The sequence below is a fragment of the Hordeum vulgare genome, chromosome 6H, assembly GCF_904849725.1.
Source record: "Hordeum vulgare subsp. vulgare chromosome 6H, MorexV3_pseudomolecules_assembly, whole genome shotgun sequence".
NCBI classification, from domain to species: domain Eukaryota; kingdom Viridiplantae; phylum Streptophyta; class Magnoliopsida; order Poales; family Poaceae; genus Hordeum; species Hordeum vulgare.
Window position 1 is genome coordinate 555,551,238 of NC_058523.1, and position 139,327 is coordinate 555,690,564.

At 46.4% G+C, this 139,327-nt stretch overlaps 5 protein-coding genes, 1 long non-coding RNA gene and 4 other non-coding genes across 10 annotated transcripts; 8 read left to right on the forward strand and 2 right to left on the reverse strand.

The window, feature by feature from the left end:
* Positions 1-9,249: 9,249 nt before the first annotated feature.
* LOC123404796 (protein DETOXIFICATION 35-like) lies at positions 9,250-11,511 on the forward strand. The gene is made up of 4 exons (XM_045098739.1): positions 9,250-9,703; positions 9,810-10,850; positions 10,967-11,053; positions 11,133-11,511. The coding sequence occupies exons 1-4, from the start codon at positions 9,398-9,400 to the stop codon at positions 11,226-11,228; spliced, it is 1,530 nt and encodes a 509-aa protein (XP_044954674.1). The 5' UTR covers positions 9,250-9,397; the 3' UTR covers positions 11,229-11,511.
* Positions 11,512-15,955: 4,444 nt separating this feature from the next.
* Positions 15,956-19,251, forward strand: LOC123404338 (rRNA 2'-O-methyltransferase fibrillarin 1-like). The gene is made up of 6 exons (XM_045098260.1): positions 15,956-16,370; positions 16,805-16,900; positions 17,006-17,083; positions 17,168-17,344; positions 18,756-18,824; positions 18,909-19,251. The coding sequence occupies exons 1-6, from the start codon at positions 16,035-16,037 to the stop codon at positions 19,074-19,076; spliced, it is 924 nt and encodes a 307-aa protein (XP_044954195.1). The 5' UTR covers positions 15,956-16,034; the 3' UTR covers positions 19,077-19,251.
* LOC123406636 lies at positions 17,476-17,550 on the forward strand. The gene has a single exon (XR_006612298.1). It is a non-coding gene; the product is annotated as a small nucleolar RNA snoR60 (small nucleolar RNA).
* Positions 17,741-17,815, forward strand: LOC123406635. Its single transcript, XR_006612297.1, has one exon. It is a non-coding gene; the product is annotated as a small nucleolar RNA snoR60 (small nucleolar RNA).
* Positions 18,187-18,282, forward strand: LOC123406490. Its single transcript, XR_006612180.1, has one exon. It is a non-coding gene; the product is annotated as a small nucleolar RNA SNORD25 (small nucleolar RNA).
* Positions 18,334-18,479, forward strand: LOC123406770. The gene has a single exon (XR_006612426.1). It is a non-coding gene; the product is annotated as a small nucleolar RNA snoR136 (small nucleolar RNA).
* A 40,981-nt stretch (positions 19,252-60,232) lies between the features above and the next one.
* Positions 60,233-62,826, reverse strand: LOC123404339 (putative F-box/FBD/LRR-repeat protein At4g13965). Its single transcript, XM_045098262.1, has 4 exons — positions 62,476-62,826; positions 61,291-62,184; positions 61,057-61,212; positions 60,233-60,925 (listed from the first exon to the last, which is right to left on the reverse strand). Exons 1-4 carry the CDS (start codon positions 62,479-62,481, stop codon positions 60,500-60,502), a joined length of 1,482 nt encoding a protein of 493 aa, XP_044954197.1. The 5' UTR covers positions 62,482-62,826; the 3' UTR covers positions 60,233-60,499.
* Positions 62,827-108,028: 45,202 nt separating this feature from the next.
* On the forward strand, positions 108,029-111,612 carry LOC123404340 (receptor-like protein EIX2). The gene has a single exon (XM_045098263.1). It carries the CDS (start codon positions 108,104-108,106, stop codon positions 111,353-111,355), a length of 3,252 nt encoding a protein of 1,083 aa, XP_044954198.1. The 5' UTR covers positions 108,029-108,103; the 3' UTR covers positions 111,356-111,612.
* Positions 111,613-118,092: 6,480 nt separating this feature from the next.
* On the forward strand, positions 118,093-118,598 carry LOC123404341. Its single transcript, XR_006611748.1, has 3 exons — positions 118,093-118,275; positions 118,354-118,416; positions 118,554-118,598. It is a non-coding gene; the product is annotated as an uncharacterized LOC123404341 (long non-coding RNA).
* A 12,244-nt stretch (positions 118,599-130,842) lies between these two features.
* LOC123404176 (MDIS1-interacting receptor like kinase 2-like) lies at positions 130,843-132,267 on the reverse strand. Its single transcript, XM_045098091.1, has one exon. It carries the CDS (start codon positions 132,184-132,186, stop codon positions 131,074-131,076), a length of 1,113 nt encoding a protein of 370 aa, XP_044954026.1. The 5' UTR covers positions 132,187-132,267; the 3' UTR covers positions 130,843-131,073.
* Positions 132,268-139,327: the final 7,060 nt, after the last annotated feature.

Sequence of the window (139,327 nt, forward strand, 5' to 3'; positions counted from 1 at the left end):
GCAACTGCAGTTGTCATCTAGCAATGAATCATAATTGTCATGTGAGTTTACCTAGTTGCCACGTACGCGCAACTGCAGTTGTCATCTAGCAATGAATCATAATTGTCATGTGAGTTTACCTAGTTGCCACGTACGCGCAAATGCAGTTGTCATCTAGCAATGTAGGAGTGTCATGTGGACAAAGAGCAACTCGCCCACACACGCGTGGACTAGATGATGACTTTGTGGACAGGAACTCGTTCGCCCACATGACGCAACTGTCTATCGTGTGCTACGGGTCATGTGGACAAACTCTCCAACATCCATACACACTGATGCCTATGTGACACTGAAATTCTAAACATTCCTTTAAGATTTATGCAAAATAGAATCTACATTGATTGATGCGCATGGGTAAAGTGCAAACATGCACACATATGGGCGTTATCATTTCAATTGAATAAGGTATCTAATTGGAAATCACATACTCCAGCCGTTTATTTTATTTTTTAAAATATCCATTAAAGACTACACGCGAAGCAAAATAAGTAATTTTACACTTTAAAACATGTATATATATATAACCGTATGTAGTTTATACTGATTTTTTTAAAAACTTATTAACGGAGAAAGTAACATGCATGCATGGATTAAGTCTTGCACTTTGCAACTCAATCTTTTTACGCAAATTGTTGCACATGACAAACCAACATTTTTACGTCAATTTTAGTTGATCCAAGGATGGCGATTTTGTTTTCAAGCATAGCAATTTTCTGAGAGAAAAACAAACTAAAGCGGATTTGTCATGCTTGCTATCAAACTTGCCATTCTCAACAAATATAGTTTGCCATTAATTTTTTTTGTTTTGCCATGATCATCTTCCTGGCGTACTAGTTATCAGTGTCTATTTTTGGCGTACTAAAACATGGTGCAAGTTCTCTTTGAAAGCGATCCTTTAGAGGACATGGAGTATGTGATCCCGAGATCCAGTGATCCTAGATGAACAGTAAAATCCTAAAAAAAGTAAATAATTTTGAAAACACGTATGTGAAAATAATTTTGCCGTGGCAGTTAAGTTAAATTTGCCATGAAAATATATAAGTGAATTTTTCATTAGTAATAAAAGTGACTCTGCCCTGTATGTGAAAGTAAGTTTGCCGTGGCAGTTAAGTTCAATGTTTGCCGTGGCAGTTAAATTCAATTTGCAATGGAAAAAGTAAATGTATATTTTCCATGTCCTAGAGAAAACGATAATCCATACAAATTGCCATGTGATTTTTCCATTCATTTTCACCAAAAAAGTTTGCTATGGCAAAATATTAAAGTAAATATACCATGTCCTAGAAGAAATAAAAAACCGTACAAATTGCCATGTAATTTGTCCATTCATGTTCACAAAAAAAGTTGCCATATTGTGTAGATGAAATTTCATGAAATTGCCATGAAAAAATAAAATGTGAATTTGCATTGACAAATGAAAAGCAAAATTGCCATTCATAATAAAAGTGAAATTTCCATGTATGTGAAGTAAGTTTGCATGGTAATTAGTTAGCCATGAACTATAGAACATTTTCCTGACATTTTTGCCCATGAACAAGAATTCATCTGTAAGAAGTTTTTCTTCCATGGCACTTATGCATACATCATGTGAACTTGATGGAAAAAAATTGGTTGTGTTTCATGGTGAAAAATCTGCACTACTTGCCATGCTATAATCTTATTTTATTTTAGGTACAATAGTGACATGCTTCATTGCACGCGCTAGTTTGTATGAATTTCCCATACTCAAAACAGTGATTTGCAGTGTTGTAGTAATTAGTAAATTATTACTCTCTCAGTACCTAAATAATTGTAGTTAAAGAAGACTAGCTTAGTTCTTTTTAACTATAATTATTTAGGTATAGAGGGAGTGATTGACATGCTCTAAAAAACATGATAGGCGGCAAAAAGAATCTGGTTGATGGCAAATTAATCAAATTGGTGGAGGTGTTGCATAGTGTTTTCCTTTTGCACTGTACGATACAAAATGCCATGGTAGGTGTATTTTGAAAATTGTCATGTTATTTTAATGAAAATTGATATGTTACTAAGCATGACCAAAAGTTGTCATGGCAAACGCATGTTTAAATTTGCCATGATATTTAATTATTTTTTGTACGTTAATACATATCTCATTTCTATTATATGAATAATAGTACAAGCCACAAACATACGACCTGCCAAAGCTGAAAAAAATAGTAGAACACTAACACTAACCTTTGCACAAAAGAACACTAACCAAAAAGTAAAATTATCAAAAAATCTTTAAGCTTGACACCAACGCCCCCCACCTATCTTTGGCACCACAATAGCAGCCACCAAACGAAAAAATGACGGATTACCTTCACACATGAGCTTGAGACGACTCCACTGCTGATGTGCAGCTTTCTGGGCCTTCAAGGTGGCTTACCGAAGGCGAAACCAAAAACCATTGAACAAATCAGATTGGGACAACACCCCGGACACGCCTTCGAACTTCATATATGGCATACCAACATGATTAAGGCGTCAGATAAGGAAACCATACATGTCATCCACGTATCACAAACCCATCACACGATCCATCATCTACTAGATACCGCCATGCAGGCCACGATGTGCATCTGTTCTTAGACCACCTCTCAAGCTCCGCGATTAAAATTGCCATGCTTGTATAATAAATTTGTCATCTATCTTGTACACGTACATTTTTCCCTTATATGATTGTAGCAGTTCTCCTATGCGAAATAAAAACTACTCAAAGTTTACAAAGGAGATTCCAAAAAGTTGTACCAGTAAGGGTGCAAATTTGAAAAACGATGACATGGCAATTTTAGTACAAAATGCTAAAATGATCATGGCAAAAAATGAAATAATTTGTACTAGACGCATGGTAAATCTACTAATTTGTTGTATGAATGGAGGAGATGTTTGAGGTTTTACACCGAACAAAAAATAAATCTACATGGCTGCTTTAAGATTCAATATTACAATCAACGGACAATATTATTTTCACTGGTGTGGTTAGGTCTTAGTCGACTGAGATTTAATTCAATCCCATTCAAGTAATATAATATATAAAAACAGAAAGAAAAAATTTAAAAGACTTTTTTTATGAATCTCAATGCAAGATCAAAGGAAAATAGCGTTGACTGAGATATAAGTAAGTCCCAGTCGACAAAGGCTTAGCAAAACTAGTTTTTCATCATCTGAAGAGTTACACTGCCGGTGTCACACGTTGGCATGAATGTTCACTCTGGTTCTACTCCCTCCGTACCAAAATATAAGTCTTTTAAGATATTTCACTAGGTGTCTACATACGAAACAAAATAAATGAATCTATACTCTAAAAATGTCTATATGCATCTGTATGTAGTTCATTAGTTGAATATCTAGAAAGACTTATATTTAGGAACGGAGGGAGTACAAGTTATGGAGTATATCAAAGTGATGAAAAAACTTGGCTTGATTGTGCATGTACCGTGCTTTTCTTAGTTTGATACGAACCAGGCGCTGACTAAGCAAGCCAGCATGGCATGAACTTTTACTGAAATCACCTTCAGTTAACAAGCGTCGAAGTCTTGAGTTAGCAAGTGTCGAAAAAATCAGTTAGCAAGTGTCGAAAAATACAGTTAACAACTGTCCAAAATTCAGATGAGAAACATCACTGAACATTACATATATATGCATAGTTGCTAAATAAAGTAAGTGATACATTTGATCATTTCATCACGTACAGTTAAAATTGTTGCATCTTGAATCAGTTTGTGTGTGATACTCCACAACAAGGTTTGTATCAGAAAGTGCACAGCGAGAGTTCAATACTAAATGAAGTAAAATTTCAGAAAAAATCAGTTTCAGAGAAACCATATAGAGCACATTCAAAGATACAAACTCTCCTCATCTTCAAAAGCATATAAAAATGCATACATGCTCATTTAAACATCCAAGCAAAACATATGTTCAGCTCATGACATGCTTCATCTTAAGCAAATGGCTAATTTAGTTCTAACAATGCAGATTACAAAAGTTCATACATGAACTTGATTGCATTTCACTTCATTCATGAACTAATTAGATATGCAGCTTGGTCTACAAGGTCTGTAAATCATGAGGCCACTCCTCTTGAGGTGCATTTTGTATAACTGGGAAATCCTCAAACCGCACATATGATCTTGGTTCATCTGGTGGAAACATGATGTTCCACAACCGAGCTCCTGGTCCCGTCCTTCCTCCAGTGTTACCTCTCCCGGTCCCTCTGCCACTACCTGTCCCAGTCCCTCACACATTTCTTCTCCATACTCCTCTCCCAGGTACTTTGCCTGCTACTGCAACATTCCCCCTTCTTGTTTCAGTTGGCCTCCTCTTTCCCCTCTTGCATTTTCAGTTTCCTGGTAGCTTGCTTTCGAAACATCTTCAGGAATGTATTTTTGTAACTCCTCTTCTTTTAACCCTTCCTATTGTCATAGCAGTTGTAACCCTGGGAGGGGGGGTATGGTATCTCTAGCATTTGCAACAAAAGCAGATTCTGGAAGAGGTCCAAGATCCATAACTCGCACATATGCTCTCCTCTCCTATATGAAACAATGTAGCAATTTTCAGATATAGTTTTGATGTTAATTCAGAATATCCAGTTTTGAACAGAAACAAAATTCTTACCATTTGTTGCATGAGAAACACCATGGACTGTGGTGTTTGAGTAGGATCCATGTGTGTGTGCGTTGTGTGTGGCATTATGTTCTGAAAAGAGTGCAAACAAAGTGTCAAGTCTACTAGACAGGGAGTAAAATTCTGAAAACATTGCAGTAATATTATTTGCTTTCAACTTACTGAAATGATTGAAGGATCATCATAATATTGTTCATCATCATCCTCTCCATCACCTTCTACACGCTTAGGTGCATCTCTATTGTTCTCCTCCCACTTGTTGTGCCCTTTCTGGTTGTGATCTGCTCTTCCACATAAAGAGCAGTGCATGGATACACCATGCTTTGTTAGTCTCTTCTCTCCATCTTTCATTTGCTTCTCTTGTGGATCTTTCTTTTTGTTCCTCCTTGGCCTACCCATGACCTTTGTGTACACAGGTGGATGTACATCAACTCCATCCATCTTTCTCCAATGTTCTTTGTCTCTCAATGGCTTTATGTTCATTCTATAAGCTTTTTTGTAAGTATCTACAGAATAGCACTCGTGCACTAGAGTTGCGGGATCAATTCTTTCCTCTCTAGCACAAGCTATTGCATGGTGACAAGGAATTCCTGTCAAGTCCCACCTTTTGCAGTCACAAGTTTCCATGTTCAAGTCCACAATGTAGGAATGATTCATTGATACCACTTTGAAAACCTTCTGACCAACTCCAAATACCATGTAGTTAGCAGCCCAATCAATAAATTTGTCAATTTTTTCTTAATTTTTGGGCACAATCTACCACTCCATTTCCTGTATAGGGCCACGTCCTTCTGCATGCTATACATCATTGATGTTATCTTGTTGTTTATGTTGTCCACCATGGATAGAATTGGTAGTTCTCTTGCTAGCAATATCCAACTAACATACGAATAAACATACATGTTAGTTCATTGATAGAACAATACAAATTGAAATAGGCATATTACAATTGAAGCACATTAGCATATTACAAGCTAACCTGTTAAATACTTCACACGTATTATTTAAGAGGATGTCACATTTTGGAAACATATTAAAAAAGGCTTTAATCTAAGTCCTTGGAGGCCATTTCTCAACCCATTGTATGCACCCACACCGTCTGCCTTCATCTTTTCAATGGCTTTGATATACGTAGGATTGTTTGTGGCTCTTGCAGTTGCCCAAAGATTGTTCTTTAATTGTCCCCCCTTGCGTAACTTGTGGAAATTCTGGTACATATGCCTAACACAAAACCTTTGTTCAACATCTGGCCAACTCTTTGCAACTGTTGCAATGAGACCCTGCAAATCATATATTGATATACAAGAGTGACTCTGAGCTCAATATATGATTTACACAATTAAAAGTTAATAAAGCACATGTAATATGAATGAACTCAGGAGCATACCTTCTGCTTGTCACTCACTATTATGTATGGATAGGTGTTACAGATGTTTAGATCATCCTTCAGACTTGCCAAAAACCACTCCTAACTGCTAGTAGACTCAACTTCCACAATCCCAAATGCTAGGGGATAGATGCAATCATTAGGGTCAATACTCACTGTTGTCACCAGATTTACTTTGTACCTGGTCTTAATTTGACATCCATCTACAAATATGATGGGCCTGCATCCCAATAGCCAAGCTCTGTTGCATGCATCCAATGATAGTATAGTGTTGAAAAGTGTTCCTTTGTCTGCTTAGTCTTTTCATAAAAAAAATCCTTTGTGCATAGGTAAAACTTGCTGCCATGGTTTGTGGTCCTCAACTCCTCTCCATAATCCCACCAGTTCTACCAAGTTTGGTCCTACTTGGTATGAGATTGTATTCTCGTTGAACCTTCTCCTCAAATTTCTTCAAAGGCATCTTCTCATTGTCCTTGAACTCATCTCTATTTTTTTGGTTAAAAATGGAGCAGTTAGACCTTTAAGGTTCCATGCCTTAGGGCAAGTATGCTGATCACAATACTTCTTTATAATGAAATTGTTTTTCCTGTTGTCCTTAACTGCTTTCAGGTACTATGGTCAATCATCAATGCATATTGCTTCAACTGTGGTGCTTGTGTTTCTTGTCTTTTTTATTGTAACTCTGTTTCTTATGCTATAAGAAGTTATAGCATGTCTGAGCTCCTGCACACTACCAAACACCATTCCTAACTTGAAAACTGGTGCATTCAAATCTGTCTCAGGATTGAAACCTTTGAAATGGTACTTCAACTTGTCCCTCTCTTCTTTTGATAACATGATGTGGGGGTCATCTAGAGCATTTTCTGCTAGCTCTGTTTTATAGTCACATGTTGTAACTCTTTTTCCGTGATCATCCACTTCTTTGTCTACATGATCCTCAAATAAATCATCATCCTCATCCTCTATATCAAAGTCACTGTCAAAAACTCCTCATCGGTCTCTGAATTTGCAGCTTCTGCATCTTGTTCCTCAAAATCATCATCAGCACATCCTGAAGATGATCCTTCAGAAAACAATCCCCTCACCCTCCTTGGAGTTATGGCCTTTGTCAATTCAGGTACCCCTTGAACTACAACATCATCTCTTACTAGATTGTTTAGTGTATCTCCATGGTCTATGATCAACAACATGTTCTTATGTTGTGTACTTGCTGCTATCATTGCAAGGCTGTCAGCATCACATTTCAGTTATTTCATTCCTTCACTAAGTGTCCTTCCAGGCTAACACCAAAACACATAATGTTGTCCACTATATGTGTAACTATCAAAACTATCAAACCAATCAATTTCATAGTCCATGTACGTCATGTTGCTACCAGCTCCATAGAAAAATCCATTGTGATGAATCTCAACAGTGAGCAGTCTATCAAAATCACCTACAATGCATGTAGCGCCAAAATATTTCAGATAAACATGTACAAACATATCCAGTTAACAATGAGCACTCCATTACAATTAATATTCAGTTCAAAAACATAGTGCAAAGAGCTAGTTTCCAGTCATGTTAAATCTGAAAAAAGAGCACAGCCTACATAGTGTGTTCACCCATATTCAGTTAACTTGTTTAAATATTCACTTCAAAAATGGCCAAATCTTCAGTTAACAAGTGTTGAAAAAATTCACTTAACAAGTGTCGAAAAAATTAAGTCTACCACCCTAAAGTCCATCGCCCGCCGCACACCGAACACGTCGACAATGGCAAAGAACGCAATGACCACCACCGACCCCGGCGACGAGGTCGTAAACGACTTATCTCTGCTCCTCCTGGTCCACATGAGCGGTAGGCGGGGCTCCATTGTGAACGACGCAAGTTAACAAGTGTCAAGAAAATTAATTAACTAGTGTAAAAAAAAATCAGTTAACAAGTGTCGAAAAATTCAGCTAACTGGTGTCAAAAAAATTCAGTTAACTAGTGTCTATATCTTCAGTTAACAACTGTCCAAAAATTCGGATAAGTGAAACTGTGAAATCATGTAGATTGTGCGCACTACATATGATTGCGTAGGGGGATATCATTGCAAGATTTTGAACAACACGCCATCTAATGTTAATCGCCATAGAATCATATACAGGTCCGTATACATATAACATGGCTGCCTACGAGAGACAAGGGGTTGTGGATGAAGAAAGTGGAGGCCGGGCTCACCGTATACAAGAGCTCCATCATCGATGCCGTCAGTCAACGACGCCCTCTAGATCACCGCCGTCGCCGTCTTCACACGATCGAGAGGAGAGAAACAAGATGAGAGATTGAGGCGAGAGAAACAGGTCATAACCGCAAAAAGAAACGCCACCCTGTAAGCCAAACCGAGCTTATTTGTAAAAGCTCATACCACTCTGGCCATGCTGGGTTGCATAGTCAGCGTCTGGTTCGTATGAAACTGAAAAACCATCGTACATGCACAATCGAGCCAAGTTAATTCATCATTTTCATGTACCCCACAACTTGTAGCGTTAAAATAAACATTCATGCCAACTTGTAGCAGTTCTCATATGCGAACTAAAAACTACTCAAAGTTCACAAAGGAGATTTCAAAAAGTAGTATCAGTAAGGGTGCAAAATTGAAAAATGATGACATGGCAATTCTAGTACAAAATGCTATAATGATCATGGGCAAAAAATGAAATAATTTGTACATGGTAAATTTACTAATTTGTTGTACGGAATGGAGGAGGCATTTGAGGCGATGTTTTTTTTAAATCAAACAAAAAATAAATCTACACGGCTGCTTTAAGATTTAGTATTATAATCAACGGACAATATTATTTCTACTCGTGTTGGTTAGGTCTCAGTCGAGTGTAATTTAATTAAATTCCATTCAAGTAGTATTATACATTAAAAAAGACTTTTTTATGAATCTCAATGCAAGATCAAAGAAAAATAGGGTCGACTGAGATGTAAGTAAGTCTCAGTCAACAAAGACTTTGGATTATCTGAATCATAGTAGTATATCACAGCGATAAAACAGGCATTTAATAATAAATAAAAGAATAAAATAGACGAAGGGATATAGGAGCAACGGAATCGCAACAAAGACGAGAGCCTGCTCAACCATCCGCCCTAAATAGGGTAGAGGAGCTCACCACCGGCCGCCACCATCGTCTACACCACCGGCCGCTGCCTGCCATGGCATACACGGAGCCTCTCCTTTTCACCACGCCACACAACACCCACAGCCCGCGCGCCCTCCACCGGGTCGGCGCCTTCGGCCCCCCCACCCCCGCCCCCACGCCGAGGAAGGCCGGCCAAGACAACGACGACGACGACGCCCTTGCCGGCGGCAGCATGGTAGTGTCGGTGCGCGACGACGAGACCGGCGCGCTCGTGGCCGTCGTTGGCGGCGAAGGCGACGAGCCGGATGACGACCCGTGGGACGCGCCGCCCGTGCGTACGGCGCGCGCCGGGCTGGCGGTTTTCGCGGAGGAGTCGCGGCGGCTGTGGGCCATCGGCGCGCCCATCGCGTTCAACATCCTCTGCCTCTACGGCACCAACTCCACCACGCAGATCTTCGTCGGCCACGTCGGCAACCGCGAGCTCTCCGCCGTCGCCATCGGCCTCTCCGTCGTCTCCAACTTCTCCTTCGGCTTCCTCGTGAGTCCCCATCCTCATTTGATGATTGCTGTTCCTCCTCCCATCCACCGATCATGGCGATCAAGATCGAATTGACAATCGATGCATGGAACATGCATGCATGCAGCTGGGCATGGGGAGCGCGCTGGAGACGCTGTGCGGGCAGGCGTTCGGCGCGGGCCAGGTGGCCATGCTGGGCGTGTACATGCAGCGGTCGTGGATCATCCTCACGACCTCGGCGCTCCTCCTCTCGCCGCTCTACATCTTCGCCGGGTCGATCCTGCGGCTGCTCGGCCAGGAGGAATCAATCGCGGCCGCCGCCGGCGAGTTCACGCTCCGCATCATCCCGCAGATGTTCGCGCTCGCCATCAACTTCCCCACGCAGAAATTCCTGCAGGCGCAGAGCAAGGTGGCGGCGCTGGCGTGGATCGGCTTCGCCGCCCTGATCGTCCACGTCGGCCTGCTGGCCCTCTTCGTGTCCGCGCTCGGCTGGGGCGTCGCCGGCGCCGCTGCCGCCTACGACATCTCCTCCTGGCTAACCGCGCTCGCGCAGGTGGCGTACGTGGTCGGGTGGTGCCGGGACGGGTGGACGGGCCTGTCCCGCGCGGCCTTCACCGAGCTCTGGGCCTTCGTCAAGCTCTCGCTCGCCTCCGCCGTGATGCTCTGCCTCGAGATCTGGTACATGATGGTGCTCGTGGTGCTCACGGGCCACCTCGACGACGCCGAGATCGCCGTCGACTCCATCTCCATCTGCATGAACATCAACGGGTGGGAGGGGATGCTCTTCATCGGGCTCAGCGCGGCCATCAGCGTGCGCGTGTCCAATGAGCTGGGCTCCGGCCGGCCGCGCGCCACGGTGCACGCCGTGGCGGTGGTGCTGGCGCAGTCGCTGGCGCTGGGGCTGGCGGCCATGGTGCTGATCCTGGCGACGCGGAACCAGTTCTCCGTCATCTTCACGGGCGACCGGCACCTGCAGAAGGCCGTGGCCAACATCGCCGGCCTGCTCGCGGTCACCATGGTGCTCAACAGCATCCAGCCCGTCATCTCGGGCATCGCCGTCGGCGGCGGCTGGCAGGCCATCGTCGCCTACATCAACCTCGGCTGCTACTACGCCTTCGGCCTCCCCCTCGGGTTCATCTTCGGCTACCTCTTCCGATGGGGCGTCACGGTAAGCTAAGCATACAACAAGCCACCACCGCCGATCAGTCGTTCCATGCAGCATCCGCCATGATCACACTGCTTGCGATGCAATGCTGATTGATCGATCTTGATCTGATTTCACAGGGGATTTGGGCGGGGATGCTGTGTGGGACGGCGTTGCAGACGGGGATCCTCATGTACATGGTCTTCAAGACCGACTGGAAGGCCGAGGTAATTTGATGATTTTTAGTCGAAATTTGTTCTAATCAATGGAAGCTTTGTAAAAATGCGTGTCCTGATTTGATTTCAGGCATCGAGGGCGCTGGAGAGGGTGAGATTATGGGGAGGGCAGCACGAGAAGCTTCCCACAACAGACACGGAAGACACTAGCCAGCTAGCTAGCTGATTAAATTCAGAAACTGTATAGTAGTAGAGCTTAGTTTCAGCTTTCTTTTACAGATAGTGTGTAACATCAGTTCATTAATCAGATAGGGAATTAGTTATGTCAAGATGGGTTAGATACTTCAATCAACCCTAGCCACCACACAACCTATCCTATTCAACAAAGCTGCCAATATGCTGCCGGTTGCCCTTATTGCAGATGGCTAAATAGAATGGTCATGTCGGTGGACTCGTCCTCACCTCGGGCGCGTTTGGTTGTTCCGAGTGAGCCGTACCACATTTGAAGCACAACTCAAGCCAGCCAACAGGCAACAAACCAACATTTACATGTTTGTTTGTCTGCATTGCACCGAGGGCCATTTTAGGACCGGCTGTTTGGTTATCCGTATTTGTGCTTAAAGGATGAGCGGATGCAAATTAGAGCTGTTTGGCTCCATATACGTTTGTGTTCTGCTCATTTCATTCAAATGTGATGGCTTTACTCCCCATATTATACACAACAGCAAGCAGAGCACTAACAATAGCTAAACAAGCAGCTTAACAACAACAAACAACACAGAAACAAGCAAATAAACCCATACTGCTAAGTAGCTAGCATCCATACTGCTAACAAAAGTAACTTTAACAGTTTCACACCAAGTCTACCATCACCATAGCTAACTAACCACAATTTCATAATAACATAGTTTAGAGGGCGAAAGCTACATCACCGACGCAAAATGTGCCTGCTGCAGCGCATGCTGCACCCGACGGAGTTGTCATGGTTGTAGATTTGAACCTTGAGGCCGAGGCTGGAGATGCGCGGCACGACGAGGTCGCCGGGGACGATCCTGTGGTCGCGACAGAAGTAGTGCCAGCCTCGGACAAGCACGATCTACCCCTCGAAGCTACATCGCTCCGTGCCGCGCCAGAGGAAGACCAAGGAGGCTCACAACGCCGCCTCTAGAGGCCGGGCCGGGATGGCCGAGGGGCTTCGAAGGAGCCACGTCGACGGGGCTCCTCCACCGGAGATAGACAGGACGGGCTCCTCCGAGGTCTAGGGGTCGTCATGGTCATCGGATAGGGGAAGGGGGTAAATCCACGAGCTCGAATTTAGGAGGAGGCCGTCGAGGGCTATGACGGTATTGTTGGCCGGGAAGGGGCTCCGGGACTGGGGGAGGAGGTTGTGGGTTGCGAGAGAGCTCGTGGATGGGCCATATATAGTTTGGGCGAGCTCGAAGGTGAAAGATTCACACATCCATGGAGTTGAGGTCGACAGGGAGAGCACGGAGCAACCACCATGGCGGGCCAGGCAAGAAAGAGGAGGGGAAGAGAGTTCCAGAGTGAGCGCGTGGCCTTGGCGAAGCTGCTGGACAATGTGTCGTGGCGAGAGCTCGATGAATGCGTGCGGTATAAGGCCCCAACTGCCAGAGCGCGATATTTGGCATGTCGGCCACGTGGTCACCATGTGGCCGTGGAGTTGCCATGCGCTCTGGGTGGCCTAAGTATGTCTGTCGAGTAGGGCATTCCCCCAGTAGCTTCTAGGTACAAGGAGACAACAACAATGGCCCAAGATGACACTTGGCCAAGATCAAACCTGAAGCAACAACAAGGTGTTTGTGGTGAAGTAAAGGAGGCTCACCTGGGGATAGATGTTGATCTTTTGCTAAGTGTGATCACACACTAAGGTGATCATCTATGCAATGAAGTTAGCTAGCACTTGCTTTGCAATGTGTCAATCTGGTCAGGAAAAAAGAATTGGAAATTGTGCTCACATAGAATGTTGGATGGATCTGAAATTAAGCATAGGGTGATGATTTAGGCATACTGAGGGGCTGGTAAAATTTTAACCCATCTGGATACCCTTGGTTGGTACTTCATTCACAAAATTTCCCACTCGACATAAACTTGGGATTTTTTTTTGAGAAAGATTAACTCGGAAATGGAACTAAATTTTGTCACATGTAATGATTTGGATATGAAATAGTGATCAATTTTTTTGAGGGCAATCAAGAAAAGAGAAATGGCACTACCATCACAATGTGCCCCACTAGACAGAAACATGAAAGTTGCAGCTATGCTCAAATGGGTGAATGTATTGGGATGGGATTTGGTGGAGCATGATTATTTGGGAATATGAAGGCAGTGGAAAAATTTCATACCATTTGGATAAATAAAAATGCTACTTCCTTCACAGTGCTCTTCTCTAAACATAATCTTGGGAAAATGTTGGAAGAAATTGGCTAAATTAAACGAGCCCGAATTTTGTGAAGGGAAGTTATATTGGTAGTAGAAGGTCATGGTAAAAATTCAGAAATTATGGAGCAATATGAAATATAGTTCCTTCATAAACTGAAATTATGATCGGAAACAAATACTGGATGGTGTGCTCGCCATGAGCATAGAATATTGAATGTTTTCACATATCCAAGGTCCATATGTGTCAAATGAATTTTGAGGCTTTTTGGAAGTTTTGGGAATGACAGAAATATAGGTTGCTTCACAACTTAGAGCAAACAGGGTTATTCCTTTAATAAAATAAGGAGTATTCCCAAGAAATATATATTGGGGTTGGGTCAAGATGGAAATTGCATGACCTTGGTAAGAATTTGAGAGTGACGGTCCACTTGGGAGATGAAATAGAGATGATCTTCCCAGGTTTCAAGACCATAGAGCCACAAAAAAGGAATTCCAAATAAAATTTCAAAGAAATCCAAAAGAAAAAAGGGCCAAAATTTGGGGTCTCACTCTATTCACGAGCTTGCTAAAGATCACCCCAATCTCAGAGACCGTGACGAGCAGTCAGGCTCATATATATGTGCTCCTCCAAAGATCGATTTGTAGGATATCATCTTGCTTATATATAAGTTTTGGAACACAATAAGATAGTAGTCATTCTGCCATACAATGTCTGAGAGTATTGCATCTTCAACGGTGTGGGTTTGCAAAGTTACTCTCGTGAGTTCACCACTCGCTTGTTTTTCCTAGGTCCTACTTTACGGGATCTCCGATCACATAGGTTGGGTTAGCACCATAGGCAACTCATGTGGGTCTCATACCCATCTCCCCCGATGCCAGATTCTTAGTTGTTTGGATATAGTCGAACGTTATCACTTCAGAGTTTCTTAAAACGTCTCACATATTTCAATCTCATTCTTATATGTTTGTTGGACTTCATGTTGTCCTTTAAACTCTTTACTTTGACAATAACTGTCTGATTGTCACAGTTCATAAGATAGGAGGAACCGACTTCTAAAGCACCAGCAAGTTCGTCAAATATCTCGAAGTCATTCTGCTTCAACACCAGACGTGTCTAAAGTTGTTAATTCTGCTCCCATTATCGATCTTGTTAAGATCGTTTGCTTGCAAGACTTCGAGGAAATATCACCACCTTCAAGATTAAACATATATCCAGTTGTGGCCTTCATCTCAGCAGCATCAGAGGTTCAATTCGCATCACTATACCTTTCAAGTACCGACCGATATCCGATATAGTGAAGTCCACGTTTCATAGTACCTTTCACATACAGCATAATTCTTTTAACAATATGCCAATGTACATCATCCGGACCGGCAACAAACTCGCTCAGTTTGCTCACAACAAATGTGATGTGAGGCCTCATTGGCCTCGCTAAATACACACGTGAACCAATAATCAAAGAGTATGTCAATTGATTTCCAGACGTGGCTTCGAACTTTCGAATGAGCACATTAGAATCATATGGTGTTTGCGAAAATTTGCAGTCTAAATATCCAATACGACTCAAAATCATCTCAACATAGTGAGATTGCAGAAGTGTAATCCCACCCTCATCATCTCTCAATAGCTAGATGTTCAAGATAACATCAACCCCCAAGGTCTTTCATCTCAAAGTTTTGAGATAAAAACGACTTAACCTCCTATATCACTTTAAGATTGGTTTCAAATATCACTATGCCATCAACATACAAGCATAATATAACTCCTTCGTCCTCATCATGATGATAGTTTACACATTTGTCAGCTTCATTAACAACAAAGCCAACATATATGAGAGCTGTATTAAACTTCTCATGCCATTGCTTACCAAGAGTTCTTTTTTCCTATCCGCCACCGCTACACCACTCCTACCGATAAGCGCGAGTAACCCTTTCCTTCTTCGTCTACCAATTCAATCAATAATTTGGGGGTCTAGTTGTGTTGAAAAGGTGTGCCTACATTGAATTTAAAATCTTAAAATACAAATAACAAATAGATAAAAATATAAGAAGAGAGGGAAAAAAATGTTATTGTGAGGAGTGGTCTAGTTGTGTCGAAAAGGTGTGCGTACGTCAGATAATAAATATAAAAATATAAATAACAAGTAGATAAAAAATAAAAAGAGAGGGAAAAATGTTATTGCCAGGAGTGGTCTAGTTGTGTCGAAAAGGTGTGCGTACATCAGATAATAAATATAAAAATACTAGTAATAAATAGATAAAAAATAAAGAACACATGAAATAAAAATACTAATAATAAATAGATAAAAAATAAAGAACAGACGCCCTCATGCGTGGACCTGAACTTGAATCAGGCGCCTTAGACCAGTCGGCCATCCTGACTAATTTTTTATTAATTCCCGGGTTAACCTCAAAATCAATTTTCCAAGTCCATAATAACGCCGCGCGATCCAGCCGTCCGTCCACCATTCCACAAACCAACGGCGCAGATGGAGCCCCAACCCTAATTCTCCCTCTATAAGTCCTCCCCGAAACCCCGTCTCAAACCCTCACCCCTCACCCCTCTCCAAAACCCTAAACCCTCCCCCGGCGGCGGCGGCGGCGGCTACCAGCACCACACGACCCACACACCATGAGGGCTCCCATGAGAGGAGGAGGAGGGCGCGGCGGTGGCAGGGGCTTCGGCGACAGCGGTGGCCGCGGGCGCGGGCGCGGCTTCGGTGGAAGGAGCGACGGTGGCGGCCGCAGCGGTGGTAGGGGTTTCGGAGGCCGCAGCGGCGGCAGGGGCCGTGGCGGCGGCAGGGGTGGGGGAAGGGGTGGCCCCGGCATGAAGGGCGGTGCCAAGGTGGTCGTCGTGCCCCACAAGCACGACGGCGTCTTCATCGCCAAGGCCAAGGAGGACGCGCTCTGCACCAAGAACATGGTCGCCGGCGAGTCCGTCTACGGCGAGAAGAGGGTCTCCGTCCAGGTCCGTGCTCGCTTGCCTCTCATTCTTATTTACAGTTCCAGGCTTCTTATAAGTTTTACTGCTACTGTGGGTATTGGCATCGAGATGCTCTTTCACTGTGGGTAAACCAGCTTTGATTTAGCGGGGTCATCAGCTTAGATTCGGCTGTTCTTAGTTCTTAGACGAGCAAATGGCGCACTTGGTGCCCTTAGTTTTTAGATGTTCACTTGCTTCATATTCTGTTCGTAAATTTTTATACTCTGTTATGCTTATGGAGCACGTGAATGGCGTTCATTGCTGTTTGAAAGATGCACTTTTTTTATTCCTATATGTAAATGATGACATTACTGGCTGAGAGATGCAATTTTTTGGTGCTGATGTGAAATGACTTTCATTAGTGTTCTACCGATATGCACATGTAGGCTGATGTTCATTGTTGCTTTGGTATTATGCAGAATGAGGATTCATCCAAGGTCGAGTACAGGGTGTGGAACCCCTTCAGGTCCAAGCTGGCTGCTGCCGTGCTAGGTGGTGTGGACAACATCTGGATTGTAAGTCCTGTTTTGTTCCTTGGCTCTAATTCTGAATTGTTCGAATCCTTGCAAGTCCAGATTAGAATCATTGTTGTAGTAACTGACTCCGTGGATGTGTTCCAGGCTCCTGGAACTCGTGTGCTGTATCTTGGAGCCGCTTCTGGAACTACCGTGTCTCATGTGTCTGACATTGTTGGACCGGTGAGTTCTCATCGCTCCTTTGTTTACATTCGGAAAATTTCGCTTCATTTGAATTGTGTCTTAATGAAGTTCATCATACTGCAGACTGGGTTGGTGTATGCTGTTGAGTTCTCTCACCGGAGTGGCAGGGATCTTGTCAACATGGCCAAGAAGAGGACCAATGTCATCCCCATCATCGAGGATGCTAGGCACCCGGCCAAATACCGGATGCTGGTTGGCATGGTTGATGTTATCTTTTCTGATGTTGCACAGCCTGACCAGGTATGCCTTTTATGAAGAATTTCTAGACCTCTGTTTCTACAAGTTTGCTTGCTGTCAACATAAGTTGTTATAGTTTACACTTACGGTTATTGTTTGTCTGTGTGTGACTCCTTTGTGAGTTACTGACGGCTTAGCAAAAGATGAGCTTTACTCGGATTCCCCTTCAGGACATCAAATGGATGATGCAAAATCGAGTCTCTGATGCGTTCATGCCTCTCTACTTATTTGGTTTGCAGCAGTTTCTGAATTTTGATTACAGCCATACTAAAATCCATGACCATCACATTTGATTATATATGAACTGATCCCATATCAGTGTTTTTAGTAGCTTTTTGTAATAAATTGCTGTTATTGGTGTACTATGTTTACCTGACCTTCTGAGGATTTATTGGGGCTTAGCAAATGATGAGCTAACTCGGATTCCCCTTCAGGACATCACAATGGATGATGCAAAATCGAGTTTCTGATGCACTTATGCCCATTGCCAGATCTTTGCTTTTGCGTGTTGCTGCGTTTCTATGATTTTCTCCACAATATTGCATTTCACTGGTTGTGTTTATTTGCTTTTTTATCTATCTTGTTTTGCATAGCATTAAGTTTGGATGGTTGTGTTACAAGTAGCATTGCACCCTATCCACTGTGATAAAATAGTGTATATGATTAGTTAGTCCTGTTTTTATTTTTGTTGGAAGTTCCTTACATCGGGGCCTGTTTTTTACCTGAAGACTCTTCTTTGGCAAGTTCTCACATCATTCATCAATCCTGAGTTCGCCACTCTTGTGCCATTACATAAATTGATGTCTTATTCTACCTTTTCCCTCTTTTTATATTTTTATTAGTTTGACAACTGTGATGAGCCAATTTTACAGTTACAGACCTGTAATGACTCCTGCGGAAATGATCGCATGGTCAAAGAACATCTAAGGGACTGAGTTGTCTTAGAAGATTAGATTTGTATCTTTAGCAGATTTGATTGTTTTGTGTTTTTATCTGCTTCTCTTAACAGTATTCGTGCCTGTGAATTAACCTGTATGGTTCCCGGGCAATGATGAGGTGGGAAGCAAAGAGGAACGTTCCTCTCGCTATCCAGTGCGGAATTTCTAGTGTTGCTATTGGACGTCGAGGAACTACACTTTCTTTCTGAATATGAATTCGCTGGTTCTATAGCTATTCCAGTTGAAGTTTGGTAACTCATTGATATTGTTGCTTTGCATTCTTTCTTTGCACACAATATTAAACCCACATTGATACTTGATTTTGATTTTGTTCTCACATGAGGTGATTTTGTTTCTGTGAGCACCGTTTCAGTACAAAAGAACCTCAGTGTGAATATTGCAGCATGATGTGGGTGACTTGTTAATATTGTGGTTGCGCATTTCTAAACCTTGCCATTGCATCTTCTTTCCCACAGGCTAGAATCTTAGCCCTTAACGCATCATACTTCTTGAAGAATGGCGGCCACTTTGTCATTTCCATCAAGGTAACACTCAGTTTCATACTTAGGGCATTACTTGGAAAATCTTAAGTTTCCATTTGAGCTGACATTGCTCTTTCCTGTGGCCAGGCAAACTGTATCGACTCCACCCAGGCTGCTGAGGCCGTGTTTGCGAGCGAAGTGGAGAAGCTCAAGGCCGACCAGTTCAAGCCATCGGAGCAGGTGACCCTGGAGCCCTTCGAGCGCGACCACGCCTGCGTCGTCGGTGGTTACAGGATGCCCAAGAAGCAAAAGTGAAGTTGAGGAGAAGAAGAATAGAAGTGGCCTTGTTGTTTCTGCAATCTGCTTTTGCTCAGATGTACTATTAGCAGTAGTGGTAATGTGACCCAAGTGTATGGGGTTTTGTGGAAACTCTCTGAGACGATTCCTGCTGTTTTACAGCAATTATGTTAAACTTGATTTGAGCAGAAAATGTTACTTCCTCTGTTCAATATTATTAGATGTTTTTGATAGATTTTAATGTGGAATAATTAGTGAAATGAGTGAACACACTAAAAAATCTGAAAGCATCTTCTATTTGTTAACATCTTATTATTTTCAAAAAGAAACCTTTGTTCACACTGAGATCTTTACAGAAACTATATAACTGATGTTAAAAAAATTTATTTTGCTAATTTGTCGTAATAGGAGTCATCTAACATAAGCTATATATCATTTTTTTCTTGTGGCCAATAAAACCGGCTGGGACACCCCCAAACCCCCCCTTTTTTTTTCTAAGCTTAGGGATTGAAATCGAATGAAATTTATTGAATTTAGGTCTTTGATTTCCAATCCTCGATCAACAATTTGAGGAAGACGAGACGGAAGCCTTTGGATGAAACCAATGAATCTTCTGATCCGAAAGACTAAGGGGCTAGGCGCTCACTCCACACATTTCCTCTTTGGCGTTGGCTCCACCAGTTTTGACTGCTTTAGTTATCTCAAATCTTTGGCAGGAAGGGGCCAAGCCAAATAGTGCTCTTTAGAAGCGCAATCCGTGCTTGAAACTCCTTCGCTAGGATCCAAAAACCTGGAGATCATCCTCAACAAGGCCTTGAGGTTGTGGGCTTCTGTTATGTTTGTTGACGAACTCACAGTCTCCAAATCATCATCAAATGAAAAAAAGAGTCATATATAGATGCATATTAGAAGAGTTATTTGAACATTTGATTAGATAATAGCACACGGGTATCACTACAGATTAGGAGTAAGATTAGTGATCTGTACTACCTACAATTATGTTAATTTGTGATCCGCTCTGCTTGTGCTTATGTCTTCATGGCTGAGAGATCATATCTGCAACTCGGTACTAATTAACTTGGATGATGAGATGGTGGAATGCTGGGGTTTTGTGTGCTGCCTGTAAGACAATTATTTGGTTTATCATGTCAAACTTAATTTGAGCAGAAAATTGTCATCTTTGACAAGTTTTAACCATGCATAGTAAATCTGTTTGAGCTGTATCTATGCTCTGGGCAAAATTAACTTACACGACGTCCTATCTTTCCTAGTTTCTGCCACTTACGTGCAATCTATCCATTCATCGAAAGTGTCTCATTTTTGTAGAAAGCTATAGGTACAGGTAGTACTGAACCCAGTGTTTATATTTTTCCATCCCTGCAACTGGTCCATCCCTAATAGTTCATGTCTGTAATTATTTGGATCGATCTAACCCAGAATCAAACCAAATTTAGCTGCCCATTGCTGGTAGTACAAAAACCCGTTGGTTTAGACACGACTTTCCAAATCCAAGCTCTTCAACACTTGCATGATATGTGCAACCAAGATATGCATGTTACAACCATCTACAATCTACAAAACTTAAGTCTCATCCATGAAAGATGCCCCTATTTATATTTTAAATTTATGTTAGCATGCACCAAGACATTTCGTATTATCTTAATTTGTGTAGCATCAGAAACAGCGGACAGATAATTCAGACCGATCCAGCCTGAATCCATTCCCAAATGTACTAACCCAACAAACCTTTGGTTTACATACATGACTGTTTGTTGCGGTCATCGGATTTGGCTTTTCGGGCCACGGCTCCGCAAAACCATGGATTGATTGGGGAGCACCCCACACAACCCCGACAAAGCACCCGCGTCACATGCAAGTACTGGTTCATCCTCTAGTCGCCGTCGTCGGTTTGCCGGCAGAGACTCTTCCGGCCGTCGTCCGGGCTCGGTGGTCGTGCAGCGGCTCGCCGGCTTGCCGATGCCGCTCATACAGTGTGACGACTGCACAGAGACAGTGCCGCGGCTCACATCTAGCACGCTGCAACACCTCGGATGAGTATTCTTCAAATGCAATAACGACGGGGTATGTTCTTCTTTCTGATTGGATTTGTCAACTTATTTGGTTAAATTTCAATAGCTTATTAAGGTGTTCATGTGTGTAGGAAGGTGGATGCTTATTTTGGTATTGGAAAAAACAATACATCAATTTATTGATAGAAAGAAACTTAATAGATGTTCGTGCACTCCTTAATGGATGACTCTGGAGCCCTTTGAGTGCGACCATGCCTGCATCTTTGGTGGTTACAGGATGGCCAGAAGGTAAAAGTGGAATTAAGAAGAAAATAAGTGTATGTTTTATGTCTATAGACTGTTTCATTTCAGAAAAATCAGAATTTTTTGCAGGAACTGAAGCCAGTACAGAATAACAAGTGTATGTAGTATAAAATCCACTGGTGTGCATGATGGACATTTAGAACAAAGAAACAAATTATGAGCAGACACAAACCGCATCGTATCCCATAGTCAACACTAACGTCTGTAATCTTCAGCTATTAAACTTGTTTCCAGGGGAAAATCTTCAGTTGTTGATATCGAAAGCACTATTTAAACTTTGCTTCCAGGGGAAAATAGGATGAACTGCAGCAGAGACTTTGGTCTCGGTTTCATACAAAAACATCCGAAGATACACTAATCTTGCAAATGAAAACAAACTAAAAAAAATGTGAGGGCAGCATATCATATGGAAGTAAAACACAATGCTGAAGTAGGCCTGTTTGGCAGACGGACAAGCAGAAGCAGATACAAGGTAAGGTCTCTGTTTCATCAAACCACTGACCAACAGACTGCTCGAGACTTAGTCATTCTGGTGGTGTTGGCATTGACATGGCACATGGACATGAATCAGGAACCACCACGCGATCCCAAAGTGTACAGATCGAACGAACACTAACGCCTCAAATCAGCTCCTCGGGCCTCAGTCTCGAATCAGCAGCTTGACTGAGAGATGCTCTGATTTCACTAGTCATGCAAAAAGTGGATTATGCATCGGCATCGGCACAGTTACATACTCCCTCCGTTCTAAAATAAATGTCTCAACTTTGTACTAGCTCTAGTATAAAGTTGTACTAATCTTGAGACAGTTATTTTGGGACGGAGGGAGTAGTATTAATAAGCCTGATTACAGAAGAAAGAAATCGCTTACTTTGCAAGATCAAAGGGTGGAGGAACTTAGCTTCTGGTATCACTATCACACATCCAGAATACCTATTGCGGGTACAAAAAAACATTTGTTGTATACATGACTTTCCAAATTGATTCTCTAAAACACTAGAGCACATTCAGTACAGTCACAAACACGCACGGAGCATACGAAGAATACATACCATATACATGCTTTAAAGGGGTAACAGCGTTTGGAGGTTCCACAAGGACCATCTGCTATCCTCGGTTCCGGCAACGCTGCCTTTATTACGCACACGGCTCCAACTGTCCCTTCATCCTCTTCACCACAGGGGCTGATTTGTTTTGGGTAAAGTATGGCGTCCCTTCTTTTCCCCTACAGCCTATAACATGTGAACAGACACACTTGTTTGTAAGATCTCTCAAGAGGCAAGAGGCAGAAAGCTTTGTTCACCATGCACTGATTCATATCGAAGCTATCAGGGTTGGGCAAGGAATTTGGCGCGAATGTGGCGATTCCTAACTCTTTGTGCGCGCAACCCCAATCTCACTCACACAAATTGCAGGGGATCCGAGCTGGCTGGCCCACCGTGTCCAGGCCTAGAAATTGCCACTTCTTTTACCCCAACTGGTATACAGCCTCAATAACGATCACATCATATTATTCCATGTCCCCACATTTATTCTTAGGACAGTATAACCCAACCTAAAACCAGCTCTCTCAACGATTTACATTCCTAACCGTCCGTTTTCATGATCTAAGCATTGTTGGCCGTAGATATGGTGTCTACAGCCATCTCCAGCGCTCCTTCTAATTGTTGGCCCAGCTGTCCTAATGGCCAGCTACTCTAGAGGCCGAAACTATGGCTTCTAATAAACTGGTCCGCTTCCCAGCCCACTTAGGGCTTCTTTGGTTAATCCCTCCCACAAAAGGATAGGAGTGGATTGGAGAGGATTAAGGTGAATTTTGACTTGCAGAGGATTTAATCTTTTAATCCCCTTCAAACCCCTTTAAATTTCGACAAACCAAACAAGGCCTTAGCTAACCGGCGACGGTCCAGAGCGGTCCGACGTTGTGCTTTCCTCCCCGTCTCTGAAAAAGAGAGTGCTCCATAGAAAAGGAGCGGATCTGTCAGCATTGGATACAAAAGCGGAGCGGACCGGTCATCGGTGATAGAGGGATCGAGGCTCGCGTGATGCGGGCGACGTGATCGATCGGTCCTGCCGACACACGCGTGCTGCGGCCATCACATGTGAGGGGATCCAGCTGACGCAAGAAAGGGGATCCAATCGACGCACGTGTTGTGGGTGATTCAGGGGGCCATTCGATCCAGCCGACGAACGCGTTGTGGGTGATTTAGGGACCGTTCGAGCCAGCCGACGCATGCGTGCTGCGGTCGACGCTCGCCATCACCTTTGAGGGGATCCAGCTCATGTAAGAAAGGGGATCCAGTCGACGCACGTGTTGTGGGTGATTCAAGGGGTTGTTCGATCCAGCCGACACACGCGTTGTGGGTGATTCAGGGGCCGTTCAAGCCAGCCGACACAAGCGTTGTGGGTGATTCAAGGCCGTTCGATCCAGCCGACCCACGTGTTGAGGGTGATTTAGGGGCCGTTCGATCCAGCCGACGCACGTGTTGTGGGTGATTCAGGGTCCGTTCGATCCAGCCAACGCACGCGTTGTGGGTGATTCACGGGCCGTTCGATCCAGCTGACGCATGCGTTGTGGGTGATGTTGGGGAACGTCGCATGGGAAACAAAAATTTTCCTACGCGCACGAAGACCTATCATGGTGATGTCCATCTACGAGAGGGGATGAGTGATCTACGTACCCTTGTAGATCGTACAGCAGAAGCGTTAGTGAACGCGGTTGATGTAGTGGAACGTCCTCACGTCCCTCGATCCGCCCCGCGAACAATCCCGCGATCAGTCCCACGATCTAGTACCGAACGGACGGCACCTCCGCGTTCAGCACACGTACAGCTCGACGATGATCTCGGCCTTCTTGATCCAGCAAGAGAGACGGAGAGGTAGAAGAGTTCTCCGGCAGCGTGACGGCGCTCCGGAGGTTGGTGATGACCTTGTCTCAGCAGGGCTCCGCCCGAGCTCCGCAGAAACGCGATCTAGAGGAAAAACCGTGGAGGTATGTGGTCGGGCTGCCGTGGAAAAGTCGTCTCAAATCAGCCCTAATACCTCAGTATATATAGGAGGGAGGGGGAGGGAAGAGGCAGCCTCAAACCCTCAAGGTTTGGCCGAAATTGGAGGTGGAGGAGTCCTGCTCCAATCCTACTTGGAGTAGGATTCCACCTTCCCACTTGGAAACTCTTTCCACCTTGTGTTTTTTCCTTCTCAAACCTTATGGGCCTTAGTGGGAACTTATTCCAGCCCACTAGGGGCTGGTTTATCTCTTCCCATAGCCCATGAGACCCCTTGGGGCGTGACACCCCTCCCGATGGTCCCCGGCACCCCTCCCGGCACTCCCGGTATACTACCGATGAGCCCGAAACTTTTCCGGTGACCAAAACAGGACTTCCTATATATCAATCTTTACCTCCGGACCATTCCGGAGCTCCTCATGACGTCCTAGATCTCATCCGGGACTCCGAACAACATTCGGTAACCAACCATATAACTCAAATACGCATAAAACAACGTCGAACCTTAAGTGTGCAGACCCTGCGGGTTCGAGAACTATGTAGACATGACCCGAGTGACTCCTCGGTCAATATCCAATAGCGGGACCTGGATGCCCATATTGGATCCTACATATTCTACGAAGATCTTATCGTTTGAACCTCAGTGCCAAGGATTCATATAATCCCGTATGTCATTCCCTTTGTCCTTCGGTATGTTACTTACCCGAGATTCGATCGTCAGTATCCGCATACCTATTTCAATCTCGTTTACCGGCAAGTCTCTTTACTCGTTCCGTAATACAAGATCCCGCAACTTACACTAAGTCACTTTGCTTGCAAGGCTTGTGTGTGATGTTGTATTACCGAGTGGGCCCCGAGATACCTCTCCGTCACACGGAGTGACAAATCCCAGTCTTGATCCATACTAACTCAACGAACACCTTCGGAGATACCTGTAGAGCATCTTTATAGTCACCCAGTTACGTTGCGACGTTTGATACACACAAAGCATTCCTCCGGTGTCCGTGAGTTATATGATCTCATGGTCATAGGAACAAATACTTGACACGCAGAAAACAGTAGCAACAAAATGACACGATCAACATGCTATGTCTATTAGTTTGGGTCTAGTCCATCACATGATTCTCCTAATGATGTGATCCCGTTATCAAGTGACAACACTTGCCTATGGCCAGGAAACCTTGACCATCTTTGATCAACGAGCTAGTCAACTAGAGGCTTACTAGGGACATTGTTTTGTCTATGTATCCACACAAGTATTGTGTTTCCAATCAATACAATTATAGCATGGATAATAAACGATTATCATGAACTAAGAAATATAATAATAACTAATTTATTATTGCCTCTAGGGCATATTTCCAACAGTCTCCCACTTGCACTAGAGTCAATAATCTAGTTCACATCACCATGTGATTTCAACGAATCCAACACCCATATAGTTCTGGGGTCTGGTCACGTCTTGCTCGTGAGAGAGGTTTTAGTCAACGGTTCTGAAACTTTCAGACCCGTGCGTTCTTTACAAATCTTTATGTCATCTTATAGATGCTGCTACTACGTGCTATTCAGAAATGCTCCAAATATCTACTCTACTATACGAATCCGTTTCACTACTCATAGTTATTCGGATTAGTGCCAAAGCTTGCATCGACGTAACCCTTTACGACGAACTCTTTAACCACCTCCATAATCGAGAAAAATTCCTTAGTCCATTTGTTACTAAGGATAAATTTTGACCGCTGCTAGTGATTCAATCATGGATCACTCTCTGTACAGACTTGCTGCAAGGCACACATCAAGTGCGGTACTCAGCATGACATACTTTAGAGTCTACGGCTAAGGCATAGAAGACGACCTTCGTCTATTCTCTTTATTCTGCCGTGGTCGGGTTTTGAGTCTTACTCAAATTCACACCTTACAACGCAACCAAGAACTCCTTCTTTGCTGATCTATTTTGAACTCTTTCAAAAACTTGTCAAGGCATGCATCTTGTTGAAACTTCTATTAAGCGCTTTTGATCTATCTCCATAGATCTTTGATGCTCAATGTTCAAGTAGCGTAATCCAGGTACTCCTTTGAAAACTTCTTTCAAACAACCTTGTATGCTTTACAGAAAATCTACATTACTTCTGATCCACAATATGTCAACCACATATACCTATCAGAAATTCTATAGTGCTCCCACTCACTTCTTTGGAAATACAAGTTTCTCATAAACCTTGTGCAAACCCAAAATCTTTGATCATCTCATCAAAGTGTATATTCCAACTCCGAGATGCTTGCACCAGTCCATTGAAGGATCACTGGAGCTTGCATACTTGCTAGTATCTTTAGGATCGACAAAACCTTCTGGTTGTATCACATACAATGTTTGCTCAAGGAAACCGTCGAGGAAACAATGTTTTGACATCCTACATGCAATATTTCATAAATAATGCATCAACAACTAACATAATTCTAACAGACCTTTAGCATCGCTACGAGTGAGAAAGTCTCATCATAGTCAACTGTTTGATCTTGTCGAAAACATCTTTGCGACAAGTCGAGCTTTTCTTAATAGTGACTTGTCACCATCATTGTCTGTCTTCCTTTCAAAGATCCATCTTTACTCAATAGTTTTATGACCATCAAGCAGTTCTTCCAAAGTCTACACTTTGTTTTCATACATGGATCCCCTCTCGGATTTCATGGCTTCCAGCCATTTGTCGGAATCTGGGCCCACCATCGCTTTCTCCATAACTCGTAGGTTCACTGTTGCTCAACAACATGACCTCCAAGACAGGGTTACCGTACTACTCTGCAGTAGTACGCGACCTTGTCAACCTACGAGGCTTGTAGTAACTTGATCTGATGCTCGATGATCACCATCATCAGCTTCCACTTCAATTGGTGTAGGCGCCACAGGAACAACTTCCTGCGCCCTGCTACACACTGGTTGAAGTGATGGTTCAATAACCTCATCAAGTTCTACCACTCTCCCACTCAATTCTTTCGAGAGAAACCTTTCCTCGAGAAAGGATCCGTTTCTAGAAACAAACACTTTGCTTTCGGATCTGAGATAGGAGATGTACCTAACTGTTTTGGATATCCTATGAAGATGCATTTATCCGCTTTGGGTTCGAGCTTATCAGACTGAAACTTTTTCACATAAGTGTCGAAGCCCCAAACTTTTAAGAAACGACAGTTTAGATTTCTCTAAACCTCAGTCTATACTGTGTCATCTCAACGGAAATACGCGGTACCCTATTTAAAGTGAGTGCGGTTGTCTCTAATGCATAACCCATAAACGATAGTGGTAATTCGATAAGTGACATCATAGTATGCACCATACCAAATAGTGCGTGGCTATGACGTTCAGACACATCATCACACTATGATGTTCCAGGTGGCATGAACTGCGAAACAATTTCCACATTGTCTTAACTGCGTACCAAAACTCGTAACTCAGATATTCATTTCCATGATCATATCGTAGACAGTTTATCCTCTTGTTACGACGAACTTCACTCTGAAACAGAATTGAACTTTTCAACATTTCAGACTTGTGATTCATTAAGTAAATACTCCAGTATCTACTCAAATCGTCAGTGATGTAAGAACATAATGATATCCACTGCGTGCCTCAGCACCCATTGGACTGCATACATCAAAATGTATCACTTCCAACAAGTTACTTTCTTATTTCATCTCAATGAAAACAAGGCCTTGCTCATGTGGTATGATTTGCATGTCACTAGTGATTCGAAATCAGGTGAGTACAAAGATCCATCAGCATGGAGCCTCTTCATGCAGTTTATACTAACATGACTCAAGCGGCAGTGCCACAAGTAAGTGGTACTATCATCATTAACTCGTATCTTTTGGCACCAATATCATGAACATGTGTAACACTACGATCGAGATTCAATAAACCATTGAAGGTGATTATTCAAGCAAATAGAGTAAGCATTATTCTCTTTGAATGAATAATCGTATTGCAATAAACACGATCCAATCATGTTCATGCTTAACGCAAGCACCAAATAACGATTATTTAGGTTTAACACCAATCCCGATGGTAGAGGGAGCGTGTGACGTTTGATCATATCAACCTTTGGAAACACTTCCAACACGTATCGTCACCTCGCCTTTAGCTAGTCTCCGTTTATGCCGTAGCTTACATTTCGTGTTACTAATCACTTAGCAACCGAACCGGTATCCAATACCCTCATGCTACTAGGAGTACTAGTAAAGTACACATCAACATCATGTATATCAAATACACTTCTTTCGACTTTTGCCAGCCTTCTTATCTACCAAGTATCTAGAGTTGCTCCGCCTCAGTGACTGTTCCCCTCATTACAGAAGCACTTAGTCTCGGGTTCGGGTTTAATCTTGGGTCTCTTCATTAGCGCAGCAACTGTTTTGCCGTTTCACGAAGTATCCCTTCTAGCCCTCGCCTTTCTTGAAACTTAGTGGTTTTACCAACCATCAACTATTGATGCTCCTTCTTGATTTCTACTTTCGCAGTGTCAAACATCGCGAATCGCTCAAGGATCATTGTATCTATCCTTGATATGTTATAGTTCATCACGAAGCTCTCACAGCTTGGTGGCAGTGACTTTGGAGAACCATCACTATCTCATCTGGAAGATTAACTCCCACTTGATTCAAGTGATTGTCGTACTCAGATAATCTGAGCACACGCTCAACGATTGAGCCTTTCTCCTTTACTTTGTGGACAAAGAATCTTGTTGGAGGTCTTGTACCTCTTAACAAGGGCACAAGCATGAAATCACAATTTCATCTCTTTAGAACATCACTTATGTTCCCCGACGTTTCAAAACGTTTTCGGTGCCTTGGTTCTAAGCCATTAAGTATTTTGCACTGAACTATCGTGTAGTCATCAGAAACGTATATGTCGGATGTTCACAGCATCCACAGATGACGCTCGAGGTGCAGCACACCGAGTGGTGCATTAAGGACATAAGCCTTCTGCGCAGCAACGAGGACAATCCTCGGTTTTACAGACTTAGTCTGCAAAGTTTGCTACTATCAATTTTCAACTAAATTTTCTCTAGGAACATATAAAAACAATAGAGCTATAGTGCAAGCTACATCGTAATTCGCAAAGACCATTAGACTATGTTCATAACAATTAGTTCAATTAATCATATTACTTAAGAACTCCCACTCAAAAAGTACATCTCTCTAGTCATTTGAGTGGTACATGATCCAAATCCACTATCTCAAGTCCGATCATCACGTGAGTCGAGAATAGTTTCAGTGGTAAGCATCTCTATGCTAATCATATCAACTATACGATTCATGCTCGACCTTTCGGCCTCATGTGTTCCGAGGCCATGTCTGCACATGCTAGGCTCGTCAAGCTTAACCCGAGTGTTCCGCGTGCGCAACTGTTTTGCACCCGTTGTATGTGAACGTTGAGTCTATCACACCCGATCATCACGTGGTGTCTCGAAACGACGAACTGTAGCAACGGTGCACAGTCGGGGAGAACACAATTTCGTCTTGAAATTTTAGTGAGAGATCACCTCATAATGCTACCGTCGTTCTAAGCAAAATAAGGTGCATAAAAGGATTAACATCACATGCAATTCATAAGTGACATGATATGGCCATCATCACGCGCTTCTTGATCTCCATCACCAAAGCACCGGCACGATCTTCTTGTCACCGGCGTCACACCATGATCTCCATCATCATGATCTCCATAAACGTGTCGCCATCGGGGTTGTCGTGCTACTCATGCTATTACTACTAAAGATACATCCTAGCAAAATAGTAAACGCATCTGCAAGCACAAACGTTAGTTTAAAGACAACCCTATGGCTCCTGCCGGTTGCCGTACCATCGACGTGCAAGTCGATATTAACTATTACAACATGATCATCTCATACATCCAATATATCACATCACATCGTTGGCCATATCACATCACAAGCATACCCTGCAAAAACAAGTTAGACGTCCTCTAATTTTGTTGTTGCATGTTTTACGTGGTGACCATGGGTATCTAGTAGGATCGCATCTTACTTACGCAAACACCACAACGGAGATATATGAGTTGCTATTTAACCTCATCCAAGGACCTCCTCGGTCAATTCCGATTCAACTAAAGTTGGAGAAACTAACACTTGCGAGTCATCTTTGAGCAACGGGGTTACTCGTAGCGATGAAACCAGTCTCTCGTAAGCGTACGAGTAATGTCGGTCCAAGCCGCTTCAATCCAACAATACCGCGGAATCAAGAAAAGACTAAGGAGGGCAGCAAAACGCACATCACCGCCCACAAAAACTTTTGTGTTCTACTCGAGATTACATCTACGCATGAACCTAGCTCATGATGCCACTGTTGGGGAACGTCGCATGGGAAACAAAAATTTTCCTACGCGCACGAAGACCTATCATGGTGATGTCCATCTACGAGAGGGGATGAGTGATCTACGTACCCTTGTAGATCGTACAGCAGAAGCGTTAGTGAACACGGTTGATGTAGTGGAACGTCCTCACGTCCCTCGATCCGCCCCGCGAACCGTCCCGCGATCAGTCCCACGATCTAGTACCGAACGGACGGCACCTCCGCGTTCAGCACACGTACAGCTCGACGATGATCTCGGCCTTCTTGATCCAGCAAGAGAGACGGAGAGGTAGAAGAGTTCTCCGGCAGCGTGACGGCGCTCCGGAGGTTGGTGATGACCTTGTCTCAGTAGGGCTCCGCCCGAGCTCCGCAGAAACGCGATCTAGAGGAAAAACCGTGGAGGTATGTGGTCGGGCTGCCGTGGAAAAGTCGTCTCAAATCAGCCCTAATACCTCAGTATATATAGGAGGGAGGGGGAGGGAAGAGGCAGCCTCAAACCCTCAAGGTTTGGCCGAAATTGGAGGTGGAGGAGTCCTGCTCCAATCCTACTTGGAGTAGGATTCCACCTTCCCACTTGGAAACTCTTTCCACCTTGTGTTTTTTCCTTCTCAAACCTTATGGGCCTTAGTGGGAACTTATTCCAGCCCACTAGGGGCTGGTTTATCTCTTCCCATAGCCCATGAGACCCCTTGGGGCGTGACACCCCTCCCGATGGTCCCCGGCACCCCTCCCGGCACTCCCGGTATACTACCGATGAGCCCGAAACTTTTCCGGTGACCAAAACAGGACTTACTATATATCAATCTTTACCTCCGGACCATTCTGGAGCTCCTCATGACGTCCTAGATCTCATCCGGGACTCCGAACAACATTCGGTAACCAACCATATAACTCAAATACGCATAAAACAACGTCGAACCTTAAGTGTGCAGACCCTGCGGGTTCGAGAACTATGTAGACATGACCCGAGTGACTCCTCGGTCAATATCCAATAGCGGGACCTGGATGCCCATATTGGATCCTACATATTCTACGAAGATCTTATCGTTTGAACCTCAGTGCCAAGGATTCATATAATCCCGTATGTCATTCCCTTTGTCCTTCGGTATGTTACTTACCCGAGATTCGATCGTCAGTATCCGCATACCTATTTCAATCTCGTTTACCGGCAAGTCTCCTTACTCGTTCCGTAATACAAGATCCCGCAACTTACACTAAGTCACTTTGCTTGCAAGGCTTGTGTGTGATGTTGTATTACCGAGTGGGCCCCGAGATACCTCTCCGTCACACGGAGTGACAAATCCCAGTCTTGATCCATACTAACTCAACGAACACCTTCGGAGATACCTGTAGAGCATCTTTATAGTCACCCAGTTACGTTGCGATGTTTGATACACACAAAGCATTCCTCCGGTGTCCGTGAGTTATATGATCTCATGGTCATAGGAACAAATACTTGACACGCAGAAAACAGTAGCAACAAAATGACACGATCAACATGCTATGTCTATTAGTTTGGGTCTAGTCCATCACATGATTCTCCTAATGATGTGATCCCGTTATCAAGTGACAACACTTGCCTATGGCCAGGAAACCTTGACCATCTTTGATCAACGAGCTAGTCAACTAGAGGCTTACTAGGGACAGTGTTTTGTCTATGTATCCACACAAGTATTGTGTTTCCAATCAATACAATTATAGCATGGATAATAAACGATTATCATGAACTAAGAAATATAATAATAACTAATTTATTATTGCCTCTAGGGCATATTTCCAACAGGTGATTCATGGGTCGTTCGAACCAGCCGACGCACGCGTTGTGTTTGATTTAGGGGTCGTTCGATCCAGCCGACACACATGTTGTGGGTGATTCAGGGGCCGTTCGATCCAGCCGACGCATGTGTTGTGGGTGATTCACGGGCCGTTCGATCCAGCCAACGCACACGTTGTGGGTGATACAGGGGCCGTCCGATCCAGCCGACTCACAAGTTGTGGGTGATTCAGGGGCCGTTCGATCCAGCCGACACACACGTTGTGGGTGATTCAGGGGGTCGTTCGATCCAGCCGACGCACGTGTTGTGGGTGATTTAGGGGGGCGTTCGATCTAGCCGACACACACATTGTGGGTGGTTTAGGGGTCGTTCGATCCACCCAACGCACGCGTTGTCGGTGACTCATGGGCCGTTCGATCCAGCCGACGCACGCGTTGTGGGTGATTCAGGGGGTCGTTTGATCCATCCGACGCACGCGTTGTGGGTGATTCAGGGGGTCATTCGATCCAACCGACGTACGCGTTGCGGGTGATTCAGGGGCTGTTCGATCGAGCCGACGCACGCGTTACGGGTGATTCACAGGCCGTTCGATCCACCCGACGCATGCGTTATGGATGATATAGGGCCCGTTCGATCCAGCCGATGCACGCGTTGTGGGTTTTAGGGGGCCGTTCGATCCAGTTGACGCACGCGTTGTGGGTGATTTAGGGGGCCATTCGATCCAGCCGACGCACGCATTGTGGGTGATTCAGGGGCCATTCAATCGAGCCGACGCACGCGTTGTGGGTGATTCACGAACCGTTCGAACCAGCCGACGCACGCGTTGTGGGTGATTCAGGGGCCGTTCGATCCACCCGACGCACGCGTTGTGGGTGATTCACGGGCCGTTCGATCCAGCCGACGCACGCGTTGTGGGTGATTCAGGGGGACGTTCAATCTAGCCGACGCACGCGTTGTTTGTGATTCATGGGCTGTTCGATCCCGCCGACGCATGCGTTGTGGGTGATTCACGGGCCGTTCGATCCAGCCGATGCACGCGTTGTGTGTGATTCACGGGCCGTTCGATCCACCCGACGCACACATTGTGGGTGATTCAGGGGGACGTTCGATCGAGCCGACGCACGCGTTGTGGGTGATTCAGGGGACGTTCGATCGAGGCGACGCACGCGTTGTGGGTGATTCAGGGGTCGTTCGATCCAACCGACGCATGCATTATGGGTGATTCAGGTGGCCATTCGATCCATCCGACACACGTGTTGTGGTTGATTCAGGGGGCGTTCAATCCATCCGACGCACACGTTGTGGGTGATTCAGGGGCCGTTCGATCCAGCCGACCCAAGCGTTGTGGGTGATTCACCGGCCGTTCGATCCAGGCGACGCACGCGTTGTGGGTGATTCAGGAGCCGTTCGATCGAGCCGACACGTGTTGTGGGTGATTTAAGGGCCGTTCGATCTAGCCGACAAACACGTTGGGGGTGATTCAGGGGTCGTTCAATCCAGCCGACGCACGCGTTGGGGTGATTCAGGGGTCGTTCTCTCCAGCCGACACACGGGTTGCGGGTGATTCACAGGTCCGTTTGATCCAGCCGAGGCACGCGTTGTTGGTGATTCCGGGGCTGTTCGATCCATCCAACGCATGCATTGTGGGTGATTCAGGGCCGTTCGATCCAGCCGACGCACGCGTTGTGGGTGATTCACGGGCCGTTTGATCCAGCCGACACACGCGTTGTGGGAGATTCACGGGGCCGTCCGATCCAGCCGCCGCATCCATTGTGGGTGATTCAGGGGTCGTTCGATCCAGCCAACACACGCGTTGTGGGTGATTCACGGGCCATTCGTTCCAGCCGATCGACGCACGCGTTGTGGGTGATTCACGGGCCGTTCAATCCAGCGGACGCACGCGTTGTGGGTGATTCACGGGACGTTCGATCCAGCCGATGCACGCATTTTGGTGATTCCGGGGGTCGTTCGATCTACCCGATGCACGCATTGTGGGTGATTCAGGGGACCGTTCGATCCAGCCGATGCACGCGTTGTGGGTGATTCAGGACCGTTCGATCCAGCCGACGCACGCGTTGTGGGTGATTCACGGGCCGTTCGAATCAGCCGACGCACGCGTTGTGGGCGATTCAGGGGCCGTTTGATCCAGCCGACCCACACGTTGTGGGTGATTCATGGGGGCCGTTCGATCCAGCCGACGCACACGTCATGGGTGATTCAAGGGCCGTTCGATCCAGCCGACGCACACGTTGTGGGTGATTCAGGGGCCGTTCGATCCAGCCGACGCATGCGTTGTGGGTGATTCAGGGGTCGTTTGACCAGCCAACTCACGCGTTGTGGGTGATTCAGGGGGTCGTTCGATCTAGCCGACGCACGCGTTGTCGGTGTTTTAGGGGCCGTTCGATCCACCCGACGCACGCGTTGTGGGTGATTCACGGGGCCGTTCGATCCAGCCGACACATGCGTTGTTGGTGATTCAGGGGCTTATCCATCCAGCCGACGCACGTGTTGTGGGTGATTCAGGGGTCGTTCGATCCAGCCGACGCATGCGTTGTGGGTGATACACGGGCCGTTCGATCCAGCCGACGCACGCGTTGTGGGTGATACACGGGCCGTTCGATCCAGCCGATGCACACATTGTGGGTGATACACGGGCCGTTCGATCCAGCCGACACACGCGTTGTGGGTGATTCACGGGGCCGTTCGATCCAGCCGACGCATGCGTTGTAGGTGATTTAGGGGCTGTTTGATCCAGCCGACGCATGCGTTGTGGGTGATTCAGGGGCCATTCGATCCAGTTGACGCACACGTTGTGGGTGATTCAGGGGGTCGTTCGATCCAACCGACGCGTTGTCGGTGTTTTAGGGGTCGTTCGATCCAGCCGACGCACGCGTTGTGGGTGATTCACGGGGCCGTTCGATCCAGCCGACACATGCGTTGTTGGTGATTCAGGGGCTTATCCATCCAGCCGACGCACGTGTTGTCGGTGATTCATGGGCTGTTCAATCCAGCCGACACACGCGTTGTGGGTGATTCAGGGGTCATTCGATCCATACGACGAACGCGTTGTGGGTGATTCAAGGGCCGTTCGATCCAGCCGATGCATGCGTTATGGGTGATTTAGGTGGCCGTTCGATCCATCCGACGCACGTGTTGTGGGTGATTCAGGGGGCCATTCGATCCATCCGACGCACACATTGTGGTTGATTCAGGGCCCGTTCGATACAGCCGATCGACGCGCGCATTGTGGGTGATTCCCGGGCCGTTCGATCCAGTCGACACACGTGTTGTGGATAATTTAGGGGCCGTTCGATCCAGCCGAAGTACGCATTGTGGGAGATTCAGTGGCCGTTCGATCCAGCAGACGCACACGTTGTGGGTGATTCAGGGACCGTTCGATCCAGCCGACGCACGCGTTGTGGGTAATTCATGGGCCGTTCGATCCAACCGACCCACGCGTTATGGGTGATTCACGGGCCGTTCGTTCCAGCCGACGCATGCGTTGTGGATCAATCAGGGTCCGTTGGATCCAACCGACGCACGTATTGTGGTTAATTCAATGGCCGTTCGATCCAGCTGACGCACGTGTTGTGGGTGATTCAAGGGCCGTTCGATCCAGCTGTCGCACCCGTTGTGGGTGATTTCGGGGTCGTTCGATCCAGCCGACCCACGCGTTGGGGGTGATTCATGGGCCGGTCGTTCCAGCCGACGCACACGTTGGGGGTGATTCAGGGGCCGTTCGCTCCAGCCGATCCACGCGTTGTGTGTGATTCAGGGGGCCTTTCGATCCAGCTGATGCACGCGTTGTGGGTGATTCACTGGCTGTTCGATCCAGACGACCCACGCGTTGTAGGTGATTCACGGGACGTTTGATCCAGCCGACGCACGCGTTGTGCGTGATTCAGGGGCCGTTGAATCGAGCCGACAGTCACATTGTGGGAGGTTCACGCGGCCGTTCGATCTAGCCGACGCACGGGTTGTGGGTGATTCAGGGGCCGTTCAATCCAGCCGACACACCCATTGTGGGAGATTCACAGGGCCGTTCGATCCAGCCACCGCACGCGTTGTGGGTGATTCAGGGGCCGTTCGATATAGCCAACACACGCGTTGTGGGTGATTCACGGGCCATTCGATCTAGCCGATCGACGCACGCGTTGTGGGTGATTCACGGGCCGTTCGATCCAGCGGACGCACGCATTGTGGGTGATTCACGGGCCGTTCTATCCAGCCGATGCACGCGTTGTGGGTGTTTCTCGGGGTCGTTCAATCGACCCGACGCACGCGTTGTGGGTGATTCAGGGGACCGTTCGATCCAGCCGATGCACGCGTTGTGGGTGATTCAGGACCGTTTGATCCAGCCGACGCACGCGTTGTGGGTGATTCACGGGTTGTTCGAATCAGCCGACGCACGCGTTGTGGGTGATTCAGGGGCCGTTCGATCCAGCCGACCCACACGTTGTGGGTGATTCATGGGGGCTGTTCGATCCAGCCGACGCACACGTCGTGGGTGATTCAAGGGCCGTTCGATCCAGCCGACGCACGCGTTGTGGGTGATTCAGGGGCCGTTCGATCCAGCCGACGCATGCGTTGTGGGTGATTCAGGGGTCCTTCGACCAGCCGACTCACGCGTTGTGGGTGATTTAGGGGCCGTTCGATCTAGCCGACACCCGCGTTGTGGGTGATTCAAGGGCCGTTCGATCTAGCAGACGCACGCGTTGTGGGTGATTCAGGGGCCGTTCGATCGAGCCGACGCACGTGTTGTGGGTGATTCAGGGGCCTTAAAATCCAGCTGACTCACGCATTGTGGGAGATTCAGGGGTCGTTCGATCCAGCCGACGCATGCGTTGTGGGTGATACACGGGCCGTTCGATCGAGCCAACGCACACGTTGTGGGTGATACACGGGCCGTTCGATTCAGCCGACGCACACATTGTGGGTGATACACGGGCCGTTCGATCCAGTCGACGCACGCGTTGTGGGTGATTCACGGGGCCGTTCGATCCAGCCGACGCATGCGTTGTAGGTGATTTAGGGGCTATTTGATCTAGCCGACGCATGCGTTGTGGGTGATTCAGGGGCCATTCGATCCAGCTGACGCACACGTTGTGGGTGATTCAGGGGGTCGTTCGATTCAGCCGACGCACGCGTTGTCGGTGTTTCAGGGGCCGTTCGATCCAGCCGACGCACGCGGTGTGGGTGATTCACGGGGCCGTTCGATCCAGCCGACACATGCGTTGTTGGTGATTCAGGGGCTTATCCATCCAGCCGACGCACGTGTTGTCGGTGATTCATGGGCTGTTCAATCCAGCCGACACACGCGTTGTGGGTGATTCAGGGGTCATTCGATCCATACGACGAACGCGTTGTGGGTGATTCAAGGGCCGTTCGATCCAGCCGATGCATGCGTTATGGGTGATTTAGGTGGCCGTTCGATCCATCCGACACACGTGTTGTGGGTGATTCAGGGGGCCATTCGATCCATCCGACGCACACATTGTGGTTGATTCAGGGCCCGTTCGATACAGCCGATCGACGCGCGCATTGTGGGTGATTCCCGGGCCGTTCGATCCAGTCGACACACGTGTTGTGGATAATTTAGGGGCCGTTCGATCCAGCCGAAGTACGCATTGTGGGAGATTCAGTGGCCGTTCGATCCAGCAGACGCACACGTTGTGGGTGATTCAGGGACCGTTCGATCCAGCCGACGCACGCGTTGTGGGTAATTCATGGGCCGTTCGATCCAACCGACCCACGCGTTATGGGTGATTCACGGGCCGTTCGTTCCAGCCGACGCATGCGTTGTGGATCAATCAGGGTCCGTTGGATCCAACCGACGCACGTATTGTGGTTAATTCAATGGCCGTTCGATCCAGCTGACGCACGTGTTGTGGGTGATTCAAGGGCCGTTCGATCCAGCTGTCGCACCCGTTGTGGGTGATTTCTGGGCCGTTCGATCCAGCCGACCCACGCGTTGGGGGTGATTTAGGGGCCGTTCGATCCAGCCGACCCACGCGTTGGGGGTGATTCATGGGCCGTTCGATCCAACCGACGCACACGTTGGGGGTGATTCAGGGGCCGTTCGCTCCAGCCGACCCACGCGTTGTGTGTGATTCAGGGGGCCTTTCGATCCAGCTGATGCACGTGTTCTGGGTGATTCACTGGCTGTTCGATCCAGACGACCCACGCGTTGTGGGTGATTCACGGGCCGTTTGATCCAGCCGACGCACGCGTTGTGCGTGATTCAGGGGCCGTTCAATCGAGCCGACAGTCACATTGTGGGAGATTCAGGCGGCCGTTCGATCTAGCCGACGCACGCGTTGTGGGTGATTCAGGGGCCGTTCAATCCAGCCGACACACCCATTGTGGGAGATTCACGGGGCCGTTCGATCCAGCCACCGCACGCGTTGTGGGTGATTCAGGGGCCGTTCGATACAGCCAACACACGCGTTGTGGGTGATTCACGGGCCATTTGATGCAGCCGATCGACGCACGCGTTGTGGGTGATTCACGGGCCGTTCGATCCAGCGGACACACGCATTGTGGGTGATTCACGGGCCATTTTATCCAGCCGATGCACGCGTTGTGGGTGATTCTGGGGGCCGTTCAATCGACCCGACGCACGCGTTGTGGGTGATTCAGGGGACCGTTCGATCCAGCCGATGCACGCGTTGTGGGTGATTCAGGGCCGTTTGATCCAGTCGACGCACGCGTTGTGGGTGATTCACGGGTCGTTCGAATCAGCCGACAAACGCGTTGTGGGTGATTCAGGGGCCGTTCGATCCAGCCGACCCACATGTTGTGGGTGATTCATGGGGGCCGTTCGATCCAGCCGACGCACCCATTGTGGGTGATTCAAGGGCCGTTCGATCCAGCCGACGCACACGTTGTGGGTGATTCAGGGGCCGTTCGATCCAGCCGACGCATGCGTTGTGGGTGATTCAGGGGTCGTTCGACCAGCCGAGGCACGCGTTGTGGGTGATTCACGGGCCGTTCGATCCAGCCGACCCACACGTTGTGGGTGATTCATGGCGGCCGTTCGATCTAGCCGACGCACACGTTGTGGGTGATTCAAGGGCCGTTCGTTCCAACCTACTCAAGCGTTGTGGGTGATTCAAGGGCCGTTCGTTCCAGCCGACGCATGCGTTGTGGGGGATTCAGGGGTCGTTCGACCAGCCGACGCACGCGTTGTGGGTGATTTAGGGGCCGTTCGATCTAGCCGACACCCGCGTTGTGTGTGATTCAAGGGCCGTTCGATCCAGCCGACGCACGCGTCGTGGGTGATTCAGGGGCCGTTCGATCGAGCCGACGCACGGGTTGTGGGTGATTCAGGGGCCTTAAAATACAGCCGACGCACGCATTGTGGGTGATTCAGGGGCCGTTCGATCCAGCCAACACACGCGTTGTGGGTGATTCAGGGGCCGTTCGATCCAGCGGACGCACGCGTTGTGGGTGATTGAAGGGCCATCCGATCCAGCGGACGGACGCGTTGTGGGTGATTCACGGGCCGTTGGATCCAACCGACGCACTCATTGTGGGTGATTCTGGGGGTCGTTCGATCCACCCGACGCACGCGTTGTGGGTGATTCAGGGGACTGTTCGATCCAGCCGATGCACGCGTTGTGGGTGATTCATGGCTGTTCGATCCAGCTGACGCACGTGTCGTGGGTTATTCACGGGCCGTTCGAATCAGCCAACACACGCGTTGTGGGTGATTCAGGGGCCGTTCGATCCAGCCGAGCCACACGTTGTGGGTGATTCATGGGGGCCATTCGATCCAGCCGACGCACACGTTGTGGGTGATTCAAGGGCCGTTCGATCCAGCCGACGCATGTGTTGTGGGTGATTCAGGGGCCGTTCGATCCAGCTGACGTATGCGTTGTGGTTGATTCAGGGGTCGTTCGACCAAGCGACACACGCGCTGTGGGTGATTCAAGGGCCGTTCGATCCAACCGACCCACACGTTGTGGGTGATTCCTGGGGGCCGTTCGATCCAGCCGACGCACACGTTGTGGGTGATTCAAGGGCCGTTCCATCTAGCCGACGCACGTGTTGTGGGTGATTCATGGGCCGTTCGATCCATCCGAAGCATGCGTTGTAGGTGATTCAGGGGTCGTTCAACCAGCCGACGCACGCGTTGTGGGTAATTCATGGGCCGTTCGATCCAACCGACCCACGCGTTATGGGTGATTCACGGGCCGTTCGTTCCAGCCGACGCATGCGTTGTGGATCAATCAGGGTCCGTTGGATCCAACCGACGCACGGGTTGTGGGTGATTCACGGGACTTAAAATCCAGCCGACGCACACATTGTGGGTGATTCACGGGACTTAAAATCCAGCCGACGCACACATTGTGGGTGATTCAGGGGCCGTTCGATCCAGCCGACGCACGCGTTGTGGGTGATACATGGGTCGTTCGATCCAGCCGACACACGCGTTGTGGGTGATTCAGGGGCCGTTCGATCGAGCCGACGCACGCGTTGTGGGTGATACATGTTGGACTTATGCCCTAGAGGCAATAATAAATATGGTTATTATTATAATTCCTGTATCAAGATAATAGTTTATTATCCATGCTATAATTGTATTGAATGAAGACTCATTTACATGTGTGGATACATAGACAAAACACCGTCCCTAGCATGCCTCTAGTTGGCTAGCCAGTTGATCAATGATAGTCAGTGTCTTCTGATTATGAACAAGGTGTTGTTGCTTGATAACTGGATCACGTCATTGGGAGAATCACGTGATGGACTAGACCCAAACTAATAGACATAGCATGTTGATCGTGTCATTTTGTTGCTATTGTTTTCTGCGTGTCAAGTATTTATTCCTATGACCATGAGATCATATAACTCACTGACACCGGAGGAATACTTTTTGTGTATCAAACGTCGCAACGTAACTGGGTGACTATAAAGATGCTCTACAGGTATCTCCGAAGGTGTTAGTTGAGTTAGTATGGATCAAGACTGGGATTTGTCACTCCGTGTGACGGAGAGGTATCTCGGGGCCCACTCGGTAATACAACATCACACACAAGCCTTGCAAGCAATGTAACTTAGTGTAAGTTGCGGGATCTTGTATTACGGAACGAGTAAAGAGACTTGCCGGTAAACGAGATTGAAATAGGTATGCGGATACTGACGATCGAATCTCGGGCAAGTAACATACCGAAGGACAAAGGGAATGACATACGGGATTATACGAATCCTTGGCACTGAGGTTCAAACGATAAGATCTTCGTAGAATATGTAGGATCCAATATGGGCATCTAGGTCCCGCTATTGGATATTGACCGAGGAGTCTCTCGGGTCATGTCTACATAGTTCTCGAACCCGCAGGGTCTGCACACTTAAGGTTCGACGTTGTTTTAATGCGTATTTGAGTTATATGGTTGGTTACCGAATGTTGTTCGGAGTCCCGGATGAGATCACGGACGTCACGAGGGTTTCCGTAATGGTCCGGAAACGAAGATTGATATATAGGATGACCTCATTTGATTACCGGAAGGTTTTCGGAGTTACCGGGAATGTACCGGGAATGACGAATGGGTTCCGGGAGTTCACCGGGGGGGGGGGGGCAACCCACCCCGGGGAAGCCCATAGGCTATGAGGGTGGCGCACCAGCCCTTAGTGGGCTGGTGGGACAGCCCAAGAGGGGCCTATGCGCCAAGGATAAGAAATCAAAGGAAAAGAAAAAAAGAGGGAGGAGGTGGGAAGGGAGGGGGACTCCCTCCCACCAAACCTAGTCCTTAATGCTGCGCTAGGAGATGAACCACCCGCTACGGCTGATCAGGATGTTAAGAACGCTTGGTTAGCACGTAAGGAGGACTACTCAATAGTTCAATGTGCAGTCTTGTATGGCTTAGAACCGGGACTTCAACGTCGCTTTGAGCGTCATGGAGCATTTGAGATGTTCCAGGAGTTGGAGTTTATCTTTCAGAAGAACGCCCGGATTGAGAGGTATGAGACCTCCGATAAATTCTATGCTTGCAAGATGGAGGAAAACTCGTCTGTCAGTGAACATGTGCTCAAAATGTCTGGGTACTCAAACCGTCTAGCTGAACTGGGGATTGAACTCCCGCAAGAAGCTATCACTGACAGAATCCTTCAATCACTGCCGCCAAGCTATAAAGGCTTTGTGTTGAACTACAACATGCAAGGGATGAACAAGTCTCCCGGCGAGTTGTTTGCGATGCTGAAAGTCGCAGAGTCTGAACTCCGTAAAGAGCATCAAGTGTTGATGGTGAGCAAGACCACTAGTTTCAAGAGAAACGGCAAAGGCAAGAAGGGCAATTCAAAGAAGAGCGGCAAGCCTGTTGCCAATCCGCCGAAGAAACCCAAGGCTGGACCTAAGCCTGAAACAGAGTGCTTCTATTGCAAGGGTATGGGTCACTGGAAGCGCAATTGCCCCAAGTATCTGGCAGATAAGAAGGCGGGCAAAGAAAAATCAGGTATATTTGATATACATGTTATTGATGTGTACTTAACCGGCTCTCGTAGTAGTGCCTGGGTATTTGATACCGGTTCTGTTGCTCACATTTGCAACTCGAAGCAGGAACTGCGGAATAGACGAAGGCTGACGAAGTGACGATGCGCGTAGGAAACGGTTCCAAGGTTGATGCAATCGCCGTCGGCACAGTGTCACTTCAGCTACCATCGGGATTAGTGATGAACTTAAATCATTGTTATTTAGTGCCTGCGTTGAGCATGAACATTATATCTGGATCTTGTTTATTGCGAGACGGTTACTCTTTTAAGTCTGAGAATAATGGTTTTTCAATTTCTATGAGTAACATCTTTTATGGTCATGCACCGAATGTGAGAGGATTGTTCATATTGAATCTTGATAGCGATACGCATATACATAACATCGAGACCAAAAGAGTTAGAGTAAACAATGATAGCACCATATTTTTGTGGCACTGCCGCTTGGGTCATATTGGTGTAAAGCGCATGAAGAAACTCCATGCTGATGGACTTTTGGAGTCACTTGACTTTGATTCACTTGACACGTGCGAACCATGCCTCATGGGCAAGATGACTAAGACTCCGTTCTCCGGAACAATGGAGCGTGCAAGTGACTTGTTGGAAATCATACATACCGATGTGTGTGGTCCAATGAGCGTAGAGGCACGCGGCGGATATCGTTATTTTCTCACCTTCACTGACGATTTAAGTAGATATGGTTATGTTTACTTGATGAAGCACAAGTCTGAAACATTTGAAAAGTTCAAGCAATTTCAGAGTGAAGTGGAAAATCATCGTAACAAGAAGATCAAGTTCCTACGGTCTGATCGTGGGGGTGAATATCTGAGTTTCGAGTTTGGTGCTCACTTAAGACAATGTGGAATTGTTTCGCAGTTAACACCGCCTGGAACACCACAGCGTAAAGGTGTGTCCGAACGTCGTAATCGTACTTTGTTAGAGATGGTGCGATCTATGATGTCTCTTACTGATTTGCCGTTATCATTTTGGGGTTATGCATTAGAAACAGCTGCATTCACTTTAAATAGGGCACCATCAAAATCCGTTGAGACGACACCATACGAACTGTGGTATGGCAAAAGGCCAATGTTGTCGTTTCTTAAAGTTTGGGGATGTGATGCTTATGTCAAAAAGCTTCAGCCTGAAAAGCTGGAACCCAAAGCGGAAAAGTGCATCTTCATAGGTTACCCAAAAGAGACAGTTGGGTACACCTTCTATCTCAAATCCGAGGGCAAAGTGTTTGTTGCTAAAAACGGAGCTTTTCTCGAGAAGGAGTTTCTCTCGAGAGAATTGAGTGGGAGGAAGATAGAACTTGACGAGGTTGTCGAACCTCTCATCCCTATGGATGGTGGCGCAGGGCAAGGGGAAACCTCTGTCATTGCGACGCCGGTTGAGGAGGAAGTTAATGATGATGATCATGAAACTCCAGTTCAAGTTTCTGTTGAAACACGCAGGTCGACGAGATCACGCGCTGCTCCAGAGTGGTACGGTAATCCCGTCTTATCAATCATGTTGTTAGACAACAATGAACCTGCAAATTATGAAGAAGCAATGGTGGGCCCAGATTCCAACAAATGGCTAGAAGCCATGAAATCCGAGATAGGATCCATGTATGAGAACAAAGTGTGGACTTTGGAGATACTACCTGAGGGCCGTAAGGCTATTCAGAACAAATGGATCTTTAAGAAGAAGACGGACGCTGACGGTAATGTGACCGTTTATAAAGCTCGACTTGTGGCAAAGGGTTTTTCACAAGTTCCAAGAATTGACTACGATGAGACTTTCTCTCCCGTGGCAATGCTTAAGTCCGTCAGAATCATGTTAGCAATAGCTGCATTTTTCGATTATGAAATCTGGCAGATGGATGTCAAAACGGCGTTCCTTAACGGGTTCCTTAAGGAAGAGTTGTATATGATGCAACCCGAAGGTTTTGTCGATCCCAAAAGTGCTGACAAGGTGTGCAAGCTCCAGCGATCCATTTATGGACTGGTGCAAGCATCTCGGAGTTGGAACAAACGCTTTGATGAGGTGATCAAAGCATTTGGGTTTATACAAGTGGTTGGAGAATCTTGTATTTACAAGAAAGTGAGTGGGAGCTCTGTGGCGTTTCTAATATTATATGTGGATGACATATTACTGATTGGAAACAACGTAGAGCTTTTGGAGAGCATAAAAGGTTACTTGAATAAAAGTTTCTCTATGAAGGACCTAGGAGAAGCTGCTTACATTCTAGGCATTAAGATCTATAGGGATAGATCAAAACGCCTGATAGGACTTTCACAAAGCACATACCTTGATAAAGTTTTGAAGAGATTCAAAATGGAACAGTCCAAGAAAGGGTTCTTGCCAGTTTTACAAGGTACGAGATTGAGTAAGACTCAATGCCCAGCAACTGATGAAGATAGAGAGCATATGCGCTCCGTCCCCTATGCTTCAGCCATAGGTTCTATCATGTATGCAATGCTGTGCACTAGACCGGATGTTAGCCTGGCCATAAGTATGGCAGGAAGGTTCCAGAGTAATCCAGGAGTGGATCACTGGACAACGGTCAAGAATATCCTGAAGTACCTGAAAAGGACTTAGGAGATGTTTCTCGTGTATGGAGGTGACGAAGAGCTCGCCGTAAAAGGTTACGTCGATGCAAGCTTTGACACAGATCCGGACGACTCGAAGTCGCAAACCGGATACGTATTTATTCTTAATGGGGGTGCAGTAAGCTGGTGCAGTTCCAAGCAAAGCGTCATAGCAGATTCTACATGTGAAGCGGAGTACATGGCTGCCTCGGAGGCGGCTAAGGAGGGTGTCTGGATGAAGCAGTTCATGACGGATCTTGGAGTGGTGCCAAGCGCACTGAATCCAATAACCTTGTTCTGTGACAACACTGGTGCCATTGCCTTAGCAAAGGAACCACGGTTTCACAAGAAGACCAGACACATCAAACGACGCTTCAACCTTATCCGCGACTATGTCGAGGAAGATGACGTAAATATATGCAAAGTGCACACGGATCTGAATGTAGCAGACCCGCTGACTAAACCTCTTCCACGGCCAAAGCATGATCGACACCAGAACTGTATGGGTGTTAGATTTATTACAATGTAATTCACATGGTGATGTGAGGGCTAGATTATTGACTCTAGTGCAAGTGGGAGACTGTTGGAATTATGCCCTAGAGGCAATAATAAATATGGTTATTATTATAATTCCTGTATCAAGATAATAGTTTATTATCCATGCTATAATTGTATTGAATGAAGACTCATTTACATGTGTGGATACATAGACAAAACACCGTCCCTAGCATGCCTCTAGTTGGCTAGCCAGTATATCAATGATAGTCAGTGTCTTCTGATCATGAACAAGGTGTTGTTGCTTGATAACTGGATCACGTCATTGGGAGAATCACGTGATGGACTAGACCCAAACTAATAGACGTAGCATGTTGATCGTGTCATTTTGTTGCTATTGTTTTCTGCGTGTCAAGTATTTATTCCTATGACCATGAGATCATATAACTCACTGACACCGGAGGAATGCTTTGTGTGTATCAAACGTCGCAACGTAACTGGCTGACTATAAAGATGCGCTACAGGTATCTCCGAAGGTGTTAGTTGAGTTAGTATGGATCAAGACTGGGATTTGTCACTCCGTGTGACGGAGAGGTATCTCGGGGCCCACTCGGTAATACAACATCACACACAAGCCTTCCAAGCAATGTAACTTAGTGTAAGTTGCGGGATCTTGTATTACGGAACGAGTAAAGAGACTTGCCGGTAAACGAGATTGAAATAGGTATGCGGATACTGACGATCGAATCTCGGGCAAGTAACATACCGAAGGACAAAGGGAATGACATACGGGATTATACGAATCCTTGGCACTGAGGTTCAAACGATAAGATCTTCGTAGAATATGTAGGATCCAATATGGGCATCTAGGTCCCGCTATTGGATATTGACCGAGGAGTCTCTCGGGTCATGTCTACATAGTTCTCGAACCCGCAGGGTCTGCACACTTAAGGTTCGACGTTGTTTTAATGCGTATTTGAGTTATATGGTTGGTTACCGAATGTTGTTAGGAGTCCCGGATAAGATCACGGACGTCACGAGGGTTTCCGTAATGGTCCGGAAACGAAGATTGATATATAGGATGACCTCATTTGATTACCGGAAGGTTTTCGGAGTTACCGGGAATGTACCGGGAATGACGAATGGGTTCCGGGAGTTCACCGGGGGGGGGGGGCAACCCACCCCGAGGAAGCCCATAGGCTATGAGGGTGGCGCACCAGCCCTTAGTGGGCTGGTGGGACAGCCCAAGAGGGGCCTATGCGCCAAGGATAAGAAATCAAAGGAAAAGAAAAAAAAAGAGGGAGGAGGTGGGAAGGGAGGGGGACTCCCTCCCACCAAACCTAGTCCAACTCGGTTTGGGGGGGGGGAGAGTCCTCCCCCTTGGCTCGGCCGACTCCTTGAGGGTCCTTGGACCCCAAGGCAAGGCCCCCCTCCCTCCCACCTATATATACGGAGGTTTTAGGTCTGATTTGAGACGACTTTCTCACGGCTGCCCGACCACATACCTCCACGGTTTTTTCCTCAAGATCGCGTTTCTGCGGAGCTCGGGCGGAGCCCTGCTGAGACAAGGTCATCACCAACCTCCGGAGCGCCGTCACGCTGCCGGAGAACTCTTCTACCTCTCCGTCTCTCTTGCTGGATCAAGAAGGCCGAGATCATCGTCGAGCTGTACGTGTGCTGAACGCGGAGGCGCCGTCCGTTCGGTACTAGATCGTGGGACTGATCGCGGGATTGTTCGCGGGGCGGATCGAGGGACGTGAGGACGTTCCACTACATCAACCGCGTTCTCTAACGCTTCTGCTGTACGATCTACAAGGGTACGTAGATCACTCATCCCCTCTCGTAGATGGACATCACCATGATAGGTCTTCGTGCGCGTAGGAATTTTTTTGTTTCCCATGCGAAGTTCCCCAACAATACACGGGCCGTTCGATCCAGTCGACGCACGCGTTGTGGGTGATACACGGGCCGTTCGATCCAGCCGACACACGCGTTGTGGGTGATTGGCCGACGCATGCATTGTGGGTGATTCAAGGGCTGTTCGATCCAGCTGACGCACGCGTTGTGGGTGATTCAGGGGGTCGTTCGATCCAGCTGACGCTCACGTTGTGGGTGATTCAGGGGGTCGTTCGATCCAGCCGACGCACGCGTTGTCGGTGATTCAGGGGCCATTCGATCCAGCTGACGCACGCGTTGTGGGTGATTCACGGGGCCGTTCGATCCAGCCGACGCATGCGTTGTTGGTGATTCAGGGGGCTGATCGATCCAGCCGACGCACGCGTTGTCGGTGATTCAGGGGTCGTTCGATCCCGCCGACACACGCGTTGTGGGTGATTCAGGGCCGTTCGATCCATACGACGAACGTGTTGTGGGTGATTCAAGGGTCGTTCGATCCAGCCGACGCACGCGTTGTGGGTTATTAAGGTGGCCGTTCAATCCATCCGACACACGTGTTGTGGGTGATTCAGGGGGCCGTTCGATCCATCCGACGCTCACGTTGTGGGTGATTTAGGGGTCGTTCGATCCAGCCGACGCACGCATTGTGGTTGATTCACGGGCCGTTCGATCCAGCCGATCGACGCGTGCGTTGTGGGTGATTCCCGGGCCGTTCGATCCAGTCGACGCACAAGTTGTGGATGATTTAGGGGCCGTTCGATCCAGCCGACGCACGCATTGTGGGTGATTCAGTGGTCGCTCGATCCAGCCGACGCACGCGTTGTGGGTGATTCAGGGGCCGTTCGATGCAGCTGACGCACGCGTTGTGAGTAATTCATGGGCCGTTCGATCCAGCCGACCCACGTCTTGTGGGTGATTCACGGGCCGTTCGTTCCAGCCGACACATGCGTTGTGGATGATTCAGGGGCCGTTCTATCTAGCCGACGCACGTATTGTGGGTAATTCTGTGGCCGTTCGATCCAGCCGACGCACGCGTTGTGGGTGATTCAGGGGCCGTTCGATCCAGCTGACGCACCCGTTGTGGGTGATTCAGGGGCCGTTCGATCCAGCCGACGAACGCGTTGTGGGTGATTCAGGGACCGTTCGATCCAGCTGACGCACCCGTTGTGGGTGATTCAGGGACCGTTCGATCCAGCCGACGCACGCGTTGTGGGTGATTCAGGGGCCGTTCGATCCAGCTGACCCACGCGTTGGGGGTGATTCATGGGCCGTTCGATCCAGCCGACGCACGCGTTGGGGGTGATTCAGGGGCCGTTCGCTCCAGCCGACCCACGCATTGTGGGTGATTCAGGGGGCCGTTCGATCGAGCCGACTGCTACTTCTCAAACAACAGCGTCAGAATTTGACACATTGACGGAGACTTGCTTGCGTTGTTTTTTCCCTTGAAGAGGAAAGGGTGATGCAGCACAGGAGCAGTAAGTATTTCCCTCAGTTTGAGAACCAAGGTATCAATCCAGTAGGAGAATCTCGTCAAGTCCAGAGTACCTGCACAAACACAAAAGAGCTTGCACCCAATGCTATAAAGGGATTGTCAATCCCTTCAAGATTGATTGCAAAGTGAGATTTGAAGGCGGAAAGTGCAACGAAGTAAAAGAGTAAGGCTGAAAATATGGTGTGAAGTAGACCCCGGGGCCATAGTGTTTACTAGAGGCTTCTCTCAAAATAGTAAATATTACAGCGCGTGAACAAATTACTCTCGAGCAATTGATAGAACCGTGCAAAGTCATGACGATATCTAAGGCAATGATCATACATACAGGTATCACGTCTGAGACAAGTAGACCGATACTTTCTGCATCTACTACTATTACTCCACACATCGACCGCTATCCAGTATGCATCTAGTGTATTGAGTTCATGACAAACAGAGTAACGCCTTAAGCAAGATGACATGATATAGAGGGATAAACTCAAACCAATGATGAAAACCCCATATTTTTACCCTTGATGGCAACAACATGATGCGTGCCTCGCTATCCCTTCTGTCACTGGGTGAGGTCACCGCACGGTATGAACCCAAACCCAAGCATTTCTCCCATTGCAAGAATCATAGATCAAGTTGGCCAAACAAAACCCACAACTCAAAGAGAATTACAAGGATATGAAATCATGCATATAAGAGATCAGAAGAAGCTCAAATAAGATTCATAGATAATCTGATCATAAATCCACAATTCATCGGATCTCGACAAACACACCGCAAAAGAAGATTACATCGGATAGATCTCCATGAAGATCATGGAGAATTTTGTATTGAAGATCCAAGAGAGAGAAGAAGCCATCTAGCTACTAGCTATGGACCCGTAGGTCTATGGTGAACTACTCACGCATCATCGGAGAGGTCATGGTGTTGATGAAGAAGCCCTCCGTATCCGAATCCCCCCCTCCGGCAGGGCACCAGAACGTGCCCCAGATGGGATCTTGCGGAGACAGAAGCTTGCGGCAGCGGAAAAGTATTTTCGTGGCTCTCTTGATTTTTTCTGAGATTTTAGGGAATATATAGGCGAAAGACCTAGGGCAGAGGAGGTCCAGGGAGCCCACAAGCCTGGGAGGCGCGGCCCCCCCTCGCCGCGCCATGAGGGCTTGTGGGGTCCCTGGTGACCCTCTGCCTTGGTTCTCAAGTCTCCCGATCGTCTTCTGTTTCGGAAAAAATCTTTTCGGAAGTTTTATTCCGTTTGGACTCCGTTTAAAATCCTCCTCTGAAAAGGGTCAAAAACACGGAAAAAACATGAACTGACACTTGGCACTGAGTTAATAAGTTAGTCCCCAAAAAGATATAAAAGGCATACAAAACATTCAGAGTTTGACAAGATAATAGCATGAAACCATCAAAAATTATAGATACGTTGGAGACGTATCAAGCATCCCCAAGCTTAACTCCTGCTCGTCCTCGAGTAGGGAAGTGATAAAGACTGAATTTTTGATGTGGAATGCTACCTAGCACAATTGTCCTTTGTAACTTCTTTCATGTGACATGAATGTTCAGATCCGTAAGATTCAAAATAATAGTTTGCTATTGACATGAAAACAACAATACTTCAAGCAAACTAGTAAGGTAATCATGAACTTTCGAAATAACAAGGCCAAAGAAAGTTATCCCTACAAAATCATATAGTCTGACTATGCTCCATCATCCCCACACAACTAATTTAAATCATGCACAACCCCGGTATTGGCCAAGTAATTGTTTTCGCACTCTTAATTTCTCAAACCTTTTTCAACTATCACGCAATACATGAGCGTGAGCCATGGATATAGCACTATAGGTGGAATAGAGTGTGGTGGTGGTTGTGAGACAAAAAAGGAGGAGATGGTCACATTGACTCAGCGTATTAAAGGGTTATGGAGATGCCTATTAATAGATATCAATGTGAATGAGTAGGGATTGCCATACAAAGGATGCACTAGAGCTATAAGTATGTGAAAGCTCAAAAGAAGAACTAGTGGGTGTGCATCCAACTTGCTTGCTCACAAAGACCTAGGGCAATTTGAGGAAGCCCATCATTGGAATCTACAAGCCAAGTTATATAATAAAGATTCCCACTAGCATATGGTGGTGGCGAAACGAGAGGCTCTCAATCATGAAGAACATGGTGCTAGATCTGGGTCTTCCTGGATCGGATGATGATGGCGTTTTATCGCCTTCCCTCCTGGGGGCATTGTTTTGGAGCAAGTGCTGGCTGGAGGAATGGTGGAGCGGTGCTTCATCTCACACATTGATGGCAGCGGATATCGGCGGCATGGCGCTGTGGGGACTCGGCGACCGATGCGTGGAGATGGACTCGCGCAGGAGGAGGTAGCTATCTGGCGTCATGGTGATGTCGATGGCAGAGTGGCTACACAAGGTAGAAGCCTCAATATCTGCTTTGAAGACGGACCCGTGGAAGATGGTGGCGACAGGACACGAGTGCGTCAGATCGGTTTTGTGTCCTACACCCGGTATGTGGCAGATGGCTCGACCGGCTATGCTGGGGCTCCTGGTTTTTGATGTTAGGATTAGGTAACTGGTCTGGGTATGTGGCCCATCTAGCACCCCTTCATCATTTGGATAGGAGTAGCGACAGCTGTTGCGAAGTTGACGGATTCAGACATATTGTTGTAATACTTTGTAAGGTCCCCGAGAATAATCAATAAAATGGCAGCATGCATCTCCCAGATGCAGAGGCCGGGGGTCATCCTCCTTTTCTAAAAAAATATATAGATAAGTGGCAAGGTACGATTAAAGAACTTAGGAAGGTCACAAAAGGCTGGAGATCTAATGAAGAGGCCCAGCTTAAGAGATACAAGAAAATTCTCTCTGAAGAATTTGACAAATTAGATATTAAATCTGAATCTATAACACTTACTAAGATGGAATTCGCTAGCTCAAGTTCATATCTCATGAACTACAAAAAATCTGGCTCCAAGAGGAAGTTAAAGCCAAACAAAGATCTAGAGATAGAAATACTGCTTATTTCCATGCAGTAGCTAGCTAGAGGAGGAGAAAGACAATTATCCATTCCTTGGATGGCCCCAATGGCCCTAGAGGTGGAGATGTTAGGGATAACCAGTAACTTTTACAAAGATCTCTTCAAAAAAGAGGATAGCTCTGGATTTCACCTGAGCAATGGCTTTTTCTCTCAAGAGGAATTGGTCAAGCCTGATGAAAATGAGATCCTAGAGTCCAATTTTACTGAAGAAGAGGTCAAGAAACCGGTCTTCGAGTCTTACCCTGATGGGGCACCTGGTCCAGATGGGATCCCTTTCTTCTTATACCAACACTTTTGGGAACTAATTAAAAAAGACCTGATGGCACTGTTCTCAGAGTTCCATTGCAATAAACTGGACATTTTCAGACTAAACTTTGGTATGATTACCATTATCCCTAAAGAACCTGATGCTTCTTCTATGAAGAAATTCAGGCCTATTAGTCTACTCAGTTGTAGTTTTAAAATTTTCACCAAAGATCTTACTAACAGACTGGCTAAAGTCTTGCAAAGGCTCATAGCTAGTAACCAGTCTGCTTTTTTGAAAGGCAGATACATTTTGGAGAGTGTGGTGACTGCGCATGGGGTGCTTCACTCAATTCACTCTAGTAAAAGGAAAGGTTTTGTCCTTAAATTAGACTATGAGAAGGCTTTTAACAAAGTAAACCTTAATTTTTTAGATGAACTTTTAAAAGGTAGAGGATTTGGTGATAAATGGATCCAATGAATTCATCAGGTCACCAATGGGGGCACTATAGGAGTAAAGGTCAACTGTATGGAAAGTGCATTTTTCCTCACTGGTAAAGGACTTAGACAAGGAGACCCCATATCCCCCCTTCTTTTTAATCTAGTTGTGGATGTACTTACCAGGATGCTCATCAAAGCTTGTCAAAAGCACCTGATTGAGGGGCTCTGCCCTGAGGTTGGCCCTGGTGGTATCTCCTTCCTCCAATATGCTGATGATACAATCCTTTTCTTAGACAAGGATACTCAGCATGCTACTAACCTAAAAATAGTTCTCAACTGTTTTGAATAGGTCTCTGGCATGAGAATTAACTACAATAAAAGTGAGCTGATTCCTATTAATATAGTGGGTAGTGAACTTGAGGAATTCCTAGATATCCTGGGTTGTAATAAAAGGGTTCTTCCCCATTAAGTACTTGGGGATCCCTCTCCACTATGACAAACTAAGAAGGGAGGACATCCAACCCCTGATTGATAAAATCATGAAGAGGATTGCTGGATGGAGAGTACCTTCTCTCTTTCTTTAAGTTTCCCAAATGGGCCATTGACTTAATCAATTCCCAGATGGCGAGTTGCTTGTGGAATGACTTTGAGGGTCATAGAAAGTTACACCTTGCTAACTGGAAGTTAGTCTGCATGAAAAAGGAGTTTGGTGGTTTAGGAATCCCCAGCCTCCAAGATATCAACCTTTGCCTCCTAGGGTCTTGGGTCAAGAGATACTATGAGGGTGAAGGGAAACCATGGAGAGCTATGATAGATAATAAATATGTACAAAGTAGGCCAAATCTATTTTCTCTGAACCATAACACTCAAACATCCAGGTTCTGGAAGGGAGTTCAATCTATTATTCAAGATCTTAAATCTGGATATAGGTGGAAGGTAGAGAGAGCAGATAAAGTTAGATTTTGGGAAGATACTTGGTCTGGCACTTCCCCCCTTGCTGTACAATGAGAAAACTAAATGCATCAGTGAGGTGTGGGGTGGAAGTACCCTGAAGCTCTCCTTTAGAAGAAATTTTAGTGATAAGCTGATGGAATACTGGTATCAATTGCTGGAAATTGCCAAGAGCATCAGTCTAACTGAAGAATCTAACTCTCCGATCTGGCAATTAGAAAATAAAGGAAAATATTCCTCCAACCCTCTGTGCCATGTCATTAACTTTAGAGGAGTTCAGCTAGTATATATCCCAGCTGTTTGAAAGATCTTTGTCCCTCCCAGGGTCCATATCTTCCTTTGGTTGCTATCCGACAAGAAAGTGATGACAAGGGACAACCTTAGGAAAAGGCACATCATAAAACCATTAGACTGTGTATATTGTGCAGAGAATGGATCTGTCTTTCACCTGTTTTTTTATTGTGTTGTTGCTAGGATCTTTTGGTCATACGTTGGTGATTATTTCAACATTGCCATTGGTAATGACTATGACTGTTGCTAGATACTGGATTTCCAACAAGAAATCTGCTGTCCTTAATACTGTCAGTTCAGCTGTCCTCTGGTGCATATGAAAAAATAGGAACTCTATGATCTTTAATGACACTACATGGATTTCTGTTGAACAGGTATGGAGAGAAATTCTCAGGACTCAAATCCTGGGAAATTCTCATGCCAGAACATGGCAGAGAGAAGATGAGCTGCTTCATAGAGGCATTGGCGAGGCACTCTCATCTACCCCCGAGGATCTCAGGTGGCTAGCTTTTAAAAAGGTCTCAAGTGAGGGCATTCCCAAGCTCAAGATCGATGATGATGGAGGCAGATGTGACTCCCCAATCAAGACGAAGAACCCCTCGGACCAGTGCCTTCTGAACAGCTCCATCTCTGTCCTCACCACTGCCTGGTCGCCGCAGGCGCTCTCTGCACCCCCCTTGAAGCTCAGGAGGCCCGTTGATGTTGCTGCTGCTGCAGTAATATAGTCAAAAGAATTCCAGTGCTTGCTTCCTTCCGGACTGCGTGCCTGTCTAAAATTTAGCTCTGTCGCCTTAGCTTTTCCTCTTCGTATTATGTTTGGACCGCTCCTCTAAGTGGGCAGTTGTATAAGACATGGTTTGGTTTCATTCTGGTAATGGAGCCGGGGAGAGAAGCTCCCTGTTCACATAAAAAAGAAGCTTTGTTCACCATCACTGCTGGTAACCTTATTTACGTTAGTCTGAAGTTGCCATTTGAGTTGACATCTCTTTACTTTGATCAGGCAAATTGTATCGACTTGACCATGCATGCATATCTCTGTTGCAGCGAGCAAGGCACAACTTCAGCGTACGGCCGTTGATGCCGAAGCTCATTCTTCAGTGCCAGAATGCATTCATCAAGAAGCGCAGCATACATGACAACTTTGTCTACGTGTAGAGCCTGACTAGGGCCCATTCCTCCTAAAACTGGATATATCCAAAGCATTTGACTCAGCTTCCTCGGAGTTTCTGCTTCAGCTGTTGGACCACAGAGGCTTCGGCCCAAGGTGGAGAGGGTGGAACCTCCTGCTGACGTGCTCAACTAAGGTTTTGGTAAACGGTCAGCTGTCTGCCCAGATTAATCATATGAAGGGTTTCCGCCAGGGCGACCCCTTGTTAAATTGTGATTCAAATTATACCGTATTGGACTAGACATACGCGTATGAGTACAACTCATTTACTTGTCCTTCAAGGACTCTCATGTATTGCCCCTCATATATACTCCACGTAGTCGCACCTAAAGACGCCCTCTCGTCTCGTGCTTGTAATACCCCTCCTCATAGTGATTGCGCCTTCGTGCGTCCGTGGTTTTCTCCCGCAAGGGTTTCCACATAAAAATCCGTGTCTCTCTAGTCTCGTTGATCTTGTTTTATCTAACACCCCTCTCCCCACTTCTCTTCGTCTTGATCATGGACTGTCTCGCTAGGGTTATGGGCAGGGCCAATGAAGAGGGTATCCTCACCCTCTTTGAGCGCCTAAATATGAAATACAAAACTTCTATTTACACTGATGATGTGATCATTTTCTCCAAGCCCCACACGCAAGATGTTGTAGCCATTAACTCCATCCTCAACTTATTCGGGCAGGCAACGGGACTCAGAACCAACATGAGAAACAGTAGTTTCAACCCGATCTGCTGTCAAGATGTGGACACCTCGCAGCTACAAGTTGTTCTGGGGTGTGCCCAGGGGACCTTCCCATGTACGTACGTACCTTGGCATGCCTTTGTTTGAGCGTAAGATGCGCAAAGTGGACCTCCACCCAGCGATCGATCGCCTCGCTGGGAAGTGCTCTGGATGGAAGATCGATTGGATCACGAGCCTTGTTGGACGAGTGGTGCTTGTTCGGTCGGTGGTGTCGGCTATACCTGCTTTCCAAATGATTGCGATCCCGCAGGCCAGGTGGCTGGATCAGAGAATCGACAAGACCTTTCACTGGGCAGGTAAGACCACAACCGCCGGAGGGAAATGCCTTGTGAACTGGAAGGCCGTCTGTCGGCCTACTGACATGCCTTGTGAACTTGGAGTCTCAAGGAGCTGCTCTCAGGGTCAGATGGCTTTGGCAGCAGGCCAAGTTCCCGGACAAGCCATGGACTGACCTCCCCTTCCCAACTGACAAGCTTGCTTCAGCTATCTTCATGGCAAGCACAACCGTGCTAATTGGCTCGGGCACGACTATCTCTTTCTGGCAGAGCCATTGGTGGAGCGGCACCCCTCTGGCCCTCTGAAAGTTCAATTCCCAAACCTCTACGCGCACACTCCGATCTGCACCCTTTGCCAGCGACAGCCTGAAACGGCGCTCCAGCTGTTCGGGCAATGCTACTTTACCAGGCAGGTTTGGCTGGCGCTAACGCTGCCCTCAATGTGCAGCTCACCCCTCCGGCTGCGGATGAGCGCAATCTCGAATCATGGTGGTTTCGCCTCGCCAATGGCATCTCCTTACTTGCCAGGCGACAGGTTAACAGCCTCGTCGTCTGCACTTGGTGGCAAATTTGGAAGGAAAGAAATGCTAGGATCTTCAAGCATAAATCGGCCACGACGTTGGTGGTCTGCTCACTGATCTGAGAAGAGCTCCGCCTCTGCCGATCAGCTGGGCTCCGTGGAGCAATGTGGATGCCACCTGACTTGCGGCGCGGCGCTTGTATAGCGCGCCCGTTGAAGATGCTCTAAGACCCACATTTTTGCTCTTTCTCTTCTTTTCTTCTCTTCTTTTAGAATAGCTGTCCATAAATAGCATAGACTCTAACTGCTAATCTCTGTAACCTGGCCATCTTTGGTTCTTCGCTTAATTAATGAAATCAGCTCCAGCTGTTTTCCGTCAAAAAAAACTCTGTGATACTCTTCTTTGGTTCTGAAACATTCTTAAGCCAAAGCGTGTGATGATTCATTCATTTAAGGTTAGAGATGTACAGCCTTACGGAACGGACCTGTGTATCTTTTTACAGAAAAGCGTGATGACGAGCATAAATCTTCAGCAAGGGTTATAAGTGATTCACCCAGTCAAATCTCAAGACCCAGCTTGCTGTCAAAGGAAGGATTCATCTCAAGACGGTAAACTGAAGAGAAGAGGGCTGCTGGTTGTTGGGGAGATAAAATCAGACGGTAAACTGAACAGAAGAGCCTTCCTCCTCTGCTCCTCGTCTGCTTCGCCATATGGCCCAGCGATACAACGCCGTTTGTGACTGCTCGCAATTTGTTTCCTTATTCTACATGTCCATCATGAGCACAGTAGCACGCATACACCTGTTATTCTGTATATGGCTTCGGTTCTTGGGTGCGAAGACATCACAATTTTAAGTGGTGCTAGTGGGCACCGCTTAACCACAACATCGGCTTAACCATCCCGAGATGCATGTTGTTTCGGGTTCCTTTCATGGTTGCGTCGGTTCAGTACGGTCTGTTTTTGATAAAGGAAGTTTTTCTAAACTCAGATCATTACATCAAGATGATACAATTGTGCTGAGATCATTTTCGACCTCAGCATAACTAAGATGCACACAGCCCACACACACAAGAGTTTTACAACAAGTGGAATAACAAAAAAATGCTATGGACCGTCAATCCTTAGACTAGACCGCCACCCATACTCCGGAGTAAAACACTCCCTGACCACCCGGTTTAAATGTTGACACGCCGCTGCAACCAACTCTTAAGAACCCGGTTTCTGAAGAATAGCCCAGATTTAGTACTGTATGTAGATTGCAGATGATTTTGTTGCACCAAAATGCATATAGTGCTGTAGCACGCATATCTTGTTTTCGGAAATAACAAAGCAGAAACTAGGACTGTATTCATAGTTGCAAAAGGCGCGGTCGGGTTAAGAAATGGCAGCTTCAGATTAACCTTAATAAGTCTACAAGCACTGATTGTGGACAAAGCTTACCAACTCTTCCTCTTGATATATCTTGCAAACAAGTCTGGTCACATACTGACCAACAGGTGGCATTTTTTTCCCTATGCAAATGAATTATCAGTCTCTGAGAATAGATGATATACAAAGCAAACTGAACAATACGAAAAAGGCAGAGTGCAGTTATAGGGTTGTATGTTATTTTTACTTGGCTAAACAATACAGTACAAATGTCCACCCAAGGCTCATTTAGAGCTACAAGCAGAGATAGGATGCGGCTCCATCGTTGATCTGCAGCTTTATAGACCTCTAAAGTATTTTGCCGGAAGCAAAACCATTGTCGTTAAAAGAATCAGACCGGGGCAACATGTCCCTGGACACGCCATCGAACTTCAGATCCGACACCTCCGGTGGTGTCGAAGGAGAGGTACATGCAATGGTATTTTGCATAGGATTATTATACCTTTTCAGTCTTGTAAGATCGGTGTTTACGTGCCTTGTAACTTGATCTTATTTTATAAATGAGACACATATTACCAAGCAAATAAATAAATAAAGATAAGGTGCAAACATACAAAACAATACAATACAGACCATCCAACCAAGGCTAATTTAGAGCTACAAATAGGGATATAGTGCAAACATAAAAACATACTCCCTCCGTTTCTAAATATAAATCTTTTAGAGATTTCACTAAGAAACTACATACAAAGCAAAATGAATGAATCTACACTCTAACATATATCTATATACATTCGTATGTAGTTTCCTAGTAAAAAGTCTAAAGAAGACTTATATTTAGGAACAGGGGAGTACTATTTAGATACTCCCTCCATTTTTATATACAAGGCCACAAACCCATATTACAGGTATCAAGGCAAAAGTTAATGCATTCTAAGTCAATGTGCAAGATAACTTGTCTCCTTATTTACCGTGTAAATTAATGTGTATTTTTCTCTCTCATGCATATCAAGCCAATGATCTCACTAGTGCATGGATGCAAGGGATTATTAATGCCCTCCTTTACTAGTACTACGAGATAAATATCATTAATATTGCATCAATTAGTGTTAGTGGGCTTGTATATATGCAAATTGTAATTTTGAAAGTGGCCTTGTATATAAAAATGGAGGGAGTACACACAATTCACTACATGATCAGGCCGTCCAACCAAGGCTAATTTAGAGCTATGATAGGGATAATAATGGTACAGACCGACTTGGCCGCCAAAGGAGCCCAAAAGGTTTTTGCGCTAGGGGAAACCTTCTCTTTCAGGTGCAATGGTTCTGCCACTCTGTGATACCAAACAGATGCCTATTAGACTTATTACAGTTCATATTAATTGATGGTTCAAAAAATTGTCTGATATAGTTTGATTGCAGTTTTCATATTCAAATAAGATGATTTCAACCCTTTTCCCCCCGAAATATATCTCGCTGCATAACTTGGCCAGTGGAGCAAGCTTTCAACAAACAAACGCACGACGGGCCTCTCAAGGTGACTATGATGTACAGGGGGCGGGGCGATCGTTCCCAAGATGATTCGTAATAAAGCATAACATGCTTTTACCAGCAAAGAAAAATGTTTCTAATTCTGACTTGTTATGCGATCAGCATTACAGCATAATAACATACTGAACATAAAAAAAACCTCATGAGGTAACAACATAATAATACAGTTTTTTTTTTTTAATAAAAGAGAGCTGCCTCTCGGATTTCCATAGATCAGAAACCACAAAGTCTCGTTTCTACGAACAACTTAAACCAGGGAGTGGCCCTCTCTGTAAGAAAGGGGGCCTCTACAAACGATGCATGGCCTACAGCTGAAGCCAGGGAAACAACCTCGCCAGCCAACAATAATTCAGTTCATGCGGTCAAAATATATAAAAGGACTAAACTCTTGACCAAAGTAACAACACTCTAATGCAGCTCACTGTGAAATCAACCGCCTTCTTTGCATCACGTGAAAAACCTTTTTGCCTCAAGCAGTGAGCACTGTGGGTACTCCATTCTTGCTACATGGCCAGTCCTCATGGCACCAAAGTGAAATATGGCAAATGACTCAATCCCAGCTGTGAGCCTCCTCTTCAGTGAGACCCTCTGCCTTTTAGTCCAGGGGTACCTGTTTGGCTTCTCCTCGCAGTTGCCACACTCCAACCTACTATACAGGTACACGTCTGCAAGATTGACCGCCACCACCATAACACGTCTGACATAACTCACTAAGCAATCTTCGGATTCAAAGCCAATGATGACGAGGGTGTCCAAACTGTGGTGTTGGAAGCCTGCTGTGGCCGAGTCCCACTCTACACCCTTGTTCTCACTATATGAATCTTCTTTCCTCTTCTCTTCATCCGTTTCTGTTAAACACGCATGATCCCATACCTGCATGCCAGCAATTAGGACAAGGATAAAAACGAGCAATCAATTGAGCAGACATATTTTGTATCTGGTGAGATAATCTTGCAAAAGCTTAAGGCCATGTGGGAAAAAGAGACCTTCAGGTAAGCACGTACCGTCATGAATAGCTCCTTCAGTAAGGGTGCAGCTTCAAGAATAAACATCGTCCAGCTGAGATCATACCCTTCAGGAAGATTAGCTAGATTCACAAACCTTAGTTGGCAGAAAACAGATGCCAGGTATTGCGTCGGGCATTCTGGCTGCACCCAAATCTGCAACGAATAAGCATATGGTGAGATGGGCAGAGAAGAAGTGAAGCCACAACTCACAAAGCGACAGTCTTGACTTACCTTTTCGGAATTAAATCCCAACTTCAGATCTCGTATAGAGGTACCGCTAAGAAACTCACTTAACTCGACCATCCTGTTGTGACTAAGGGCGAGATTAGTGAGGCTTACAGCCTCCAGCAATGGGACATGACCAACAAACAGTGGATCTTGGAAACGCAGCCAACATTCAAAGACGATCTTTGTGAGTTGAGGGAGCCAGTTTAGCTGAACTTGTGCGAGCTTACAGTGGGAAATACTAAGCTCACTGAGATGAGCATGTTCAAGTTGCAGAGTGCTGCAATCACCAGAGTCACAATTGTACAATCGCAAATGCTTCAGCCGCTTGCAAGTGATGAGGACGTTGGATATGTCCGATTCACCAAATCTCAAATTCTCTAGGTCGAGCATAGTGAGACCACCAAATGCACTTGGGCAGGCATCAAAGAACAACATGAATTTTCTCCCGGCGTTGACCAGAGCATCGTTGTCCAAGTCAATGATGTCATACTTTCCTGTCATAACAGTGAACTTGGCATTCTCGACCAAGTGTGCCGCCATGGCATGACCAACCGCATGCCCAATGGATATGGGGACATCATCTCTCAAGTAGAACGTCGTGGAGAGAAGGCGGATGGTGTGTTCTCCAGGAATTCTGCGTGTCAATATGCTCTCCATCGCTTGGACCACCGCGGCATTGATGCGGACCAATTCATCATCAGAGATGTCGGTGCATAACATGCCCTTGGGAAGGAAGTGCTGAGCACTTATTATAAGTCGAGACAGCTTGGCGCAGAGTCGAGTCCATCGTCTGGAGAGGACGCTGGTTCTTGCAGCCTCGCGGACATTGAGTCGGTCAAGAATGTTGACCAGAATGTCATCAGGCAATTCGCTGAGCCTATCAGCTCTCTTGCCTTTCTGCATTTGGCATGAAGAAAAATAAGAGTCACTAGTTGAAAAATAAAAACAGATATGCAAACCGTATGCAATAACAAACATGACTTTGACATATTTGTTGTCACAGAAAAAACTGCAACTATCACAGATGCAATTCTGATTCAGTCACAAAGATGCAGTTTTTATAGGCACAAAGATGCAATTTTGATGTAGATGTGCAAAATTTTCAACTTTGATTACATCTATCTAGTATAAAAAGGGTTCTCTCTGCAAACAAAAGATCTGCCAAGGAAAAGAGGACAATGAACTGACCGTCATGGCTCCCTCGTAGATCTGCCGAGGCGCGAGAAGAATTGATTAGCCTGAATTTGAAAGCTCAAGCCTCACGAGTTGCCGTGAATTGCCACCAGGCCAGATATATATATATATAGATGCTGGGTTCCCACCCACCACCAATTGAAACTCGGAGACTGAATTCGAAACAGGACCTGTTTCTGATTGTATTCCGGGAAGGACTGCTTTGATTGCGGATTGCAATTTAAAAAGGGAGATTGCCGACTGCGGCTCGGAGAGGAGCCGCTTCGATTGCCGACTGAAGCTCGGATATGAGAAGCTCGAGATGGAGCTGCTGCTGCTGCTTCGATTGGGGACTGCAGCTCCCAAAGGGGGTGGGAGCTGCTTATTTGGGCGCCTGTGCTCAAGCACTGCTCGATCCTCATTCGAGGCCTCCGACAGCAACGGCGACGGCGCGAGGGGGGAGCTCGGCACACGGCAGGCGGCGGCGCATCACTGATCTCCGATCCACTTTCCTCTCTGGTCTTGTGAAACCCTAGTAGGTGCTGCGTGGTTGGGAGGATCACCATTTTATTTATGCGGCCTGTGATGGAGAAACGATGGCACGGATGGGCTATAGGCCCAAACTGCGATTGCGTTCCTCAAGCTCTGGTTTGTACTACTCCATCCGTTCCTAAATATAAGTCTTTTTAGATATTTTACTAAAAAACTGTATATAGTCTATATACATCTGTATGTAGTCTATACCATAAAATATGTTTATATATATCTGTATGTAGTCTCCTAATGAAACCTCTTAAAAGACTTATATTTAGGAACGGAGGGAGTACGTAGTAAGGAGTATCTTTTTTCTTAAAAGAAAGGGAAAAAAACTTCCATTCAGCCGGATGATTATAGCTCTCACGTTCGAAAGAGCTATGCCGTTCGATCCGCCAAGAGCTGCCGTCCGATCAGCCGAGCCTAATACTTGTATATCAGGGTGTACAGGATGTCCAGGTTTGTTACGTCTACGGACACAACTTTTTCTTATAAATGTTTTCTCAACACGATCTCTGTTATAGAAAATATACTATAAAAAACTCTGTTGCAAAAAAATATATAGATGTTTTCATAACACAATCTCTGTTGTAGAAAATATTCTATAACAATTCTGTTGCAAGAAATCTACAAACATTTTCGCAATATGCTTCTATTAAAAGAAATTTACAACATAGTCTATGTTGTAAAAGGCCGGCCAGCCATTTTTTAAAGCTAGATCTGGCAGCTAGCGTCCCGATCCATCTTTTGAAATATCGACCGGCGGACACGTAGCAACACCAAAGGAAGGGCAAGCTCTAGCGGATATTCAATTCGGTGTCTAGCCTTATTTGCCTTGGGTGGACAGTAAAAATTAATATAAATTTGAAAAAGAATCTGAACCTTTTTGGATGTAAAATGATTCGGTGCGTTAGGTGAGTGCAATTTTTCATGGATAAGTGACATTCAACGAACTCTTGCCAACAAAAGAAAAAATGAGGTCGGATCATTGCTTTCATAGGTTTCACATAGGGAAAACCCTATTCGCGAACGAATTTTCCAGGATTCGCACATGACCGGGATGCTAGAGATGAGAGATAGGCCGACTCAATTCCACCTTTACACATAGTGCGCCCAACCAGTGTTGGAAACCTACTAGTAGGTTCTCCGAACCGGGTTTTTTTCAATGAACTCTGTTTTTATTGGTTTTCTATTTTATTTTCTTGTACTTTTTTCCTTGCTAGTTCCTTTTCTGTTTCACTTTTCCTTTTCATTGTTTTTATCATTTCTATATTATTTTAAAAAAAATGTTCAAAAATATTCTAATATACCAAAAAATCAGAATTTTCAAAAAATATTTCTGTTTTCGAATTCTGATCAGAAATTTAGAAAATGTTCAAATATTGGCAAAAATTTAGAATCTAAAATATTGTTCGCTTCCTGAAAAACTTTTAAAGAATTTTTACGGTAATTTAAAATAAGTTTATAATTTCAAAAATTGTTCTATTGTTGAGAAATTTTGTATTTTCATAATATCTTCACAAAATTCAAGATATATTAGATAATATAAAAAATATCTCATTTCCAGAAATTTTTCATATTTTTAAAATTTCTTCCTACATGCAAATTGTTTTTGGCATTTCAGAAAAAAAATCGCATTTTGAAAACTTTGTCCTCTAAATTTTTTGTGTTTTCCAATAATGTTTATTTTGTAAATAAAATGGTTCAGGAAATTGTTAAAATGATCTCACTTTTTAAAAAAATGAAAATTTAACAAATATTTTCGAAATTTGTTTGCTTTCTTTTTTTTGCATTTTTTTAAACTTTTGTTCAAATAATTTCAACATTTGCATTTTCGTTTTCCCCTTTTTTTAAAAAAATGTGCTGAAATTCAAATTTGGTTCACATTGTTTAAAAAATTATCCATGTTTTCGAAAATATGTTCAAATAATTTAAAAAAAATATTCAGTACAATATATACTTAGGCTGCATTAAATATCTCGCTCGAGTGAATTCTTAAAAGTGTTGATCCAAAATATTCTATAGCAGTCATTCCGTCTAGCGGCTAGCCTCAGTCATTCCTGATCTGGTGTGCATCGGCACGTTGTTTGACGCAGTAAGCGTCCAATAGGAGCTTTCTCTCACACGCCCAAAAAATTATCTCTTTTTTAGAGCTTCTGAAATGTTCAGTCTTCACTAAATTTAGCAGGGACTTCATGAGCATGAGCGTCTCGCATCATAAAAAAAATTAAACTTTTGTATTGTTTTAAGAATTTATCTCCTTACCATGTTTAGTGATTTTACTATTTATTAGTCGGCGAAGATGCACCCGAGAGTTAAGACGCCGCTTTCGAAGGTCTGATTTGTCTTTCTTTTTTTACAGCAGAGTTTGGTTGGTCTTTAAAATGCTATGTCAAATCTATTGAACGGGGTTTTATGTCAAATCAAATAATTTTAAAGGCAAGACCCTCCCCACCTTTTTTTCTATCCCACCAATCTATTGAATGGGATTTTAGTCAACCGATCCATTTAAACCGCCTTTGATATGTCAAATGAGACGAGACTTTGGTATCTTCAATAACGTCTTCTTTGGAAGAAATCAATCACAATCAATGTCTAATCTGTCTCTAAAGACCAAATCTACACAAACTAGGCATGCCAATCTATAATTATTTGGTAACACAAGGCAACATTTATGGAAACAAATCGGTCACATGTCGATAATCAATGATGCAAAGTTCCAATCAAGTCTTTTGTTGTCATGTCTTCAACCGATCCCTCCCTTCCCCTTTTTCGATCCTCCCACCTAATATATGCAAAGTTGTCCAATGGTCAACTGGTCTAGCAAGTGACGACTCAATCAATCTCCTAAATCTCGATACCTTCCTCCATAACCTCATCCTCAGATCTTCCCCGTCTCTCCCCAAGATTTGCTTCGTCCATCCATCGTTTACCCATCTTGATGAGGACATTACTACCTTGATATGACCAAAAATATTGCATAAATGCATATTTATGAAGTGATTTCTAATACAAACTATGTAATAATTTATTTATGTTATATCCAGGACAAAAGTAGTTCACCGACTTTTATGTCATGTCTAATTGCAGGTGTACAGGACCTTATACAATCCACATATGAAGATAACGGAAAAGGAGGCGCGTAGGCGATGTTCAAGAAGTTCTATCACGGCATGCTTAGCCCAAGAGAAGATAGAGACATATTTATGAAGTTCTATCGTGTCCAATGGTTCACACTTATGTATTGCGTGAAGAATAAAAAGTTAATGTATATTAAAAAAATATGATCCAGTTGCTTGAATTGGATAACGTGGTGCTTGACATTTGTATTAATATGATGAAGATGAAGCCATGCATTACTAGTATAATAAGATGGTTAGGGATAAAATAATATTTGAGGATTGTATACTTTGAAAGATTGACGATTTTGTTGCTTATACCTATAAGTATTGTTGTGTTAATATTTATTAATTCATCGTTTTTCAATGAATATACATGCATAAGGTTACGTCATGAATAACATGTTACATCAAAAAATCTGTTTTTATCATTTACCTATTTGAGGACGAGTATAAATTAAGTTAAGGGATGTTTCATACGTCCCCGATGTATCTATGATTTTTTTATTGTTCTATGCTCATATATTATCATTGTAGAATATTTATAGGATATTTATTTATTATTTTATATTATTTTTAAGCACTAACTTCAAGATGGTAGGTTGAAGCTTTTGTCAGCAATGGTTCAGGCATTGCCACTGAATCCAACGAAAACAAGAAGAGACAGCAATGTCTTCCCGCAAGGTCAGGCTCGACGAAAAAAACTGGTTCTAATAAACGAAAACACCAATTACAGCAGCTGGTTGCAGCAAATCATTTATCTTTCAGATAAGTTGATTCTTTCTTTCCTTTGACATCTTTAATTCTTGAAGAGGTTGGAAGACTGAGTTGGGACAGGAAGAGGTTTCAGTTGGCTGTTTATACCGTTCATTCCCACCACACGCACGTTAGAAAACCAATCAATCAGCTCGATCCGAGTTAGCAAAATTTCAAGACAGGGTACTTCCAAGGTGGATTTCTCTGTTTCTATAGTGCCGATACCATATATAGTGTAAGTTTGATGGGAGCTCTAGCGGCAAATGCCTGTACTGCTGATGGCCTTGAACAACAACTTAAGAAAAGAGATTGCAGCCTCGAAAATATGCATCAGCCAGAAATGTTACTAGACTCTCCAAAGCTGGAGGACAAGAACACCTACCAAGAACGATACCAATATTACACACAAGTGCAGCTATGCATTACAGGCAACAGAGTTTCAACATGGTCAAGAACGATACCAATATTACTCACAAGTGCAGCTATGCATTACAGGCAACAGAGTTTCAACATGGTCAAGAACGATACCAATATTACTCACAAGTGCAGCTATGCATTACAGGCAACAGAGTTTCAACATGGTCAAGAACGATACCAATATTACTCACAAGTGCAGCTATGCATTACAGGCAACAGAGTTTCAACATGGTCAAGAACGATACCAATATTACTCACAAGTGCAGCTATGCATTACAGGCAACAGAGTTTCAACATGGTCAAGAACGATACCAATATTACTCACAAGTGCAGCTATGCATTACAGGCAACAGAGTTTCAACATGGTCAAGAACGATACCAATATTACTCACAAGTGCAGCTATGCATTACAGGCAACAGAGTTTCAACATGGTCAAGAACGATACCAATATTACTCACAAGTGCAGCTATGCATTACAGGCAACAGAGTTTCAACATGGTCAAGAACGATACCAATATTACTCACAAGTGCAGCTACACATTACAGGCAACAGAGTTTCAACATGGTCTTAGCGCAAGGAGAGGAATGATATATTACAAATAGGAATCACGCAATGGAAACCTGCATGCGTATTATTCAAATGTAAACCATTGAATGTAAACCATTGCAGGAAAAGCTGGGACTCCGGAGAATGACCATCCAAAAATTCGTTGCCAAGTCTGCTTACTGCTGTCAGACACCTGCAATACAAATGAGTCAGCCACAAGACATAACAAACAATTAACTGAAAACAGCAAGAGAAAAATAGCAGCCAGAAGACTTCTATGCATCTGTTCTTAGAACTAGACTATAATCCACCTACATATGGGATTAATTGAAACAGTGAAAATGACATGGATTGCTTCCAAAACGCAAAACTGAACCGACCTTTGTAATTTAAAGCTCAACACCTTCCTCAACAACAACATTAATCTGAGCCCTACAGATTTCAAATTGCAGGCAGCATCAGACCATCAGTCACCAGTCAACAGTAAAATTCATTACACATTAAGCAAAGTGTAGAAAACAGAAAATTTACATTGGAACTCCAGCAGCACCATCAACAAAAGCGGCACCTTCTTGCACAGCTGCCTCCTCCTGTGGAGGCTGACCCCTGTATAGATTTCAAATTACAGTAAACAATCAGCAATCATTACACAAACAAACCGCTGTATAGATTGCAAATTACAGTAAACAATTAGCAGTCACCACACAAACAAACATAGATGATAGAACAGCGAACTTACATCACAACAGCAGGACCACAAACGACCACAGGCTGCTTAGACCCTATCGACTGTAGTCTGCAGGTTTAATCAGTCAAAAAAGAGGTCAGATTTTTTGAATGAGGCTGCAGATTCACAGTAAAAAAAAAACATAAAAAGCCCACATACATTTCATTCTCCAGTTCAGATAGAGGATAAACAATAAAACCACTGTAACCAGGTGGGCAGCCATAGCCAGTCACCCCAGATTTGAGAATTGCGGCCTTTTTCATCAACTCCCTCTTAGTATTGGCTTTGGGGCACACCAGATAGTCAGGCACTGAAAGAGAAGAATCAAAAGTCAGAAATAGCTATCACACTAAGTGCAGTGAAAGAACCAGGAAAAAAAACTCAGTGTTCAAGTTATAATAACCCTCAGAGAAGGCCTCATCAGTCTCGACTGCAAGCCTGCTGAGACGGCTCCTGGGCGGGCAGTCAAGTGGGAGGTTCCTTGAGCTGCATAAGAATGAAGTAATTGCTGAAAACGGTCCAAAATGAAAAGGCAGCATGGAAAAACTATTACAGAGTATAAGTCGCTCCTCACCTCCTGGGCTCACGTCGAGGTGGCATTTGCCAAAACTGGTGACAAGCACCTGTCACAAAAGAATCACTAGTTCAGTTTATATATCTAAAACAGTAGAACTCAGGAAATTTCGAAAAGACTACTGGTTCTAACCACTTGAGTTTACCACGGCAGGGTTCAGAACATCTACTCCTAACTACATCAGAGCCAAACAATTTCGAAGAGGATATAATTTTCTGTTCTTCCAGCTGAAGGGGGAAGAATTTCCACCATGACCTAACCGGATCCACTCGAATCTGATGGAACATTCACATCTGATCGAATATAGTGCATGAAGTAAGGTTTTGAAACAAGTAGATGGGGGCATCAAACTAGTTCAGAACGAACTAACATCACATATCGTACAACCACAAGATCTAGAACTAACACTGACAACAGGAAACGCGAATATCAACTCGGATTCACAAACAGAAACGCACGAGAGCTAATAATACACAGAAATCATGCACAGTAGACACTCCAGCGAGTAGAAACCAGATGGATACCCAAGGATCTACACGCAGCAAGCATATCCAAACTTCCTCTCGCGGATCTGAGGCCTACAACTACAAAATCATCTCGATTCGAGCTAGGGTTAACGACGATGCACGCGAATCACAGGATAGCGGTAGAACGGACGAGATACACATGGTTCCTGAGGGGAGGGGAGGGGACGGGGACGGGGTAGGGTTTACTCACGTGAGGAAACGGATGAGCTGACCGGGGATGCAAGGCGGCGGCGGCGGCGGCGGCGGCGGCTTGGCCGTGGTGGATCTTCCGGGCCGGGAGGAGGGGGCAGCTGACGGACGTGAGTCTTTATATATGGGGCTGTCGATGGGGGATCTCATCAAACCCCACAGCAAAAGGACCTGGGCCGTCGTCGTTCTGGAATGGGCAAGCGGACGAGCACTTCACTTCCCCACAAGCTGGGCTTTCTTCTCCTGGCCTGAGCAATGCTGGATTGCTGCTGCATTTTTTTATTTTTTAGATCAAAACAACGAAACATGGAATTGGATTAGATTGCAAGTTTTTAAGTTAGAAATATAAGCTTTTGCCAAATGTACAAAGGACAGCCCGGTGCATATAGCTCCCGCTTGCGCTTGATCCGGCCACTTTGGATCTATAGTACGCAGAGTTTCTTTATATTTTTGTAGGTAACCCCATGGTTAAGGCAACAACTTTACTGCTGCACCAAGGCTTTTAACCATTTTGCCGGATGTATGAGAAAGAAAATAAATAAAAGAAACACATAATATTTTCTTGTCATGGCAGTTGGTTTGATAAGCATTCCGTAATAGTAAAAGGAAAATCAAATCTATGAGAAATGTCTACTATAGAGTGTAAAGATTAAGTCTGCGAGAAATATACCATGTCACTCAAAGATTCATTTCTGAGCCCAGGCTCATCTGCACTAGCATTGAATTCAAAAATAAAAACAAAATTAAAAAATTCCAAAAAAGAATGGATGGTAGATAATTTGATGCGTGAGGTTCGTTTTAAATTTTAAATCATATGGACATCTTAGCAGCTCTCGGCAAAAAAGACAAACACGGACTCTCTAGAAAAGTTTATTGACCCGACTTATCTTTTTTTTCTGAGAGCTGCTTACATGCTCAAATTATTCAAAAAATTGGAGCAGGCCTCACACATCAAATTATCTATCAAGGAAAAAAAATGGAATCTTTTGAATTCTTTTAGTGTTTGTTTTGATTTTTCTTCTTACCACATGAGTCTGGACACCGAAACGCTCCACTCCTATGTCACATAACATTTGGTTGTGTGCATCTTGTTATGTAGAAGCGGGTATTCGCTTACCGCGGTTGTATCATCTTGGTGTCGTACAATGGAACTTTTTTTTTCGTTGTACGACGGCTCACATATTCCATTCCTTGCACACCTTGTCATCCAATACACCGTGCGGTCGGCGTAAAAACGTCACCCTCACCATCCCTTTAACCTGAGGGGGCGGATTTTGTTCTTCGAAATCAATGATCACACTTATCCTAGTTCTACCAAAGTGAAAACCCTCTTCGAACGACACAAAATAAAATGCATCGAGCATGAATAGGAGAGCCCACCCTAACAAACGACACCCAAGACAGGCAAACCCAAGGTCATCTGCAACCGTGGGAGAACAAAACTTCGCAATGACACCCTCAAGACAGGGATGACGACGGGCGCCACCATCATCGAGCCAGAGGGACGGGCGAGGGTTTTCACCCCAAAACCTTGGAACTGTGTGGGGTCATAGCAAGGCCCGCAAAGGGAAGCAACACATGTAGGCGTCACCGTTGCTGCTCAATCCCAACCCGCGAGGCGGGCTGAGGCCATCATCCCTGAGGCCATCAATACATGTTAGCACTACACATGCAGCTCAACCGAGTTATTTACCCAAAACCACCACACTTGGACCTAGGATAACATGTTAGTATCAGATTTGGGTCAGGTCACAAAAAAACACCAGTTGTGAGCCTAATGCGTAACGCGGAGCACTGACTCGCCGATTTGACCGCGTAAACAGCCAAACCGATAGGTGGGGCCGTTTGTCAGGCTGACGTGGCAAAGACCAAGCACAAAAAAAACTTTGACCAACTGAGGTAGCAGATGAAATGCGGGTCCCACCTGTCATTGACTACATTGTCATCTTCATCCCATCTCTAATTCTATGGAGCATTGCGTCGAGTAGCTTGTGAGCGACCAAGCCCATGTGAACTGAGAGGTCAATGGCTATGGCAGCCGAGCTCTGGGCGTAGACGACCTCCTCCCACCCCCCGACGCCACATCCAGGAACTCGGTCGTGCGGGTGCACAACAATGGCCGTTAGCAACGCGCTGACTGCAGGAAAGCATGGACTAACCGCAGCAAGCATCTCGGCGCAGGCGGCCTCATGTCGTCGCCGCCATCCCCGACGGATCCGTGGACCTCCTTCGGTCCCGGAGCGACAACCCGCACTGGCACTCCAAGTAAAGGCGGACGACCTGGCACCGCTCCCCATGAGCCCCCAGACGCCACTTCCTGGAGCTCTAGCGCGTGGGTGCACGACGGTAGGGCGGTGAACGCGGCAAGGCATGCGTGCAGGTGTGGCAAGGGAGCTCCACCACAGGGCACAAGCGCGACCAGGGCCTCCCGGCGGGCGTCGCTAGCACCGGGGGTGACCCGCACCCTGATCAGTACGCGAGGACGACCACGACCTCCTACCGGTCACAGGGTGTGGCCACCATAGCTTGCGAGCACGGGTGCGGTCAGGGCCTCCCGGCGGGGGCCGCCAGCACCGGGGCGACCCGCACCCTGATCAGTACACGAGGGCGATCAGGACCTCCTAGCGGTCACACCACGGGCGTGGCCACCATAGCTTGCGAGCACGGGCGCGACCAGGTCCTCCCGGCGGGCACTGCAAGCACGGGCGCGGTCAGGGCCTCCCGGCGGGGGCCGCCAGCACCGAGGCGACCCGCACGCTGATCAGTACACGGGGGCGAGCAGGACCTCCTAGCGGTCACACCACGGGCGTGGCCACCATAGCTTGCGAGCACGGGCGCGACCAGGTCCTCCCGGCGGGCACCGCAAGCACGGGCGCGACTAGGGTCTTCCGGTGGCGCCGCAAGCACGGGCACGACCACGTCTCAGATGGTCATCGACCGATAAAGGCAGCAAGGAGATGTCATTGAACGTCCATTATATGTTTGTTGAAATGCCTCGAAGAAAAAAAAAAGTATAGATAAACACTTGAGTCATTTACATGTGGGACCATCGTCCAACTCAGCATATTGTCCACACAAGCATGCCACGTCAGCCTGACAGGTGGACCCAACTTGTCAGTTTGACTGTTTGCATGAGCTTACCAGACAATCAGTGTTCCACGTTACGCATTAGGCACAATTTCGATGGTTTTTTTTGACTTGGTCCAAATATGATACTAGTCTGTTACCCTAGCCCCAAATGTGATGGTTTTGGGTAAATAACTCAGCTTGGCCCCTCCATATATTTTTTCTAGATTCGCCACTTCGGGTAACTAACTACATATACGTGACCGTGCCAGCATACTAACTGCTAAATTGTTGTTCTAGGGGCACTGGCTGATTGAGAGTTTGAGACTCTGTGGGCCATGTGGCGATGCACGCGAGCAGAGACCATGTCTTGCACAAGGGAAATAGGTTCAGACGGATCGCTACTGCATGCAGCCGGAGTCATGTCAGTGGTGCAGCAACAGCCAGCCAACGTGCAAGGTCCTTGTGTTAAAAAAAAAAAGGTATGCATGCATGGTGCTCTGACTAGTCTTGGATTGGACTGTGACTCAGACAGTACACAGGGGTGGGTGTATCGTCGTGGACGGCGGCAAGCTAAAAACGCATCACAAGCTACGCCATAATCACTCCACGCAAAGGCAAAGCACGCTGCTGCAGGAGCAACATGTTACGGGCTTCAGTAATAAGTAATAATTAAACGCACTTAGGAACGGAAGATTCACATCATCGAGATGTATATATGGCCGAAAGTGGAATCGGTCACGGCCTCCCTCCCCTTGTCAGTCAATGTCAAGCGCACAAGCATGGACCAGCGATACCGATGTTTGGCACCGGAGGAGAGATCCACCATGAATTCTCCAACCCAACCACGCTAGGGCAAAACCTGAAATCATCCACGCGCTCCGTCCCTGCTGTTTTTTTAATTACCTTAACCCTCATGAACAGAGAGAAATCCTCCACGCGCTCCGTCCCTGCTGTTTTTTTAATTACCTTAACCCTCATGAACAGAGAGAAATCCTCCACGCGCTCCGTCCCTGCTGTTTTTTTAATTACCTTAACCCTCATGAACAGAGAGAAATCCTCCACGCGCTCCGTCCCTGCTGTTTTTTTAATTACCTTAACCCTCATGAACAGAGAGAAATCCTCCACGCGCTCCGTCCCTGCTGTTTTTTTAATTACCTCAACCCTCATGAACAGAGAGAAATCCTCCACGCGCTCCGTCCCTGCTGTTTTTTTAATTACCTTAACCCTCATGAACAGAGAGAAATCCTCCGTCCCTGCGGTTTTACCATAACTGGCCCTAGGATGCACACGGAAAAAGGATCTGTGCGTTGTTTTTTGCCAAATTATAAATCCTCAAAACCTAATTAAGCCTAGGACGTACGAGCCTAAACGAAGATGCCTTCTTTTGGTCAAAATCTCCAAGCTAATCAACCAACCCTAGGACAGGACGCGCACAGATAAGTGTATTGCCAAATCCTCCAACCCCGAAATCCTTGGCATCTCTGTGCCCGATCAGCGTCGTCGTCTCGGGGAGGAAGATGAAGACGCGCGTAGGTACGAATCACATCTCAAGAGAAGAGAACACAAAGGGGCAGCGGCAAACAGGAAACAAAAAGTATGGAAAACTTACATGGCAGATCCGGCGCCCCCGTGCAAAACCCACCCCGCCTTTCATGCATCGTCGTTGCTTGTTGCTCCCGGCCCGGCGCACCACCACCACGGGGTATGCAGGCGGCGATCCAACGAGGAGAGCCATGTTCTTCGCTGGGCGGTGGATCCAAAGACGAGAGGCTTCACATGGAGAAAGGAGGTCGAGTCAGAGAGATCTGGGGGATGAGGGAACCATGAATCAACATGCGATTGGTTGGAGCGGCGCAGAGGGCATGAATGAATGAATGAATGAGGGGGAAACCGGGGATGGGCTTGTCCTGTATATTGATGGACATGGGGCTAGCTGCAGCCTGGAAAGCAGGATGAGGGTCGTGACCTGTACGCTTGTCCGGTATCGGCTGGAAAAAAGATCACCGAGTAATTACTACTCCTAGTACTGAATTAGATATAATATCGGGATTAGGAAGGTGATAATACGTTGCCATAAATCGACGCAAGTAAATACATGGATTCTACATATTCGGACATATTTATAGCTGGAGTACATGGATTCTACATATTCGGACGTATTTTTTTTTTTTTTGCGTCGAGTGTTTATTGCGGGTTGACCGTATATGTATATATCGTTTTCTTTAGGGTTGTATGTATGTATGTATCGTTCGATGCAACAAAAAACTGTATAAAAATCAACACGGAGGTGCAACTAAATTTAGATAGTCTTTAACGAACGGGCTAGCTAGTAAACAAACTCCCCGCATTAGCCGCCGACCGGCGCGTTGGGTGCATAATCTATTGTGCAGGGAGACTAAACAAACCATCGACGGCCATCCAAATTAAAGGGCATCTCATCTCCAGGAAACCCTAATTAAGTAGCGCGAGGCACCCATTATTCTATGCTGCGGAGAAAATGCTTAATTAGTAGTAGCATGCAAGTGATTAACCTCGCCCTCGGCTTCAACCTGAGCATGCATGTGGACCAATTCTTTTATTCTGGTGGGCATGCAAGTGGGGCATTACTAGTAGCAGCAGTACGCGCGGTAGCTGTCGGTTGCCCACCAAAAGATGTGACTCACGCATCGCTGCCTGCCAAACTTGAGCTCGGCCTCGGCGTCCCCACCCTCCTCGAGTTGTCCATTTTCCATGTCGTTCAAAGCAGCAGCTATGTAAAAGAATCCGATGCTCTTTACGGTAACGGAGCTCCAGGAACGGATTCTTCTATTATGATTGTGATTGTTATAGGCAAAAAAATTTATTTCATATGAATTTTGTCCTCTTCATGAACAAATTTGCTTCCTCTATGCATGAATGCGGGCTCCGTCACTGCGGAGCTCTATAATATGAGTAGCCCGTGGTATTTGAACACAAAAAGCAAGCACCATAAAATATGACGAATTAACGGAAACAAAACCATCACCATGCATACACATGGGCCACGTATATATGTTTAGCGACCAAGCAAAGACCAGTGCCGAAACCCTTCATGAACGAAAGAATGGCTGTGGTCTATCGTCGACACTCGAGAGAAGCCAAATCTCAAAGCATTACATCCGGACTTAGCAAATTCAACCCCTCAAACGCTTATGGACATGTCCGGACGCCATCTGCGTGCATTGATCGGGAACTCGACAAACACCTCTTTATGCATCAGAACTTCTCATATATGAAATTTCAAACCATACAAACAATGCAAGTAAAACATCTAGTACTACGGAGATCAACTAAATCCGTCTCAGGCTACTAGTTGTTATAGGAGATGTCTGCTATCTCCGTTTCAGGATTCGTGTATATGAGGGTAGACGCAACTCCGGTTGTTCCGGAGCTGGCGCCGCCTCCGCTTTCACGCCGAGTTCGACGAAAAGCGCGCCGGTTGTCGCCCGCTCGTGTCACATGAACTGTCGGTTCGCCTTCACATAGATCTCATCCCGGATGGGCTCACTGTCGATTCGCCTTCACATAGATCTCATCCCGGATGGGCTCCAGGATGGCATGTTGCTCAGCCATCTAGGGTACTTGGGCGACCGCGAACTCTATATTTGTGTCCTCCATGTTGTAGCCTCAAGCCTGTTAGGGCATATTTTGTTCTAAGTAGTTTTGGTGATTGATGACAGGACCTCTGCGGACTAATCGTGTGCATTGAGCATTTCAGATAATACATCACAGGGCACAAGATGATTCGTCACCCCTCGGTGTTGTTGGAGCACTGTGTTTCCTACGGTTCTCTTTGGCAGTGTTGAGTAGTAGGAAAGTCGTACTATTAAGAGGGGGTCCACGTCGAAAAGGTTTGGGTGGAATCAACTCACACACGCGCACATTTTCTTTCCACCACCTTCTCTTTGCGGCAATGGAGCACCCGCTTGGTCTATCCTTGCATTTGCACAGGGTCCAGCGGTAGCCCGCTAGCGGTAGTACCGCTAGCTGAGCGGTAGTACCGCTTAGGGACGGTAGTACCTCCCTCTCTGAGCGGTTGTACTTCATCGGACTTTTTGCGAATACTTTTCCAGCGGTGGTAGGCTCGGTAGTAGTATTTCTACTACCGTGGCTTTGAGTCCGCCTAGCGGTAGTACGGCTGGGGCTTGCGGTAGTACCACTCCCTCCAGGCGGTAGTACCGCTAGGGACATCGGTAGTAGTGCTTCCCCCAAGCGGTAGTACCGCTAGGGGCGTGCTGATAGTGGGGGTAACGGTTGGACTTGTTCCCCCACTATATAAAGGGTTCACCTACCTCACCAACCCGACCTTTTTACCCTCTAAGACTCCATTATTGCTCCCTAAGCTCATATGTGCCCGATCTCTCTCCCTAGCCAATCAAACTTGTTGATTTCCTAGGGATTGGTTGAGAATGCCAAGATCTACACTTCCACCAAGAGAAAATTGATTCCCCCCACTAATCCCTTGCGGATCTTGTTACTCTTGGCTGTTTGAGCATCCTAGACGGTTGAGGTCATCTCGGAGCCACATTCCATTGTGGTGAAGCTCTGTGGTCTTGTTGGGAGCCTCCAAGCTTTGTGTGCACATAGCCCCAACCTTGTTTTTAAAGGTTCAGTCGCCGCCTTCAAGGGCACCTATAGTGGAATCACGGCACCTTGCATTGTGTGAGGGTGTGAGGAGAATTCGGTGGCCCTAGTAGCTTATTGGGGAGCATTGTGCCTCCACACCGCTCCAACGGAGACGTACTTCCTGTCAAAGGGAAGGAACTCCGGTAACACATCCTCGTCTTCATCGGTTCCACTTGTGGTTATCTATTACCTTTACATCGTGTATGCTATTGTTGTAGAGTATTTCTTACTTGCTTTAGTGGTCATAGTAGGTAGCATCATATAGGTTCCTCACCTAGTTATTATTTTAGAGAACCTTTATGTTGCTAACCCTAACTTGTTAAGAAAAGCTAAAAATTGGTAGTTGCCTATTCACCCCCCTCTAGTCAACCATATTGATCCTTTCAATTGGTATCAGAGTCACGTCTCTTTATTAAGGGTTTCTTCACCCGAAGAGTATGGCTGACGATGAGGAGGGAGTCCATGGACCACCCGAGGCCGTGGCCTTGACTTCGGTCACAAGGGACGACTTGAATGCGGCTATGGCCAACCTTAGGACGTCCTTGATGAACGAACTCAAGACCATGTTTAAAGAGTTGCTTGAGGGGATTAAAAGTTCTCCCGAACCGGTGTTGGTGGTTAAACCTACCAACACGGAATCGGAGGCCAATTCCTCCAAGGAAGCGACAAAAGGTATGCAACCTTCTTCCCCTCTTGACAATATTGGGACTGGAACCTATGCCTTGGTTCCACCTCCCCTCGTCTATGGAGGACCGGTTCCTACACCGCGTATCAATAATCTTGGTCCTCCTCCTAAGCTTGTTAAGGGTGAGTTTGCTAACTAGGTGTTTTGCATTAAATCTCATTTGAATCATGATATGTCTCAAACGAATCTATAATTTTTGATGATTTCACGTTGTTATCTTGCCTTCTTTGTATGTTTTATGTACCTTTTTATATCTTTTTTGGGACTAACTTATTAATTCAGTGCCAAGTGCCAGTTCCTGTTTTTTTCGTGTTTTTGACTCTTTTCAGATCTGATTTTGGAACGGAGTCCAAACGGAAGAAAACCCCCGAAATGATTTTTTCCCGAACGGAAGAAGTCCACGGGGCTTTTGGGCCAAGCCAGGTGGGCTCCAGGGAGCCCACAAGCCCCCACTCCGCCACCAGGGGGAGGCGGCGGTGGGCAGGCTTGTGGCCTCCCTGGCCGCCCCCTAACCTAGGTCTTTGGCCAATAAATTCCCAAATATTCCGCAAAAAATCAGGGGAGCCTCGAAAATACTTTTCCGCCGCCGCAAGCTTCCGTTTCCGTGAGATCTCATCTGGAGACCCTTCCTGGCACCCTGTCGGAGGGGACTTTGGAGTTGGAGGGCTTCTTCATCATCATCATCGCCCCTCCAATGACTCGTGAGTAGTTCACTTTAGACCTACGGGTCCGTAGTTAGTAGCTAGATGGCTTCTTCTCTCTCTTGCATTTTCAATACAAAGTTCTCCATGATCTTCATGGAGATCTATCCGATGTAATCTTCTTTGGCGGTGTGTTTGTCGAGATCCGATGAATTGTGGACTTGTGATCAGATTATCTATGATCTATATTTGAGTCTTTGATGATTTCTTATATGCATGATTTGATATCCTTGTAAGTCTCTCCGAGTCTTGGGTTTTGTTTGGCCAACTAGATCTATGATTCTTGCAATGGGATAAGTGCTTGGTTTTGGGTTCTGCCATGTGGTGACCTTTCCCAGTGACAGTAGGGGCAACAAGGCACACATCAAGCAGTTGCCATCAAGGGTAAAAAGATGGGGTTTTTATCATTGGTTTGAGATTGTCCCTCTACATCATGTCATCTTGCTTAAGGCGTTACTCTGTTCTTATGGACTTAATACACTAGATGCATGCTGGATAGCGGTCGACGTGTGGAGTAATAGTAGTAGATGCAGAAAGTACCGGTCTACTTGTTTCGGACGTGATGCCTATAGAAATAATCATTGCATAGATATCGTCACGACTCTGCACAGTTCTATCAATTGCTCGACAGTAATTTGTTCACCCACCGTCTACTTGCTTTCATGAGAGAAGCCACTAGTAAACACTACGGCCCCCGGGTCTATTCACATCCATCGTTTACAACTCCGCTTTTACTTTGCTTTGTTACTTTGTTGCTTTCAGTTCTCACTTGGCAAACAATCTATAAGGGATTGACAACCCCTTCATAGCGTTGGGTGCAAGCTTTTGTGTTTGTGAAGGATCTTGAGATACTCCTCCGCCGGATTGATACCTTGGTTCTCAAACTGAGGGAAATACTTACCTCCGCTGTGCTACATCATCCTGTCCGCTTCGAGGGAACACCAACGCAGAAGGATTACTGGTGTCGTCAACATGCCCATTTCTGGCGCCACTGAAAGGTCTTTTGTGCTGAAGCATAACGGACATCAGAAGCATTTATGGCGCCGTTACCGGGGAGGAGAAGTCAAGATCTATCCAAGTAGGTCTCACAAACTCTTCTCTTGCATTTACTTTTGTTGCCAGTTGCCTCTCTGTGACATCCCGATGCCGACGTCCCAGAAGATTCCCCTTTATTTCCGTTTCCGTCGTGTGGTTAGTTTTATTTGGTGGCATCATCATTTAGTTTGCATCGTCGCATCATGCATGGCATCTTGCATCGCGTGTGGTGTTTTGAGTGTGTGTGCTTCGAGTGCTCGCCGAGTCTTAGTGCGATAGAAACTCCCCCTCTCTCCTCTTTTATTTGTTTTTTTGGTTTGCTAAAGTTTCCGTGTTTACCCCCTTTTTAAAATTCGTCTTCTTTTAAAATACTTTTATTAAATGTGGGGGCAACCCTTGGGTTTTTATTTTATTTCTCCTTTTATTTTATTTTAAAACCGTCTCATTTTCTTTTCCCTTTCAAAAAGCTTTTATTTTATTCTTTAAATAAAATAGGTTTCTTTTATTCTTTAAATAAAAGGTTCTATTTTTTTATTCGTTTAAAAATGCCCAACTATTTCTTATAGTTGGGGTGTGGTTTTTAAAGGAGCCAAACGTATTTTCCTATTTTGTTTAATCCTTTTATTTTTATTTTTGTGTGTGTGTTTCTCTGTTTAAAAAAAAGGGGATAAAACCCCAATAGGGGGAGGGAGCGGGCCCAGCCGAGCTGGCCCAAGGCCCAGCTCCCCCCTGCCCTAGCACCAAGGATCCCTCTGCTCGATCCCCTTCTTCCTCCCGTTTCCTTCTCGTTCTCGCAGCCCCCTCGTCCGTGCTCCTCCCTCCCTCGATGTGTGCCAACCCCGCGACCGCTTGTGCCCCCCGTCCCTTGCCCTGCACCCCGTCGCCTGCACCGGTGCCCCGCGCCTTCCCGGTGGCCTCCTCCCCCGCCGGTTCTCTCCCCGCCGCCAGCAGCGCCCCGCGCGCCTCCTGCTTCCCCCGCGCGCAGCTCCGGCCCTGTCGCCGTGTCGCGCCGCGCCGCCTCGCGTGCAGGTGCCCTCGCCCTCTGCGCGCCATCGCCGTCCTACCCAAGTCGTCGTTCCCCGTGCGCCGGTCGCCGCCTCCCTGCTCCCGGACCTCGCCTCTCGCCCTCGCCCCCAACCTCCTCTACCTCGACGCGGCCACATGCCGAGCACTAGCGGCCTTGGCCTTTCGCGCCCGGGCCCTGCCGCCGTCCGCCATGACCAGCCACCGGAGGTCCTCCCTCTCCTCGAGCCGCCATGGTCCCGAGCTCCTGTTTCCCTGCCGAGCTGCCCTGTTGCTGTTGATGTGTAGCTGCCGAGTTGCTGAAGCTTGCTGTGTCGTTGCCGCCTGCTCCTGCTAGCTTAGTTGTTGTTGTCGCTGCTGATTCCGTTGGTTGCTGCTGCGTGTAGCTTTTGCTGTTAGGTTGCTGTAGTTGCTATCTGTAGCCATTAGATTTTGCTGTTGCTTGCTAGCTAATAGCTGCTGTAGATTGCTGCTGCTAGGTAGATGTTGTTGCTGCTGCACATACTTGTTGCTTGCTGTTGCCAGTAGTGGTCGTTGCCTAGAGCTGTTGCTAGATAGCGGTAGGTTGCTGTTGCTTTGATGCATGCCGCTTTGCTTGCTGCTAGCTGTAGTTGATTAGGCTAGGTTGCTGCCTGCTTGCTGCTTAGTGCATGCTAGCTTGCTCTTGCTTGCGTTTTGCTGCTGCTGTTGTAGTAGCTTAGTAGCTGTTGCTCTTGCTGTAGGCTAGCTGCTTTTGCTAGCTGCCTTAGCTTGCTATGTTGCTATTACGCAGTGGCTGCTAGATGTTGCTTGTGCTGCCGCTTGCCGTCGCCGCTTAGATCGTCCCTACCGCCGTGGGATCGACAAGTTCGCCGGGAACAACTACGTCCTCGACGACTCCCGGAAACGAGTTCGACTACCGTCGCCGAAGACCGTGAACCTCGACTTCCACGACGACCACGACGTCCCCTACGAACCGATCCGCTCCGATTCGCACGCGTCGAAGGTATACCGATGAGACGTGTCGTGTAACGAACACATGTGTTGTATGAGTTGAATGCATGTAAGCACCGTATGCATGCCCGTTGCACGTTGTCTTCTTTTGTTGTGCCCGACACATGGGAACCCGATAACCGGGATCACCCCATCTTATTTACCGTTCCCGCATGCGTCCCAGCACGTTGGCACGATTGCTCGTCGAGTTATCGGGATAGGAACGTTGTCGTGGCATCGTTTCCGTCTTGCCGCCATGGTTCCCTCTCGCTCACCGTGGCGACACTTTCTTTCTCTTCTTGCCGTGTTGTTTGAACTCGCATGCATGACACATTCATGGCATGATATCGTGTGTTGCATGCCTCTTGTGCCGTAGCTCCGTTCTATGCTCCGCGTGTTAACCGTCTAGGATGCCAGGTAGAATCATCGCTTCACCCCTTGCCATGTTAACAACATTTAATATTGCGTGTTAAATAATCGGGAGTGAATTAAATACTTAAAGTGGAGTTTCGTCGATGTACAACTCGTTGCATATCGAGCTTCACTTAATGTGTAGTGTTTGCGTGAGGTGAATTGTCATGCCATCCCTTGCATCAATGAACTGATCATGCATCATAGTAGGTTATGCATCATGTTGTGCATCGTGTGGTGAATATTTGTGTTGATGTTGTTTCCGGTTTGCTCCGTTCCGATAGAGTTCCGCAAGCGTGTCGGAATGTGAGGACCCGTTCGACTACGTTGGTTCGCCGACTTCGCGGAGTCATTCTTCTTCCAAGCGGGATCTCAGGCAAGATGACCATTTCCCCAGATACCATTACTATCATTGCCATGCTAGTTATTTCGCTTCTATTGATTATGTCTCGTTGCCTACCACATGTTAAATTTAGCCTCTCAACAATGCCATGATAACCTTCAACCTGATCGACCTAGCAAACCACTGATTGGCTATGTTACTGCTTGCTTAATCCCGTGTTAGCGTTGCTAGTTGCAGGTGTAGTTGCTTCCATGTGATAACATGGGTTCCTTGTTATATCACCATATTTAGATGCTATTTAATTTAATGCACCTATATACTTGGTAAAAGGTGGATGGCTCAGCCTTTCTAGCCTGGTTTTTTGTTCCACCTTTGCCCCTTAGTTTTGGCTACCGGTGTTATGTTCCATAAATGAGCGCTCCTAACACGATCGGGGTTGTGATGGGGACCCCCCTTGATAATTCGTTTTAGATTAAAGCTGGTCTGGCAAGGCCCAACATTGGTACTATTTTCCCAACATAATAACTCTGTTAAATTGAAATGCATAGGGAGTTAGCGCTACCCGAGGAGTAATTCTACATAATACAGGGAGGGCCAGTGCTGATGGTGCTGGTCCAAAACATAGCAGCTTACTAACGCTACCCGGGGCAACTCGGCGTCTGGCGTGGTAACCATCGCTCATCCGTCGTGTCCTGAGAACGAGATACGCGGCTCCTATCGGGATCGTCGACACGCCGGGCGGCCTTGCTGGATTAGTTTTACCTTTGACGGAATATCTTGTGCATCGGGATTCCGATGATGCTTTGGGTAATCTCAGAGTTGAGGTTTTCCACTAGGGAATCTGACGAGATCGCGAGCTTCGTGATTGAGGATTTCTATGCAGCTTGTGGTAATTTTTGATGGACTAGTTGGAGCACCCCTGCAGGGTTAAATCTTTTCGGAAAGCCGTGCCCGCGGTTATGTGGCAACGTGGAAACTTTGTTTAACACTGGTTCTAGATAACTTGAAGTTAACTTAATTAAAACATGCCTACTGTGTGCGTAACCGTGACTGTCTCTTTCGTGAGTTCTTACTCCGATCGAGGACACGGTGGGGTTATGTCTGACGTAGGTAGGTGTTATGGATCATTCATTTGACCATCTGTAGTTCACGTCCGCTATGCGTAGATCTTCCCCCTTTTACTTCTTGTACTCGTAAGTTAGCCACCAAATATATGCTTAGCCGCTGCTGCAACCTCACCACTTAACCTTGCCTCACCTATTAAGCTTTGCTAGTCTTGATACCTTTGGAAATGAGATTGCTGAGTCCCCCGTGGCTCACAGATTACTACAACACCAGTTGCAGGTACAGGTAAAGGTAAAGGTTACTTGACGCGAGCGCGTTGGTTGTGCATTTGGAGTTGATTCTTCTTCTTCTTCATCATCGATCTAGGATGGGTTCCAGGCCGGCAGCCTGGGATAGCAAGGATGGACGTCGTTTCATTTTCTCGTTTGTTTTCGTCCGTAGTCGGACCCTGCTCTTCTTCATGATGGTTATGGAATGTACTGCTGTGACTCTGATGTAGCATGTGGCGAGTGTAAGCCAACTATATTTATATATCCCATCTTTTCAGTACATGTACTTGTAACGATATCCATTCTTGCGACACGACGAGATGCGCTTCTATCCCTGACGAGGCCTTCGTGCCAAATTGAGGATAGGGTCGCATCTTGGGCGTGACAAGTTGGTACCAGAGCAGTACCGACCTAGGAGCCCCCTTGATTGATCGAACTTAGCCGAGTCGAGTCTAGTGAAAAACTACTTTGAGTCTAGTTATATATCGGAGAGTAGGATTCTTTTTTCTCCTCTTCTATGCTCCGGTGAGGAATCTTGACATGATATTTTAATTCTACTCCTCTTCTCACTCAATTTTTTTTAGGTTCACGCGGATATTTTTGGAATCTATATGATGCCGATGTGATGGAGTTCTGTCTTGGTGCCTCCTATCTGCTTTGAGTTTCAGGGGAGTTGAGCTCGAGGGGATTCTTGAGCACATCGTTATCATTCAGATATCTTAGTATCTCAGAATGAAGGATGTTCGTAATTGCTTCAATACTAGTAGTGGCGAGATAACCCCGATGTCCCCAGTACTGGTGCAGATTGTTCGGGAGTACTGCCATACTTTGTATCATTGTGATCACGAGGGTCTGTTGTAGATGAAGGTCCGAGATTCTGGTTGTGTGTTGACGGATGTGATACAGGTGACGGGTTAGTATAGGAGTTGCGTGATATTACTCCTTGTATCCGTGTACCAGATTGCATGACCAGAAATTTCGGGAATTCATAGGTGGGAATTCAAGTAGTTGCTTATAGGACAATCTTCCAACAAATACATGATGTTAGGTTGGGGTTCGACATCTAGTGGATTCCTGTCCACAAAAATATCAGACGAAATCTTTCTCATGAGTTTGTTCTGGCTTGTTTCATAAGCCTCACCCTTTGTTTGTTGGAATATGGTAATTCGCGTTGCTTCGATGTCAAGTGGTGATTTCAGACCTTTCCAAGAGGTGTTCTCATATTTTTATGTGAATGCTAATCCTTTTGCTTAATCAGTTGTCTTATCAGTTCTTGTCAACCGGAGTCGTCATGTTAATTCTTTTCAACCGGTGTGCTTCTCTTCAGTGAATTCAATCCTCTCCAATTTTGCAAGATCATTCTCTTATCCCATCCGGAGTTCATCTCATCTGTCCCAAGTTGTCTTTGTTTTTCCCTGCCCTCCCACCCTTTTCTTCAGTGATTGGATTACATCCAAGCGCATTCATTTCATTGTGCTTTCGCTATCTTTTGTTCCGTGTCCTATCCGGTGATTCATTGTGAAGATTCTCAGGAGCTTCATGTTCATCCTTATTCAGTCTTGTTATTTTTCCGGTGAATTCAATTTAGTTGTCCGTGTCATCTTATCCATTCATCCTTGTAATTCTTTCGTATGTTGGGAATTCTTATCAGCCTATGTTGTTATTCATTTCTCTCTTTCTATCCGGAGTGTTAAAGATATTTCAGAAGTTCTGGTTTTCAATCCTTCAGTTATTCCGAGATGCTAACCTCATGTAGTTTTCATTTGTACCGTGCATTCAATCTGTCTTTCAATCCTTTCAACGGTGGTTTCTTTGAGTGGGCCCATAACCCACAGGTTCTTTCCCAGGATCTTACCTGGCTTTTGTAATCTTTCCCGGAGATCTCTAATTCTTTCAACTATGACGTAAGTATGATTTTCATCAGTCACACCCCTTCTTCAAGATCTATTTGAATTAATTCTCATATTTGGCTCAACCTTGCATTCTTCTTTAGTCCGGAGTGTCTCATTAATTCTTCGTAGTGTTCTCCTCCTCATTCTCAGCTTGCTATTCGAAGGAGTGTTTCTCTCAGTCTTGTTCCATTTTTGTGAAGATTGTCATCTCAGCTTCGTGTTATCCTCTCATTTGTTCCAATCATGAGAATCCATTTCTCGCTATCCGGTGCTTCTCTGAGTTGTTTTCATTCTCATTCCTCCGGAGGTCATCATTTTAGAAGATTCTTCGTTCTCAGCTTTCAGCTTTCATCCTCAATTCTTCTCAATTGTTGTCTCTTCGTTCGTCTCTCGATTATCCGGTGTCTTGTTTAAGTTTTTATCGTAGGTGGATCATGATCTCTTCATTCTCTTGTATCTCCATTAATTCGTGGTGTTCCCATTTACTTGTGAATTCTTACCAGTGCGTCCTTCAATCATGCCTCAAGTGATGCTTATCTCTCTCCTCAATCATTTCTAGAAGATTAAGTCGTATGCTAATTCCGTGCTTGTCATCAATTAAACTTGATGAAGGATAAACATAACATAATTGTTATTCCTGTTTCATAGTGATTTCAATCTTTCTTCCGGAGTATCTCACGATATCAATTCTTTTCTCAAGTGTTCTTATCTTTTCTTTTCCGGAGTTCCAAGTTCTTTTAAGTATCTCTTTGTGAGGCTTCATCTAAATCTTGGCAAGGTCATAATCTTATTCCTTTCTACCTTCATATCGTTGTTTCATTCATTTGTATACGGAGGTCCTTCATGGTGGTTCATCAAGGTTTCAATCCATTCTCAAGTGTTCTTCACGATTCTTGTTGGAGAACCTCAAGCATTCCTTCCCTTGCATTTCAGTGTGTTTGTTCTCCTTTATCCTTTGAGGTGGTATTATAGCATTCTTGTTAGTGTAGGAGCCTCGAAGAGTTTTCCTTTCCAGAATGAGATAATTAAACCCACCAATTCTATGATCATGAGATATTTTCAACCCATGATTTCTTCATTGAGCTATCTTGGTTTGGACTTCACCTAAAGCTTTTCCTATGGATTGTTCTATCATGGTGCTTCTCATTAGTCCTAGTTCTCAAGGTATCCTTTTGGTGTAAGAACTGTTCATTTCTTGTTGCTCCCAAGCTATCCTTGTTTCTTTTAGTGGTTGGTTGTCACCTCATATTTGTTGAGATGATTTTCATAAGCCCACTACTATCTTGTTCTTTTCGTTGTTGGTTTTCCAATTGCTACGTCAATTCTCTGTCCGGAGGCTCTTCAATTCTATTGTGATGATAGTTAGCATTCTTTCTTCATTCTCTTCTTCCGCTTGAGCTAGTTCATATTCTCTTGTTCTGGAGGCATTGTGATGTTGCTCTTTTGGATCTATCATGTTGTTCTATCAAGATCAGGGTGTTCCCTTGCTCTATTTAGTTGTTTGTTATGTACATTGTCTAATTCTACCTTCTTATCGAATTTTTTGTCCCATTTTCCTACCGAAGTGCTGCCGAAATTTTCCGTGAATTCTTGCTTGTTTCTCATATCGTTCCTCATCTATTTGCAACCTTCAAGGACCGTTAGTTTCACTCGTTTGTCAAGAAGCGACTAAGTTTTTACCTCTTGTTCTTTCTCATCCTCTCCCCCCTTTCATTCTTGGATCTCGGGGCGAGATCCTCTTGTACTGTAGGAGAGTTGTGACAGCCCGATGCCGACGCCCCAGAAGATTCCCCTTTATTTCCGTTTCCGTCGTGTGGTTAGTTTTATTTGGTGGCATCATCCTTTAGTTTGCATCGTCGCATCATGCATGGCATCTTGCATCGCGTGTGGTGTTTTGAGTGTGTGTGCTTCGAGTGCTCGCCGAGTCTTAGTGCGATAGAAACTCCCCCTCTCTCCTCTTTTATTTGTTTTTGTGGTTTGCTAAAGTTTCCGTGTTTACCCCTTTTTAAAATTTGTCTTCTTTTAAAATCCTTTTATTAAATGTAGGGGCAACCCTTGGGTTTTTATTTTATTTCTTCTTTTGTTTTATTTTAAAACCGTCTCATTTTCTTTTCTCTTTTAAAAAGCTTTTATTTTATTATTTAAATAAAAGAGGTTTCTTTTACTCTTAAAAAAAGGTTCTATTTTTTTATTCGTTTAAAAATGCCCAACTATTTCTTATAGTTGGGGTGTGGTTTTTAAAGGAGCTAAAAGTATTTTCCTATTTTGTTTAATCCTTTTATTTTCATTTTTTTGTATGTGTTTCCGTGTTTAAAAAAAGGGGATAAAACCCCAATAGGGGGAGGGAGCAGGCCCAGCCGAGCTGGCTCAAGGCCCAGCTCCCCCATGCCCTAGCACCCACGATCCCTCTGCTCGATCCCCTTCTTCCTCCCGTTTCCTTCTCGTTCCCGCAGCCCCCTTGTCCCGTGATCCTCCCTCCCTCGATGCGTGCCAACCCCGCGACCGCTTGTGCCCCCGTCCCTTGCCCTGCACCCCGTCGCCTGCGCCCGGTGCCCCGCGCCTTCCCGGTGGCCTCCTCCCCCGCCGGTTCTCTCCCCGCCGCCAGCAGCGCCCCGCGCGCCTCCTGCTTCCCCCGCGCGCAGCTCCGGCCCTGTCGCCGTGTCGCGCCGCGCCGCCTCGCGTGCAGGTGCCCTCGCCCTCTGCGCCGTCGCCGTCCTACCCGAGTCGCCGTTCCCCGCGCGCCGGTCGCCGCCTCCCTGCTCCCGGACGTCGCCTCTCGCCCTCGCCCCCAACCTCCTCTACCTCGTTGCAGCCCCATGCCGAGCACCAGCGGCCTTGGCCTTCCGCGCCCGGGCCCTACCGCCGTCCGCCATGACCGGCCACCGGAGGTCCTCCCTCTCCTCGAGCCGCCATGGTCCCGAGCTCCTGTTTCCCTGCCGAGATGCCCTGTTGCTGTTGATGTGTAGCTGCCGAGTTGCTGAAGCTTGCTGTGTCGTTGCCGCCTGCTCCTGCTAGCTTAGTTGTTGTTGTCGCTGCTGATTCCGTTGGTTGCTGCTGCGTGTAGCTTTTGCTGTTAGGTTGCTGTAGTTGCTATCTGTAGCCATTAGATTTTGCTGTTGCTTGCTAGCTAATAGCTGCTGTAGATTGCTGCTGCTAGGTAGATGATGTTGCCGCTGCACATACTTGTTGCTTGCTGTTGCCAGTAGTGGCCGTTGCCTAGAGCTGTTGCTAGATAGCGGTAGGTTGTTGTTGCTTTGATGCATGCCGCTTTGCTTGCTGCTAGCTGTAGTTGATTAGGCTAGGTTGCTGCCTGCTTGCTGCTTAGTGCATGCTAGCTTGCTCTTGCTTGCGTTTTGCTGCTGCTGTTGTAGTAGCTTAGTAGCTGTTGCTCTTGCTGTAGGCTAGCTGCTTTTGCTAGCTGCCTTAGCGTGCTATGTTGCTATTACGCAGTGGCTGCTAGATGTTGCTTGTGTTGCCGCTTGCCGTCGCCGCTTAGATCGTCCCTACCGCCGTGGGATCGACAAGTTCGCCGGGAACAACTACGTCCTCGACGACTCCCGGAAACGAGTTCGACTACCGTCGCCGAAGATCGTGAACCTCGACTTCCACGACGACCACGACTTCCTCGACGTCCGCTACAAACCGATCCACTCCGATCCGCACACGTCGAAGGTATACCGATGAGACGTGTCGTGTAACGAACGCATGTGTTGTATGAGTTGAATGCATGTATGCACCGTAGCATGCCCGTTGCACGTGTTCTTCTTTTGTTGTGCCCGACACATGGGAACCCGATAACCAGGATCACCCCATCTTATTTACCGTTCCCGCATGCGTTCCCAGCACGTTGGCACGATTGCTCGTCGAGTTATCGGGATAGGAACGTTGTCGTGGCATCGTTTCCGTCTTGCCGCCATGGTTCCCTCTCGCTCGCCGTGGCGACACTTTGTTTCTCTTCTTGCCGTGTTGTTTGAACTTCCATGCATGACACATTCATGGCATGATATCATGTGTTGCATGCCTCTTGTGCCGTAGCTCCGTTCTATGCTCCGCGTGTTAACCGTCTAGGATGCCAGGTAGAATCATCGCTTCACCCCTTGCCATGTTAACAACATTTAATATTGCGTGTTAAATAATCGGGAGTGAATTAAATACTTAAACGTGGAGTTTCGTCGATGTACAACTCGTTGCATATCGAGCTTCACTTAATGTGTAGTGTTTGCGTGAGGTGAATTGTCATGCCATCCCTTGCATCAATGAACTGATCATGCATCATAGTAGGTTATGCATCATGTTGTGCATCGTGTGGTGAATATTTGTGTTGATGTTGTTTCCGGTTTGCTCCGTTCCGATAGAGTTCCGCAAGCGTGTCGGAATGTGAGGACCCGTTCGACTACGTTGGTTCGCCAACTTCGCGGAGTCATTCTTCTTCCAAGCGGGATCTCAGGCAAGATGACCATTTCCCCAGATACCATTACTATCATTGCCATGCTAGTTATTTTGCTTCTATCGATTATGTCTCGTTGCCTACCACATGTTAAATTCAGCCTCTCAACAATGCCATGATAACCTTCAACCTGATCGACCTAGCAAACCACTGATTGGCTATGTTACTGCTTACTTAACCCCGTGTTAGCGTTGCTAGTTGCAGGTGTAGTTGCTTCCATGTGATAACATGGGTTCCTTGTTATATCACCATATTTAAATGCTATTTAATTTAATGCACCTATATACTTGGTAAAAGATGGAAGGCTCGGCCTTTCTAGCCTGGTGTTTTGTTCCACCTTTGCCCCCTTAGTTTCGGCTACCGGTGTTATGTTCCATAAATGAGCGCTCCTAACACGATCGGGATTGTTATGGGGACCCCCTTGATAATTCGTTTTAGATTAAAGCTGGTCTGGCAAGGTCCAACATTGGTACTATTTGCCCAACATAATAACTCTGTTAAATTGAAACGCATAGGGAGTTAGCGCTACCCGAGGAGTAATTCTACATAATACAGGGAGGGCCAGTGCTGATGGTGCTGGTCCAAAACAGAGCAGCTTACTAACGCTACCCGGGGCAACTCGGCGTCTGGCGTGGTAACCACCGCTCATCCGTCGTGTCCTGAGAACGAGATACGCGGCTCCTATCGGGATCGTCGACACGCCGGGCGGCCTTGCTGGATTAGTTTTACCTTTGACGGAATATCTTGTGCATCGGGATTCCGATGATGCTTTGGGTAATCTCAGAGTTGAGGTTTTCCACTAGGGAATCTGACGAGATCGCGAGCTTCGTGATTGAGGATTTCTATGCGGCTTGTGGTAATTTGTGATGGACTAGTTGGAGCACCCCTGCAGGGTTAAATCTTTTCGGAAAGCCGTGCCCGCGGTTATGTGGCAACGTGGAAGCTTTGTTTAACACTGGTTCTAGATAACTTGAAGTTAACTTAATTAAAACATGCCTACTGTGTGCGTAACCGTGACTGTCTCTTTCGTGAGTTCTTACTCCGATCGAGGAGACGGTGGGGTTATGTCTGACGTAGGTAGGTGTTCAGGATCATTCATTTGATCATCTGTAGTTCACGTCCGCTATGCGTAGATCTTCCCCCTTTTACTTCTTGTACTCGTAAGTTAGCCACCAAATATATGCTTAGCCGCTGCTGCAACCTCACCACTTAACCTTGCCTCACCTATTAAGCTTTGCTAGTCTTGATACCTTTAGAAATGAGATTGCTGAGTCCCCCGTGGCTCACAGATTACTACAACACCAGTTGCAGGTACAAGTAAAGGTTACTTGACGCGAGCGCGTTGGTTGTGCATTTGGAGTTGATTCTTCTTCTTCTTCTTCATCGATCTAGGATGGGTTCCAGGCCGGCAGCCTGGGATAGCAAGGATGGATGTCGTTTCATTTTCTCGTTTGTTTTCGTCCGTAGTCGGACCCTGCTCTTCTTCATGATGCTTATGTAATGTACTGCTGTGACTCTCATGTAGCCTGTGGCGAGTGTAAGCCAACTCTCTTTATACATCTCATCTTTTCAGTACATGTACTTGTAACGATATCCATTCTTGCGACACGACGAGATGCGCTTCTATCCCTGACGAGGCCTTCGTGCCAAATTGTGGATAGGGTCGCATCTTGGGCGTGCCACTCTCGTTTTCCTTTCCCCCACTTCACATTTGCCGTTTTCATTTGCCTTTCTCCTTCGCCCTTTTCTCTCGCTTGCTTTCTGTTCGCTTGTGTGCCATGTGCCCTCAATATGCTTGCATCTTCGCTTGCTGAAAATCTAGTGATATGGATCCTCATCCACTTGCTAGTCTCTTTAAGAGACCCACTCGTGTGGAACAAATTGCTAGTGAGTTGACGACAATTGACTATTTCTTTGGAGTTTTGCGTAAGATGCGTGAATCTGAAAATTGTGAGGAAGAAATTCATGAAGTGATTCACGAGGGCTCCTTGGATGAAAATCATGATTGCAATGATTTCACTATAAACCCTATTAGTGACAATCATGCTAAAAATATGCAAAACCCTAAGCTTGGGGATGCTAGTTTTGCTTTGTCCACTACTTGTTGCAATAATCATGATTGGGGTGATGATCTTTCTTATGATCTTGAAAATTTGTTCAAACCTCATGATGAATATGATATTTGCAACAATACTGAAAGTGGGATTGGAGAATTCATGACTTTATTTGATGATAATCCCACTATTTTTGAAGAGCGTCAACTTTGCATGCATGTGGATCATGAAAAGAATATCCTATGGGATATCTATATTGTTGAATTTGAATATGATCCCACATGTAATTGCTATGAGAGAGGAAAATATTTTGGTAGAAACTTTCATGTTACCAAATCACCTCTCGTGATGTTGAGATTGCTCTTTTCTCCTTCTTCTTCCTTGCATATGGCAGCTATTGGTTGTCTTGACAATTTGTTTTCCTATAAAATGCCTATGCATAGGAAGTATGTTAGACTTAAATGTGATTTTCACATGCTCTAGGATGCTCTCGCCGTGCTTCAATTCTTGTCTTTTGTGAGAGCATTATTGAATGCCTAGCTAAGGGCGTTAAACAAAAGCGCTTGTTGGGAGGCAACCCAACGAATCTATCCTTTTTCTTTCTGTTTTGTGTTTTCCACACTTTCATAATTCTGTTATGATTGTGTTTCTTGTGTTTCTTTTTGCGTTTGTGCCAAGCAAAACCGTTATGATTAGTCTTGGGGATGATCGTTTGGTCATGCTGGAAAAGACAGAAACTTTCTGCTCACGAAAAGAATTTTCATTTGTTTTCTGTAAGAGCTTTTGAGTTGATTATTTTTGATTCTGATTGCTACGCAAATTCTCCAGACTGTCGTAAGTTTTCAGAATTATTGAAGTACCAGAGGTATACGAAACATACAGATTTGCTACAGACTGGTCTGCTGTTAACAGATTCTGTTTTTGTTGTGTTGATTGCTTATTTTGATGAAACTATGGATAGTATCGGGGGGTATTAGCCATGGAAGATTGAAAGTACAGTAACCCAACTTCAGCACAAGTAGAATTTAAGTTTGCTACAGTACCTAAGGAAGTGGTGGTTTGCTTTCTTGTACTAATGTTATCACGAGTTTCTGTTTAAGTTTTGTGTTGTGAAGTTTTTAAGTTTTGAGTGAAGTTCTTATGGACAAAGAGATAAAGAGTGGCAAGAGCTCAAGCTTGGGGATGCCCAAGGCACCCCAAGAGATTCAAGGATGCCGTAAAAGCCTAAGCTTGGGGATGCCCCGGGAAGGCATCCCCTCTCTCGTCTTCAATCCATCGGTAACGTTACTTGGGGCTATATTTTTATTCACCACATATTATGTGTTTTTGCTTGGAGCGTCTTGTATCGTAGGAGTCTTTTATTTTTGTTGTGTCACAATCATCCTTGCTGCACACCTAGAGAGAGAGACATGCACACACCGTGATTTTGTCGAGCTTCACTTATATCTTTTGGTAGACAATTCAGCTCACATGTGCTTTACTTATATCTTTTGAGCTAGATACTTTTGCTCTATGTGCTTCACTTATATCTTTTAGAGCAAAACCGTGCGTGTCTTGGTAGTTGATCTATGCTTTGAAAGCAGTCTCAAAAGGGGTAGTTATCCAAAGGGATACTTAAACTTCCATCTTCATGTGCATTGAATAGTTAGGGAAGTTTGATTCATCTCAATTAGTTTTGAGTTGTGGTTATGGTAATATTGAAGTCATGCTAGTTAGGTGTTGTGGATCTAGAAATACTTGTGTTGAAGTTAGTGATTCCCGTAGCATGCACGTATGGTGAACCTCTATGTGATGAAATATGAGCATGATTAGTATATTGATTGTCATCCTTTGCGTGGCGGTCGGGATCGAGCGATGGTTTATACCTACCAACCCTTCTCCTAGGAGTATGCGTTGAATGCTTTGTTTCAATTACTGATAAAACTTTTGCAACAAGTATATGAGTTCTTCATGACTAATGTTGAGTCCATGGTTTAGATGCACTTTCACCTTCCACCATCACTATCTTCTTAGTGCCGCACAACTTTCGCCGGTGCACAAAACCCACCATTAGCCTCCCTCAAAACAGCCACCATACCTACCTACTATGGCTTTTTCAAAGTCACTCCGAAATATATTGCCATGCAACTACCACCATGATATGTGCCACCACGTCTACATTGCCATTGCATGATCGTAAGATAGCTAGCATGATGTTTCCATTGATGTCTATGCCATGCTAGATCATTGCCACGGTACACTACCGAAGGCATTCCATATAAAGTCATCATTACTCTAAGTTTTGAGTTGAAAGTGTGATGATCATCATTAATGGAGCATTGTCCCATGTGAGGAAATAAAAGAGGCCAAAGAATCCCACAAAAAAAGAGGCCAAAGAGCCCACCAAATAAAAAAATGAGAGAAAAAGAGAGAAGGGACAATGCTACCACTTTTTCCACACTTGTGCATATTAAGCACCATGATCTTCATGATTGAGAGTCTCTCGTTTTGTCACCACCATATAGCTAGTGGAAAATTTTCATTATATAACTTGGCTTGTATATTCCAATGATAGGCTTCCTCAAAATTGCCTTAGGACTTCGTGAGCAAGCAAGTTGGATGCACACCCACTAGTTTTATTTAAGAGCTTTCACATACTTGTAGCTCTAGTGCATCATTTGTATGGCAATCCCTACTCATTCACATTTATATCTATTGATGAGCATCTCCACAGCTCATTGATATGCCTAGTTAATGTGGCTATCTTCCCCTTTTTTGTCTTACAACCTCCACCACATTCCACACCATCTATAGTGCTATAACCATGGCTCACGCTCATGTATTGCGTGAGAGTTGAAAATGTTTGAGAAAGTAAAGGTGTGAAACAATTACTTGGCCAATACCGGGGTTGTGCATGATTTAAATTCGTTGTGCAATGATGATAGAGCATAGCCAGACTATATGCTTTTGTAGGGATAACTTTCTTTTGGCCTTGTTATTTTGAAAGTTCATGATTACTTTGCTAGTTTGCTTGAATTATTATTGTTTCCACGTCAATAGCAAACTATTGTTTAGAATCTAATGGATCTGAACATTCACGTCACATAAGAGGAATTACAAAGGACACCTATGCTAGGTAGCATGAAAGCATCAAAAATTCATTCTTATCACTTCCCTACTCGAGGACGAGCAAGAGTTAAGCTTGGGGATGCTTGATACGTCTCAAACGTATCTATAACTTTTGATGATTTCACGCTGTTATCTTGCCTTCTTTGTATGTTTTATGTACCTTTTTATATCTTTTTGGGACTAACTTATTAATTCAGTGCCAAGTGCCAGTTCCTGTTTTTTTCGTGTTTTTGACTCTTTTCAGATCTGATTTTGGAGCGGAGTCCAAACGGAAGAAAAACCTCAAAATGATTTTTTCCCGAACGGAAGAAGTCCAGGGGGCTTTTGGGCCAATCCAGGTGGGCTCCAGGGAGCCCACAAGCCCCCACTCCGCCACCAGGGGGAGGCGGCGGTGGGCAGGCTTGTGGCCTCCCTGGCCGCCCCCTGGCCTAGGTCCTTGGCCTATAAATTCCCAAATATTTCGCAAAAAATGAGGGGAGCCTCAAAAATACTTTTCCGCCGCCGCAAGCTTCCGTTTCCGTGAGATCTCATCTGGAGACCCTTCCCGACACCCTGCCGGAGGGGACTTTGGAGTTGGAGGGCTTCTTCATCATCATCATCGCCCCTCCAATGACTCGTTAGTAGTTCACTTCAGACCTACGGGTCCGTAGTTAGTAGCTAGATGGCTTCTTCTCTCTCTTGGATCTTCAATACAAAGTTCTCCATGATCTTCATGGAGATCTATCCGATGTAATCTTCTTTGGCGGTGTGTTTGTCGAGATCCGATGAATTGTGGACTTGTGATCAGATTATCTATGATATATATTTGAGTCTTTGCTGATTTCTTATATGCATGATTTGATATCCTTGTAAGTCTCTCCGAGTTTTCGGTTTTGTTTGACCAACTAGATCTATGATTCTTGCAATGGGAGAAGTGCTTGGTTTGGGTTCTGCCATGTGGTGACCTTTCCCAGTGACAGTAGGGGCAGAAAGGCACACGTCAAGCAGTTGCCATCATGGGTAAAAAGATGGGCTTTTTATCATTGGTTTGAGATTATCCCTCTACATCATGTCATCTTGCTTAAGGCGTTACTATGTTCTTATGGACTTAATACACTAGATGCATGCTGGATAGCGGTCGACGTGTGGAGTAATAGTAGTAGATGCAGAAAGTATCGGTCTACTTGTTTCGGACGTGATGCCTATAGAAATAATCATTGCATAGATATCGTCACGACTCTGCACAGTTCTATCAATTGCTCGACAGTAATTTGTTCACCCACCGTCTACTTGCTTTCATGAGAGAAGCCACTAGTAAACACTACGGCCCCCGGGTCTATTCACATCCATCGTTTACAACTCCGCTTTTACTTTGCTTTGTTACTTTGTTGCTTTCAGTTCTCACTTGGCAAACAATCTACAAGGGATTGACAACCCCTTCATAGCGTTGGGTGCAAGCTTTTGTGTTTGTGCAGGATCTTGAGATACTCCTCCGCCGGATTGATACCTTGGTTCTCAAACTGAGGGAAATACTTACCTCCGTCGTGCTACATCATCCTCTCCGCTTCGAGGGAACACCGATGCAGAAGGATTCCTGGTGTCGTCAACGTGCCCATTTCTGGCGCCACTGGAAGGTCTTTTGTGCAGTAGCATAACGAACATCAAATCACAGCTCAATAAACTTATGGAGAATCATTGAGCAAGGCTACTATCCGCATGACCCAAGCAACCTCACTCCAAGAGAAGAAGCGGACAACCAATTTAATCACTCCACATTATTCATTCTCCAGTCCGCAGTGCCTCCTGAAGATCTTCCTCACTTGCGCCCCTTCACTCAGGCTAAGGACTGTTGGGAGAACATCATGGTGTTGTACAAGGGAGGCTCAAGCACTCAACAGTCCAACTATGAAGTGGTTCTTGATGAGGCCGATGAGTTTGTGATGAAGGAAGATGAGGACCCTCGAGATCTCTATCGAAGGGTGACTGCTATTGCTGTTGCCCTCAAGGATCATGGAAGCAAGGATGTGGATGACACATGGATCAGGCGCAAGTTTCTCAAGGCCATCATGTCGTTCAACAAAACCATGTCTTCCGTCATTCGCCAATGGCCAGATTTCCACTCATTGTCCTCCAGTGAGGTGTTGGATGAATTCATTGCGATGACTATCATGAACAAGACTGCTGATAATGCTCTTGCTCGCGTTCGGTCGAAGACAGCTTCAGCCAACCTTTCCTTAAAAGCCAAGGCTGCTTGTGAAGACGAAGAAGAGGAAGAGGAAGAGGACGGCTGCCCTGAAGACACTAAGTATGCCTATCACGAGCACATGGCTCTTGCATCAAGGCAATTCTGGGGAAACAAGAGAAACTCAAGGCCCGGTTTCTCCAAGAATAACTTAAGTGGGTTTAAGACCAAGCAGCGTGTGAGGACATGCTATAACTGCGACAATGTGAGTCACTTCGTGGCAGAGTATCCCTATGAGAAGAGGAAGACAACGGTGGCAAGCTCATTAGCAAAGACAAAGCCAAGTATTTCCTAAACAAGAACAACTTTGTCAAGAAACCACATCCAAAGGGTATGGTGGCACTTGAAGAGTACACCTCCAATGATGATGACGATGATGATACAGTGGCTACGGCTACTGTATCCATTGCCACCTCCTCTCCCAAGGCGTCTCTCTTCGGCACCCCCAGCGATAACCACATCGCCAAGTGCCTTATGGCCAAAGGTATCGATCAGGTAACGCCCACCATTAAGACCACCATCACTACCGCTTCCTCATTGTTAAACCGTGTTGATGATAGTGATGTGATACGTCCATTTTGCATCATGCTTTCATGTTGATATTTATCGCTTTATGGGCTGTTATTACACTTCACGGTACAATACTTATGCCTTTTCTCTCTTATTTTGCAAGATTTACATGAAGAGGGAGAATGCCGGCAGCTGAAATTCTGGCCTAAAAAAGGAGCAAGTTTGAGATACCTATTCTGCGCAACTCCAAAAGCCGTGAAAATAAATAGCCGGGCTTTGGCCTCGGGGAGGGGGGGGGGGGGCGTGGTGGGGGCGTAGCCGGAGCGATGCCATGTGACGTTCACGCCCCCACCAGAGGAGTCGGCCATCCCGTGTGATTCCTTTCGGGACCCTACAATCAGCAAACATGACAGACGTGTTTGGTCGCGCTCACGCCTTCCTATATCTTTCTTCTATTTACACCAGAAATGAAAGGTATCTTTCTATTTGAGCCAGGCCGGAGCTCCAGTGCGCGTTCGCGAGTCCTCATATCCTCCTCATATTTGAGATGGATATAAGAGCAACTTCAATGGGGCGACCCATTTTGTGTGCGGCCGCCCGTTTGGGTCTGCGCGACAAAAGTGATGGCCCAACGCGCGAACCCATTGCTAAAACGCGTCCGCGCCGACCCATTTACGACTCAAATTTGGGACTGAAATGGGTCGGCACGAACGCGCGCGCGCCCTCTCGATGTCCGCATGTGACCGACCTGACCCACTTGTCACACAGCTATCCAACCACCGCTACCTGCTTATTTAATTCGTTAGCCTACCCCACCCACCTTTCTCGCATTATTATATTGCCACAGTGCTGCTGCTCACTTGTTTCCCGTTGGGTGCATGTGTCGGCCCATTTAAAAAAGCGGACACGAACAGATGAGCGGACGATCCAAACGGACGAAAAGCGGACAAAATCGCTGTCCGTTTGGGTCGGCCCGTTGAAGTTGCTCTAAAGGTTCACACACAACGCGGATATATAAAAACGATATGAAGGATCCGATTGAATCATTTTTTGTTTTCTTTCATGAACGGACGAAGGATTATTTGAGGGGTTTGGATATAGATGGTCTTATATGTTTGCTTTGCATTGGCGCCATCGCGGAGGGAAAGCTCCCGGGAAACGTACAGTACGTGGTAGGGGGCATGGCATGTGCCGGCATCCGTGACTTTTCTTTCCTTATCTTTTGAACGTACTAGCAGCACTGACTTTTCTTAAAAAGCATGACGAGGAGCGTTTGGCAGACGAGTCACAGCGTGGGGCTAGCCACTGAGTGGTGAGGGCTGTTGGACGTACGCTGGCACATGATGACTACAATTGTCGGAGCCTGGAGGTGATTCACGAGGGAGGGCCGAGAGAGAGAGAGAGGGAGAGAGAACGTGTCGTGCTCGTGCAGCGCCGTCAGCCATGGAGAACCTGGTAAGAGGACGTGACGGCAACGTTGCCAGTTCTATTCGAGAACGTGGTGGCCGGCGCAGTTCAGCAATGGTGCCATCACTAAGCTTCAGCCTCGTGATCCATGATGCATGGTGCGGCAGTGGTTTTTCTTTTTTTTGGATGTGACGTATAACTTTTCTCTCCCTGCCACTCGCCCAGACCCCAGAGCCAATGGTGCCATCACTAAGCTTCAGCCTCGTGATCCATGCATGGATGCATGGTGCGGCAGCGGTTTTTTTTTGGGGGGTGTGACGGTATAACTTTTCTCTCCCTGCCACTCGCCCAGACCCCAGAGCCAATGGTGCCATCACTAAGCTTCAGCCTCGTGATCCATGCATGGATGCATGATGCGGCAGCGGTTTTTTTTTTTGGGGTGTGACGTTATAACTTTTCTCTCCTTGCCACTCGCCCAGACCCCAGAGCCAATGGTGCCATCACTAAGCTTCAGCCTCGTGATCCATGCATGGATGCATGGTGCGGCAGCGGTTTTTTTTTTGGGGTGTGACGTTATAACTTTTCTCTCCCTGCCACTCGCCTAGACCCCAGAGCCAATGGTGCCATCACTAAGCTTCAGCCTCGTGATCCATGCATGGATGCATGATGCGGCAGCGGTTTTTTTTTTTGGGGGTGTGACGGTATAACTTTTCTCTCCTTGCCACTCGCCCAGACCCCAGAGCCAATGGTGCCATCACTAAGCTTCAGCCTCGTGATCCATGCATGGATGCATGGTGCGGCAACGGTTTTTTTTTTGGGGTGTGACGTTATAACTTTTCTCTCCCTGCCACTCGCCCAGACCCCAGAGCCAATGGTGCCATCACTAAGCTTCAGCCTCGTGATCCATGCATGGATGCATGGTGCGGCAGCGTTTTTTTTTTTAGGGTGTGACGGTATAACTTTTCTCTCCCTGCCACTCGCCCAGACCCCAGAGCCAATGGTGCCATCACTAAGCTTCAGCCTCGTGATCCATGCATGGATGCATGGTGCGGCAGCGGTTTTTTCTTTTTTGGGTGTGACGTTATAACTTTTCTCTCCCTGCCACTCGCCCAGACCCCAGAGCCAATGGTGCCATCACTAAGCTTCAGCCTCGTGATCCATGCATGGATGCATGGTGCGGCAGCGGTTTTTTTTTTGGGGTGTGACGTTATAACTTTTCTCTCCCCGCCACTCGCCCAGACCCCAGAGCCAATGGTGCCATCACTAAGCTTCAGCCTCGTGATCCATGCATGGATGCATGGTGCGGCAGCGGTTTTTTTTAGGGTGTGACGGTATAACTTTTCTCTCCCTGCCACTCGCCCAGACCCCAGAGCCAATGGTGCCATCACTAAGCTTCAGCCTCGTGATCCATGCATGGATGCATGGTGCGGCAGCGGTTTTTTCTTTTTTGGGTGTGACGTTATAACTTTTCTCTCCCTGCCACTCGCCCAGACCCCAGAGCCAATGGTGCCATCACTAAGCTTCAGCCTCGTGATCCATGCATGGATGCATGGTGCGGCAGCGGTTTTTTTTTTTTGGGGGTGTGACGGTATAACTTTTCTCTCCCTGCCACTCGCCCAGACCCCAGAGCCACTCGCCGCGGCGCCGACTACGGGGATCAGTGAGCTGGCTGTCCCTTTGGGTTGTGCTCTGCGTCGGCCAGCCGGCTAGACCACCAGATCGGCCACCTTCCGAGCCATTGGATTCGTGCAACCACATCAGTTCGATCAAGTCAAACCTTCCCACCCCACGCACGACTCACGACTCGTCTCTCTGCTGCGCTCCAAAATGGCTCACTTGTCGCGATATCCTTGGCGCCCGTTGCAACTCTCGTCGTCGCTGATTGCAGCACGCCGCGCCGATGGTCCCACCAACGTCCGCACCACCTTCGTCATGCTTGCATTGATGCAACGAGGCGGCGGTCACTCGGACAAACTCACTGTTCTGACCCACGTGACGTAAAAAATTCACAGAACAAACTCGGTCCAAAACAATTTCACGATCCGATCCTTTTAAAAACGCTACAAGTCGTGACGTTGTTGTCCCACTATGATATGCATACGCCAAAGTCAATGTTGTTTCATGCATTGCAGCTCAGAGCCAGCAGCCACGGTCCATGTCCCTCGATCCTGTGCTCTAGCTGCAGGCTGGGGGCCTCTTTTTGATGTACGTATGTTGGGTGGGGGACTCTAGCTGCAGGCTAGTGGCTGTGCAAAGCGCCACTAGGCCATGCATGCATGCATCAGTCGGAGAACATGCATTGTTGGTGCCGGCGATGCTCGACGGAGGGGCGGTGGCGTTGGCATTTAGCTGCCGCGATGCCGTTACTATATATGGGGATGCAGCTTACTTTGGAGCCACAGTGTAAGGGACATTGATTGATTAAGCTAGCGAGTCAGTGTTTCCATGTCCTCCCTCCGAGACGAAACGCCGGCGTTTCGGTCTGGACTACAACGCGACCTAGACTGGCGTCTGAATGTGGATCAGAAACGTCATGCTTGACCGACGTTTCTAAATGCCGCAACAACGCCACGGTTTCTGGTGTTTCTAAAAGGGTTAAAACGTAAAATTGTTTCGGGCCGAGTTCGTTCTGTGAATTCTTTACGTCACGTGGGTCAGAACAGTGAATTTGTCCCGATAACTCGGCTTGCAGCATCCCGTGGCCCTCATCGCACCTCGTTCTGCCGGTCATCAAAGAAAGCATGTCAACTGGCAAGTGGAACCCTGCTGTTCCACGACGCACTGTTGGTTTAATCTAAAAGGCTTTTCTTTTTGAACATAATAACTTTATTCCTCATATAATAGCAAGGTCGTTTACATAGTCGAGAAGAACAAAGTGAGGGATGAAAGTCTCCCAAACCTCAGAAATGCTACTGCTTACACAATGCTTGTGTCATAGCTAATATTCGCAAACTCCATTGCCAAAAGGGAATATTCTGTCACCACATGAATATCAACTCCCATGAAAGCGTCCGGGTTAGAAAGAAATCCCAAAGCATTCATACAACCCGATTCAATGATAATGCTTGCGCAACCCAGATCTGCTGCCAGATATAGTCCAGAACGGATTGCCAGGAGTTCAGCTGAGCCCGCACTCGAGACATGAGGTAGTGCTTGTGTTGCTGCCCCAAGAACTTGCCATGATCGTCCGGGGCGACAACTCCACAAGCTCCACGAAAAGTCTCCTCATGGAATGGTACATCCACATTCACTTTTATAACTCCCCTACTTGGCTTCTTCCATCTTTGGTCATTCTTGCGGATGGCATGTTTTGATGTGTTTGATCGAACAAAATTGGTAGCAAGTATCCAGATTGAAATGGTTGTTTGCTTTGGAGTCGGAACTGTCTCCTCCTTCGCCACTTGCCTCCTTTGCCACCATATAAACCACATAGCAACCAAAATGAGCTCGACAATAGGAATGTCATGTAGTAAAATATTCAAACAGATCAAGATATCCAGGCTGATGGAGCCAGACCGGTCTTGTACCACAACTTTGTCAATCTCTCCTGATAATCCAAGAGATGACCACACTTGCCGTGATCTTCCGCATGTGAACAAGCAATGTTGAATGTTCTCCAGACCAACTTTGCAAATTGGGCATTGCGGGATCAAGGGTATATGTTTTTCTGCCAATACATCGCATCACCATAGAATTCCCCGAAGAACTTTCCAACCAAAGTGTTTGATCTTTCCCGATAGCCGGAGGTGCCAGAGTTCCTTCGAGACCCCATTAAGTTGAGCATTCCCTGGGCAGTTTGGGTTTGAAAAGTAGCGCCCAAACTGATGTTCAAATTCTGCATGGTATGCCGAACGAACAGAGAAAGTTCTACACTTTGTATAGTGTCATGCAACAAAATCTTCAAGCTCTTCAACATTAGTGGAATCTGTAATATTCTGCAAACATCAACTAGTGAGAATATGCTATGAATGATGCTTCATCCCACTGACTCGTATGAGGATCAATTATATCTTGCACTTTTGACAACATGATTCCATCTCTAGGGGTCATAACCTTCCTCGACGAACTTGATGGGATCCAAGTATCATCCCACATGCTAATCTGTGAACGAGTGCCCACTCTCCAAATACATCCCCTCTTGAAGGTTTGTATCCCAACAACCAGACTCTGCCATGTGAATGAGGAGCCTTTATTCTGGCCAGCTCTCAAAACATTCCCATCAGGATAATATTTCGCACTTAGAACACGGGCACTTTAAGAATCAGGATTCTGGATCAGATATCAACACTGCTTTGCTAACATAGCATGGTTAAAGCTATGAAGGTCTCTGAAGCCCATACCTCCCTTTTTCTTCGGTACACACATATTCCATCATGCAAACCAATGCATTTTCTTTTTCTCCTCTCCATCTCCACACCAGAAGCTCGATATTTCATACGTTATTGATTTGCAAATTCCTTTTGGTAATTTAAAGACAAACATAACATATGAAGGAATTGCCTAGCTACTGCCTTTAAGAGGATTTCTTTACCTTGAACTGATAGAATTTTTTCCTTCCACCCCTTCAATCTCTGACATACTTTGTCAACGCTGTTTGTAGTTTGCAGCATGCCGTTTGTGTGTTTTGACGTGGCGGTCAGCGCTGACTCCAACATGCATGCTAAAATGCAGCGTCCACACGCAGCTCCAGCAGGCGCGCTAAAATGCAGCACGCGCGAGCAGCCGGGGCTTGCCATATGTTGTATTTTTGATACATTTTGAACACAAAACAAATTTCAAACGTCAAAACAAAGACATGGCATATTTAAATCACACAAACAAGTTCATGATGACATAAAAAGTTAATCCCCAAAATATAATCCAACCAAGTTCATGCCCACATAGTTCACACCAACGAATGACCCATCAAGCCTCGTCCTCGTCCTCGTCCTCGTCTTCATCTTCATCTCCCTCTTCCTCTGTTTCATCATCCTTTTCATCGGATTCTTCGTCCTCCACTTCATTGGCGCGCGCGGTGTTGGCAAGATCTTCAACGACATCATGCGAAGGTGTTGGCACACCGGAAGACATGCCGCCCATGGCGCCCGGAGGTGTTCCCATGCCTCCCATGCCGCCAATGCCGCCCGGAGGTGCTCCGAAGCCATCCATGCCTCCCATAGTCTCCATGGTAACTCCAAAGCCACCCATGGCACCCACGCCGCCAATGCCACCACATCCCATGCCGCCAATGCCGCCCGGGGGTGCTTCGAAGTCAGCCATGGCACCCATGCTGCCAATGCCACCGTCACCCATGTATCCAATGCCACCGCCACCCATGCCACGAATCATGGTTCTTTTTTGCATCAAGACTTCTTCACGAGTAAGATTGACATACTCCTTTTGCGACTCATTAAGAGTAGATGTGTCCAAAAAGAACAAGTACTTCTCCCATTCCAACAACTTAGATCGCTCCTCCATGGCCACCTTCCTCTCCTGCAATGTCACCTTCCTCTCCTCGGCCGCCACCCTCCTCTCCTCGGCCGCCAACCTTCTCTCCTCGGCCGCGACATCTTGGGTCCTTGTCATCTTCCTCACCTCGTTCGCTTCTTTTCTTGCCTTCACAATAGCTCCATAGCATTTTTGAGCTCATCATCCCCTCTCCTATTCTTCTTTTATTTTGCGTCTTCCTTGCACCCATCCGGTCATTTTGGCTTCGAATATGAAACCGAGTTTGGTGTTGGGCTTCTCTTGCCGTCATCACTTGATGCCTCCTCCTCGACATGATCCAACTCAACTGTTCGCTTGCATTTGTTGCTCTCATCAATATCATCGATGTCGTCACGCTTCTTCCATTTCTCATCATCCTTCAATTCTTCATAGCAATGAGGCAAGGTAAATGGTCTCCCTTTCTTGATCTTTCCTTTCTTGGTCTTCTTGTCCTCTCCTTTGAACAAGTTTTGTGCAAAATTGAACTACAAAAAAACAAAACAAGCTAGCACTACAAACACCAAGAACAAGCATGATGAACATGGATGAAATGGAACTTACCCTATCAACTTCATTAGTGCCACTTGGGTTCAAAGTGTCAACCGCCTTTTGTGCGGCCGCCCACTTTTGACAATCTCGGTTGATTGTCGACCACCGGGAGCGAAGAGATCGTGCAGAGCAATTCCACTCTTGTTGTGTAGATCAAAGTGCTCCTTCATCCGGTTCCAATATGCATCTTTATTTTGATCACCTCCAACGGATGGATCCCTCGACACTTGCAACCAAGTATTGCATAGCAATATGTCTTCATCGTTGGTGTAGTTGCCTCCTCTTCCTTTCGGTGCGTCGACAATGCCCTCATCATTCTCGTCCACCTCGAACTCATGGTCATCGAAATGCATGTCATTGGTTTGAGACCAATGAGAATTTTTTTTGACCAGCTATGGTAGGGAATCACCCCACAGCCTTTTCTTTTATTCCAACATAAAGAGAGTTTATGTACATGAGAGGATTAGAATATACAACAGGGGTGGGTGAATATACAACATGGGTGAGACCAATGAGAATTGTTGGAGCCAACACCCATAGTTGACATATAAGCCTCATCGTTGACACTACAAAGGATATACAACGAAGAAAATGAGATATCTATATGTATGCATTTAAAAAATAAACAACAACAAAAAGTTGGCGAATATTTTGACCTTTGGGGCATTTCCTCGAACACCTTGTGCGCGTCGGCCGTCGGCTCAACAAGTCAGCTCGTCAGCGCTTCGGTAGCCACCGCGGCCGTCACACGCCCTGCAAGTTTCTTCCTCGACGGCTTGGAGGAGCCGGAGCCGTCCGCCGCCTTGTTCTTCTTCGCAGAAACCTTGCCCTTCTTCGGCCTCGCCGCATTTGAGAGCTTGAAGAGGGGGGCACGTGGCCTCATGGCGGGCGCCGGCGTGAGGCCACCCGCGGTCGAGGTCATCCGTGGCACCATGAAAAGGCCGTGCGCGGCGCCGGTGATTGGAGGAGCGCCGGCGGAGGCGGAGGCGAAGCCAACGCTCCCCGCGCCTGGGTATGCGGCGGCGGAGGCGGCCGCAGAGGGGTCGCGGTTGTAGGGAGGGGTGAGGGGGGGGTGCCGGCGGGGGCGTCCATCGGGTCAGTTCGCCGGCGACGGCGCGCGGCGGACGAAGGTGGCGCGGTGGGGAGAGTGCGGCGCGAGCGCTCGAGTGTGCAACGAGTGGAAGCGGGCGCACCAAATAAACAGCGCGCGATAGCGATTCGGTGTGCGCGCTGTAATATTTATGCCCCACGCGTGTTTATAGCGCGTTCGCTGGAGCCGCTTTTGCTATTGTGCGCGCGTTAAAAAGGATAATTTTAAGGCGCGGTGCTGTTTTAACGCGGGTGTTAAAGATGTCTAGAACTCTGAATACATTCTTTTAAGTGATGCACACGGCTGCAAGCCTGCAACCCCTCTCCTTGTGCAGGCGAGCTGCCACGGCGGGCGTCGTGGGTAGCAGGGCGGACGGGGAGTGACACGCACCTCTACGACGATGACTCCTCCGACGATCTTGAGCGCTGAAGCGCCTCATCGTCCACTTTCACCCGCAGGATGGCTTTCTATTTCACGCAGAGGGAGCAGAGAAATTCAGACTTGTCGCTAGAAAATCACAATATTCAACCGACCCTATTCCTAACCTTTAATGGAGAAAATGATGGGCCGTGCCGGGCATGGTCGATCGTCAAAATCATTCAGCCATAACTTGACTGGAAGAAAAATACGCACGCAGTACAAGACCATGACGTGGACTGGGAACGCTCCTTTGCTTCTTATACATAATTAACAACACTTCTTAATTATTCCTATAACAATTTCCACACTGCTCCTTTTCTTGTTCAATTGCTCTGCATGGTTGATTGTCCAGATTGTTATAAGTTTTCGCAGTGTTAACTTCAGTATTAGAGTCCCCTCAAAAAAAGAAGAGCTTCAGTATTACGGAAGTATCCATACAACATGACAATACACTGTGACTGGTCGGCAATTGGCCAGCATGAAATCCTGGTGATTTTCTTGAAACTGCCGTTTTAATTCGTTTTGCTGATTTTTGAGTACTGAGAGCCACAACTCTTTGTATTTATGCATATAAATTTGTGTATTTCAGGTAGAGGGAGGGGTTGCCAACACCAAACAATCTCAGGACCTTATGTGATCTGACCCACAATGTGCAGATATTATTGGGGTTATGCTCCAACTTCTGCCGTGCTGTTTATGGCGGGCTGTCCCAATCAACGAATTCTAGCCACACCTTGAGCATAGGAAAAGTATGCATGACAAAGACCAAGACGTGGCTTGTTGACCTATGATTGCAGTTGTGGTGGAACAGGGATAGAGATAAGCTGCTCTGCCCATTCTCATTTCCACCTGCCAATATTCCCAGACCAATATGACTAAGCTCGTGCTCCTCCTCCGAGGAGCTGCACTACTGCTTTGTCTATTGATTTCCCAAGCAACATCCACTTCCCATGGCCAAGCGAGTGTGTCAGGAGTCTGCATCGCAAGCGAGCGAGATGCGCTTCTATCCTTCAAGGCAAGCCTCCTCGACCCTGCTGGCCACCTCTCATCATGGCAGGGTGAGGATTGTTGCCAATGGAAGGGAGTCCGCTGCAGCAACAGAACGGGCCATCTCATCAAGCTCAACCTCCGCAACGTCGACATGGTCCACTACATGGACGACTACATGTACGACTACAGCTACCCGAACAGGAGCAGATCATTGAGCTTGTCGGCGGGGGAGATGAGCTCTTCTTTGGCCACTTTACAACACCTGAGGTATCTTGATCTGAGCTGGAATGACTTCAACGGCACAAGCATCCCTGTCTTCCTGGCTTCTCTAAAGAACCTAAGGTATCTCAACCTCTCCTCGGCAGGATTCGGTGGCAGAATACCTTCCCAACTTGGCAATCTCTCAAAGTTGCAATATCTTGATCTCAGTGGGAATTATAATTATGGTTTGTCTTACATAGTGGATCTTGCATGGTTGCCACGTCTCTCCTTGTTGAGTCATCTTGACATGAGCGGTGTGGATCTTAGTTCTGCGAGGGATTGGTTTCAAATGGTTAACATGCTTCCTTCTCTTAAGGTGCTTCACTTGTCCGATTGTGGACTCAACAGTACCGTGTCTGGTAGTATACCACATTCCAACCTCACAAATCTCGAAGTCCTTGATATGTCCGAGAACAACTTCCACACTTCACTGAAGCACGCGTGGTTTTGGAATCTCACAGGCCTTAAAGAGCTTCACCTCTCAGATTCCGGCTTGGAAGGGTCCATTCATAGTGATTTGGCATACATGACGTCCCTTCAAGTCATAGACTTTAGTTGGAACAATCTCGTGGGTTTGATACCAAACAAATTAGAAAATTTGTGCAATTTGACAAGGATAAAGTTCAATGGTAACAACATAGGTTCAAGCATAGGGGAGTTTATGGGGCGATTGCCAAAGTGCTCATGGAATACACTGCAAGCATTGTCAGTGCGGGCTGGAAATATGACCGGGAATCTGCCCCTTTGGATAGGGAACATGACCAATCTTAGTGTTCTTGAAGCATCTGAAAACAGGTTGACTGGCCCTCTGCCTGTAGGAGTTGGAGCACTGAGAAGTTTGAAAAGGCTGTACCTCGGGTACAATAACTTCAACGGCGTGCTCTTGAAAGAGCATTTTGCAAGCTTAGGAAAATTAGAGGCTTTGGACCTCGGCTACAATAACTTCAGCGGTGTGTTCTTCAATGAACATTTTGCAAGCTTAGGAAAATTAAAGTATTTGGGCCTCAACTACAATAATTTGAGCGGTGCGCTATTGAATGAACATTTTGCAAGTTTTGGCAACTTAAAAGTTTTGGACCTCAGCTACAACAAATTCAGTGGAGTGCTCTTCACGGAAGATTTTGCAAGTTTGGGTAATTTGGAGTATTTGGACCTCAGCTATAATAACTTTAGTGATTTTCTTTGTAAAGAACACTCAACAAGTTTAAGTAATTTGGAGCATTTGGACCTCAGCCATAATAAATTAAAGAGTGTGTTCGTGGGTGGGCATTTTACAGGCCTATTGAATTTGAAGTATCTGGACTTGTCATACAACTCTGTGAGATTAGCTATCAACCAAAAATGGGTCCCTGCATTTAGGTTGAAGTACGCAATATTCCGGTCATGTCAATTGGGCCCTAGGTTTCCTGAGTGGCTCAAATGGCAATCTGACATTGATGTTCTTGTTCTCAGTAATGCAAATCTGGATGATGTTATTCCTGACTGGTTTTGGGTTACATTTTCCCGAGCTTCCTTCTTGCAAGTATCAGGAAACAAATTGCATGGGTCAATACCATCAGATCTACAACACATGTTAGCTGATCATATATATCTTGGGTCCAATAAGTTTACAGGTCAAGTCCCGCGGTTGCCTTTAAATATAGCACGACTGAACCTATCTTCAAACTTTTTATCCGGGACATTGCCATTAGGGCTAAATGCTCCACTACTCGAAGAGTTGTTGCTTGCAAATAATCAACTCACAGGCACCATCCCATTGTCTATATGCCAATTGACTGAACTGAAAAGGTTGGACCTATCAGGAAACCATTTAACAGGAGATATTATGCAGTGTTGGAAGGAATCTGATGCAAACTCTACAAATCAATTTGGTTGGGACATGCGCAGCTTAGCCCTGAATAACAACGATCTCACTGGTGAATTCCCTAAATTTCTTCAGAGATCATCACAATTGATGTTCATTGATCTTTCCTATAATAGGTTGTTTGGAGCATTGCCAGAATGGTTACCAGAAAAGATGCCACAATTGAAAATATTAAGAGTGAGATCAAATATGTTCAGTGGCCATATTCCTAAGGATCTCACTTCCTTGGACAATCTTCATTATTTGGACATAGCACACAATAGCATATCGGGAAGTATACCATGGTCTTTGTCAAACCTGAAGGCAATGATGACAGTGGTGTCACAGGACACCGAGTCTTACATTTTTGAAGAGAGCATCCCAGTAATCACAAAGGACCAGAAGCGTGACTACACCTTTGAAACGTACAAGCTGCTGATGATTCTTGATTTGTCTAGTAACAATTTGGCAGGATATGTTCCAGAGGAGATAACTTTACTCATTGGGCTTACCAATCTGAACCTGTCAAATAATGAACTCACCGGAGCAATCCCAAACCAAATTGGTGATTTAAGGCAGTTGGACTCACTCGACCTATCCTCCAATGAGTTCTCTGGTTCAATACCATCAAGTTTGTCAGCCTTAACTTATTTGAGCCACTTGAACTTGTCATACAACAATCTATCCGGTGCAATACCATCCGGACAACAGCTACAAGCTCTTGATAATCAGATGTATATCTACATCGGTAACCCTGGTCTTTGTGGAGATCCTGTCGGCAGGAACTGCTCAACACATGATGCAGAGCAAAGTGACCTCGAAGATATAGATCATATGCCATCTGTTTATCTTTCCATGAGCATTGGATTTGTGGTGGGTCTGTGGACAATTTTGTGCACCATGTTGATGAAGAGAACCTGGAGGGCTGCCTTCTTCCAGTTTATTGATATGACATACGACATGGTTTATGTGCAAGTGGCTATAAGGTGGGCTCATATGGTGGAGAAAAATCAAGACGGGGCACCATGAAGTGCCCAACTCCGCGCCAAGCGAATTGCGAGTATCTAAATAGTATTTGTATGTTTGCACCATATCACTATTTGTAGCTCTAAATGAGCCTTGGCTGGATGTCTGTACTCTATTGTATTGTTATTTGTATGTTTGCACCATAGCTCTATATGTAGCTCTGGGGGAGTTTGTACCGTATTGTATTGGTATTTGTACGTCCATACTTTAACAATTGAAGTGTATGTATATGTTCTGCTGGATTGCTTAAGCTGAAGAAAAATATACATACCTATAACTGCACTCTGCCTTTTTGATGTTGTTCGGTTTGCTTTGTACTCCCTTCGTTCCTAAGTATAAGTCTTTTAGAGATTCTACTGTGGACTACATACGAAGCAAAACGAATAAACCTACACTCTAAAATATGTCTATATATATTCGCATGTAGTCCGTACTAGGATATCTAAAAATACATATATTTAGGAACCGAGGGAGTATCATCTATTTCAAGGGAGTGCTAATTCATTAGCATAGTGAAAAAAAGGCACCTGGTGATTAATATGAGAACATATTTGTTTGTAAGATATCTCTAGAGGCAAAGGTAGAAAGCTATGTTCACCATCAGTGCATGTAGACTTATCTAAAGCTTCCATTTAAGCTTACGTTTCTTTATTTTGATGAAGCAAACTGTATCAACTCAACCATGCCCACCGAGGCTGTGTTTGCTAGCAAAGTGGAGAAGCTCAAGGCCGACCAGTCCAAGCCCTCGGAAGAGGTGACTCTGGAGCCCTTTGAGTGTGACCACGCCTGCATCTTTTGTGGTTACAGGATGTTCAGAAGGTAAAAAATGAAATTACGAAGAAATGAGTGTATATTTTATATAGACTTTTTTTCCTGAAAAATTAAAATTTTTGCGTCCAGGAACTGAATAACAAGTGTATGTAGTACAAAATTCATTGGTGTGAACGATTGCACATTAAGAACAAAGAAACAAATTGTGAGCGGTCACAAACCGCGTCGTATCCCATAGTCAGCACTAACGTCTGTAATCTTCAGCTATTTTTTTTGAGCCGAACATAACACCCCTTTCCATTACAGAGAACGGAAATACAGTAGTTCAACAGAGTTATCAAAGAAAGGGAAAACACTAATCCCAGCAAGCTACAGATTTTACCCATAGAACTGTAATCTTCAGCTATTAAGCTAGTTTCCAGGGGAAAGCTTCAGTTGTTAATATGAAAACAACCATTTAAACTTTGCTTCCAGGGGAAATTAGGATGAACTGCAGCAGACATTTTGGTCTTCGGTTTCATGCAAACTCACACACTTAATACATCCAAAAATTCACGAGTCTGCAAATGAAAACGAACTAAAAAACCGTGAGGACAGAAGCTTCTTATCTTATGGAAGTAAAACTCAATGCTGAAAGTAGGCGCTCCATGTTTCTTAAACATACAAGCAAAAGTAGATACTACAAGTACAAGATAAGGTCTCTGTTTCAAAAAACCACCCTCGATGACCAACAGACTGCTCGAGATTCAGTCATTTTGGTGACATTAACATGGTACATGGACATAAATCAGTAACCTCCACGCACTCCCGAAGTGCATAGATCGAACGAACACCAACGCCTCGAATCAGCTCCTCGGGCCTCAATCCCGAATCAGCTCGACAGAGAGATACTCTGCTTTCACTAGTCATGTAGAAAGGGGATTATGCATCGCCACACTTGCATAGTATTAATAAGCCTGATCACAGAAAAACTCACTAACTTAAGAAAAAACAAATTAGTTCATGAAAACTTATAGTACTAGCTAGCCATACCATGTACACATTAATTTGCCATAGCAATATAAATGAATTTCTTGCAAAAATCAAACCCATTAATTGGGAAATAATGGACGGACGCTGGGACTGTCCACTTGGCACATGTTGATTGGCTCAAGTGCGAAATATTTTCTTCTTTATTTCTTCCTTTCTTTGAGATGGATGCGAGGGCTTTTTTCTTTCTTCTCACAAGCACATCAATCTGTTTTCAGCTGCACCCATCTGATAAATTAACAAGCAGCGGACAGACAATTAAATAAGTAGAATTGTTTTCCTCTGATCTATCTTTCCCCCAAAGATTTACACGCCACGGGTCATGGCGAATTACCAACCATACTAGGAGTGTGGTTTAGTTGTTGGAAGTTCATAAACGCGGAAGCACATCAACGTAGCATGGACGGTAAGGAAATGCACATCTAACGCCGTAAAAACATGTGAAAGGGTCTTTAACAATCCGATTTCCTAAAAATTGCATTCTTGAAGTCATGACATGGCATGCTGCAACCGCGCGATGCTTTGTTTGCTTAATATATGGCTGTATGCATTCCTCGATGCAGAGGCCGGGGCGAGGCCTCCTTTTCTAAAAAAAAATGACATGGCATGCTGCAACCGCGCGATTGGAAGTTTGTAGGAGCACCACATCCTTGTGCGGATGTAAGCCTATGAGATGGTAGTCACACTCATCGCCATCGGGGTTGACGACACTTCCATCCACATCGATGAAGTTATCCTCGTCCGAGTTCCAGGAGTACCCGGATTGGTCATCTTCATCTTCATGCACACATGCTTCTTCATGTTGACTACCAGCATAGACATCATCAGCTGTGTCGATGAAGTCATCCGCTTCGTAGACGCCATCTTCATCGACGTGACTGTTGCCATGAATGTCATCAGTTGTGTTGCTGAGGTCAGCAACCTCACAGACACCATGTTCATCGTCAGCACTTTCGCCATCGACGTCCTCACCGCTGCCATCAATGTCATCAGGTGTGTCGCTGAAGCCATCAGCGTGACAGACGCCAACTTCATTGTCGTCGTAGTTGCTGTCAACGTGATCCATTGTGTCGCTCTGGCTATCCTCCTCATGGTATATCACTTCCTCATTGTTACGATCTCTGAACAAGCTAACTAGAGCTTTTTTGCTATCGACTGCTTCCCACTGCACTTTATAGACTGACTTCCCCCAAGTGTATTTGTCTATGATGCGAGCATAACGACCAAGGCTGGTCTCGTGCACTAAGATCCACCCCACCCGGCCATCGGCTGATTTTGTGAGTATCCATACATGTAACTGGAATTCATCGATTGCCACATAATGAACCCCTTTCTCGTAGCTCACGAAGATAGACCTCTTGACCAGCTCAAAACCCCGTTTATCTTCATAAGCTTTCCCCAGCAGAAGGACCATATCGTACGTACCCTCCGAGTTGTGTATGATCGTAAGGATATTGTTCCAGCATTGTATGTAGAGCGAGCCCTGCCAGTACACAGCGGACTTCCATATCATCACACACCTAGGGTGTGGCGCCGTCACCATGTCATAGAGGTACCCAGGGGCGAAATGTCCTGGCACAAACTCGCGGGTCATCCATTGCATGTTGTGTGACGAGAACACTAGTATAGAGATTACCTTATCCTTTGTATCCTCGGCCGTTGGCATATCGGCATGTATCTCTTTCTTGCGTGGTTCTTGGATGGTTTCGTGGACGTCTGCTTGGATCGTCGTTCCACTCGGAAGGAGGAATACCTCGTAGTGCAGCGACACGGCTGGGTCGAAGGCGAGGAACATGCCCTCGTGAAACGGCTCAAGCTTCCTCGACAGTGGTGGCAGGCGAGCACAACGTATCGTCGCCGGGTTGCAGACATAATACTCATCTTTTGAATCATCCTCAAGTAGAAGGAGGCCGTTGCAATAGTGGAGCAGGGAGGCCGTGTCGTGCCGGAAGAGCGGACGCCGAAAGATGGGGCCGTCCCGAGCCGTCCATGGCGGCTCTGAGCGCGGCGCCGGCGCGGCATAGAAGGAGGACTCATCGTGAATCCCAAGGTTGCTGGTGAAGATGCCGGGGAAGTGCCCCGAGGGAAAGAAGTACGGGAGGAGTAAATTATGGGCGTCGACAAGGACACGCCAGGAACGGCAGACGCCCCGGAACCTGGTAAGAGCAAGTACAATAAAGCTGAGTCAGCTGGCTGTAAGGAATAAAATAGTATATTTTTGCTTAGTTGGAGGAGAGAGAAGGTAAGCGGACTCTTAGCTAAAAGCCAGCTCTAGGACGTGCTCCTAGGCACTTTGTGAGAATGAAAGGTGGATCATATAATAAATAAGTAGTACACTCTTGCACAAAAACCCTTCCAAGAATCCCCGCGGCTCAATCAATCCCAAGAATCCCCGCGGCTCAATCAAAGGTCAAAGGGGACATGCCGGCCGGCGAGAGGCGGCCGACGCACCTGCCGACCGCGCTACACCTTCCTCCGTGCCGGGGGGGGGGGGGGGGACGGCAGCAGCGGGGATCCTCGTGCGTGCCGGCGATGGGGGTCGACGAGGCAGCGCCGGGCGGCGGCGACGGGATCCGGGTGCTGCTGCGGCGGAAGCAGGTGGACTCCGACCGGGCCCGCGCCGCCGGCAACCATCAGCTCGCCAAGGAGCTCATCGCCATCGGTGCGCGCTCATCACCGCCCCTTTCTCTCTCCCTCTCCTCGGACTTCCCGTGGGGGTCGACGAGGCAGCACCGGGCGGCGGCGACGGGATCCGGGTGCTGCTGCGGCGGAAGCAGGTGGACTCCGACCGGGCCCGCAGCGCCGGCGGCCATCAGCTCGCCAAGGAGCTCTCCGTCACGCAGCTCATCGCCATCGGTGCGCGCTCATCACCGCCCCTTTCTCTCTCCCTCTCCTCGGACTTCCCGTGCGTCATCTTTATTTACGGGGAAACCGCGAGCTTTGCGCTGCGTTTCCGGGGTCAATCGCTCGCCTCCATGGCTCGAGGCGCCAAGCTTTTCGCGCCTCAGATGGATTGTTATCTTTGGATCTTTTCCAGCTCGTGACGGTGAACAAAAATTACTCTGCCTTGGCTTGTCGTTGGTTCCGCGGTGCGATTTTCCTGCAGAGTTTTCACCCTTTGGATTCACCTCCCGTCACGCGCTCACGCGGCCGCCAAAATCCAGAATCCGTGGTCGTCGTCGCATTGGGAAGGGCGCCGCCATGGCAAGTCGACCCAATATTTCTTTGGGCGAGTGCTTCAGTTTTCCACTGCATCAGGATCAGCAAACAACACATTCACGTTACCAAATTGACCCTCCAGACCCCATGATTACATCGCTACCTTCTCATCATTAGTGTGCCCTCATTGTGTTGCTTCCAAATTCTCCTCTTGCTAAATATGTAAGCATCAGAGGTTTCTGCACTTTGTCATTGCTTGACTCCTGAATTTTCTGACAGCAAGTTGTCATGTCAGACTGAATTGAACCTGAAGGATGAATGGTTGAATTGTTTTGACTCACCCAAGCTAGCTGTTTAGTAGAAGTTTAGCAATGCACGTAAGATAATCTGGTTGAGTTTTACTAGGATAATTTGTATGATTTCTCAGTACATGCTACATGGTTATTTATTAAATTATAATTTCTCAGTATTATCTGCAGAGCGAGCAAAAACGGATGATTCTTGAGAAACAGAGGCGTCGAAAAGGCCCTTACAATTATAGGTACCAACATATAAAATCTGGGGATTTCTTGGTAAGTGGCACTCTTACAATGCAAAACTTAAATCATACAAAAACTGTTTAATACTACTTCCTCCATCCCAAAATAAATGTCACTTTAGGTTCAACCAGAATCAATTACTTGGTATGTGGGTAGAGAAATAAGAAAAGGAGAAAATGCCGTAAAATTGTAAGAAAAACGACAATGCTGCTTGATGTCGATAGGGATCCTAAATGTATGTATTTGCCAAGATTATTGTTGAACCACTAGAGTTGACCCAATGGAACGCACGGATATATCCAGTAGCTTGGTTTGAAGGTCATAAAGTTTTTTTTACCCGTTGCAACACACATATTAAATGATCAGTATATATAAGTTGGTATATCTCTCCTCACCATATTTGTCACATTCACGCTATCGAGCTTGATTTCTGATGTCCTAAATAAACTGCAATGCTACAATTAAGTAAGATGGACAAGTTATGAGTATAGCTTCTCATCTATTGCCTGGCTGCTCTCCTGAAAATGAGTGTATGTTTGTAACTTGGTATGATGGATGAAACATGGCATTAACTCTTCTTTGGTGTACTTTGTATGTTTTCATTTGTTTTTGAGAAAAATGGCAGTGGTACTGAGTATGCGCATTTTTGAGACAACAAAGTAGCGACATGTAATCCATGAAAGGTAATGCTCTGCATAAATAGGATCCTGGTAATACCTGTAGCAGCAGATGATGTTTTAGATGGTGTGCTAGCTGCATAATGACACAACCACAATAACTGTCGACTCCTCTGATTTTACAACTGTGTCATGACTCTGATGAACATATGATGTGCTCTGTTTTTACAACTGTGTCATGACTCTGATCGACAACCTCTACCTCGACATGAACGGCATCATCCACCCCTGCTTCCACCCCGAGGGCCGGGTACTGCTCGATTCCCCCCAAACCCTCATTATTATTAAGCTAATGTTAGTTGTTCCCCTGCTTATTATCGTGCTCATGGTCTCATGGCTTTGGCCCTCTCTCTCCCCCCGCAGCCCTCCCCGACCACCTACGACGAGGTGTTCAAGTCGATTTTTGATTACATCGACCACCTCTTCTACCTCGTCCGTCCCAGGAAGGTCCTCTACATGGCGATCGGTGAGCTGCTCGCTTGCTTGGCTGCTTGCTTCGTGCCAATGCGGTTTCGTCATGCTAAGTTGGTTTCACTAATGCTCCACTTTAACTGCACAAATGGTGTTGCGCCGAGGGCCAAGATTAATCAGCAGCGGTCCAGGCGGTTCCGGGTTGCGAAGGACGCGGCTGATGCGGTAACGTTACTGCTTGGGTGTCATGGCATTGCCATTGCAGGCAGCTGTGTTTGTTCTACAGCGCAATCTTCCAGGGTTTGACCCAAACACACGCCATGTCTTATATGGCCTTGTAAGTTTACTTGCAAATTTCAAAGTAGCTGTCATTTTTGCACCCACCCTTTTACTCATTGATCACCGCATTTTTCAGGATGCAGATTTGATCATGCTTGCTCTGGCAACTCATGAGGTCCACTTCTCGATTTTAAGAGAGGTAAATTTGCAACAATTCTTTGTTGAGAACTGTACGCATGTAACTGACTCTGGCCAACGCCTCTTAAGTCAAATTTCGTGTTCTTTTTGGTAATTTAGGAGTACTTCTGTAACTACATAATTCAACTGACTTTAGAGGTGATCACCATGCCAGGGCAACATGAAAAATGCTTTCTGTGTGGTTAGAATTTGAAGTTAACATGATACAGTCCTTCTCCCAAGCATGCCTGAACAAGATCTAGTGTTAATCCATGCTTGCTTATGACATATGCATGGAGCCACGTTGTGTACATTAGTGGACTGAAGTAATTGTATTTCTTGCCATGTCCTCTAGAATACTCGAGTACTTATATGATTATTTATCTTTTACCCACCATCCGCAGTCGAGCCACCCCGCGCCGGCCACCGGCTCGCAGCCAACTCCACTGCCGGCCCCAAGCGCCGCCTGTACCGCGCCACCCTCTGCCTCGATCTCCGCCGCCGCCGCCCCGATCCGGTCCGGGGGAGACCATCTCCGCCGCCAACCTACCACCGGAGCCTCGCCGTCCTCGCCCCTTGCGCCGGTAGAGGATCTGAATGCAGTCAGTTCATCAGAGTGCGTCTGTTACAGCCTGTGTTCATCAACAAGCGTCAGAGGATCTGAATTCTCCTCACAGTTCTCTCACTTTGGCTTGTTGTTGACCTTTGTACTAGCCATGGCACCGGTGGCTTCTTGTTGTTCTGTGGTTGTGGTCAATTGGTCATGTGGCCACTACCCACCATTTCCCTTTTTTTTGTTTGGATATGTTGGCATGGTTCAATGCAACTTAACTGGTATGGTTTGGTGCTAGATTATTTATGTGGCTTACAAGTATCTACCGTTGTTGTAGCTGATATTCTTGTGCTAGATATCAATGTGATGCATACTGCATAGGTAGATTGTAGGTTGCCGTGATGCTAAAGATGCTTAGCAAGCTAATTACAGTATGCTAAAGTCGGTCAAATGGCTCATTCCATATGGTCTCTGATGCTTTCTATGGTCTCTGCATGCTCCCCATCTTCTGCTTTAGGCTGCCTTTTGTGATTCTGTTACATTAACTAGCTCCTCTGCAACAATATATCAATCTTTCGTGTTACAGCATGTTCACAAATTTAGCATAGCTCCTCTGCAGCAATATATCAATCTTGGACAGCTACCTCTGGCCTTCTTTACCACCAAGGGGGAAAGCGTCCAACTGTCTCCATCTAAAGAGGTGCTGCTGTTCAGATCCTATAAGTTTTACTATCTCTGATGTTTGCCTTTGATGCATCATGAATCCATGATTCTGTTTTGTAATATTTTCAGTACTGCTTTTGAAGAGGTGTTGTTGGTGCCTATGGTCATGGGCTTCCTGATGAAAATGGAGCCGGGAGTGATCCTCCTGTTATTCTTATTTTTGGTGTTTATGCAAAAACGTTCTCTGAAATTAAGACTGTGTTTTCATCTGTGTTCTAAAACTATGTGGATGGCTCAGTTTTAGTTTAGTTCAAATGGTTGTAGAAGTGCGCACTGGTCAACATAAAAGCTGGCTAATTTTCAATAAATAAATTATTCGTCAATTCACAAGAAAATACTTGAAAACAGTTCGTAATATAAAATATTGTTCGGAATTTTAAAGAAATGTTTATAAATAGTAAAAACAAATCTTGATTTTAGAAATGTTCAAGAATGATTGAATGTATGCAGTTAAATAGTAATGCTTCTGAGTCTTTCTGATTATATACCTGAGTAAATTTTGAAAAATCAGTTGTCGGGGTGAATCGGAATATTATAGTATATTTTTAAAAAATCTTGAAATTCAGAATAATTCTTTGAGTTACCAAGTTTTTTGACAACCATGATATTTTTAAAAAAATATGAACATTGTTTCAACTTCTGATTTCTTTAAAGAAAAAACATCAGTCAAAGGATGTGTTTTTTTTAGAGAAATGTTCTAATTTTCATAAACATTTAAGATTCTTAAAGAAGTGTTCCAATTTTTATGTAAACCTGAACTTTTATTAGAAATAAGGAAATTTTTATGTTTACTAGAAAAGCCCAAAAAAATCATTGACAAACTATTCCATGCAAAACTGCTCTTGCATCTGATGAAGAATGCTAGGTTTGCTTCTTCACGTCCAAACTTGATTATACAAAAAGCAATAAACAATTTTACCTTATTATTGATGTCTATTAAAATGGTACACAATGCAATATAAAGCTGATTGTGCCTCTTTTTTCGCCCGGTGCAACGCACGGGCATTTGTACTAGTATGTATAAATAGTGCTGCCAGATAGGTAGATCGTCCGTCCGTCCGTGGTGGAGCCGTACGTACGTGTCAAGAGTCAAAATGATCTTCTAGGCTCGTTTTCAGGCTGTACGTACGTACATGCATGGAAGGTATATTAATATCCTAGTGCATGTGACCATGGCACTTGACTTGAGCAGTTCACTTACGTTCTACAACACCTTGAGAATTATGAGTTTCTTCCTCTGGGTTGAACCATTTGCTCATTGCTCCTAAAAAGTGCTTAGGCAGTAGTGCAGTTTGTACAATATATAATGTTTTCATTAAGTTTAGGGGACTGCTCTATGCCGGCGCACTGACGGAAACTTTCGGCCGGCCGTACGCAGGCCATCCGATCCATCAGATTGGATCTGGTTTGATCGTCAGACCTGTTCATGCAACAAAAATTCTTGATCGTAGCAAAAATAAGCATCGATGTAGCAAATTTTCGACCATGAATGCAGCAAAAATATGATTGTATAAAAAAAATATCAATGTGGTCGTAGCAAAAAAACGATGCTGATGATGCGTGGTAGCAAAATAAAATGTGGGTTGTAGCAAAACAATCCGGTAAACTCAGGTTGCAACTCCAACAAACGTGTATGCAACTTTTTTAGTGAACGGTTGTAGCAAAAATTGGTACCGGTTCTAGCAAAAATCAACACCGGCTGTAGCAAAAAACAAACGCTGGTTGTAGCGAAAAATTCAAAAAACTCCGGTTGCAATTAAACATGGATGCAGCTTTTTTAGTGGATAAATTATAGCAAATTTAAACGCTTGTACCAAATTTAAACGCCGGTTGCAGCAAATTTAAACGAAAAAATTCTGCATGGCTGGGCCAGCCACGCGTGCGACCGGCCGAACAGTTCGGCCGGCGCGCCGGCTTCAAACGTTTTCCTTAGGTTTATATGTAAACTATTTTCAATATTTTCGCCATCATTTTTATTTAAGAAATTATAAGTTTAAGCTCACTGTGCACAAATATCTACACTTGATTTTTTTATATTACTATGTAAACTTGATGAAATTATAAGTTTAAGCATGTTGCTGGTGCAGTATAGAGATGGGATGTACGGAGAGGAACTTTTGGAACCTGTATGTATATAACAACCTATAAGCAAAAATAAATAGCAATTCAACAAAAAGTCAAAAAAATCTGGAAATATTTTTTGAAACAAACTTGACCTTGCATTGTACTTGTTAGAAAAATTCCACAAAATGAAAATTATACTTTGATTTCTTTTCAAAAAATACAACTTTTCGATCAAAATAATGTGAATAGTGACCTATAATAGCAAATACATTTTGTCTTTTTTGCCCAGTAATTCATTAAGCTTGTCCGAGACTTCCCTTATTTCTTGTCTATCAACATTCATACTCATCAACTCTTCCAGCCGGCTTAATCTCTTTCGTGATGTTACCGAATCTTTTTTTGCTCCATGAGCGCAGGGAAGTCATGGTCGAGTTTCACATAAGAACACGAACATGGGGGAACATGACCGCTCAAGCGTCGCCACATCTCGAATTGTCCGGGGATCCACCCCATCCCGGTAGTTCCAACTAATTAGATTCATTGGTCCGGGCGGTCCTCCATCATGAAGGCCGCCGCTGTAATGGTTATGTTGCTGTCAATGGCCATACCATCACTAGGCTTAACTTTTTTCCGTTCAGCATTCTTCTGAGGAGTACCACCCTCATTGGGGGGGTGGGGGGGGGCAGGGTATATCAGAGCCTTCAAACTGTCCCACACGATCCGTAGTGATCCTCAATGGAACAATGGTTCCCACACTCACTACCATGGCCCCTTGATCAACAATTGTGGGTGGTGTGCACGAGTCGTCAGCGATCCTTTTGCCCAAGGTAAGAGCATCATCCTTCTGCCCAGGCTGAGTAACATCAGCGTCGTTAGCCATCTCTGCATCCGTGGCACATAATGCATTAGTCGCATTAAAGCGCCAACTTTTCTGCATGAATTGCCTTTGCTCAGTGGAAGCAACAGCTCCAGGTTCCTGACCCTACATCTGTGCAGTCTGAACGTCCCTTGTATCACAGTTCCGATGATCATAGCCACGGCTACATCCATGTGTTCTTCCTGCACCCCTACCCCTGCCATAGGCAGTGCCATCATCTTCATCACCAAACACCCCAGCATCCCTCTCTGAACCGCGACCAAAGCTTTGTCTCGTGCTGCGGTTAGCATTAGCTATCCTTCTTGCAGCAAGGATAAAGGGTCCCCACTCCATATCTTTTGAGTCATCTTCACCTGATCCACACTCCTCATGCCAATGGCCCAGTAAACCACACATGTAGCAGAGGACAGGAAGCTTTTCAAATTTAACCTGGTAATATTCAGTTTCTCCAGCCTTCGTGAATCCAACAAATCTCGACAATTTTTTTGTAATGTCGATCTTAACTCTAACCCGTATGAACTCACCAATGAAGCCATTAGGGAGAACGATCTGTAGCTCCACTACCTCCCCAATGCGTTGTGTCACGGTCCTCACGAATTGTTCCCTCTTAAGCACCATATATGGGAGACGATGGATCTGGCACCATGTCTCAATTTTATTGAGCTTCACTGATTTTGGATTTTTAAACCCATCACACTCTGCAATGATAAGGGCCATGCTCTTGAAATCCCAAGGCCCTTGATGCAGAGCCTTGTTCCAATCTGCAAGACAATTGAACTGCACAGAGAACAGGTTGGGGTTAATTCTTCTCCAAACCACTTCTTTAGCAGGGTTCCAAGCTGCTTTCATGTTAGCAATCAACGCCCCTTGACCAAAGGACTTGGTTGTCAAAACCCTAGCTAGCGCTAGCCAATTTGATTTCTCATGTGGTTCCTCCGCTTTGTCCTCCCAAACTATGTTATCCAGCTCATCCTCCTCCAGATGCAAGCGTTCCAACAAGGCGCTGGGATCGTCAGTAGGTTTTGGCCGCGACCCACTCGCCTCCGGTGGTGTAGCCATCTCGAACAATGGTGAACCTTGTGATCGCCCACGCCTGAAGAAGGCACAAGCCGGGCAGCGAAGGGAAGATGGAAGGTGTGTTCGACGCTAGGGCCGATCGATGACAAGAGAACTCATGGCGGTGAGCGCCGGAGGACAAGGGAACCCTAGCTTCCGTCGTTAGGGCGAAAAAAAAAACAATGTTGTAGGTCATATAGTTCGGCTCTTTTGCAAGTTCTACAAAAACATTTTCACACACCGCACTTTATCAATATTCAAAAAGGAGAAATAGACACCACCTCCCCAGTCATCGTTGCTTCTCATTAGTCAATTCTCAGCTGCAATCGGACAAAGATGTTTTCTTTCAAGACTAGAAAAACGGTTGACCCTTACTGGTTCAAGATGATGTGCCGACTGGAAAAACACTTGGCCCTTACTGGTCAAAGATGTTGTGCCAACTGGACAATCGGTGGTTATCAATTGAGACTTGGGCCCTGTTTGGAACCACCCAGATTATATAATCCAGTTTTTATAATCTATTCTGTCTTCAAACAGGACAGCTTATATTGTAGATTATAAAAACTAGATGGATAGATTATTAAAAACTCATAATCTACTCTATACCAGCTAAAATCAGATTATGGATTGCTAATGACCCATTACCCTTGTAAAATTGGAGATATTTACATTCCTACCACCGTCACCCTTCTCTTTTAAAAATAACAGAGGGCAGACAGGTCATTATGCAACGTAAAACCTAGATTAAAGTTTATATAATCTGGCCTCCAAACATGTCCACCTAGATTATTTTTATAAACCAGATTATATAATTTATCTTCATAATCCAAATTATTATAATCTATTATGGTTCCAAACAAGGTATTAGAAGAACTAAACTCTATTGCTTCAAGCAGGAAGACCGTTGAGCTGTCCCGACGACCGCCTTGAACCTTGGGTTCCCCTCTCTTAGCTACGGGCATGTGTGTGTGTTTTGAAATTACTATGTCCCGGTGGCTGTATCCAAAATGTTATAAGAGCGTCTCTAGCAGATCCTGTAAACCAGGTCGTCCGGTATAATTAATAACTGTCGGTTTGTAGCCCCGGCCACAATATATGCTCCAAATCGCGTCGTCATAGATTTTCTAGGGATCCCGCATCCGAGATTCCATTTCCTCTGTATGCATACGAATTTTAAAAGGACCCCTTTCCTTTTGATTGGAGGGAAATTTCAGCACCGATCGCTTGTTGACAATAAACCATGCCCGCACACGGTGGCGACCGAGCATGCAAGATCATGATGAGGCGTGCAGTTCCAGGTCGCGGGTGAGCAACGGCTCACGTTCGCTCAAGACCGAGTCGCTGGCGTACGTGCGCGAGGTGGGTGCAGGCGCTGCGGTGCCGATGGCTACAAAGCTGGCTGGTTTGCTCGTTCCGTGGTGATCTGGTTAGTCCAAAAAAGGTGGAATCAAAGTTAGTTAGTGCATGTGTGTGCATGGGTTAGTTAGTGGCCTAATGTGGTGGCAGTACGTACGTGGGCAAGTGGTGGGCGTGGAGGCTAGCTTGTGTGTGCTAGCCTGGGTATAAAACCCCTCTCCATGTATTGATGTAGGGCGTCGGTGTGTGTAGCCGTGCTCCGGTGTGTTGCCGAGCAACGGGGTGTGTCGAGCCAAGTGTGGGGGGTCTAGAAGATGTAGTCTCCGTCGGGACCGTGGTGTGTGCCCGGTCGACGTGAGAGTTCTTCTGGGTTGTGCCGCGTGCGTGCATGTGTACCTCATGTATGTGTTCGAGTCGTTGTGAGAAATAAAGCCAAGATACAGGCGTTGGTGCGCCGCGAAGTTCGTCGCCGGAAAAATCATGGTGTCTCCTTCATCTACCTTGGTCCGGCGTTTGGGTCGCCGATGGGTTTGTCCCAACATCGCTTTCATCGCAGCTGGCGCCATAGCTTTCCAAGATCGATCCTGCCAAATCTCACTGCCATGGCCGCCCGCGAGCTGTCGCTACCGTCCGCTATAATAACCAGCGATTGCTTGCCTCACCGTGTGTGCACTATCTTTCAGCGGTGACGAGCGCTAATCCAAGCCCGCAACCTACGTCATGGGCTACCACCAACGGTGGCAAGGAGAGGTGTCCAGCCATAGTGCCTGTTCGGACAGTTGTTGGATCAAACTCTGAAGGATAGTGCACGCATGATGAGGCGAGCAACCCCTGCCCTCCCCTGAGTGACCTGAGCGTGAGGGAGACGACATTGAGCACGTCGAGCGAGACCAGCCTGGCCTTCTCATGCTGGCCAGAGCTCACGAAGGCCATGACCCATGAGCGGCACGGCTTCTTATTTGTAATTGCCTGACGTTAAGTGGCAAGACAAACATGTGTCGAATTTCTTTTATTACGTTTACAAGTTACATTTACGTTGCTCGTGCCGAACCAATCACTTTCATAGTCAAAAAAATCTCAACCTCAATTTGTTTGGTGCGTGCATGGAATACTGGATTAGCACACAAATATGTTACTCCTATGTTGTCGCACCACAACACTGGTGGTCTTCATTGCCGAATGTCGAGCTCGTCAAGTAGAGTTTGAAGCCAAATCAACTCTGCTGTTGCATTTGCTAGCGCCTTGTACTCCACTTCGGTACTCGACCGAGACACCGTAGCTTGTTTCCTCGAGCTCCAAGACACTAGATTAGAGCCAAAGAACAACACAAAACCGCTGGTAGAGCGTCGATCATCAGGCGACCCAGCCCAATCAGCATCAGAGAAAACACTTAGCAGAGTGGACGTGGACTTGCTGATTTTCAATCCTATGTCGGCTGTGTGCTTCAGGTATCGCAAGATACGTTTCGCTGCTGTCCAACGCTCCTCTGCTGGTGAGTGAAGATATTGACAAACTTTGTTTACAGCATAGCTGATGTCCGGGCGAGTCAAAGTCAGGTATTGCAATGCCCCCACAATACTCCTGTATCTCGTGGCTCCTTCTGATGACATAAGTTGTCCTCCTTCACGGGAAAGAGTCTCAGAAGTAGACATTGGCGAAGTAACCAGCTTGCAGTCAATTAGACATGCTCTCCTCAAGAGATCATATGTGTATTTGGCCTGTTTCAGAAGTATAAACTCCCCCTGGCGATGCACTTCAATTCCGAGAAAATAATGGAGGTCATCCAAGTCCTTGAGAGCAAAAGCTTCCTGCAAACTACTAACAAGTGATGCTAGAACTTGGCCTGAAGAACCGGTGATGATCATATCGTCGACATAAATCAGCATGTAGATGCACACTCCCCCTTGCTGATAAATAAACAGAGATGAATCAGCAAGAGAGGGATGGAAACCAAGCTCCAGAAGCTTTGTGCTAAGGCGAGAGAACCAAGCCCGGGGAGACTGCTTGAGACCATACAGTGACTTGTCCAGTTTGCACACATGATGCGAAAGCTGTGGATCAACATACCCCGGGGGTTGTTTCATGTAGACATCTTCTTCGAGAATGCCGTGAAGAAACGCATTCCGCACGTCCAACTAACGAAGCATCCAGCCGCGAGAAACTGCAATAGATAAGATCAGTCGAATAGTGGTGTGCTTAATGACTGGACTGAATGTTTCTGTATAATCGATGCCATGGCGTTGCTTGAACCCCTTGACGACCAACCGCGCCTTGTGACGATCAACAGAACCATTAGCGCGGTATTTGAGTTTGAAAACCCACTTGCAGTCGATGAGATTGCAGTTAGCCGGCCGAGGAACGAGGTGCCAAGTCCGGTTCTTGAGTAGCGCTGCATATTCTGTGTCCATGGCAGACCGCCAGGAAGGGTCCGCAAGAGCATCGACATGACTGGAGGGTTCAACGGTTGCCAAAGAAGCTTGACGCCGGCGACGATGAGTGTCATACTGTACAGTACCGTCGGTGCGCACCTTCTCACGTTGAGTGCCGTCACGGATGCGAGTGGCGTATCGCAGAGGCACGTCAGCAGGAGCAGCCACACGCAGGTCAACCTGCGGGGGCGTAGGGGAGCCCGTACCATCGGGTGGGGTAGCGGCCGGCTTAGTGGAAGCCTGCCGAGCGGATGAGGCCAGACCTGGCGAAGGAGCCATCCGGACTGGCGAGGACGGGGTGGATGCTTCCATGCGTGACCTGAGCTGATCGGGTCCTGCATGGCAGGGTCAGATCGAGGGCATGGTGATGGCGACGTAGGTTCCTGCACAGGAAAAACAGAGACCAAGCGTGGATTATCATGCGTTACATTAGACAAAACAGGTATACTATTACCCATAGGAGAAGTTTCTTCATCCACCGTAGCAGTTGTGATGACAGGATCAAAAGCTTTAGGTGGAGCAAGTAGACGGAGCTCATCATATGATGGGGGTAGTGAGTCTGTTTGGGATGGATCGGCATAGGGAAAAGAGTGCTCGTCGAATACAACATCTCGTGAGATATACACCCTGCCAGACGAGACGTGAAGGCATTTGTAACCCTTGTGCATGCTGCTGTACCTGAGGAAGACACAACGCTTGGACCTAAACTACAGTTTATGATTGTTGTAAGGGCGAAGACATGGCCAGCAAGCGCACCCGAAAGTACGAAGGAAAGTATAGTCTGGAGCGGTGCCGAACAAGCGTTCCAGAGGAGTATGCATATTAATTGTGCGTGCAGGAAGACGATTGATCAAAAAACATGCGGTATGAAATGCCTCATCCCAAAATCGCAATGGCATGGAGGCTTGGGCGAGCAAAGTGAGACCGGTTTCGACAACATGGCGGTGTTTTCTTTCTGCTGATCCGTTTTGCTGGTGTGTGTGCGGGCATGATAGGTGGTGTTCAATGCCGATGTTCTCGAAAAAGGTATTAAGTTTACGATACTCTCCTCCCCAGTCGGTCTGAATTTGCAAGATTTTGCGATTAAGGAGACGTTCGACATGAGATTGAAAGCGATGGAAGATATTGAAAACATCGGATTTATGCTTAAGACAGAACAACCAAGTGAATTTGCTAAACTCCTCTATGGAACTCACATAGTAGCTAAAACCTCCCGACGAGGTGCACGCAGGCCCCCAAACGTCGGAGAAAATAAGCTCAAGGGGAAATGAAATAACCCTAGAAGAACTGGCATAAGGAAGTTGGTGACTCTTCCCTTGCTGACATGCATCACACACATGTGCTTTATTTGACTCACGACTGAACTCATGATCTACTATCCGTGAGGAGGGGTGACCGAGTCGACAGTGCCACCGATCATGACTGGGCTTGGTGACAGCAGAGAACGCCGTTTTATTCCTACTTGGTTGCAGGGGACGAACTGGATAGAGACCAGCTTCGCTAGGTCCGTGAAGCAGAACCCTCTTCGAGGTTCGATCCTTGACGAGAAAATAAAAAGGATGAATTTCAACACAAACATTGTTATCAGAGGTGAGTCGATCAGTAGACAAAAGATTTCTTTGTGGTATGTGAAACATGGAGAACATTGGTAATGACAAGAGGTGCATGCGGTGCAGGAAGAAGGGCTTTTCCAACATGAGTAATAGCCATACCAGTTCCATTTGCTGTATGCACTTGGTCCTTGCCGTGTACTGCTCACACATGTGCAGCTTGTCTAAGTCGCCGGTGATGTGGTCAGTGGCGCCGGAGTCCATGTACCACACTCGGTCGAGCGCCGGAGAGCCAGTGGGGATGTTGTTGGCGAAACGTGCATCCTCCTGCTGGGAGTTGTGTTTATAGCGATCATAGCAGGTCCTTGCAGAGTGGCCGAGCTTGTTGCAGATTTGGCATGGCACCCGCGACGATCGGAGTTGGAGTTCCTCCTGTTATAGCCGCCTTGGTGGCCACCAGTTGGTTGGCCATTGGAGCCGTTGCCACCACTACGGCGGTTGCCTCCCTGCTGGTTGCGCCCATCATTGTTGCGGTGGCGGCTGCCGCCGTTGCCGGAGGAGCCACCTCCACCGTTGTTGCCGCCTCGAGCGCCGTTGCCTCTTCCGGCGAGATTTGCCGACAACTGATAGCTGGTATTGGCATTGTCCTGATGCGCCTCGTAGTCCAACATGTGCGAGTAGAGTTCATCGAGAGAGATGCCGCCGTTGGCCAGCAGCAGATTGATCGATGTGACGAGGGCGTCGTACGAGTTGTCAAGGCCTGTGAACATGTAGTCGATCACATCAGCATCAGAGACGGGGCTGCCGGCCGCAGCAAGCTGGTCAGCGAGACCCTTGACATGGCCAAAATAATCAGCCATGTTCATGCCCTTTTTCTGGGCGTGCGTGAGCTGCCTCTTAAGCTGCATGATCCTGGAGCGAGACTGCAAAGCGTACATGCGTTCGAGTGCCGTCCAAATCTGCACCGAGGTAGTGAAGTTCAGCGTGCGCGCGATGACGTCGGGCGCGAGCGTGGAGAGGATCCCTGCAAGTAGCAGCTGATCCTGGGCGTGCCAGACCGTATGGGCTGGGTTGATCACCATCTCCGCCCCTTCAGCAGTGGAGGCGGGAACAAGGCGAGCCGGAGGTGTGCTTTCGCCGTTGACGAAGCCGAGAAGCTGGTGCCCCCGCAGGACGGGGATGATCTGGGTCTTCCAGAGCAGGTGGTTCTCTCGTGAGAGTCTCACCGTCACAAGTTGGGCGAGGTTGGGCACGGCGATCTGCCCGGTCATCATCGACCCAACCGGAACGAAGAGAGTACTGGCAGTGCCGGAAATCTGGGAGCTCAAGGTTGCCGATCCGCTGGCAGCAAGGGTGTTGGGAGAGGTGGACATCGCGGCGAGGAGATCGCTGCGAGGGATTGAGGATGTGGACGTGCGTCGAAGACTAGGCTCTGATACCAAGTCAAAACACAAGATAGATTGAATCGCACATCCAAACAGATGGCGCAGGCTGCTATTCATATTCAGAATACAATAACGATCGTCTACGACAGAAAGATATGTCGGTTATAGATATGTACGTGATGTACAAGTTAGCTAACAATATCTAACTAGCAGCTAGATACTAACAAACCATAACTATCATGTATATCTGCTAACATGGATTAGCTTTTCTTGTAGACCACTCAATGTGAGTGATGAGTAACTGGCCAATGGCTAACATGACAAATCCTGATGATTTAATTTTCTTCTAGAACTATCCTTTTGATTTGTTTTTTCAGATTGCTGAACACTTAGAGCCACGATCTTACCGAATCATTTATTGGCAAAGAGAAGGTTGGGAAGGTCCCAACCCCGATAATTACACATGGCCAAAAACCAAAACAAAATAAGAACGACATGTTTGCTCTTGACGTCCTGGTGAGCATAAAATAGACCGACAGTATGGGTGACATGAAACCAAATATTAGAATAAATACTTTATATGATCAGGTTATTTTCTCCGATAGATAGTAGGACATGAGAGCAGCTGATCCTGGGTTACTCCAAAGAAGTCCCCACCCCAGCGGTTGCCTCCAAGTGAGGGGGTTTCATGGAACTCCACCTTGCAGACTATTATCAGACAGATCGAGATGGGTGAGATTTTTTAAGCCACCCAACTCTATTGGGATAAAACCCGACAAATTGTTTGCCTGAAGGTTTAGGTTTCGTAGCCATCCAAGATTACCAAAAGAACTTGGAACTTGACCAACGAAATTGTTGAATGACAAGTCTAACCACACTAACCTTGAAATGTTGCCTAGTGACGCTGGGAGATGACCTTCAAAATTGTTATCCTCCAATATGAGATAGTCAAGATTCAGGAAGGTATCACCAAAGTTAGATGGTAGTGTTTTCCCAAGCGTATTGGAACCTAAGTGTAAACCCCGGAGAGAAGACTGATTGTATTTATACAGGGTTTCCGGGATTCCCCCTGATAACCTATTTGAAGCAAGCTCTAAAATAGAAAGATTTGGGAGTTTTCCCAACTCATCAGGGATTGTTCCGGTGAGCTTATTACCACCAAGCGTGATCTCTTCAAGCTGACTGATGTTTTTTAGGCTTGGTGGGATTTCTCCGGTGAGATTATTTTCTTCAAGATGTAAGAACAATAGATTGGATAGGAGGTCTATACCGCTGGGAATGATCCCTTGCAGTGAGTTGTCACTCAAGTCAAGGTACTCCAATCTTTGGAGACGGTTGAGAGGAGGTATCACACCGCTGAAGCCATTACTGGACAGGTCCAGTAGCCTAAGGAACGTTAGATTCCCGAGGGACGGTGAAATCGGGCCCGACAACGATAGGTTCGTAAGGCTCAGCTCGATGACTCGGCCCGGGTGCTTCGGGCGGCCGCAGACGACGCCGTTCCATAAGCAAAGGGGGGCGCCGACGCGCCAAGATGTCAAGGCTTGACTTGAGTCGTTGGTGATGGCCCGCTTGAAATCTAGGAGCGAAATCATATCCGTGCTGTTATCATGGACTGTCGTCGTCGTTGAGGAGGAGCAGTGGATGCTGCTGACTCCACAAGAAACGAGCAGCAGCGAGAGCACTGTAAGGATGGGGGCTAGCCTTGCCGGTTGGCTTAGAAGGCCCTCCCCTGCAAAGTGCGAAGAATAAAACAATGTGAGTAGTATGTTCAGTGCAAGATTGGTCGTTGTGTGCATCAGTCGATACACACGAGCTTGTTTTCGTGAATCATGAACAATACTAATAGCTCCGTTTCATGATTCGATTACATTAGAGGTAGAACCCATGTGAAAGATATTAGTTAACAAGATGGACGCCTTTTGTTTCTGACAGCAAACAAGATGGAAGCAGTACGAGAGAGGAAGAGAGAAGGGGGGGGGGGGGGGGGGGGCGAGAGAGAGAGGGAGAGTACCTACTAGCTCGCTAGGGCACCGTACCTTTGCTTGGCCGGATCGCACGGAACGGCAGCCTTTCTTGCATGGTGTTGCCGCTGGCCGGCCGTCAAGTGTGCAAGTTGTTGGAAGGCTGGATGCTGGACGCCCCGCTTGCTTTGCTTGCAGGCATTTAGAAGAAGGCCACTCACACGGTCACACGGTCACACCTACAAAAACATTTTCACACACCGCACTTTATCGATATTCAAAAAGGAGAAATAGACACCCCACCTCGCCAGTCATCGTTGCTTCTCACTAGTCAATTCTCAGCTGCAATCGGACAAAGATGTTTTCTTTCAACACTTAGAAAAACGGTTGACCCTTACTGGTCCAAGATGCTGTGCCGACTGGAAAAACACTTGGCCCTTACTGGTCAAAGATGCTGTGCCAACTGGACAATCGGTGCTTATCAAACGAGACTTTGAAGAACTAAACTCTACTGCTTCAAGCAGGAAGACCGTTGAGCTGTCCCGACGACCGCCTTGAACCTTGGGTTCCCCTCTCTTAGCTACGGGCATGTGTGTGTGTTTTGAAATTACTATGTCCTGGTGGCTGTATCCAAAATGTTGTAAGAGCGTCTCTAGCAGACCCCGTAAACCAGGTCGTCCGGTATAATAACCGTCGGTTTATAGCCCCGGCCAGAATACATACTCCAAATCGCGTGGTCCTAGATTTTCTAGGGATCCCGCATCCGAGATTTCATTTCGTCCGTATGCATACGAATTTTAAAAAGACCCCTTTCCTTTTGATGGGAGGAAAATTTCAGCCCCGATCGCTTTCATCGCAGCTGGCGTCATAGCTTTCCAAGCTTGACCCTGCCAAATCTCACTGCTATCGCCGCCCGCAAGCTGCCGCTACCGGCCGCTATAATAACCAGCGATTGCTTGCCTCACCGTGTGTGCACTATCTTTCATCGGTGACGAGCGTCAATCCAAGCCCGCAGCCTACGTCATGGGCTACCACCAACGGTGGCAAGGAGAGGTGTCCAGCCATAGTGCCTGTTCGGCCAGTTCTTGGATAAGCTCTGAAGGAAAAAGTCCAAAACGAACCTTGAATTCGTAGAGTCTAGCGAAATCGAACCCTGAACTGTCAATCCCGAGAATCGGCACTTTGAACTCTTTGATTCCGGTCTAATTCGAACCGTGATGTGCTTTGGGCTGGAAAACGCTGACGTGGCCAGGATTAGCGTCAGATGTGGGCCATGGAGGCGAGAGTTCTAACCGTTATGCGAGTGTGGGACAAGAAAAAGAGGATCGAGAGTTAGGGTTCAGCCAGTTCTTGGTGGGGCAGGCGATTTGGGAGTGTGGCAGTGGGGTGGTGCACGGCGGGGCAGAATGTCGTGGTCCTTACTAGTCAATCCTCAGCTGCAATCACCAGTCATCGTTGCTTCTCACTAGTCAATCCTCCGCTCCAATGGGACAAAGATGTTTTTTTTCAACACTAGAAAAATGGTTGACCCTTACTGGTCCAAGATGATGTGCCTACTGTAAAAACACTTGGCCCTTACTGGTCAAAGATATTGTGCCAACTGGACAATCGGTGCTTATCAAATGAGACTTTGATGAACTAAACTCTACTGCTTCAAGCAGGAATACTGTTGAGCTGCACTCGCTCTCCGACGACCGCCTTGAACCTTGGGTTCCCCTCTCTTAGCTACGGGATGTGTGTGTTTTGAAATTACTATGTCTTGGTGGCTGTATCAAAAATATTGTAAGATCGTTTCTAGCTGATCCCGTAAACCAAGTCGTTCGGTATAATAACAGTCGGTTTGTAGCCCCGGTCAGAATAGATACTCCAAAACGCGTCGTCCTAGATTTTTTAGGGATCCCACATCCGAGATTCCATTTCATTTGTATGCATACGGATTTTAAAAGGACTCCCTCTCCTTTTGATGAGAGGAAAATTTCAGCCCCAATCGTTTTCATCCCGGCTAGCGCCATAGCTTTCCAAGCTCGATCCTGCCAAATCTCACTGACATCGCCGCCCGTCAGATGCCGCTACCGTCCGCTGTAATAACCAGCGATTGCTTGCCTCACCGTGTGTGCACTATCTTTCAACGGTAACGAGCGTCAATCCAAGCCGCATCCTACGTCATGGGCTATCACCAACGGTGGCAAGGAGAGGTGTGTAGCCATAGTGCCTCTTTGACCAGTTCTTGGATGAAACTCTGAAGGATAGTGCATGCACGGTGAGGCGAGCAACCGCTGCCCTCCCTTGAGTGACCTGAGCGTGAGGGAGATGGCATGGAGCACTTCGAGCGAGACCAGCCTGGCCTTCTCATGCTGGCCAGAGCTCATGAAGGCCATGACCCATGAGCGGCACGGCTTCTTTGTAATTGCTTGACGTTAGTGGCAAGACAAACATGTGTTGATTTTCTTTTATTACTTTCCAAGTTACATTTACGTTGCTCGTGCCGAACCAATCACCTCCATAGTCAAAACAAATCTCAAACAAATTCATGTTGCCTACGATGCAAAGTCTGATCACACAAAACAGAACAAGGACGTCACTCGAGATTAAAGAAGGGGGGGGGGGGGGGTGTTCTAGCTATGACGCATCCAAAAGCAACACGGAAGAAAACTTTCTAGTCTCGTTATGGTATCATACTGTCTACAGTGTCCACACTGTGTAGAACTTTGCTTGTTTGATCGCTTTGACTATCCAAGTCATTATAAGTTTTTGCCTTAATTCCAGTATTAGAAAAGTCAGCATGACAAGACCAAGTTGTGGACTAGCTTTTCTTGTAGACCACTCAATGTGAGTGATGAGTAACTGGCCAATGGCTAACATGACAAATCCTGATGATTTAATCCTTTTGATTTGTTTTTTCAGATTGCTGAACACTTAGAGCCACGATCTTACCGAATCATTTATTGCCAAAGAGAAGGTTGGGAATGTTGGCTTTTGAACGTGCGTATGCAGCTGTACAGGCGTGCCTACGCGATTCTTGCTTCGGCCGGCTACTTGACGGAACTTGCGTAACTAGCGACACGAATAAAACTGATCGATGGATTTGATGGCTAAAGGCCCGTGTCAAGCCTTTGCTTTGTATTGCTTTTCGTTTTTCTGGTGTTACAATCAACACCCCTAGGGTGTCTTTTATACACGTCCACAAGGGACTATGGAAATAGACTAGGACTAGGAATCCTAATACTACTAGGACTCGGTTTGGCTTTCTTTCCTAATCCTACATGAGCAACATGATTAACATCTACATTCATCTCCTTAATCTTGTTGCTTGACTTCACTTCTTGCATTCCGACTTTTCTCCTCATCTCGATGAACTTCTGTCGACCGAGGGACTTGGTGAAAATATCGGCAAGTTGGTCTTTCGTGTTCACATGTTGAACCTCGATCAACCCTTCTTCAATGCACTCCCGGATATGGTGGAACCGGGTATCTATGTGCTTGCTCCTTTCGTGATGAACCGGATTTTTACACAACGAGATTGCAGCTTGGTTATCGATCTTCAGTGACACCTTCTGCACCTCCCGCTTTGCGAGAATAGCTAGGAGTCTTCTCAGCCACACTGCTTGACAAGCCGCCGTGCTTGCTGCTATGTATTCTTTCTCGCATGAAGACAGTGCCACCACCTTTTGCTTCTGAGAATTCCAGCTAATCGGATTCGGGCCAAGGTAGAAAACCAAGCCCGTTGTGCTCTTTCGGTCATCAACATCACCTGCCATGTCACTATCTGAATATCCACGAAGGATCAATCCTTCCTTTCCCTTTCTGTACGTGCAGCCAAGATTAATTGTGCCTTTCACATAGCGTAGAATTTGATTGACCGCGCTCATGTGTTCGGTTGTCGGATTCTCCATGAAACGACTCACGATCCCGACTGAATAAGCCAAGTCAGGTCGGGTATGCACCAAATATCTTAGGCTGCCCACAACGCTTCGATACATTGTGGTGTCCACCGGCGGATTTGAGCTACGCTTGCTCAACTTGTGACGTTGGTCCATTGGAACTTGTGTCTCGTAGCAAGCGGACATGCCACACTTTTCCAATAACTTGACCGCATAAGCCGATTGACATAGGGAAATCTCTCCGGAGCTTTGCTTCACTTCGATGCCCAAGTAATAGCTGAGTAATCCCAGATCACTCATGCTAAACTTGTTCTTCATTTGCGCCTTGAAACGTTCAATTTCTTGTACGCTATCTCCGGTGATAATCAGATCGTCGACATAAACTCCAACTAGCAGGTTTGAGCCTTTGGAGTTCTTTGTATAGACTGCGTGCTCGAGGGGACATCTCTTGAACCCGAGCGAGACCAGACTTCGGTCTAACTTTGAGTTACAAGCTCTTGGCGCTTGCTTCAACCCGTAAAGTGCCTTCTTGAGCTTGTAAACTTTCCCTTCTTCGCCTTTCTTCTCGTAGCCGAGGGGTTGTTCCACGTACACTTCTTCTGTGAGATCGCCGTTGAGGAAAGCGGATTTAACATCCATATGATGAACCTTCCAATCCTCTTGTGCTGCCAAAGCTAGGAGCACTCTCACCGTCTCGATTCGAGCAACCGGTGCAAACACCTCATCATAGTCAACTCCTTGACGTTGAACGTAGCCCTTTGCAACGAGTCTTGCCTTGTACTTCACAATGGCACCCTCCGTGTCCTTCTTTAACTTGTAAACCCACTTCAAACCTATCGTCTTTTGGTTTGGAGGTCGGGTTACCAAAGTCCACGTGCCATTGCTCTCAATTGCCTTCATCTCCTCATCCATGGCGTGCGTCCAGCTAGGACTTTTGCTCGCCTCTACGAAGTTCTCCAGCTCCTCAACTCCGAACAGACATAGTCCGGAGTACTCGAGCGTAACTGGCTTTGTGTACTTGTAGACTTTCTTGAGGGTCTTGTAGCGACGAGGCCCTGAGGAATCCGTTGTGGCTTGCGAAGGAGGCGACACAAATTGTGTCGGTGTTGATGCACTTGAGAAAGACGGCTGAGACCCTGGTGTGTCATCGACATCCGTGTCGTCGGCGTAGTCATCGTGACCGTGACCATCATCTTGATTGTCGTCGTCACTATGCGCCTCGTTGTCGATGTTGTCGTCGAGATCTCCACCTGTGTCATGCGCGGCGTTGTCGCTATCTCCTTGCGACCTATGCGCGTCGTCGTCGGTGTTGGCATCATGATGATCACTACCATTGTGGTCACCTTGGTTGGGCGTCTTGCCAACCACCTGGACATCCTCCCCTGCATCATCATCAGTTGGAAATTCAACTGCAAATATGTTACTGTTTGGAGCATCGTCGGCTGCGGCGCTCCAATTCCACGCTTGGTTTTCTTCAAACACGACGTCGCGTGAAATCCGTAGACGCTTGGTTTGTGGATCGTAGAAACGGTATGCCTTGGTGCCAGAACTGCTCTCGTATCCGATGAACACCATCTTGGTGCTACGATCGGCAAGCTTTGAGAGGTGTGGCTCCGCCGTCTTCACATGTGCCACGCACCCGAATGTCCGTAGATGAGACACATTCGGCTTATGTCCATAAATTGCTTCATACGGAGTCTTGCCGATCACCGCCTTCGTTGGAGCCCGGTTGAGAAGATAGACCGCCGTCGAGACAGCTTCTCCCTAAAAAGTCCTCGGCAGGTTCTTGCTCTTGAGTAAACTCCTTGCCATGTCAACGACAGTTCGATTGCGCCTTTCAACGACCCCATTCTGGTGCGGCGTGTAAGGTGCCGTGAGGAACCTCTTTATGCCAATCTTCTCGCAGTAGTCGTTGAACTCATTCGACGTAAACTCTCCGTTGCGATCTATCCGTAGAGCGCGAACCTTCAGCTTGTGTTCCATCTCTGTTGCAGCCTTCAGCTTCTTGAATGCTTCAAACGCCTCATCTTTAGATCGTAGGAGAATGACCCACATATATCTCGAGTAGTCGTCTACCACAAGGAAGAAATACTTCTTTCCAGCGTGAGTTGCCGGGGTGATAGGGCCACATAGATCACCATGGAGCAGCGCGAGTGCATCACTTGCACGATAGGTAGACTGAGCAGGGAATGACTTGCGGTGCTGTTTTCCAACCAAGCACCCGTCACATACTCAATCAACATGGTCGATAACTGGCATCCCGGATACCATCTCCATCTTTGACATCTTCTTCAAGGCGTAGAAGTTAATGTGTCCAAATCTAGCATGCCATAACCACGAATCATCATCACTCTTGGCGAGCCAACACTCCGGTTGAGATTGATCAAGGTTGAGGATATATAGCCTATTCCGTGTGCGATTAACACGAGCTAGCACGTTTCGGAGGTTGTCGAAGATCGTCATCACTCCGCTCTCGATATTCACCTTGCATCCATTCTCGTCAAGCTTCCCAATAGAGATGATATTGTTGCGCAGCCGTGGGATGTAGTACACTCCGGTGAGTATGCGATGTTCGCCTGTGAGACCCTCAAAGAGGACAGATCCTTGCCCGCAAATCTCCACAGCTGAACCATCACCGAACTTGACCGAGCCTTCAACATCGTATTCCAGCTCGAGGAATTTCTCCTTGCACCCCGTCATGTGGTTACTGGCACCCGTGTCGAGATACCACGACACGTTCTGATCACCGGATAACTTTGGTGTCACTTTTTCCTCATGAAGTAGCACCTTCCGACTTGGTTTCACAACCACCGTTTTAGCGAGATCACAAACTTTGGCCATCAGAAGACCTGGACCTTCGTCTTCCTGCTTTGCCAAATTTTCCTTGATCTCCCGCTTGTTAGGCTTTGGACAATCCTTCGCAAAGTGACCCATCTTATTGCAGTTATAGCACTTGACCTCGGACAAGTCCAAGTTCCGTGGTTTCTGCTCTTTAGATTGGCCCGCCTTACCACGACCTTGTGGTTTGCCTTTTCCTTTGCCTTTTCCGGTTTGTCCATCGCCCTTCGTGTTGCTTGAGCCTTCGCCACCGTCAC

Excerpts from the sequence above, each read along its gene's own strand:
- LOC123404796 (XM_045098739.1), top strand. The coding sequence starts at position 9,398 with ATGGTAGTGTCGGTGCGCGACGACGAGACCGGCGCGCTCGTGGCCGTC. Across the intron at positions 9,704-9,809 it reads ACTTCTCCTTCGGCTTCCTC|CTGGGCATGGGGAGCGCGCT; the intron begins GTGAGTCCCCAT and ends GCATGCATGCAG. Across the intron at positions 11,054-11,132 it reads AGACCGACTGGAAGGCCGAG|GCATCGAGGGCGCTGGAGAG; the intron begins GTAATTTGATGA and ends ATTTGATTTCAG.
- LOC123404338 (XM_045098260.1), top strand. The coding sequence starts at position 16,035 with ATGAGGGCTCCCATGAGAGGAGGAGGAGGGCGCGGCGGTGGCAGGGGC. Across the intron at positions 16,901-17,005 it reads GTGTGGACAACATCTGGATT|GCTCCTGGAACTCGTGTGCT; the intron begins GTAAGTCCTGTT and ends GATGTGTTCCAG. Across the intron at positions 17,084-17,167 it reads TGTCTGACATTGTTGGACCG|ACTGGGTTGGTGTATGCTGT; the intron begins GTGAGTTCTCAT and ends ATCATACTGCAG.
- LOC123404339 (XM_045098262.1), bottom strand. Across the intron at positions 61,213-61,290 it reads TGGGATTTAATTCCGAAAAG|ATTTGGGTGCAGCCAGAATG; the intron begins GTAAGTCAAGAC and ends TATTCGTTGCAG. Across the intron at positions 60,926-61,056 it reads TGAAGGAGCTATTCATGACG|GTATGGGATCATGCGTGTTT; the intron begins GTACGTGCTTAC and ends GCTGGCATGCAG.
- LOC123404340 (XM_045098263.1), top strand. The coding sequence starts at position 108,104 with ATGACTAAGCTCGTGCTCCTCCTCCGAGGAGCTGCACTACTGCTTTGT.
- LOC123404176 (XM_045098091.1), bottom strand. The coding sequence starts at position 132,186 with ATGCACACAACGACCAATCTTGCACTGAACATACTACTCACATTGTTT.